A 101,154-nucleotide genomic window follows, 5' to 3' on the forward strand; every position below is an offset into this window, starting at 1 on the left:
TAATTGAATTTTTGCAACGAATTTTATTAAAATTTTCAAAAATAATTGAATTCTTATGAAGAATTTTTATTAATTTTTTTGTTAAATAATTGAATTATTGCGAAAAAATTTATAAAACATTTGCAAATGATTGAATTCTTGCAAAGAATTTTATCAACAAATTTGATACTAATTGAATTTCTTCGAAGAATTTTATTGTTTATGAAAATAATTGAATTTAGGAAGAATTTTATTAAAATTTTACATATAATCTTAATTAAATTCTTTTGAAGAATTTCTTTGAGTTTCTTTAAAATAATGGACTTTCTTTAATCATTTTAATTACAAGTTTTCAAAGTAATTGAATTCTATATGAATATAATTTCTTTCAAGTTTTTATAATAATCCTCTTTCTCAATAATTGAAATTAAGCATTTAATTCTTGAATTTTATTAAAAAATTTTGGAAATTGATTTTTTTTGAAAAATTTCTTTAATTTATTGAATAAAATCGAATTTTTTAATAATTGTATTGAAAATAATTGAATACCTGAGAAGAATTTTATTATTTATGAAAAATACTTTAATTCTTGCAATGAATTTTAATAATATATTTCTTTTTAAATAATTGAATTCTTTTGTGAATTCTTTTATTGAAATAGTAGATATTAAAAATAATTGAATTTTGATATTATTGAAATTAATTTAATTCTACGAAGAATTTAATTCAAATTATTTTGAAAAAAATCGAATTGTTAAAAATTATTTCATTAAAATCTTTAAAAATTAATTTTAATAAAAATTTTAAGAGTAATTACATTTTTTTTTTTTTTTTTATATTAAGATTGTACCAAAAATAATTAAAATTCTGAGATGATTTTGATTATTTATGAAAATAATTGAAAACCTACATACCTATAGAATTTTATTATTTATGAAAATAATTGAATTCCTGGTTAAAAAAATGTTATTCTTCATGAAAATAATTGAATTATTGCGAAGAAATTTATAAAAAAATTTGTAAATAATAGAATTCCTCTGAAATTTTTATTATTTAATTCATTCATTCAAAATTGTCATTTTCTAAAATTTCAAATTAAATTTTTTTTTAAATAATTGAATTAATTTTGGGAAATATTTTATTAAAATCGTAGATATTGAAAATCATTAAAATTAGAAAAATTTCTGAAAATAATTGAATACTTTGGAGAAGAATTTTGTTATTAATAAAGATAATTGGGATTTTTACGAGAATTTTTTTTCAAGATTTGAACATATAGTTGAATTTAATAAGAAGAATTTTAAATTTTACAAATTTTAAATTTTACAAAATTGAATTTTTTTAGTATTTTCAACAAAAATTTAAATTAGAAAATTTTCAAATTTTATTATTTTTAAAATTGCTAATTTTATTTAAAAAAAAAAAAGGTAGTAAGAAGTTAGCCGCGCGATTTGTTGCTAGTTATTATTTAATTAAAACGGTTTCGAAATTAAACAATTTCAATCAAACATTAGAATTTAGATGTTGATTAATGTATACGATGGTTAATACGATTGAAGGAAGTAGAAATGCAAAATAGTAAGTTTTACGTCATATTTAAAATACTTAATTTTCCATCACTAATCACTATATAAATATTAAATTTTACGTCACAATATAAATAATATTATTTAAATAGATTTTTCAAAAAAGTACCACTAGATTGTTTGATAACGCATAAATTACCCTTTAAAATTAAGTGTATATGAATTAAATAAAGTGGTTTTTTACACTTTGAGTATTATTATAATATTTTGTTATCTACGAATTTACATTCAAAATTTATGTCAAAATAATTGTTTGAAGATATTTGTTAGTTTATTCGAAATTCCTTATTCTATGTTAATATTGATTTTCTTACGAAATTTTCGATAATAATTGAATATATAAAAGGACAAAGCATTGACAGCTGAAGTCAATGATTATTAAAGTTCTCGCAACAAAAACTTGCAATCATGACGAGTCCTATTTTGCTTTTGTACGCTACATTTGTCCTTAGTGTAAATATAAAAAAATTATTTAACTTCATTTTTAATTTAACTTATTCATTACTTTTGAAATTCTTCTTTTGACATTTTCACCACCTTCATAATAAATATTTTAAAATATTAATTCTTTCTTAAAATTATAATTGTTGTTCTTCATACTACTATTTTAATCATGCAACAAACTTATTTCATTTATATTAATTCCCGATTTATTTTAATATTAAAAAAATTGTATTATAATTTAAGGCAAACTAATAAATATTTTCAGGTTTCCAGCTATAAAATTCTTAATTATGAAGATGTTATTAATATAAAGAAAGATTTAAAACTTCGACAGCATGAATAACCCACATAGCACCATAGTATGAGGTAAGGTTATGTTGAGTACTAATCGTAAGGCACATAAGGTTACACAATATTGCTGCGGTAGACCTGAGGTGAACTAAAAACTTCCGCCATGGAGGTAAGGTTACATGTTAGGGTGTGGTGAGTATATATGATAAGGCCATGGTAACCTTACACGTTAAGGTTAAGGTAACCTTACACGTTAAGGTTGATGTAACCTTACACGTTAAGGTTGAGGTAACGTTACATGTTAAGGTTGAGGTAAGGTTACATGTCAAGGTTGAGGTAAGGTAATTAATAAGTTGTAAGGTTAAGGTAAGGTTGTGATAAGCTTACCAGTTATGGAAAATATTGAAAAAATAATTAATAATATAATAAATAAATATTAAATTAGAAAGTTAAGTTTGTTGCTCTTCTCTATTTTGGAAACCTGACATAAAGCAGAAAATTTTGAAAACAAATTTGGGGGGACTGGGATTCGAACCCGGGATCGACGCGCATAAACCTATCATTCTAACTAACTGAGCTAAGTAGAGAACTGGCAGAAGGAAAATTAATGTTGCCTTTAAGGTGAACCAAGAAGATGATTAACTCCTTAAAGGCAATATTAATTTTCCTTCTACCAGTTCTCTACTTAGCTCAGTTAGTTAGAATGATAGGTTTATGCGCGTCGATCCCGGGTTCAAATCCCAGTCCCCCCAAATTTGTTTTTAAAATTTTCTGCTTCATGTCAGGTTTCCAAAATAGAGAAGAGCAACAAACTAACTTTTTAATTGAATATTTATTTATTAATTATTTTTTCAATATTTTCCATAACTGGTAAATTTATCACAACCTTACCTCAACCTTGACATGTAACCTTACCTCAACCTTAACATGTAACGTTACCTCAACCTTAACGTGTAAGGTTACATCAACCTTAACGTGTAAGGTTACCTTAACCTTAACGTGTAAGGTTACCATGGCCTTATCATATATACTCACCACACCCTAACATGTAACCTTACCTCCTAGGCGGAAGTTTTTAGTTCACCTCAGGTCTACCGCAGCAATATTGTGTAACCTTATGTGCCTTACGATTAGTACTCAACATAACCTTACCTCATACTATTGTGCTATGTGGGAAGCGTTTTAAATGATGTTAATGAACTGTTTATTGACGCGTTTTCGGTGCATATATATATATATATATATATATATATATATATATATATATGATACACTATACAATCAATGAAAAGGAAATTAATTCAACTCTTAGAAATACAATGAAAAAGTATAATACTTCAATTTTTTTTTAATTTTTCAACGTCTTATTCTCGTATTAACACGATTTTTGAAGATTGCACGCAGCATATATAACTCGAACAATTAAAATTTTTTTCATTCCAAATTCGCATATTGAAGGTATAAAATATATCAGAGAAAGTAAATTATTGATTTAAAACACATTTTTATTGAGAACTAACAAAGTAGTGGTCAAAAATTTACAAAACAATAACATACTTTGATAATAACATTATTGTATTTTACGATTGTGTTTCATTAGCTTCTGAAAGCAGAACATCCTTTGAAGATATCATCTACACATTCAAAAACATTTATAAAGCCTTTTAATTTAAACATAAACTGAGTATTTTTAATATTATTATTAAATCTAAACTTTAATTTTTTTTTGTAAATGAATATTTTTAAAATTAAGGATTTATGAATAAATATATATAGGCAAAAATTTAATTTACATTCAAAAATTAATAACGTAAACAATAAAGTTTCACTTACAAAGTTTTCAAATAGTTTCTTTATCTGAAGCAGAAAATATGAAAACATGTTAGTCGCAAATAAATTTTAATAATATGAGACGAGCTTCGAAGAAAGCCTATATTAAAGCCTTATATTTAATTTTTATTTATTTGGTAACACTTACTAAAGGTATAATTGACTGAAAATGAAAGAAAAATTTTAAATACATGTTAATTAAAATTTAATATGTGGAAGAAAAGCTTTTATTTAATTATAAACAGAATTTGTGGTTGTCTGTACATAAGGAGAAGTCAGACATTGGATTTTCATTAATTTTTAAAATATTTTTTACTGAGATAGTTTTTTTTTAATCTTTACTTTAATTTACTTTAATTTTTCTTTAATTTTTAAAATACTTTAATTTCAAATCTTTGTTAAATAAATATTTATCATCGTTGATACATATATGAATTGAATAGAAATACAATTTTTATTTATCTTACGTTTATGCGAACGGTTTCATTCATCTGAAAAATTAATAAAAAATCATTAATATAGAAACTTTTCATCTTTTATTCAATATTGAGTATTTTTTAACAACTTTTTTGTTACAAAATTTGTTTAAAATTTATTTACAAAATTTTTGAAAGGATGTTTTTAATTTAGTAGGAATAAATATTTTTATTGTTTTAATGATTCTATACACTCACCCCTTCAGCAGTATGCAACTAAAAGGAAAAAATAAAAAGTCATGTTAATTTTATTAATGTTTATTTTTTTCGAGTAAAATATATTTAATTTTTTTGGAGATTTTAATTAGTTTAGAATATTTAGATAATAATCTCTAAATTATTTATATAACAATTTAGTCTTTTAATTTTATAAATTTTGAATCAAACTAAAGTTAAAAAAACACATTGCAGGGTTTTTAATTTTTTTTTTATAAAATACACTGATATATTTAAATAAGATAGCACTTACAATTTTGCCAAGATCCTAAAGATAAAGAGACAAGATAATTTGTTAGCTTATATTTCTCGTTTAATTTACTTTTAACTTTTTTTTAAATATCAAAACACTTACTTCAGTTTGTTTTTGTTTCTGAAAAACAAAAGAAAATTTTTTATTACTAAATTTAAAAAAACATGAATTATTTTCAAATCAGACAGGATGCAAGCATTCCAAGGACTTCGCATAATTATAGAAAAACTACTGATTTGTGAATATCATTCATTGAAAAATTAATTTTATGTAGTAAAATTACTAAAATTACTAAAACTTACTAAATTTTCCAAATCCTAAAGAAAAGAACAAAGAGAGACATTAATTTTTAAGATCAAAATAATATAAAGTTAATACTCTTATTATATATATTTTAATTTCTGCTTTTTTTTGTCAATACACTTAACTTTATGATCTCGTCCTAAAATATAAAATTCAGATGTTAATATCTAATGTCAGATTATTAAGTACTGATAAAAAAAGATCAATTATTTTTCTCACCCTTACGAGAAATCATATTTTTTAAATTCCGAATTAAATTTTAATTTCTATTTCTTTTGATAAATTTCAATTAAATGGAATTAAAAAAAACACATTAAAGTAAAAATTATTTTTTTTTTGTCACTAGATTTATACATAATAAATAAAATACTATTTTATATATAGCAATTATTAGATTTTACTAACGATTTTTTGAAGTTCCTAAAAAAGAAAGAAACATGCATATTATTCATATTTTTCTGTAAGACAATATAAACATATATTTTTCAATTTTCGCATATTTTATTATTAATAAAACTATTTCAAAAAAAAAAAAAAAAATTTTTTTTAATTTTTTAATTAATTAATAATTTTTAATTATAATGATCTGTTTAACATTAGATAAAATGTATATATAATTATTACTGCAATGGATAAAAGATTTTTAATTGAAGTAACTTTATTACCCCTGGAGCTGCAGCAATGGAATTAGAAGATATCATTAAATAAATGCAAGCGACAATAAAAAGAAGAATAGTGTTTAAGTGATTCATTTTTACTTTTATTTAAGAAAAAGTTTCAAATATTTCACAATACTATAACTCCACAAAAGTCCTCCTTATATACCCGTGATTTTTATGTTTTTTTATAAAAAAAAATTTTTTTTTTTAATATTTTTTTGTATAGCTATAAAAACAATATTTGAAACATGTGTCAATCGTGTTCAATGATATAAGTTTTAATGTACCCTGCAGCTGCTGCTTATGAAAAAAAAAATGTTATCAACTGTATTGTTTTCAAAAATTTAACTATTTTATTTATCAGTAATTTTTTAAATCAATAATTAGTTAATTCTTATTTATATTTACGATTTAATTCAATCTTCTAATTTTATAATAGATCTCTGATTTTTTTTTTAATTTTCATAAAAAAAAATATTTATTTCTTTTTCTACTGCTAGTAACTTCAATTCTAAATTTTTGCAAAATTCAATAATTTTCTAAATTTTAAAATAATAAAAAATTTTTAAATAATTTTTAAAAGTAGAAAAAAAATGCTTAAAATTTATCATTTGATTCAACCTAAAATATGTGATTTCTGTTTTTTTGACCTTGTAAAATAATGAAAAGGTGACATTTTTTAAAATCAAAAAAATTTTTTTTTATTCTCATTATATTTTTTCGAAGAAAATTTTTCATAGCTTTAAAACATTTTAATTAGAATTCTCCGAATATTTTAAAAGAAAACTTTTTTTTTCATAATTTCCAAATTAAATTACATTCAAAACTTGAATAATTTTTGTAAAATGAAATATTTTTAATATACTTATTTATATTTCCACATAAATTATAAAAATTTCTTAGAATAATTGAATTCTTTCGAAGAATTTTAATAAAAATTTTAAAAATAATGCATTTTTCTAGGATTTTATTTAAAATTTTATAAAAAATAATTTTGCGAAGAATTTTATAACAATTTTTTAAATTAATAATTAATTTTGTTCGAATAATTTTGTTATTTATAAAAATAAATTCATATCATCGAAGAATTTTATTATAGTTATGAAAATAGTTTAATTCTTACAATTATTTTTGACGAATTTAATTAAAATTTTATTGAAAATAATTAAATTCTTATATTTGTTTTCTTTCAATTTGACCTTGAAATTCAAGGTCAAACTCTTAATTTCAATATTATCTAAAAATTATTTTTTTTAAAATTTTTTTCTAACCAATCCCAATGGAAAGCTTACCTTTTTTTCTATGAGCAAAGTAAAAATCAGAGTGGGACCTTAAAAATTTTTAAGAAAATCAAAATTTATCCTTATTTTATATAGAAAATAATGATTTATAATTTTTTTATTTAAAAATTTTCAGGGTCCCACTCTGATTTTTACATGACTATTTATACTTTTAATTTGATTAATTTTACTTATCATAATAATATATTAAATCGAAAAAAAAGATATTTTCAAAAAAGTCAAAATTCTGAAACTCCATAACTAAAAAAAATATTTTATCAAATTAAAAAAAATTTTATATTTACACTTCTATACTGATAATAGTAACATTTTAGCAAAGCTTCAAAAAAATTCATTTTTTGACCTGGGCAGTTGAGAAATTTTGCCCCATATATAGAATTTTATAAAAAAAAATTTTCAAAAAAATTGCATTTCTGTGAAGAATCGCATTGAAATTTAAAATAATAAAAAACTTTAAAAAAAATAGGTATAATAATAATTATTATTATTCTAATCTAATAATTAATTAATTTAATAAAAAAAAATTTTTTTTAATTTTTTAATTTCTTAATTTTTTTATTATTGTTTATTATTTATTTATTTACCAATAATATCAGTGTTATATTTGTTTTGCAATAAATTTTTTATCATTTTTATTAGTTCGTTCAATTATATTAAGCAAAAATTTTCATAATTTTTAAAAATTGTTCGTACATTAAAATACATTAAAAATGTTCGTGAGAAAGTGCTGCAAAAAATTTTGATAAAAATAGTTGAAGTAATAAAAAACAAAATATATATTCAAAAGGAAAAAATTTCTGTTTTTAAAAATAAACTTTGAAAAAGTTAAAATATTGAAAAATATATTATTTGCATTTACTGTAATAAAAAAATGGAAGTTTAAGAGAACCAATCACATTCAAGTGCAACGTGTATGTCAAAATGTTACTAATAATTCTTTATCAATAAACAAGTGTACGAATTTGATTGGTTTTTTTCAGATCACGCCACTAATATTCAAAAGGAAAAAATTTCTGTTTTTAAAAATAAACTTTGAAAAAGTTAAAAATATTGAAAAATATATTATTTGCATTTACTGTAATAAAAAAAATGGAAGTTTAAGAGAACCAATCACATTCAAGTGCAACGTGTATGTCAAAATGTTACTAATAATTCTTTATCAATATAAACAAGTGTACGAATTTGATTGGTTTTTTTCAGATCACGCCACTAATATTCAAAAGGAAAAAATTTCTGTTTTTAAAAATAAACTTTGAAAAAGTTAAAAATATTGAAAAATATATTATTTGCATTTACTGTAATAAAAAAAATGGAAGTTTAAGAGAACCAATCACATTCAAGTGCAACGTGTATGTCAAAATGTTACTAATAATTCTTTATCAATATAAACAAGTGTACGAATTTGATTGGTTTTTTTCAGATCACGCCACTAATATTCAAAAGGAAAAAATTTCTGTTTTTAAAAATAAACTTTGAAAAAGTTAAAAATATTGAAAAATATATTATTTGCATTTACTGTAATAAAAAAAATGGAAGTTTAAGAGAACCAATCACATTCAAGTGCAACGTGTATGTCAAAATGTTACTAATAATTCTTTATCAATATAAACAAGTGTACGAATTTGATTGGTTTTTTTCAGATCACGCCACTAAACTATTAAATTTACAAAAATATTGCAAAACGATATGAAGGAGACTTTGAAATTTTTTTAAAAATTTACATATTTTTCAATTTATTTGTAAAAAAATATTTTTAATTAGATCTATTTACAAATTTTAACAAATCTATTTACTACTTATAAAAAGTTATTTTTTCATAAATTAATTTATTTATAAAAAGAAATATAATTATTTACAAAAATTTATTCATTTATTCAATAATAAATTAATCCAATAGATTAATTTGACATGATGGTAAATTATCAAGTTCTCCTTCGAAATAATATATGTTTAAATTAATAAAGTTTTACAAAATAATTCAATTATTTAAACAAAAAATTTAATAAAATTGTATACGCAAACATTTAATTATTTTCATAAATAATAAAAATATCACAGAAATTCGATTATTTACAAAATTTCTAATAAATTTCTTTGCAATATGTAATTCAATTGTTATAAATAATCAAAATGTTTACAGGGATTCAATAATTTTTAATACAATTTTAATCGAATTCGTCGAAAAATGTAATTATTCTTAAAAATTTTATTGAAATTCGTCAAAAGAATTCAATTTTCAGAAACATTCAATTATTCATTATTTATTTTGTATTTGAATAATTAAATTGTCGTAGAATTTTCTAATAAAATTTGATTTAAAAATGAATTTCAAGTATATTTTTAATAATAAATTGAATATTAAAAGCCTTATATCTTGAATTATTTTAGAAATAATTTAATTTTGTGCAAAGTATTTTATTACTTTTCAAAAGAATTGAATTCTTGTGATGAATTTTGATATTTATCAAAATAATTGAATTTTGTAAAAGAATTTTATTAAAATTCCTTATAGAATAATTGATTTTATGGGGAGAATTTATGCGATTTTGTTCTTTATTAGGCTAATTGAATTCTTTTGCAAAATTATTTAAAATAATAATTGTGAAAATAATTGATTTTCTGCGACGAATTAAATGTTATTTATAAAAATATTTGAATTATTGCAACGAATTATATTGTTTTATTGAATAATTGAATGTTTCTTAAAATTGAATTCTTTCCTTAAGTTTTAATAAAATTTTTAATAATAAAGGGCATTTATCCAAGAATTTATTTAAAATTTTATTAAAAATATTTGAAATTCTGCGATTCTGAAAATAATTGAATTCGTAAATGAAATTTTATTATTTATGAAAATAATTGAATTCGTAAATGAAATTTTATTATTTATGAAAATAATTGAATCTTTTCGTAGGAATTGTATCAAAAAGTTTTTTTTTATAAATTAAATTTGTTGATAAATTTTTATGAAAATAGTAAAATATTTACATTAAATTGCGAAAAACTTTTGAATATAATATTGAAATGTTGCAAAGAATTTTATTCAAATTCGTTTAAATTTTTGAAAATTAATTGAATTTTTGGCGAAAAATTTGGCTATTTATAAAAATAATTGAATTGAAAGTTTAAATAATTGAAATTTTGCCAAGTTAATTATGTTTGACAATAATTGAATTCTTGAGAAGAATTTTGATATTTATCAAAATAATTGAATTTTAGAAAAGAAGAAAATTTCATTAAAAATCCTTAAAATAATTGATTTTATGGGAAGAATTTTGTTGGTTATCAAGATAATTGAAATTCTTTTGCAGAATTATTTTTTTAAAAAAATAGGGTATACGTTTAGGGGCCAAAATTTAAAAAAGGGGGACTTTTAGGGAAATAGGGGACAGACCGCTGTGAAGCCTGATAATTTATTAAATATTGAATTATTAGTTAAATAGGTGAAAAATTTAACTATAATTTTAGAAGATTTTGAATTATTAAAATTTTTTAAAAATCTAAGTTCATTAACCCCTTAACTGTTTGAGGAAAATACAACATGATTGTCCCAAAATGCCCAGCGGAATCTGATACTTTTTCAAATAGTATAATATATTTAAATTATAACTAATTATTCAATTATTTTCTAAAATATCATTAATGACCCTTATAATTTCTTATAATATTGATATAAAGAAAAATATCTATCAATTTATATACAAATTATATTTATTTTGAGTGATAGTGAACACGACCCACGGGTGGGTCGGAAACAGTTATGGCCATACTTTTTCACGACCCACCCGTGGGTCGGAAAAAGGCAACGGGTTAAAATTTCTAATTAAATTCATTCAACATTGTAATTTTATTAAATTTCAAATTTCCCATGTCTGAATATATGATTATTTCAATTATAATAATATTAAAACTATATATATTCCAATTTATATTTTATTTTTAGGTATAAAATGAATTTTAAATTAAAAACTAGCAACAAATCGAGCGGCTAACTTCTTACTACCTTTTTAAAATAAAATTTGAAAATTTTCTAATTTAAATTTTTGTTGAAAATACTAAAAAAATTCAATTTTGTAGAATTGAAAAATAATTGCCAAAATTCTTAAAAAGAAAAATTCTTCTTATTAAATTCAACTATGTTCAAATCTTAAAAAAAATTCTCGTAAAAATCCCATTTATCTTTATAAATAAAAAATAACAAAATTCTTCTCCAAAGTATTCAATTATTTTCAGAAATTTTTCTAATTTTAATGATTTTCAATATCTACGATTTTAATAAAATATTTCCCAAAACGAATTCAATTATTTAAAAAAAAATTTAATTTGAAATTTTAGAAAATGACAATTTTGAATGAATGAATTAAATAATAAAAATTTTAGAGAAATTCTATTATTTACAAATTTTTTATAAAAATTTCTTCGCAATAATTCAATTATTTTCATGAAGAATAACATTTTTTTAACCAGAAATTCAATTATTTTCATAAATAATAAAATTCTATAGGTATGAAGGTTTTCAATTATTTTCATAAATAATAAAAATCATCGCAGAATTTCAATTATTTTTGGTACAATGTTAATGGAATTTCTCGAAAAATGTAATTATTTCTTAAAATTTTTATTAAAATTAATTTTCAAAGATTTTAATGAAATAATTTTTAACAATTCGATTTCTTTTCAAAATAATTTGAATTAAAATCTTTGTAGAATTAAATTAATTTCAATAATATCTACTAAAATTTTTCAAAAGAATTTAATTTTTAAAAATTTTATTGAAATTCTGCGCAAACATTTCATTATATTCATAAAATAATTAAAATTTCACAAGGAATTCAATTATTTTCATAAATAATAAAATTTTTGAAGGAATTCAATTATTATTTTCATAAAAAATAATTTAAAATTCTAGAAAATAATAATTAAATTAAAATGATGAAAATTTTGATGAAGTTACAGTAACAATATTCTTATAATGTAAAGTAATGATTTTATCTCTCGGTCATCTTTAATTTATTAGAAAACATGAAGAAATCGATCACTCTGAGTCTTCGACTCGGAGCAATTGATATTTTCATGTTTTATAAACAATAGTTTTATAAGTTGTTTAATTTAAAAAAGGTTTGAATTTTGAATTTTTGAATGTCTTAATTCCTGTGGAAAATCCTGTTCCAAAGATAAGATTAAAATATAAATTGTGCAAATATTTTTCTTCTTTTTCTAAAACAAAATAATAATTTTCTTAAAAAAATTGTGATTCAAAAAGAAAGTTATGGAAAATAAATAAATTTTCTATTTATTAATCACAGTTGTTTAATAATTTTCGAATTTTTTTTAGAAGTAAAGAACAAAAATAATTTCAATTTGACAAAACATAATATTTAACAAAATTTTAGTCTTTTAATGAAAAGAAGTAAAAAAAATTCTGATGATTTCTATTTTCTGTCTAAAGTTAACAAAAAACAAAAGTATAAACAAAAGACAACTTCAGAGTGTGAGGGACAGAAAAAGTGAATGAAAGATTGAAAGAGCATTCAAATTAATATAGTTAATAATTAATAATTAATTTGTTCGTTCTATTATTTTTTAAATTGCTAATTTTATTTTAAAAAAGTGAGCAAGAAGTCAGTCACTAATATTGTTGCTAGTGTTTGTAATGTAAATGATTTCAACACTAAATTGTAAGAAAAATCGTTTTATTATAATTTGTCTTTTACAATAAATAATTTGATATATACTTTCTCAAGTATTCGAATATTAATTAATGACTACAACCATCGAATGGCACATACATAGTATATAATAATTAGTTTTATCAAAATACATAATATTTCATGTATACTAAAAATACCGTTTAGTAAATCTCACTATATGTAGAATGTTGTCTCGATCCAGAGGAAAAAGAAATTTAGAAATTGTAAATATATTTTTTAGTATATAAGTAAAAATAGTATTTAAAATAATTTTCTTTTTTTATAGATTTTAAATTTTATTTCTTTTGTAGATTTTAGAATTCTTTTCTTTTGTAGATTTTAGAATTTATTTCTTTATTGTAGATTTTGTTTGTATTCTTTTCTTTGATGTTACGACTTTAGAGATCAATTAGCCAATAGCATAATCGCAGGATTTAGCGACGTCGATTTCTTGAGCGGCTTTTCGGCAAGCCATTCTCAGCGATTTTGTGTATTTTAGAAGACAGACTTCTTGATCCTCATCGTCGGATGGAAAATCCTCGACATTATAAGATGGAAGACAATCGGTGCCACCAACGGCGACGACTTGTCTCGCAATTTCAGGATCGACGCAAAGTCTCGTGAGCGCTGCTGCTGCTGTTATTTCCAATCTTTGGTATGCATCCTCCAGGCCCGGTGGACGCATCCGAAGGAAGCAGACGAGAGCAACTGATGCTCGAGCCTCAGCGAGATGTTTACGAGCCTCTGGAATTCGAGCCACTTCTCCTATTAGAGATGCGACCTAAAAAAAATACACTCAATAATCAATAAAGAATCAATTTTTTCTATACCTTCCAATCCCAAAATTGAGTGTTTTTTAGCAAACAAAGAAATTCCTCAATTGAGGAATTTGCTAAAACACCCAATTTTGGTGTTGAATTTCAGAACTTGTGCACTGCCAACACAACTCACCTGTTCCATGAGCCAAACATTTCCGCCTGGCGCTTTCTTGACGCACTGCAATAATTTCTTGATCGAGTCCCTCTTCAAGATTTCCCCGACATATGTCCTCGATTTTGAGAGATGATTCAGAGCGGCGGCAGCAAGTAAAAGGGTCTGACTGCAAGCGGTTTTCTCCGCCAATTTTGTCAATGCATCGACAAGTGTCACGGCGAAAGGCTCGAGATGTGAAAGTCCCATTGCATTTGTCCATGGCGCTGTTATTTGTACAACTAATGCTGCAGCTTCCATTTTCTCAGTTTCAGGTCGTAATTCCGTGGCTAAAAGATCGACGAGTATTTCCGGACCATCTTCGTTGACAAATTTTTCAATTGCCTCAGAACAACAGCAAACGCTGGCTAAGGCGCGTAGCGAAGCTGAACGTAAATCGCTACTTAAACGAACTGCCGATATTAATGATGTGAGCAGGGTTCGAACACCCGAACAACGAGCAATACTACTTCCGGCACGTGGTCCAGACATTCCCAAAGCTGTTAATGCGGCGAGTGCACCGCGTGCTGCACTTCCACCTTCTGAAGGCGCCTCCTCCAAGCCGCGTACGACTCTCTGAAAATGGAGAAAAAATTTTCTCTATCAGAATTTTGAACTTTTCTTTTTAAAGAAAAAAATACAAAAAGAAACCAAAAACAAAAAAAAAACAAAAAATGCAAAAAAGAAACAAAAAACAAAAAAATCAAAAAACAATAAAAAAAAACAAAAAAAAACAAAAAAAAACAAAAAAGAAACAAAAAACAACAAAAAATACACAAAAGGAACAAAAAACAAAAAACAATAAAACAAAAAAAAATCAAAAAACAATAAAAAAAAACAAAAAAAAATACAAAAAAGAAACAAAAAGAAACAGAAAACAACAAAAAAGAAAAAAAACAAAAACAAAATAAAAAAAAAATAAAAAAAAACAAAAAAAAATAAAAAAAAAAGAAACAAAAAACAAAAAAAATCAAAAAATAATAAAAAAATACAAAAAAGAAACAAAAAACAACAAAAAAGAAAAAAAACAACAAAAAATACAAAAAAGAAACAAAAAAAATCAAAAAACAATAAAAAAAAAGCAAAAAAAACAAAAAAGAAACAAAAAACAACAAAAAAGAAAAAAAAATCAAAAAACAATAGAAAAAACAAAAAAAATCAAAAAACAATAAAAAAAAACAAAAAAAAAACAAAAAATACAAAAAAGAAACAAAAAAATCAAAAAAACAAAAACAAAAACAGAAAAAATACAAAAAAGAAAAAAAACCAAAAAAAATAAAAAAAACAAAAAAAATTCATGCTTTGTACTCGATAATTAATTTTAAAAAAAGTAGATTAATAAAGACAGAAAACCAAATATTGTAAAAAAGTAGCTATATCGAAAAATTGAACTTGTCGACACGATTTTTTTTAAATTTCTTATTTACATTCAAAAATAGAAAAAATTTTTAAAAATAAATATTTAAATACCTAGGACCTAGGTATTTATTTTGTCTACAGGAAATAAATTATAAGCTTCGCACTCATTTACTAAAACCTACTATTTACTACTTTTTTTACATTATGCTACTATTTGGATACTTTTTTTTTAGTTTTCAGCCACTAAAAGCTACTATTTCTGTTTTTTTTTAGAATTTACTTTTTAAATTCGCCAATACTATCAATAAAAAAACTATATTCTCAAAAAATATAATCAAATTTTTTAAAACAATTCAATTATTCTCAAAAAATATTCGAAATTCAATTATTTTCAATGTCTACTATTTTCATAAAATTTCGCAAAAGAATTCAATTATTTTAAAAAAAAAAAAAAAAAAAAAAAAATTGATCAAATTCATCCAAAATTCAATTATTTTCACGAATATAATAAAATTTCCACTGGAATTCAATTATAATTTAGAATAGCATTTTCAAAGAAATTTCGAAAAAAATCAATTATTTTACAAAATTTTTATACAATTTATTTACAATAATTCAAATACTTTCACTAATAATAACATTTTTCATGAAAATTCAATTTTTTAAAAAAATTTTCGATAAAATTTTAAGCAAGAATTCAATTATTTTCATAAATGAAATAATACTCATCGAAGAATTTTAATTATTTTTAATACTATTTTAAATTAATTCATCGAAAAATTCAATTATTTTCACAAATAAAGTTTTCCACTTAAGAATTCAATTATTTAAAATAAAATTTTCATAATATTTATTATATTTCGAAAAAATTAATTATTTAAAACAATGTTTATAAAATTCTTATGAAGAATTCAATTATTTTTAAAAATAACAAAATTTTTCACAGGGATTCAATTTTTTTAAAATTTTTTAGTAACAATTCAATTATTTTCATAAATAATAAAATTATTTTCAGGAATTCAAATATTTTTAATAATTTTTATAAAATTCTTAGCAACTGTTCAATTATTTTTAATACAATTTTACAGGAATTGCTCAAAAAATTGTAATTACTTTTAAAAATTTTAATTTCAATTCCTCGAAAGAATCAATTATTTAAAAAAAATATTTTTTTAAGTTCTTTGAAAGAATTCAATTATTTTCAAATGTTTTAATGAAATTGTTCGAAAGAAGTCAATTACATATTTTAAATACAATTTAAATTAAATGTTTTCGTAAGAATTCAAATTATAACAAAATTATTCCCGAAAATTCAATTATTTTGAGGCATTTTAATAAAATTCTTTGCAAAATTCAATTATTTTTAAAAGTAATAAATTTCTTCTTAAAAATCCAACTATTTAAAAAAATTATATTAAAATCGTTCGCATTATTTCAATTATGTAATAAAATGCTTCTTAGGAAATAGGAATTCAATTATTTCCAAAAAAAATTTAATAAAATTATTGTCAAAAATTTTAATAGAATTCTTTGTAAAATTTAATTATTTTTAAAAACTTTTCCTAATTCAATGTTTTTCAATATTAACTATTTTCATAAAATTTCCACACAGAATTTAATTATTTAAAAAATTTTTTTGTAAAAATCTTCGTAATAATTCAATTCTTTTCTTAAATAATAAAAATTTCTCAAGGAATTCAATTATTTAAAATAGAATTTACATAAAATTATTCGAAAGAAATCAATTATTTAAAATTTTTTTATAAAATTCATAGCAAGAATTTTAAATTATTTTTAAAAATAATTTCTAAATAAAATTATTCAAAACTTTAATCATTTTATTTTATTCAATTCTAAATCAATTCTACGAGAATTCAATTATTTAAATACAAAAATAAATAATTTATTGAATAATTGAATATTTCTTAAATATAGAATTAAATTAAATTACAAATCTTGAATTAAAAAACTTTATTATCATTTTTTAAAATATAATTGAATGTTAAAAATAATTAAAATCCTGCGATGAGTTTTATAATATTTATGAAAATAATTGAATTTTTGTCACCGAACTACAGTAAAGTTTTTTTTTTCTTTGAAAATTGTATATTAATAATGAAAATAATTGAATTTTTATAAAAACTTTATTAAAATTATATTGAAATCAATTTAATTATTATAAAAAATTTCATTAACATTTTTTTTTGTTGAAACAATTGAATTCTTTTAAAGAATTTTATTAAAATTATATTAAAAACAATTTAATTATTATAAAAAATTTCATTAAATTTTTTTTTTTTGAAATAATTGCATTTTTTAAAAGAATTTTATTAAAAATTTTTAAGAATAGTTGCGTTTTTTGCGGAATGCATTTAAAATTGTATTAAAAATAATTGAAATCCTGCGATTGTTATTAAAATTTATAAATATAATTGAATTCTTGCAACGATTGTTATTAAAATTTATAAAAATAATTGAATTCTTGCGACGAATTTTATAAAAATCTATTTAAATGATTGATTTTTTTCGAAAAATATTAGGAATATTCTGTTTTAAATAAAATTTAATTCCTGAGAAAATGTTTTTATTTAAATTAAAATAATTGAATGTTTGCGAAGAATTTTATAAAAAAAAATTTTTTTTTCAAATTATTTAATTCTTTTGGGAAATTTTTTATTGAAATAGTAGATATTAAAAATCATTAAATTTACGAAAAATTTGTGATAATAATTGAATCTTTTTAAAATTTTTTGAATTTTATGACAATAAGTTTATTAAAAAAAAATTTTTTTTAAATAATTTTTTTATTTAAACTGTTAACAAATTTAAAGTATAGTATATGTAATTTCTCAAACATGGAAAAAAAAGTATATCTTTTAGTGTAACAAATATAAAAAAGTATCCAAATAGTAGTCAATAAAATTTCCTCAACAAAAATTGTTTGAAGTCTTTTTTTTTATTAAAAAAAAAAAATTGAAATTTTTTTCAAAACAATGGAAAAACTTACTTCAACATAAAAGTCCAGTCTTGTATTGAGGGCAGTGTCCACGACATCTTTAAGATTTTCCAATTGAGCGATAATACTTCTAAGACTTCCCTGGTGAATTCTTCGCGGTGGAGGTGCTCCGAGGTCCGACAAAACAGAAAAAGCATCTTCTTCTATTGCTTGCAATAATTCCGTTTCCGATCTTGCACTCGACAAGTGGGAAATTTTGCTAAAAGCGAAAAAGAAATTTTATTTTATCTTGAATCGTAGTTAAACAAAGAATATTGAAACTATTTGATTTTAACTTCAAAAAAATATTTATTAAATTTAATTATGTGTTGAAGTTAACAATCACTCCAAGTCAAGACAATTTTTTTTTTTTTTTTTTTTTTTTTTTTTTTAATTCTGGTTTATTCAATAAAAAAAATATATCATATTTAAAAAAAAAATTAAAAATAGTCGAGACTTCATATACTTTGAAATTAAGCAACAATGAATTTCGATTCTTAAAAAGTTTCAAGGTGAAAATAAATAAAATATTTATATTAAAAATCAAAAAGAATATAAAAATGAAAAATAATGAAACTCACTCGAAAACTGTTTGATAATTTTGTTCGAATTTTTCAGCTCGCAATAATAATTTGGTGGCGGCGGTTGTAGCCGAGGCAGTCAACATCTTCAGGTCCCTCGTTTGTAATTCCTCTGTACTCAAGTCCTCAATTTTTCTCCTCGGCAGTGCTTTACTTTGTAGGGCAACGCCACATTCCTCATCAACTTCCTGCGCCAAATTTAATAACCAGGCATTTACAGGTGCAAATTGTTGAAAATGCAAGCGAGTTGCATTTCTCCTCGTGTCACTCGTTTCAATAAATGACCTCGAGCCGGAACTGGAAGTTGAGGGTATTGAATCCTCCGGTGGTTCCGTTGCAAATAAATAATCGCCCAATGACGATGAATCCATCGATGGATATTTCGACGTCTCTTCATCTTCTTCTCTGTAAAGGAAAAAAAAAAACATTATTAAACATGAAAAAAAAAAAATTATTTAAAATAAATTAAAATATAATATATTTTTATATACTTAAATATTTAATAATTGAATATTTAAATATTTAATAATTAATAATTAAATATTTAAATATTAAATATTTAAAAATATTAAATATTTAAAAATATTATATTTTAATTATTTTGAATTAAATAAACTTTGCTATTGTAATTATTTATTTTAACCCCTTAACTGCGGATTACGAAAATTTTGTCCGTCAAATCTTCGTCATTGTAGTTAAGGGGTTAAATGATTATTATTTGCCTTAATTGTTTTAAAATATATGTTTGTATTGACAAGAATAATATTTGTAAGGTTTAGGATATAAGTATTTTTTCTTTATTATTATTATTTAATTTCGTGCGTCAGAAAATGTTGCCCATGAATTTTTTAACATTTTCTATTAAATCTTTCAAAAATAAAAATTTTACAAATATGTAAAATTTTTTAAAATTATTTTCATTGTTTTTTTTTTTTTGCTTATTTTTTTATTTTTTATTTATATCTATATTTTTATTTTTTCAATTTTTAAGGGCATTTGAGCCATTATGACTTTACAGTTTTTGCAAAGCATATAATGTGTTATAAAGCAGTGATGTCATAATGGTACAAGTGCCCTTAATTTATTTTTTTTTTCTTTTATTATTTTTATTATTCATTTTTTATTATTTTTTCTATTATCTATTTTTATTATTTATTATTATTTTTATTTAATAGTTGAGTGATAAACTACAATTATAATATTAATAAATTAACATTGATAAATAAAAAAAATTATTAATAGGTAGTCATTAATTTAAAATTTAAACAAATTTACGAAAAGTGAATTTATCAAAAAGTATTTGAAAAGTTCTTAATTTTTTTTTTTTTTTTTTTTTTTTTTTTTTTTTTTTTAATAAAATAAAAATATAAATAAATTTCTTAATTCAAGTTGTTAAAATTTTCTTTTAAATTTGAATTAAAATATTCTTTAAATTTATTATCTTTTTGTATTTTTCTTTTTTGTTAATTTGATTCCTTTTTATTTTTTCTTTCTTCGGCTTTTTTGTTTAGTTTTTTATTATTTTTTTTTGGTTTTATTTTTGCTTTATTTATTTTTATTTATTTTGTATTGTTTTGTTTTTATTCTTTAAATATTTCGGTTTCTTTTTGGATTATAGAATTTTTTTTCTTTTCTTCTTTGGTTTTTTTGTTTTTTTCTTTTTGTTTACTTTCTTTTTTGATTTTTTTGTTTTTTTCTTGTTGTTTACTTTCTTTTTTGATTTTTTTGTTTCTTCATTTTCTTATATGTTTTATTTTGTTTCCTGATCGTTTTTTTTTATTTTGGTTTTTACATCTTTTTGGTTTGTTCCATTTTTAATTATTTCTTTTTTTTTGCTTTTTCTTTTGTTATTTTGATTATTTTTACTTCTTTTTTAATTTTTTGGTTTCATTTTTGTTTTTTCTTTGGTTAATTTTGGTTTCCTTCCTCATTGTTGACTTTTTTTCCTTTTTAATTTTTTTTTTCTTTTGTATATTTTTAATATAGTTTTAGTTTTCTTCTTTAACTTTTTTAGTTTCTGTTTTGATTTTTGACAATTTTTTTTTCTTTTCTTTCTTTTTTGCTTTTTTTTGGTTTTTCTTTTTTGTTTTGTTTCTTTTCAAAGTTTTTTCTTTGGCTTCTTCTTTTTTCTATGTTTTGTTTTTTCTTTTATCTTTTTATATTTATTTCTGTTTCATTTTTGCTTTTTTCTTTGGTTATTTTTTTTTTTGTTTTCCTTTTTGATTTTTGGCTTTTTTCTTTGGTATTTTTGGTGTTTTTGATTTGTTTTGTTTCTTATTTTAAACCTTTTTCGTTTCCTTTTTGGTTTTCGGTTTCTTTTGTCTTCTGTTTTGTTTTTTTTTGTCTTTTTAAAATTTTTTTTTAATTTTAAATTTTTTCTTTTTTGTTTTTTTCTGTTTTATGCTTTTATTTTACTTTATTTTTGTTATTATTAATTTTTTCCTGTTTTCTTTATATGAAAAACATTGAAATGTGACAAAAGTAGAGAAATGTTTCATTTTTTAAAGCACCTTAACTGGGCCATTTGAGATGATAATTTAATTTTTCTTTTTTTTTAAATTCGTATTGTACTTCATGAAAGCTGTATTACTACTGAAGAACAGGAAACTATTATATTGCACTTAGTGCTTTATTTTTTTTTTTTTAACTATTCTCACGAGGTTTTGCGATTGGCTAACAATAGAAGCTAGCACGTGTGCTCTGACTAATAGTGCGCCTCTGGTTCTTGAATTTATAATCTCGGATAGTTGTGTGACTAAACTCTGATTTCTCATTCCTTTGCATCCACACCTGCATTGAGTTTCAGAAAATTCCTACAACATTTGCTGCTGGACTTATTTCTAATCTTTTTCTCTCTCTCTCTTTTTTTTTTTTTTTTTTTTTTTTTTTTTGTTAAACATATAAATGATGCTTAACTTATTCAATTCTTAAATGCGCCATGAATACTGAGTAAGTTGCAACTTGACGACATAATCAGAATCTTGAAACATTTTTTGTTCCTTTTTTTCTAATCATTTTTTAAAAATAAATATTAATAATAAAATTCAAATAAACATTTTTTCATTATTTCTCCTTTGTTTTTTGCTTCTCTACTATTAACATATATTTAAATATAATAATTAAAATTTGTACCTAATAAATAATTTTTTAAATTTTGCATTTATGCAGAATAGTTACTTTTGCAAATTTTTATGGAAAAATGATAATTCTTCTTTGAATATAATTATAGTATTGTATTAATTTATTATCGCTTTTATTATATAATAATATATAAAATGTTAAATTAAAATTTTTTGAAAAATTCCAAAAAGAAATAAAACAAAAGTTTTTTCATAACTTTTAACAAATGAGAAGCATATCATGGTAATGTGTCTAAACTTGTAAAGTAATTAGTAAAATAATGTAGAAAGTTTAAAATGCTTTTAAATACCTTATTAAGAATATTTCTTTCACTTTCAATGAAAATGAAATTTTAATGACCTTTATAATGACTTTTATGTAATATACTTTTCCATTTTTAACCTTTACTTGATTTTTATTTTTTTTTTCTTTGATTCTAAAAAAATATAAAATATATTTAGGATAAAATTAAAAATAGAAATAGTTTAAGTTTTTGTTATTTGAATAATAGTTAAAAATTTTTACCTCTGTAATTATATAATAATATAACAAATCTGATTTAGAAAAGAATATAAATAATTCACTAGTTTCAAAATTTTGAAAGTGAAAAATAATAAAAATTATTTTTTTAAAGTGATCACTATTGACCGATTTAAAAAAAATATTATCTACTTATGTTTAAGTTTTTAAAATCCTCAAAATTTTCCATATCAAATTTAAATATATTATAATGTACCTCTCAAATATTCTATGTAAGATTAGAAAGTTAAAAAAATTTGTTTTATAATAGAATGAATAAATTTTTTAAAACTCACATAAAGAATTTTTTATAATAATTGTCATAACAATAATAACAAAAAGTATAATAATAAATAAATATAATTAGGTACTAAAATTAAAGTAACAAAAGTAGAATATAAATAACAATAATAATGATAATAATAATAATAATAATAATAATAATAATAATAATAATAATTAAAATATAATTGTTATTAACATTCACTAAATTTTTAATTTATTCATTTAAAAAAAATTTTTTTTCAAATTGTTATAGAATTCTTTACGTTATTTTTTAAAATTATTTCTTTAGCAATTTTATGAATCACACAAAATGATCATATCCTCTGATTCATATAATAACTTGGTGATTCGTATTATTTATTCGCTTCGCCTTTCAATGCTAATTGCTTTATTTTACACTTTAATTGATGAAAGAAAATGAATCATTCTTCGATTGAAAATTTTAATTTTTAGACTTTTGCCTGTATCGTATAGATATTGTTATAAAAATTTTCTAATATTCAATTTTAATGTTTACTATATTTATTATTTTAAATATGAATTTTTTCAAAATTAACGTTTTATTTATTATTATATTTTTTATTTTTATTATTATTATTATTCTTATTCTTTTTATTATTATTATCATTATTTTTATTAATTTTATAATTCTATTTTTATTATCAATATTATTAATATTTTTATTAATTTTGAATTATTTTTATTATTTTGGAATTATTTTTATTATTTTTGAACACTATTTTTATTATTTTTTGCATTTCAATTTATTTACTTTCTATTTTCTAATTTTTTTAATTTTCACTATTTTTAACGCTTTAACTTTTTTTTTTATCAAAACAAACAAATTTTTCATTCAATTAACTCAAAAAAATTTTTTTTTAAACTTTTCTTTTCAAGAAGAAGAAGAAGAAGAAAAAAAAGTTAATTATGTGTTAAAATTCTTTTCAATGTTTGTAACAAAAGAAAAAAAAAAGAAATAGAGATAAGCGAAGATATGATAAATAGAATTTGTAACAATAGTAAAAAAAAGAGGATTATGTAAAAAAACGAAATCATCTCTAGAGCCTGTTTATTATTTTTTTAACAAATAATAACCGTTACTTTTTTTTTGATGACTAAATAAGGTTTCAGAAACTAGAAACTACATTTGAGTGTCAATGAATAATAATAAAAGAAATAATAATAATAATGATGTGTGCTGCTGCTTCGAGTTTGAAAATTGACAAATTGAGTGGTTCCAAACGTAAATGCCGCAAGTTCCCATATAGCGCACAATGCCATTCCCAAACAATTTGTATGCAAACACGTGATTAGCGTGTCAATATTCCAAACTCAGAGTGTACGCACATACATAACAATGGGTCTTGTACGAGGGCAAGATACACACTGCTTAACGAGTCAAGAATGCATTATCACACATGCGTCTACAATTTTTTTTTTATTTTCTCATTTTATTTTTCTAATAATTTATTTTAATATATAGAAAATTATTTTTCAATTAAAAAAAATTTTTTTTTAAAAACTTTTCTTTTTTAAAAAATTTTGTTATAAACAAAATTATTTTTATTAGAACAAAAAAATTATTTTTTGTAATACAACTGTTGAAATATTTTTATCTAAATTTTCCCCTCTTGACCTTAATTTATAGTTTTGTAAGCCTCTTAAACCTCTTAAATCTTCTACATTTGATTTGCATTTCTTTGGGTTTCTTTCATTATCTATTGTCCAGTGCCTTTGACCTAAAATTTAAGTTTATTTTCTTGACCTGCAATTTTTTATTTAATTCTGAATTTTGACATTTATAGATTTTTAAAATATTGCTCTTTTTTTTTATCTAAATGTTTCATGTTCAAAACGAGTTTTTAAAATTGTGTTCGTATTTTAACCTACAATTTTTTTATGTTGTATTCGATGCTTAACATTTTTTTAAAATTTAATAAATCCTAATCATCCTAATCATATTTTTTACATTTCTCTCATCCTTTAACCTAAAAATTAAAAAAAAAAAAATTTTTAATCTTTTGATCTTCCATTAATATTAATTTACCGATGGTTTTTGCATTAATTTCACGCAACAATGTTGTAACGCTTATTATAAAACTTTAAATAATAATAATAATACTGAATACGACGGAAGTGTTTAACATGACGCATTCTTTTAACGTTTAGCGTAGCTCATTCACAAGTGAATTTTATCGCGCATACGATGAGTTTCTCTCAAGACTATTGTATTCCCTCATGGACAGATAAAAACGTCTGTGATAACCCCATATTGTTATTATAACAATATTGCGAATTTATTTTTTTCCAAGTATCTTAATCATCTCTCCTTTTTCTTCAAGGTGCGCTTATTATTCTCAACACTCTTTGTTTTTTTTTTCTTTTTCAAGTTTTAAAATAAATCATTTTCTTAAAAATTATTTCAAAAATTTTTTAACCCACTTTCAGAACATTTTATTTTTAATAAAACAGTTATAAATTAAAAAAAAAATAGAATTTTTTTTTAAAGTTTTAAAATAAATTATTTTGTTTAACATTATTTGAAAAGAAATTTTTTAAACGAATTTCAGAACATTTTTTAATAATAAAACAGTAAAATTTAAAAAAAAGTAGAATTTTTTTTCAAGTTTTAAAATAAATTATTTTGTTAAAAATTATTTAAACAAAATTTAGAACACTTTGTTTTTAATTAAACAAGTTAAGCCGTTAAAAAATAAAATTCACTTAAATTTAGTTGAAGAAAAATGATTTTTAACTCTTTCGGCCAACAGGTTAGCCGAAATATTAAAAGTGACTATAATTTCGATTAAAATTCATTCTGAAAAATTTTACTATTACATCAACTATAAAAAAATGGAAACAAAAATTAATAATATACGATACTTTACAAAAATTAATTTTTTTGATAATAAAAGTAAAAAATAATTTACATAATGACTTAATACCTGACGCATTATTACAATAAATATAGTCTAATAATAAAGTTCATTGACGGAAATGTGTCACCTTATCGTAAATAGAAAACAAATATTTAACTTTTTCTCGCAAGAGTGAAAAACACCTTTTGAATCATGCACTATATCGATGATGATGATGATAATAATAATAATAATCAATTATTGATAAGAAACATGTATAACAAATACTTTGAGATTAAAGGGCTCGAAAAAATATAGATCTTTAATTCTCACTTGTATCTATGTTATTGATCAAGAACTAAATTTATTATAAAAAATTATTTTCTACTTCTTATTATTTTACTTTATTTTTTTAATTTTTTGGTTTTTATATTTGTTTAATTAATTTTTATTTTTTTTAATTTTAATTTTTTTTTAATTTTAATTTTTTTTAAATTTTTTAATGTTTTATTCATATTTTTTACATGCTTTATTTTGTTTATTTTACATAAAGTTATTTATTTCTTCAAAATTTATTAATTTTTTTTACTAATTTTTTTATATTTTTTAATTTTTTTGTTTATTTACTGTTTTATTATTATTATTTTTTTATTTTTATTATTATTATTGTTGTATCATTACCATAATTGATTTTAAATCCATAATTTAAAATTTATGTATCGCGAAAAAATACTATTTTACATAATTCGGCTATCTTAGCCGTATACATTTAAATTAACTGTAATTCTCAATCTATCGACAAAAATCGTTTTTTTAAATATTTTTATAATTTAATAACTATAATAAAAGGTTATTATTTTTCATACAGACTTTAAAGATCAAGGAAATGCCTTTTTCGGTCGATTCGGCTATATCTTGTCCGATACATTTAAATTGACTGCAATTTTAAATTATTCAAAAATTTTTCAAAAATTTTTTTTTACTGTCATTATAATTTAAGAAACGTTATTTATAACATTATTTTAAAAAACTTTATTTCTCATTTGGAAATTAAAACTGAAAAAATTCTTTTTTTTAATTTAATAGTCATAAAATTAACCCATTTTTTAAAAATACAATTTAAACACCCGGTACATGGAATAAAATGCTAATTGTTAAATCATTATAATTTAAAAGAAAAAAAAAGGAAAATAATTATTACCTTTCGTGATGTGATTGTTCCCATGTTGTATTCAATGGAGATTCCAATATTTGAGCACTGAATCTCGGCAATAATCTCTTTGGCGTTGAATGATGTGAGGGATATGGCGGTGCCTCGTTATCCCTCCAAAGGGAGTTTAGTCTGTGATTTCTGGGACGTTTCTGTCGTGATTGTCGATTTTTAACCCTTCTTCTTCTTGCCGCTGAAATTCCCACTTCCGCACATGAACTGTCAGAGTCGGAAAATCCCGAATCCAAACTCTTGTGACCGAGACTCGCTGGACTGTATGATCTCTCCTCACCGGAAACAACATTTCCCAACAATCTCTCACTTATTGCTGAATTATTACTAAAAAAGGGAAAAAAAAATTTTTTTTTTAAATTTAAAAAAAAAGTTTATAAAATAATTATTATTTATTAGAAAATTGTTACTTTTTAAAACAATTATATGATTTACTTATAAATTTACATAAAAATATATTTATTTTCTCTAAAATTTATTTTTAAATCAATTATTTTTTGCTTTTTTAATAAAATTCAACATCGGATTATCAAAATTCAAAATGGTGGATCCAATATGGCGAACACTTTTCATAAAATTCGCCCAAATCACTTGAATAAGTTACTTTAATGGTTTTCGAGGTTGCCGATTTCGAATCTGATATTAGTTTATCAAAATTCAAAATGGCGGATTCAATATGGCGAAGATTTAAAAAAAAAATTGTCAAATTCACTTAAAATAAGATACTCGGAGGGTTTTCGAGGTCATTGATTACGAATTTAAAGTCAAATTTGCAAAAATCAAAATGGCGGATCCAATGTGGCGGAATTTATTTTTAAACAAATTTGTTTTTTCAATTTCCAACAAATTTACTCGAAAAAAAAAATAAATCATCAATGTTTTAAGTATAAAAAAAGCATGGAAAAAAAATTGTCAAATATACTTTTTTTTGATAAAGAAAAAAATTTTTGTATATATAATTATGAAAAATAGGGTAGAAAAAAAATTTTTTTTTCTTCATCTAACCCTATGATTAATATAATATATTGATTTTAGAAAAAACAAAAATAAAGAATATTGAATTCTCACCCCTCTGACGCTTGACTAGATTCGTTACTTTGAGATATGGGCTCCACTCTAATAACCGTCACATTACTAACATCTGTCGTTGTATCGTTCTCATCATCATAGTCATTGAAATTTGACGAATTTTCAGAATCAATTCGAATTGACAATGTCCTTGGACTTTGTGTCACATCAATTATTTGAGAATTATTCAATGTATTGTCCGAATATGAAAATGAACATTTGCCATTTAAATCCTGTGTGGCCATTTGATTCCAAAAAACCCGACTTTGCCTTCTCTTGAAACCACTCATTTTTGCTTTTTTTTAAATCACTTTTTTCACTACACGAACTGCTTTTTCATTATTTTTCACTCTTCTTTCTTGTTTGAAATTTTTGTCTCTGTATTTTTTTTTTGAATTTTGAAGAAAATTTTTCGTTTCACTCAAAATTTTTGTTTTTATTTTTGTTTTTATTTTATTTTAAAATTTTTATAATTTTTTGGGGTTGAATAATAATAGATTTTTTGTTGTCTTTATTTTCACTGTCACTTCACAATTTTTTTTTCTGTTATTTTTAGCATTTTTTTCGGGTGATTTTCGTATAGGATTGAAAGTGAAAGGAAATGTGAGTTTTTCCGGGAGATTCTCACAAAACGAACCGCTGTTGAAGACCAACGAGGATGCTCTGAAATGTTGAGGGTGGTTTATAGAATCAGTAGAGCGTGCTGACCCTCCCACCAGTCGCGTGCCCCAACACACCTTATGGCACTCGTCCTTAACCCCCCAGGTAAGGCCCACACGAACAGGAAGACTCCTTATAGCACTCAACAGTTTCTTAAACTTATTTTCACTTTCTTGATGCCTTTAAAAATATATATTTTAAAAATATTTTTTTTCACAATTTTTCTCATAAATAGTTATTTTTAATTTTTTAAAAATTTTAATTAATTAAAAATATAATTTTTAAAATTTTATTCATATAATTTTAATACTTTTAATTTTATTTTACTTTTATCCTTGTTTTTTTCAATTTTATTTATTTAAACCGCATTTTTTCAATTTCGTTTATTTATATTATTTTTTAAAATTTTATTTATCTCTTTTATCGTTTTTTCACTTTATTTAATTTTTTTTTTTTTTTTTTTTTTTTTTTTAAGATTGTCACTTACTTCACTTTCAGCCTCGAATATCAGGAAAAATGTTTAATAATCACATTTTTGAAATAAATTAATATTTTTTATTAGTTTATTGTTTACTAATTAATTACCAGTTCTAATAATCGTTCATATAATTAAAATTAACATTTTTGTTTGTAATAATTACAAATTAAAAAAAGAATTTAAACATATTTAAAAAAAAAATTTTTTAATTATAAATTCCATACATTTATAATTTTATAATTGTTTATAATTATTTGCTCTTTTATAATAAAAAATAGTATAAACAATTAAATTTGTTTAAACAATGAATAAAAAATGTGTATACATGTATAGAAAGCAAAAATTGTTTTTCAATGACACTGTGTGATTAAAGTTTTGAAATTCCAATTCGATTACAAATATAAAATATATTATGTGTATACGTAAACGAGTATATCGCGGATCGGAATTCAAAGGTGACTAAACATATCACAACTCAGTGAGCGACTGTCGAAGAATTGCTTCCGACTTCCTAACGTCGTCTCCTCCCCACGACACTAAGCCAACTCCGGCTGCTGTATACTATTTAAAAATGACTGCACTTTATGTAGGTATACCCTACGACCTTATGGAGGGACGCAAATATTCACATATTGTAAAGAAAACAAATTTCAATTCAATCCTTTTTTCTTTTATAAAATTTAATCAAATTTTCAGTGTTTTTTTACTTTTTATTGTATTTATAATGAATTTATAAAAATTTGAGCAAACAACATTTTTTTATTTTATTATTTTTAGTTTTCATTCTTAAAAAAAAATGATAAAACATTGATAAACAATCTTTAAAGAGTGAAAAATGTTGTATTAATATTAATAATTAAAATAATTAAAACAATAATAAAAGTTAAAATAATACCTTATGATAATATAATAATAATAATAATTGTTAACTTGTTAACTTCTTCCACTTTCAATAATAATTATCATTATAGTAATAAATATTTAATATTAACATCTTTTTTTTAATCAAAAAGGAAAATAATTTGTATAATTTATTATTTTGTAATATAAAAATTTTATAATAATTTACATTGAATACTAAATATTGTATAAAACGAGGAATAATATAGAGTATTAGTAAAAAAAATTATAATTTTTTTTTTATAATTATATTAAAATTTTTATAATAATTTACATTAAATACTCAACATTGTATAAAACGAAGAATAATACAGAGTAGTGTTAAAAAAATTAACATCAATGAAAACTACAATGAACATAAAAAAATTTTTTTTTTATTTTAGATCTATTTTATACATAATATAATAACTATAAATATTATAATTAATTAAGACGCGTTTTAAAGAAAGGTACCTACCTAAAAAGAAAATCATTTTAATGTTTGCATTATTTTCACTTTAATTAAAAATTTTTGTTTAATTATATATAAACCTAAAATCAGTGTTTTTTTATTATTTGAGTTTTATTTATATGAAAAAAAATTTAAATGATAAAAAATAATAATAATAATAATAATAATAATAATAATAATAATAATAATACATAATAATAATATAAGTACCTAATAATTTAACAAAAATAATTCTTTAAAATTTTTATTAGAAAAAGATAATAAAAAAGTCAGAGTTTTCATTAACAAAGAGAATAAGTTAAATTTCGACATCCCTAAGAATTGAGAGAGAGAGAAAAACATTTTTATATATATATATATATATAGACTAGTTTGGCATGTGCCTCGTAACCGACAAACCGAAACTAGTGATGTGCTCCTCCCCATTTTAGGGTGCAGCATTCCCCCCCCCCTTTTTTTTCGAAAAATAGGGTCCTGTGTGTGATGTAGATTTCAAAGGCATAGAGGGAGGGGAAATCATTGGCAGAGTCACGTGAACTGGTCCATTTAAACTTTAAATATCAAGAAAAAAAATATTTCTACATTTAAATTTTCATTTTGCTTCTGCATTTATATAAAGTAATTTAAAAATAAAAAAACATTTTTTTTTAAATTTAAGTTGTTTAAAGGAGGGGGGGGGGGTTTAAGGTTAATTGGATGAAGAAAGGCCTGTTTTTTAATAATTTTTTTTATCGAGACAAAGAAAATGTTAGTATATTCAACCAATTAAATTTGAATAAATACTAATAATTATTAAAAATATATAAATAATTATCATTATTATTATATATTATATTAATGTAATTTTATATTAGTGGCTGGAGTTGAATATTATAATTTGAGGATGGAAGAGGCGATGAATGCCGACGCATAGTTAGGGATAGGAAAATCACGCCAATGGCCCTTGAGCGCCAGGTGTTGGTTGGAACCCCCGTTGAGGCAGCTTTCCGTATAATGTTTCCATGTCTGTGGGGATATGTGGACGCTTCAAACACCCCCTCTGTCCCTTCACTTATTTTTGTGTACCGAGGCACGCGCCACCCGTCGCATCTGCGTTAAAATGCTCAAACCGAGCCGTGCGTCATATAATCATATGTACAATTATTTTTGTCTCCCATTTACACATTTTTCCACATAGAGGGAATAATATTAATTAACACAAATACTTTTTGTTAAGTAATACTGAAACACAATTTTATTTACGTTCTCATTTTTACATTCTCATCATAATTGCGATGATACCTACTGGATATATATTACAAAAAAAATTATTAATATTTATTAATTAATATTTTTAATTTCTAATTCAAAATTTATTATTTTTAAGATAGAATTTTTTTATTGTAATTTATTTAAAAAATATTTTCTTTTTATTGGACAAGAAAAAATTGCGTTCTCACAGTCCCATATGGTCTAGTGGCTAGGATACCAAAAGCAAAAAGGATGAAAACGTCTAACCAAACAAGTGAGCCGGTAAAGAGGACCGCCAAAACACCGACAAAAAACTCTCAAACACCAAAAGGTAATAGAAGCAGCCAGCAGAGGGAGCCAAAGAAAAACTCCAAACAAACTAGCGACACCTATAACAAAAACGACAACTCAAGTGAAAAAGTAAACAACAAAAATGGCGAGCAGTCAAAATTTGCCTCTCCAAATAAGTTCGAAATATTGTCTACATTAACAAATGATCAAAACGATGGAAAAATAACTGAAACTCCTGGACCCAATCGCCAACAACAAATAACAGGGAAAAATCTACAAAATCATTTCAACAACGAACAAAAAGATGGTGCCAGCGTGATAGACGAAAACATGGACTTCGAATCTGAAGAAGAGGACGACATTGACGGTGAAAAACAAAATAAACACAAGGAAAAAGGTAAAACAGTAAATGCGAAAAATCCACCAATGTATTTATTTGGTATTAACACCAAAACTGCGATAGAAATAATCAGCTCCATTACAGGTAATAAAAATTTTTCTTTAAAATCGTTGGGTAATAACAAACTAGAATTAAAACTCGAAAACAAAAATGACTTCCATACAGTTTTTAATGTACTAAAAGAAAAAAAAATAGAAGTGTTCACTCGCGCTCCTAAAGAGGAGAAAATATTGTCTTTCTTATTAAAGGGAATAGATGGCGATTTTTCGGAAAACGAAATAAACTCCGAACTTAAAGAATTAAATATCGATCAAGTGGATATAATTAAAGTAAAAAAAATTAATACGAAAGAATTCTTTAAAGCTAAAAGAGGGGGGGACGCGTTCCTAGTACAAACTACTGGTAAAAGTAAAATCGGAAATTTATTAAAAATAAAAAAATTAGCTTACCAAAAAATTAAATGGGAAAGAATTAGACGAAAAAATAGCGTTCAATGTTGGAACTGTCAACGACTAGGACATGTGGCGAAATTTTGCGGAAGGCCATTTAGGTGTGTAAAATGTCCAAACGAACACAAACCAGGTGAATGTACCATTGTTAATCAATCCGATGATGTTTTTTGTATAAACTGTAACAAACCCGGCCACCCTGCTTCCTTCAGAGGCTGTCCTACACTAGTAGAAATGTCAAAAAAAATAAATGACAAAAAAATCGAAATAAATCAAAAAAAAGAAACAAAAACACAACATCTAACGAATAAAATAAAATCAGGTGTATCTTTCGCAAACGCAACAAAAAATGATTCATTAAACATAAATGTAAATAATAAAGACGACGAAACAATTGTAGAAAACGAAATAGAAGAAAAATTAGGAAGCGTACTAGACAAATTCAAAAATGAAATATTAAATTTTTTCTCTTTTGAACTCATTAAAATAAACGAAAAACTCGAAAAAAACATAGAGATGACAAAAGTCACTTGTAAAAAACTAAACATTGAATATGTCTAATACGAACAAAAATTTATCCCAACAAGTACAAAGTAGGCTAAAAATCATAGCTATAAACGTAAACTCGATAATTTCAAATGCGAGACGACAAAGCTTGAGTAATACTCTAAAACAATTAAAACCAGACATAGCTTTAATATCAGAAACTAAATTAAATAAAAGAAATCACTTCACCCTAAAAGACTACAACATAGTGAGAGACGATAGAAATACTAATAATGGGGGGGGAACAGCAATAATAATTAAAAATGATATAAATTTTTCTAAAATAACAATAAAAAATAAGTTTAAAATCCTCGAAGTTTCCGTAATACTAATTAAATTGCCAAGAAACCAAAAACTATACATTATAAGCGCGTATGCTCCCAGAGAATCAAGTAGAAATTTTATAGACGATATCGAAATACTATTTGACAATCTTAAATTACAAGACCAAAATAACTGGTTTATAATAGATGGGGACATGAACGCCAGACACCCCAATTGGTCCGACATTACGAATCATAGAGGATCATACTTAACAAATTGGATTCAGAGTAAAGAATTTATTTTTAGAACAAGTTTATACGGCCCTGAAAAACCAACGTTCCCAAAAAGCAACTCCTACCTAGACATAGCAATCTGTGATAGTAGATTAGAAATTGTTAATCTAAGAGACGAAAAATTAAAAGTATTCCCATACGACAGCGACCACAGAGGAATCTCACTTACAATAGAAATGCCCAATGAACTTACAATTCCTATCGATACTCCTCAAAAGCATGAATTAAATTTTTCAAAAGCAAACTGGGATTCATTTCAAGAATTCCTCACAAAAAACTCAAACCCCATTCCACATAATAAAAATTTAAACAACGAAGAAATCGACTCACACATATTAGATTTTAACAACCTTATTAAAAATGCCACTGAACACGCGATACCCAGATATAAAAAAAACGACTCATTCAAAAAATATTCAACTCCACAAATAGACAACCTACAAAAATTAAAAAGCAAATTAATAACCAATTTATTTAAACTAAAAAAAAAACGGTAAAAACTCGGAAGAAATTGAATGGTATAAATATCTAATAACTGAAAATAATAAAAAAATTAACAAACTCTTCGCGAAATCAATAAGTAATTATTGGAGTGAAAGGATAAGCAGAATAAACGTAAAAAACAACAAAAATTTATTCCCCGAAATCAATAAAATATTTAGATTTAAAGTATCTGAAAAATGCTCAGTGTTAGAAATTCCCCAAAATAAACTTCAAATTATAAATGAAGCCAATATAAACCACAATAATCTTATCAAAAATAATGAAAACAATTTCATAATTGATAAACCCATCGATATATTAAATATAATGGGAGCCCATTTCGCGAGTGTCAATGTTCAAAATCAAAACATGGGCAAACCAGCACTTACAAGAATAATAAATAGACACATAACACAATTAAAAACAAAAATACAAACAGACGAAACTGACTCAAAACAACTAATAGAATTTGACGATACTAACACAGCATTAAATCCCACATTTGACGAAGACAATCACTATTTTTGCAACCCGGAATTATTAATTACAATTTTAAAAGGACTAAAAAATAAAAAATCTTATGGTATTGATGGTATATCAAATATAATGTTAAAACACTTACATTATAACACTATCACTAATCTAACAATTATATTTAATAACATTTTAAATAATGGATATTTTCCTACTTTATGGAAAACAGCCAGAGTGGTCCCTGTAATTAGGAAAAATAAAAAGGGAAATAAAATGGAAGATTATCGTCCAATCAGCCTATTATCTAACACTAGCAAATTATTTGAAATTGTTCTAAATATGAAAATAGCAAAATTTACATATGATAATAATATAATACACGACTCCCAATTCGGATTTAGATATGGACATTCAACAACGCACGCAATCAGCAAGCTCCAATCGGACGTCTGTAAATCTCTTAATGATAAAGAATTCGTTGGAGCTTGTTTGATTGATTTAGAAAAAGCGTTTGACACAGTAAACTTAGACGGGTTATTTTATAAAATGTTAAATAAAAAATATCCATACCACTTATTAAAAATGCTGTGGAATATGCTACACGACAAAAAATTCATGGTAATAAACAGTCAAGGTAAAGCAGGTAACACATTCTTATTAAGAGACGGCTTACAGCAAGGAGCTGTAACATCACCTCTTTTATTTAACATTTTTATTTACGACCTCCTAACTCTATACGGGATTAATACTGACAACAGAAGTAAAGGAATAGCCTTCGCTGACGATCTGATCGTATACAGATCAGGTCGTAACTTAGATAAAGTTAGATCCGAACTCGAAACACTCTTTAGAAATCTGGGAGAGTACTTTCACACTTGGAAACTAAAATGCAACGTTGACAAGTGTGAAACTATTCTCTTCAGACCAAAAGCAAAAGAAATGTGCAACAAATATATCAAAGTATGGCGTGACTTTAAAATTAATTCAAAAAATGGAGACGAAACCCTACAACATAAAAGGTGCGTAAAATATTTGGGAGTATTGGTGGATGAACAATTAAAATTCACTAATCAATTCAAAGCAATGTTAAACAAAGCTAGATCAGCCTTCTTTAGTAACAGCAAACTTTTTTACTCAAAAAAACTAAATAATAAAGTTAAACTACTGTGCTACGTCTTATTAGTCAGACCACACCTAACATACGCATGCCAAAACTGGTATAATCTAAGTGCCGTGCAAATGGAAGAACTCCGTAAATTCGAGAGACAATGTCTAAGAATATGCTTAAATATAATGAGGTCCCCAGAATCTGAATTCAAAAAAAGAACATCCACAAATGTAGTCTACAACAAAGCAAAAATAACAAGATTAGATATATTTATAATAAAATTAATTAGAAATCACATTAAAAAATCGATGAAAATGACTAGTAATAACTACATAAAAAATCTGTATCACAAAAACAAAGAGTATTACTCCAAAGCTATGTCGTCTGGCTACATCCCGCATGAGGCCTTTGTCTTTTTAGATTACAATGGTTATATACAAGATGAAAAAAACATTCCTTATATCTATCACATAAAAAGACACGCAATTGTAAGGACAATCACCTTTAATCCAAGAAATCAATGTAGCTATAATGACGCAGATATTAAATACACATTGAACTTGCCTATTTGTGATAAAAAAGATTCACATCAAAAAAGAAAACAACAATTTGATTGGCTCAACGAGCAATTTTGGAATGATTAATCAAAACTAATTAAAAGAAAAGAAAAGAAAAAAGTGAATAAATAAATTACTTTATTATCAAAATTATTGTTGTTCTCTTTCAACTATTTTATTTTATTTTTATTTTTTTACTTTTCTTAAGTATTTTTATATTAATAATGACAATACCTGTACATACAATCGACGCCTTAAGTAAACAAAAAAAAAAACATAAATATTATAAATTAAATTATATTTAAAAAAAAAACGAAGTTATAAGCACAAATATAACTATATTACTTCGCAATATTTATATGACAGTTTTTTTTTTATTTTTTAGACAGTACACTGTACGTCGAAATTTTTCCTGTCTACCTCACAAATTGTAATCTTATATAAGAAGATATGTGGTAGATCCACTACTACCTAATCTGTTAATGCAAAAAAAAACACTTATTTTAAATAATAGATAAACCTACGAGAGCTCAATCTTCGGGGCCAAGTAAGTTAGGCATATATGTATGTATCAGCCGAATGGTTTATGTACACAACGCTTTATCCATTCCATCACCTGTATATACTTGTAACATAATTGTTTTTTTAAATAAAGTTGTTGTTTAAAAAAAAAAAAAAAAGTGGCTAGGATACCTGGCTTTCACCCAGGAGGCTCGGGTTCGATTCCCGGTATGGGAAATTTTTTTAATTTTTTATTTGAATTTTTTATTTATTTACATTTCTTCTAAATTTATTATAAAATTTTTATTTAGTTGAATTTTTCTTCCTCTCGTATTAAATGCAACTCATTTTTTTTCAATTTGTATCATAATTCTCAATATTGATTTTAGTTTGCTGTCAAATTTTTACTTTAAAACAAAGGTTATAAAGATATTTTGAAAATTCATTTTGTACATAGAAAATAATTTAATTTCTCGAAATGAAAGAATCAATAAGTAAAATAAGATCACTGCGCGGGTCGAAAAAATTATTCCAAATGCAACACGTCAGGACTTATTCGTCATTTAGAAAAATGGTTTTCGACGATGGAAATGATTAGAGTGTTTGAAAGGACTTGTTTGAGGGCGTGTCTGGGAATGTACAGGAGCCCTGAATCAAATTTTACTAAATTTTACTCAAATTTTTTAATCTATAATAAAGCAAATATACCAAGAATCGATAATTTTACAATTAAATTAAACAGAAACCACTTTGCCAAAGCAGCTAAAATAAAAGAAAATCTGATGAATATGTATTTGCCATTTTTTCATAGTGATAACGAATTTAAAGAAACATTAAAATCAGGGTACATACCCCCACATTGCTTTCCATATTTGGATAAAAATAAATATATACAAAATTCAGGAAATATTCCTATAATTTACCACATTCACAGACACGCGTTCAACAAATCCATAAAGTTTAATGCGAATGACTGGGATATGCAAATCCGCAAAGCATGTCAAGATTTTCAACAGCTATGTCAAGGCAAGATTCAAATAAAAGAGCGCCAACAAATTCAAAAAAATACCGAGAAATATTTTTAACCCATTAGATCCGTATATATAAAATACACATTAAATCTTCCGAAATGCGACACACTAGACAGCAAACAAAAAAGTAAATCAAAATTCAGCTATGGTTAACAGATGAATTTTGGAATGAAAATGTTACGACGAAAAAAATGATGATGCGATGTCAATGTGACACACGAAAACATGGACTTTGAATCTGAAGAAGAGGACGACATGGACGGTGAGAAGCAGAATAAACACAAAGAAAAAGGTATTTGGTATATTAACACCAAAACTGCGATAGAAGTAGTCAGCGCCATTACAGGTAATAAAAAATTTTCTTTAAAATCGTTGGGTAATAACAAATTAGAATTAAAACTTGAAAACAAAAATGACTTTCATATAGTTTTTAATGTATAAAAAGAAAAAAAAATAGAAGTATTTACTCGCGCTCCTAAAGAGGAAAAAATATTGGGGCATAGATGGCGATTTTTCAGAAAACGAAATAAACTCTAAACTTAAAGAATTAAATATCGATCAAGTGGATATAATATTACAGTAAAACAAAATTAATACGAAGGAATTCTTTAAAGCTAAAAGAGGGGGGACGCGTTCCTAAGTGCAAACTACTGGTAAAAGTAAAATCGGAAATCCATTAAAAATTAAAAAATTAGCTTACCAAAAAATTAAATGGGAAAGGATTAGACGAAAAAATAGTGTTCAATTTTGGAACTGTCAACGACTAGGACATGTGGCGAAATTTTGCGGAAGGCCATTTAGATGTGTAAAATGTCCAAACGATCACAAACCAGGTGAATGTACTATTGTAAATCAATTCGATGATGTTTTCTGTATAAATTGTAATAAACCCGGTCACCCTGCCTCCTTCAGAGGCTGCCCAACACTATAGTAGAAATGTCAAAAAAGATAAATGACAAAAAAAAGAAACAAAAATGCAACATCTAGCAAATAAAATAGAAACAGGGGTATCATTCGCAAATGTAACAAAAAACGATTTATTAACCAAAAATGTAAATAACAATGACAATGAAATAAATGTAGAAAACAACGAAATAGAAGAAAAATTGGGATCCGTATTAGACAAATTTAAAAACGAAATACTCAATTTCTTTTCCTTTGAACAATTATAAAAATAAATGAAAAACTTGACAAAAATATAGAGATGACAAAAGTCACTTGTGAAAAATTAAACATCGAATATGCCCAATACGGACAACAATTTAAACAACAAAGAACAAAGTAGACTAAAAGTTATAGCAATCAACGTAAATTCTATAATTACAAATGCCAGACGACAGAGTTTAGCAAACACATTAAAAAATTGAAACCCGACATAGCATTGATCTCTGAAACAAAACAAAGTCTACCGAATATATCCATGATGACAGTCACATTTGGCAGTGAACAAGCACTGCCCAACCAGGCCCAACATATCGAAGAAATCTATAATGTTTGGCAGTGGACAACCATCAGCAGGGATCACGTAAATACTTATAAAGCTACAAACGGCTTAATAAATGTGAAAACATTGGTAGAGGTTTCCATTGCTGATAAGATTAATGAAGTAATCCTCATCAGAGCTTCTGGGTTTAGATTACTCAGCGAATTTAATGAACATCCCCCAAATTTGCAAAGTAGCCCAAAAGAACCAGAATTTTTAAGAAAGGAAAAATTATTGTCAGTAGTGCTTCTTTGTGTACTAGTTGTTGTTTTACTCTCTTTTAATTATTATTTTTCTTCTTGAACTAATTACAACAAAATTAAGGAGTTTTTTCTACAAACTAAAGTTTCGTTTTGTAAATTATAATAGAGAGAAAGGTTGATGTGAAAAAAAGTCTACTTATTTCATTGAGTAGGTAAGACAAATTTATTTTAAACATAGCAGCATTTTAAAATTTTTTTTAATTTCTCGCTTTTCTTATTGGGATAAAAATTATTATATAAAATCAACTCGGGTGTTCTAAGACCCAAGGGGACAGAATCGTTATTCATTTATACAGATACATTTATAGGAATTAGGAAATAGAATTTATTTAAATAACCGCAAGTAATGAGTATATATGTGCAATCGTATATAGAAATTTTCCAATGAGCAGGAAGGCAAAAATTCTCACAACCAGTGCAGCTATATAGGTATAAGGCATATAGAAGCAAGTTCGTTGTCACTGTTCCGCAGGTTTTTAGAAATGCAGGTACATATACGGGTTCTGTTTGCCTATATACACCGCATAGAAATATAAATATGTGCTCTCTCTCCTTCTCTCTAGTTCTCGACTTCGTTGATTTTTATTATTTTCAGAGCAGAATGCATTCAAAGAGAGAGACCCCTATTGTCGGACAAATAAGGGACAGCTGTAGTAAACCGTTAACTGCTTACACTTATATACACATATATACACAGAAACAAACACAATGAATACCTATATGTAATAATTTTACAGATATATGTTCATATTTTTCTTTATTGATTTTCGTTTTTATTTGATATCCAATTTTTTATTTATTCGAAAAATTAAATTTTTTCGTTCCATATGGCAAAAAATTACTTATTCCCTCCTGCACTTTACATCCGCTTCTTTTATTTCATATATATAATAATCATTTATTTTTATAAAACACTTTCTCAAACAGGACTCGATAATTATTACTTTTTCGACACTTTTCTATAATTAAAAAAACATTTTTTTAATAATTTAAATTTATCTATATTAATAAAATCAGGCTTCTGTCTGTACATTGCTCCAAACTTGAAAATTTTTATATATTTTTTCGTTATTATAATGCCATAAGAAAGAAGGAAAAATGTTGAATTTTAAGAAATTCGGTTTTTTGAATTTTTGCTAATTTTCCATAATTTTAGATTTTTTACCAAAGGGTGGAGACTATTAAATAAGTAAAGTGTTTTTTAAGAGCCCAAAAATAATGAAGCTCAACGATATAAAAGAGAAGAAAAAAATGTTAAATTTTAAGAAATTCGGTTTTTCGAATTTTTGATAATTTTTGATTTTTAGCTAAAAGGGTGGAGACTATTCAAATATGTAGTAATATTATATGCTACCGAAATAGTTCATGGTAACTAATTATTAATTTTCCGGTCAAATTAAATTCCCGGCTATTTTCTGATTTTCCAGATTGGTAGAAACATTGTTAAATGTATTGGTATAGAAACTATAAAACCCGTCGAAAATGGGTTCGACAGCTAGTTGTAAAATATTATTAAAAATATGCTTATTTTTAATTTTTTTAATTTTTAATTTTTTTTAAAAATAAATTTATGAAAATTTTAAAAAGTTAAAATGTTTAATAATTGCAATTTTGCAAATACTTTGGAAATAATTGAGTTCTCAAAAATTTTAATTTTAAAAATCTTCGAATAAAAATTTGATAACGAAAATTATCACCAGAAAAATTATTTGAACCATTATGACGTGACAATTTCTGCAAAGCGCATGTATTCTATAAAATTATGACGTCATAATGGTTCAAAATACCCTTAAAATAATTTTTAAATAAGTAATTTTTATAGAATTCTTTCATTATAATTTTTTAAAATTCAATTATTTTAAATATTTTCTATTATATATTTCACAAAAATTAAAATACTGATTTGAAGAAATAAGTTATTTTCAAAATTTTTATAATAAAAATAATTCTTTAAAAAATTTATTAGTTTTTTTCAATTATTTAAATAATTTGTTAAGAAATTTAATTATTTTCTAAATATTACTTTACAGTGTTTTTTAAAAAACTAATTCTTATTCAATTTTTTATCGTATACGATAAAATTTAAATTTTTTTAAAGGCATTTAAACTATTATGACGTCACAGGTTTAAAATACATGCTTTGTACAATATTTGACGTCATAATATTTTAAATGCCTTTAAATCTTTTTTTTTAGAATTATTATTATACAATTTTGGAAAAAACATATATTTTTACTTTTTTTTATTATATACTTCTTCAATATAGAACTTTACATTTTTTTAATATTTTCAAAAAAAATATAGTAAAAACTGATTCTTATTAGAATTTTTTAACATGTAAATTATTAAAATAATGAAATTTAAATAATGAAATTCTTGTAAATCACGTTCTAAAAATTATGAAAAATAATTGATTTAGAGAAGAATCTTGTAATAGTTCAAAATTGTAGAAAATAATTGAATATAGAAAGAGTTGTAGTAAACAATTTTAGAAATAATAAAATTTCAAAAGATTTAAAATAAAAGTATTTGAAAATTTTAGTTCATATTTTTTTCTAAATTAGTTGAATTTTTAAAAATATGTTATAAGTGTATTTGGTTAATTAAAAAACATTAAAATGGTCGAAATTTCGTATTATTTTGACCTCTTATTGAACTTTTTTCGTCAATGTTAACCAAAGTTATTAACATTTTAAAAAATTTCATTTTTGGGTTTTTTTGGTACCTATTAAAATTACATTTAATTTAATTAAAATATTTTGTGTCCATTAAAAAAGCACTTTAAAAATGTATCGAATAAACTTTATTTTTATATATTTATTTATTTTTTTAAAGTTTATAAGGCCTAAAATTAAAAATTTATTAACATTTTAAAAATTTGAATTTTAAAAAAATTGACTTTTATGTGGTCTTTTAGTATTGAATTATAATAAGTATTATATTAAATAAAAAAAGTAATATAAATTTTATTTAATTTTTAAAAAACGCTTACAAATTAAAAAAATATATAAAAAAATGACTCACATATTCCCATATAATATTATTCTCTATAAATAAGATATAAAAAAAATAAATTATAAAATACTTTTGTTTATTTATAAAAAATCCTCAAGAATAATATGGATAATTAGTTAAACAAATTTTTTCTAAAAAAATATTATTATTATTATTATTATTATTATTATTATTATTATTATTATTATTATTAATATTGTTATTGGAAATGTATTGATTCATTCATTTTTACATTTAAATAATTACTAATTTCAAATAGAAATAAATATGAAAAATATAAACATAAATAAAAAAATATATTTTAGTTAATAAATAATATACATAATAAAAAATATATAAAATTTTAATTATTTGCAAATAATTTTAATATTTAATTCTTAGTAAGATTCTTTTATTTTTATTTATTAAATTTTTTATTATTATTATTATTATTATTTTTAATTTCAATAAAAATTTTTTGAAGCTAAAATTTTACTCACACGACAAATTTCCTTATAAGGAAATTAAATTCGGAGCCAGTGATCACGTGACATCGACTGGAACGCCAAAGGACATGAGGGCGGCGACTCGATCAACTTGAATAAGTGACGACTTTCGCTTCACGATAATTTTTTGTGTGGTGAAAAATTGTTCATTTTGTAAAAAGTGCCCGGTTTATATTTATTATAATATTTCCTCATAATAATTGAACTGTAAATCTTCAGAAGATTAAAAATGGTAAGTATTTATTTTACTGTTATTTCAATATATAAATCTTAATGTGTAAAAGATTCGTTTAATTTCTTTTTGAATGGAAATTTGTTTGTGGATCGTGAATTTTCATCGCTTTTTTTTACAATGACACACGTGTTTGCTTGTGTTTTATTTCAATATAATAAAGTGAAAATAATTATTTTTATTGAAAATATACATTGAACGTTGATAATAATTTTTCATTTTTCTCTGTATTTAAACATTTTTTCAGTGTTAAAAAATATTTCATTTTTTGGAGCATTCTCATTATTTTGAGGTTGGTTATGAGAATTTCGACCGAAGAAATAATTTTTTTCTTTTTTTTTCTGAAACTGAAATTGAAAAAAAGAAGTTTCAAGTTAAAAATTCTCTTTTTTCTGTTTTATAGAATTTCTTGGCAAATTTTTCTTTTGTTACCGTTTTTTTTGCAATTTTATTTTTTATAAATTATATTTTTAAGTTTCTTGTCACTAATTCAATTTTCAGTTAATTTGTTACTAAAGAAAAAAAAATTTAGCAATTTTTTCACTTTATAAAACTTATTTTCGCAAAAATTTCTTGAAATCTTTTATAATTGCTCTACAACATAACCTCAAAAATGAGCCTTGAGATTTTTAAGTTCATATAAAATTTAATGTTGCGAATCTTTGGAATATTATATAAATAATTAATTAATTTTATCCTTTACTTTATTTAAATTAAAAGGAAATTATCAATCTTTACTTTATTTATTTAAATTATTTTTTTAGATTTTAAGTTGTCAGAAAAAAAAATTTATTTATTACGATTATTCAAAAATTAATTGCATTAATTAGCTTAATTAGTTCATTATTGCTCATCTACTGAAATAAGGAAATTTTTTATTTAAAAAATGATCAAATTATTAAAAATTTAAACAAAAATTAGATTTTTAAATTAATCTAAAATTAATTATTTTCTAATATTCACTAAAAGTAATAAAAATTAAATTAAAGTTAATATTGTTTTTCAATCAAAAAATTAATTTTTTGAAAATTAATTTTTTAAATTACATATAAAAATTCTTTGAAAAGAAATTCAAGTATTTTCGTAAAAATTAAATTAAATAAACGACTTTATAGATTTTTGTTTTATTTTTAATCGACTAAAGCGACTTTTTTACGCTTTAAATTTCATCCGATGCCTTTTCTTATTATAGTGTAATTTATAAACATTTATTTTTATAAAAGTGTTAATTTTGATATTTTCTTTCTTTTCAGGTTTCGTTAAATCCGGTAAGGATTTTGAAAACGAATGCCGAGGAGGAGAAGGCAGAAACGGCGCGTCTCGATTTATTCGTTGGCGCAATTGCAATTGGCGATCTTGTAAAATCGACTCTGGGCCCAAAAGGAATGGACAAAATTTTAGTTGCTCACGGCCGTACAGCTGGCGATGTTCAAGTGACCAACGATGGGGCAACAATTTTGAAAAACGTCGGCGTCGATAATCCAGCAGCGAAAATTCTCGTCGATATGTCTCGAGTTCAGGACGATGAAGTTGGCGACGGAACAACTTCCGTTACTGTTCTCGGTAAAAAATAAGTTTTTTGTTTTATATTTTTTATATTTTATATATTTTATGTTTTATATATTTTCATATTTCACCTCTTTTTGAACGTTACTTTTTTTTAAAATTTTTGTCTATAATAATTAAAAAAAATGTCTAAATTTCTATTTGTAGCAAAATAATTAATTTTCTCCTTGTTTTGCTTCAGCTTCGGAATTTTTGCGCGAGGCAGAAAAATTGATTGATCAAAAAATCCATCCGCAAACGATAATTGCCGGTTGGCGAATGGCAGTTGATGTTGCGCGTACGGCACTTAAAAATGTAGCCTCTGACAATTCAGCGGATCCCGAACGTTTTCGCGAGGACCTTATGAATATTGCGCGAACAACATTGAGTTCGAAAATTCTCTCCCATCATAAGGAGCATTTCAGTAAATTGGCCGTTGACGCTGTCACGCGTCTCAAGGGCTCGGGAAATCTTTCGGCGATACAAATTATTAAAAAACGCGGCGCAACACTCGCCGATTCATTTCTTGACGAGGGATTTTTATTGGACAAAAAGCCCGGTGTTCATCAACCGCAAAAAATAACTGACGCCAAGATTCTCATTGCCAACACTCCCATGGATACCGATAAAATTAAGGTATACAATTTAGAAAGCAAAAAAAAAGGACAAAAATATTTTAGAAATAAAAACTAATTTCCATTTATTTAAATAAATTTGACTATGATAATAATAATAATAAATTAATAAATTTTTTCGATTATTGGAAGAAGAAGAATAAATGAAACACTAGCGTTTTATTTATTCTTCTTCTTCCAATAATGGAAAAAATTTATTAATTTACATAATTTATTTATATTATATAAATTTAATACTTTAATTTATATATATTAAGTTTCATTTTTAATAATAATAATAAAATTTTTTATAGGTTTTCGGCTCGAGGGTTCGAGTTGATTCAATGGCGAAAATTGCTGAATTGGAAGTAGCTGAGAAGGAGAAAATGAAGGTGAAAACTATTTTTCAAAAATTAAAAAGAAAATTTCTCGTCAAAATTTCAATTATTATTATAAATAGCAAAAATTCTTCGCCGAAATTCAATTATATTCAGGAATTTTTTATAAAAATCACAAGAATTCAATTATTTTCAGAATTAAAAAAATTCTTTCTAGAAATTCAATTATTTTCAAAAAAAATCTAAGAAGAGATTGACAACATTTCAATTATCTTTATAAATGAATAGGGAAATTCTTTGACAAAAATTCAATTATTTTCAGGAATTTTAATAAAATTCATTTGCAAAACTCAATCATTTTAAAAAAAAATTTTAATAAAATTCATGGCGAAATTTCAATTATTTTCAACAATTTTATAAATCATAAAATTTTTTCAAAAAAAAATCGATTATTTAAAAAGATTCTTATCAAATTCTTCCGAAAAATTTTAATTATTTTCATAAATAATAAAACTCGAATTGCAGAAATTCCAATTATTTTTAATACAATTTTAATCAAATTCCTCGAAAAATGCAATTATTCCTAAAAATTTTATTAAAATTCGTCCAAAGAATTCAATTATTCAAAAATTTGTTGCTAAAATTCTTTATGAGAATTCAATTTTAAGAAATAAGGAATTATTCAATAAATTGCTTTTTTTGTATGTAAATAAAAATAATAATAATAATAATTAAAATTCATCAAAAATTTGATTATTTTTTAAATATTATTCAAAAAACTCAATTATTTATTTGTTTAATAATTTTTTTTCAAAATTTAATTATTTTATGCACTTTTATTAAAATTCGATGCAAAATTCAATTATTTTCATGAATTTTTAATCAAATTTATGTCTAAATTCAATTTTTTTAGGAATTTTTAAAAAATTTATTTGCAAAATTCAATTATTTTCAGGAAATTTAATAAAAATTTTTTTCTAAATTAAATTTTCAGGGATTTTTAAAAAATGTATTGAAAAATTCAATTTTATTTTCAGGAATTTTAATAAAAAATTTTGTCTAAATTCAATTTTTAGGAATTTTTAAAAAATTCAATTATTTTCATGAATTTTAATAAAACTCTTTGCAAAATTAAATTTTTTTCTGGAATTTAATTAAAATTCTAATTCATCTATAATTTTAATAAAACTTTTTGCAAAATTCAATTATTTTCAGAAATTTTAATAAAATTTTTGTCTAAATTCAATTTTCAGAAATTTTATTAAAATTCGTTGCAAAATTCAATTATTTTTATAAATTTTAATAAAATTTTTGTCTAAATCCAATTTTCAGGAAATTTGAAAAAAATTTATTGCAAAATTCAATTATTTTCAGGAATTTTAATAAAAATTTTTGTCAAAATTCAATTTTCAAGAATTTTTAAAAGATTTATTGAAAAATTGAATTATTTTTCATGAATTTTAATAAAACTCTTTGCAAAATTCAATTATTTTCAGAAATTTTATTAAAAACTTTTGCCAAATTTAATTATTTTAAGGAATTTAATTAAAATTCATTGCAAATTTTAATTATTTTTCAAAGATTTTACTAAATTTAAATTAGTTTTTAAAAAGATTTTAGCAAATTTCAATTTTTAAAAAAATTTTTTAATTATTATGTAATTGTAAAACTATTGCGTCTTTCAAAAAGTTATTTAGAAATATTTTTAAAAAGTTAATTTTACGAATTTATTTATTAAAATTGTTTGAATATATTCTACCTTTAATATCTTTAAAATGAAAAATGAACGGTTTCAATTATTATAAAAAATTGAATTTTTCTTTTTAAATAATTGAATTCTTAAAGAACTTTCGGAAAAATATTAAAAAGTAATATAGATATGTAATTGATTTAGAACTGAAGTTTTAAAAGTGAAAATTTTGTCTGGAAATCAGGGAAAAACAAAATTAAATTTTTGTGGCAAACCCTGATGAATAAAAATAAAAAGCAATTAAAAAAAACTAAATAAAAACAAAAATTTCAACGTATAATTTTCTTTTTCCAGGATAAAGTAGAAAAGATTTTGAAGCACGGTTGCAATGTATTTATCAATCGACAACTGATTTACAATTATCCGGAGCAATTGTTTGCTGACGCCGGTGTTATGGCCATTGAACACGCTGATTTCGATGGAATTGAACGTCTCGCTCTTGTAACTGGCGGTGAAATTGTCAGCACTTTTGACAATCCTGAATTGGTGTCACTTGGAAAATGCAAAACAATCGAACAGGTATTTAAAGAAAAAAAAAAGAAAGAGAGAAAAACATAAATTTTAAGTAAATTGAATACATTTTCGAAAATATAAAAAATACTAAAAATTGATACTAAAAATATTAAAATAAAAGATGTTTAATTTTTTTTTATTTGGCCTAATAAAATAAAAAACTAAAATATCTTTTATTTATACAATTGTGTATGTAACTAAATAAATAATTTTATAGCTTAAAAAAATATTGAATTAAAAATATTTAAATTTATGATTAAAAAAATTAATAGTGCCTATGATAAAAAATTAAAAAATGAAAATTTTTAAAGGTGATGATCGGTGAAGATACACTTTTGAGATTTTCGGGCGTTCCATTGGGAGAAGCTTGCACAGTGGTGATAAGAGGTGCAACTCAGCAAATTATCGATGAAGCTGATCGTTCATTGCACGATGCACTTTGCGTTCTTGCGGCAACTGTTCAAGAATCGAGAATTGTTTATGGCGGTGGCTGCAGTGAAATGGTGATGGCTTGCGCAGTTATGCGAGCAGCTGCAGCAACACCGGGAAAAGAAGCTGTTGCAATGGAAGCATTCGCTAGAGCTTTGGCACAATTGCCAACTGTTATTGCCGATAATGCCGGTTTTGATTCAGCACAATTGGTCAGCGAACTTAGAGCCGCTCACAATTCGGGAGGTTGCACCATGGGCTTAAGTAGGTTTTAGAAAATTTAACTATTTCATCATTTCAATTCAATTATTATTTTCAAGAATTTTAAATTAAAATTTTTCTTTAAATAAATTATTTTTTTAATAAATTTTCGAAAAAGTTCTTTAAAAATTTTCAAATCCATTTGTACAATATATTTAATTTTACGACATTTCAATTATTCGTAAATTCTTCAATTAAATATAATATTAGAAAATAAAAACTTGAAATAATATAAAAGAAATTAAATTAAACTTTTTCAGAAAAATTAATAAAATTTAATTACTTCTAAAAAATTCACGTTATATTGTTTTAAATATTCAATTTTTATCTAAAATTTAAATTGAAATTCATTTTTAAATCAATTTTTTATTAGAAAATTCTCCTAGAATTCAATTATTTAAAATTTGAATACAAAAATAAATAATTGATTTCTTAAAATTGAATTTTTATGAAGAATTTCATTAACAATTTTTTTAATAATTCAATTCTTTCGACAAATTTTAATAAAATTTTTAATTACATTTTTCGAGAAATTCTTTTAAAATTGTATTAAAAATTACAATTGAAATTATGCAATTCGAGTTTTATTATTTATGAAAATAATTGAATCCCTAAGAAGAATTTAAAACTTTTTTGAACATTATTGAATTTCCGCGAAGAATTTTATTATTTTTGAAAATAATTGAATTTCTGCAATAATTCGTAACTTCTCCAAAATCCAATTTTTAAAATTGTTTTTAACTAAAATTCTTTTAGAAATCCATTATTTTTTCATCATTTTTGAAAAAGTTTTTTCGAGAATTTTCAAATCCATTTGTTTACAATTCAATTTTACGAAATTCCGATTATTCGTAAATTCTTCAACTAAAAATATATATTAGAAAATAGAAAATTCAAAATGTTTAAAAAAAAAATTCATTAAACTTTTTCAAACAAATTTAATTCTACGGAATTGTCAGTTAAAAATAAGAAAAATTCAAATTTTCCAAGATTTTAATTTAAAACTTTTTTAAAATTTAATTATTTTATCTAAAATTTTAACTAAAATTAATTTTTAACTTAATTCTTACTAGAAAATTCTATGAGAATTAAACTATTTAAATATAAAAATAAATAATTTATATTTGAATAAATGAATATTTTTTAAAAGTGAATTCTGATAAAGAATTTTATAAAAAAATTTTAGAATAATTGAATTCTTTCGAATAGAATTTTAATAAATGTTTTAAGAATAATTGTTTATTTTGGGAAATTCATTTAAAATTGTATAGGAAATAATTGAAATTCTGCGTTACGCTTTATTATTTATAAAAATAATTAAATTCTTGCGAAGAATTTGATAAACATTTCTTTTTAAATAATTGATTTTGTTGCAAAAATTTTATGAAATTTGTATTTGAATCATTAAATTCCTGTGAAAATTTTTTTTTTATGAATATATATTGTTTATGAAAATAATTGAATTCCTGCGAAGAATTTTATTTAATTTATGAGAATAATAATTCTTACAATTGTTTTCGTTGAATTTAATTTAAAGTTTATTGAAAAACTTTAAAAATTGATTGTCAGTTAAAAGTATGCAAAATACAAATTTTCAAATATTTTAATTTGAAACTATTTCAAAAATTTAATTATTTCTAAAAATTCACGCTTATATTGCTTTCAATATTTAATTAATGTATAGAATTTTAACTGAAATTCATTTTTAAATCGAAAATATTAGAAAATTCTACAAGAATTATAAATTACTTAAATACAAAAATAATTAATTGAAAAATTGAATGTTTCTTAAAATTGACTTCTCATAAAGAATATTATCAACAAATTTTTAAATAATTGAATTCTTTTGACAAATTTTAATAAAATTTTTAAGAAAAACTACATTTTTCGAGGAATTTGATTAAAATTGTATTAAAAATAATTGAAATTCTATAATTTCAATTATAATTTCTATAATTTTATTCTATAATTGAATTCATGAAACGAGTTTTATTTATTTATGAAAATATTTGAATCCATTTGAAAAAATTTTATTATTTATAAAAGTAATTGAATGAATGCAATGAAATTTGTAAAAAAAATTTGTAAATAATTTAATTCCAATGAAATATTTATTATTTATGAAAATATTTAAATGTTTGCGTTGAATTTTTTTTGGAAATTTTTTGAAAATATTTGATATTTAGCCAAGAATTTTATAAAAATTTTTGAAAATAATTGAAAATTTGTCATGAATTTTATAAAAAATTTTTGAAAATAATTATTTTCAATTTTTATTTTTTATTCTAAGGTTTTATGTATTTATTTTATTTATTTATATTTCATTTATTTTATTTCCTTTTTTTTGTTTTTATTTTCTACCTTTTATTTCATTAATAATTTTCAAATTTTTTTCAAACAGTTTAAATAAAAAAATAAAATTTAGACGAAATGAATTTTTAGGCTTAAATAAGAATAATTGTTTAATTCCTATTTTTTCTTTTCTTTTTGCAGACATGGAAAGAGGTGAAATTGGTTGCATGAAGAAACTCGGCGTCACTGAATCGTGGGCAGTGAAAAGACAAGTTCTATTGAGCGCTAGTGAGGCGGCAGAAATGATTCTTCGAGTTGATAATATTATGCGCGCTGCGCCCAGAAAACGCGTCAAGGATCGTGGACATTGCTAAAAAAAAAAAAGAAAAGAAATGTTTCTCTACACATTCAATTTCCATTTTAATTTGCATTTTTCGCATCTGCTTTTTTCTTTCACATTTTTTTGTTTCGTATTTTTTAATCTAAACAACAAGAAAAATAAGTATTGTCATTAAATAAGCTTTAATGCTCGTTAAAAATTGATTAAATAATATTGGAAACATTGCACTTTGGTGAGATATTTTCATTCAAAATACTGTGTTCAAGCTTCGACTTGAACATTTTATTCTGGAAGAAAGATCTTAAGGGGGGGAAAGAAGGAACAAGGAGAAAAAGAAGAAACAAAAGAAGAAGAAGAAGAAGAAGAAGAGGAAAAAATGATGATGATGATGATGACGATGATGATGAAGACGAGGAATAAAAATTAAATATATAACAATTAAGATCACTCACCAAGGTGGAATATATTCAGATTTTTTCAATAAGCGTCTCTTTTTATAACAAACGAAAAAAAACATTTAATATTAATAAATACTTGTACCGATTAAATTCTTATTATAATTACCAACCTTTGTTTCTGTCCCATATTATTTATTTTTTTTTTATTTTCTTTTATCTCAAAATTCTTCTCCGAAATTCAATATTATTTTCAAAAAATTTTCCCCAATTCACTAATTTTTAATATCTACTATTTCAGTAAAAAATTTTTCATAAAGAATTCAATTTAAAAACATTGTAATTAAATTCTAAGCAAACATTTAATTATTTTCATAAATAATAAAATTTTATAAAAATTTAATTATTTGCAAATTTTTTTTATAAATTTCTTTGCAAAAATTCAATTATTTTCATAACTAATCAAAATTTTTACAGAGATTAAATTATTTAAAATATAATTATCATTTAATTTTATACTTTTAAAAAATATTCAATTAGGTATTCAATAAATTATTTATTTTTCTATTTCAATAATTTAACTCTCCTAGAATTTTCTAATAAGAATTAATTTAAAAATGAATTTTAGTTAAAATTTTAGAAAGTAATTGAATGTTAAAAGCATTATAACGTCAATTTTGAGAAATAATTGAATTTTGAAAATGTTTTAAATTAAAATCATTGAAAATTTGCATTTTTCTTACTTTTAACTAACAATTTTGTAGAATTAATTTTTTTTTGAAAAAGTTTAATTAATTTTTTTTGAAAATGATTTTAAGTTTCTATTTTCTAATATATATTTTTAGTTGATGAATTTATGAATAATGGAAATTTTGTAAAATTGAATTGTAAACAAATGGATTGGCCAAATTTCAATTATTTTCAAAAATATTCCAAAAAAAATTCAATTATTCAAAAAAATTTGTTGTAAAATTCTACGCAAACATTTAATTATTTTCATAAGTAATAAAAATTTCATAGAAATTAAATTATTTACAAATGTTTTATAAATTTTTAAAAATTCATGTTAAAATTTCAATGTATCTTTATAAATAATAAAATGAGGTCTCAATATAATTCTTCTCCGAAATTCAATTATTTTCAAAAATATTTTTTAAATTCATGACCAAATTTCAATTATTTTCAAACATTTTTATAAAATTCTTGGCTAAATATAAATTATTTTCAAAATTTTTCCAAAAAAAATTCAATGCAAACATTTAATTATTTTCATAAATAATATTTCATTGAAATTAAATTATTTACAAATGTTTTTTTACAAATTTCATTGCATTCATTCAATTATTTTTATAAATAATAAAATTTTTTCAAATGGATTCAAATATTTTCATAAATAAATAAAACTCGTTTTATGAATTCAATTATTTTTATAAATAAATAAAACTCATCGTAGAATTTCAATTATTTTTAATACAATTTTAATCAAATTCCTCGAAAAATGTAGTTTTTTAAAAAAACTTTATTAAAATTTGTCAAAAAAATTCAATTATTTAAAAATTAGTTGATAAAATTCTTTATGAGAAGTCAATTTTAAGAAACATTCAATTTTTCAATTAATTATTTTTGTATTTAAGTAATTTATAATTTTTGTAGAATTTTCTAATATTTTCGATTTAAAAATGAATTTCAGTTAAAATAATTTTATATATTAATTAAATATTGAAAGCAATATAGCGTGAATATTGAGAAATAATATTGAATTTTTGAAATGGTTTCAAATTAAAATATTTGAAAATTTTTATTTTTCATCAATTTTTAAAGTTTTTCAATAAACTTTAAATTAAATTCAACGAAAACAATTGTAAGAATTATTATTCTCATAAATATAATAAAATTCTTCGCAGGAATTCAATTATTGTCATAAACAATAAATAAAAAGAAAAAAAAACAATAAAATTTTCACAGGAATTAAATGATTTAAAATACAAATTTTATAACATTTTTCCAACAAAATCAATTATTTAAAAAGAAATTCACTTTTAAAAAATATTCAATTATTTAAATATAAATTATTTATTTTTATATTTAAATAATTTAATTCGCATAGAATTTTCTAGTAAGAATTAATTTAAAAATGAATTTAAAAAAAATTTTTAAAAAAATTTTTTATTTAAAAAAAAAGCTTAGTTAATAATTGAATTTTGAAAATGTTTCAAATTAAAATCTTGGAAAATTTGAATTTTTCTTATTTTTAACTGACAATTCTGTAGAATTAATTTTGTTTGAAAAAGTTTAATGAATATTTTTTTAAAAAGTTTTGAATTTTTTATTTTCTAATATCTAATTATGTTTAATTGAAGAATTTCCGAATAAATCGAAATTTCGTAAAATTGGTATGTAAACAAATGGATTTAATGTTTTCGAATATTGTGACAAAGAAATTCGTAAATAAATGTAATAGAACATTTTTTTTGAGTATCTATTCATTTTTCGAGTGATTCAAAAAAATAATAAAGCAATTAGTAAAAAACATATAATAAATATTAAACAAATAAATAAGAAATAAATAAAGCAAAATAAGTAATAAATATTATTAGATAAGAATATTTTAGTTCGTACTGTCAATCACCATAATATATACAAAAAAATATAATCGACAATTTTTTTTTTTATAATAAAATAAATATTTTTAAATGAAAAGAAATTTGCAGGTTTTTAATAAATTTGCGCCATAAACGTTATTGTCTTTCTTTTTATACACATATAACAGTTTTCAATACAGGTTTAACATAATTAAATGCCTTAACCATGTGTCTATTATACTTTTTACTAAAACACAGCACATTTTACAAAATATACTAAAATTTTTTTTTTTTTTAATATCAATACTGTGGTTCTTACATAGTGTGAAAAAAGAAATCGAAGAGACGACAGTAAATGTATATATAGAAAAAGAAGGTATTAAAATTCGTCAATTATTCGCATTCGCTATTTTTCGATGAATATGATTAAAAAAGGTAGAAAAACAAATTCGCGATTTTTATGTTTTAAGAAAAAAAATAAAAACGAATTTAATTGATAATTGATACTTTAAAAATCAGTTACGGCGTCAATGCAAAAAAAAGAAATTGATAATCGTTTGATTTAAAAATCATTTTCGATGTTAATGCGAAAAAAAATAAGAAATTTACAAAAAATTGTCAAAGCAGCACCAAATTTTCCTTAAATAGGATTTTTTTTTTTATTCGCAAGAAAAAATTCTTTCACAATGGAAATAAATGCTTTTATATCGAGGTCTTTTTTTTTGGTTCTATCTATACAAAAAGGTAACTTTTTTTTTTCTTTAAAAATATTTATAAATTAAATTTGAAGAGACTAAATTTTTAGTAGGCGAAGCGTAATTTTGGATCGTAACCGAGTTTATCGAGATTTGGCGTGCAGGCGTAATTGATCATTGGTGGTGGTCCGCACATGAGGACAATGGTGTCCGACGATGCTGGGAACATGTGTTCGGATATCATTTCAGCGCTAATGTGACCCGTACTGTAATTCCAACCCTCGCTGCTTGTATCGAGCGTGAACCAAAGTTTAAAGCGTTGCGACTGTTTTTTTGCAATTTCCTCGAGTTCCTTGCGCAAAAGAATGTCCTTCTCAGTTTGATTGGCGAATAATAATGATGCTTGAGTTTGATCCTTGGGATTCTTGATCATTGCACGAATTAATTGTAGCATTGGAGTGATTCCTGTACCGCCGGCCAACATGACGACCTGGAAATTCAATTTAATATAGATTTTTTTTTCTTTTTCTTTAAACACTTTTATGAAATTCTATTAATTAATTAATTAACAATAATTCGTGTTCATTTCATTTTCATCGTGTTTTTTCATTTTTTGTCAATTTACAGGGTAAAAAATAATACCAATAAATTTTTACAAATACATGGAACTTTCATATATAATAATGTATTCCGAATTGTTATATTTACAGTCCTCGGGTATTGATTTTTTCGACTTTTTTCGACTATTTTCAAATAATGCGACTTTTATCGATTTATATTAAAAAATTGCGACATTTTCGACTTTTCTTCCAAATTTTACGACAAAATACCATATTTTTAATATAAAATGCTGCAATTTTTTTTTATTTTTACCCGCAGTATAAAAAATAGCTGTAGATAAATCTTACAAAAATAATTTTTGAAAATTTTTTCTAATTAAATTTTTGAAATATACTGATTAAAAAGATTTTGAATAATTAAAATTTAGTAAAAATATAATTGAAAATAAATCCTTTTTTTCAAGTATTTTATTATAATTTTTGAAAATGAACTATTATAGAATTTTTATTGAAAATTTTGGAAATAATTGAATTTTTAAAAATTTTAATGAATAATCTTCAAGTGTAAATTCGATAAAAAATGAAAATATTAAAATTGTTTTGAAAAAAGTAATTCTCTGACAATGTAATTTAAAATTTTTAAAAATTTACTATTTTAGAATTTTTGAGAAATTATTCATCAAAAATTTGATTATTTTTTCAATATTTTTTAAAAACTCAATTATTTATTTGCTTAATAAATTTATTTGCAAAATTTAATTATTTTAGAGAATTTTTATTAAAATTCGTTGCAAAATTCAGTTATTATCATAAATTTTGATAAAAATTTATGTCTAAATTCCATTTTTTAGGAATTTTAAAAAAATTTATTGCAAAATTCAATTATTTTCGGAACTTTTAATAAAATTTTTGTCTAAATTCAATTTTCAGGAATTTTATTAAAATTCGTTGCAAAATTCAATTGTTTTCATGAATTTTAATAAAATTTTTGTCTAAATCCAATTTTCAGGAATTTTTAAATAATTCATTACAAAATTCAATTATTTTTAGGAATTTTAATCAAAATTCTTGTCTAAATTCAATTTTCAGGATTTCTTTTTAAATTTATTGAAAAATTCAATTATTTTCATGAATTTTAATAAAACTCTTTGCAAAATTCAAAGAATTTTTATTAAAATTTTTGAAAATAATTAAATTTTTGAAGAATAATTGCATTTTTCAAGAAATTCTATTAAAATTTGTATTAAAAAAGTAATTGAAATTCTGCGATGAGTTTTATTATTTATAAAGTAATTGTAAACCTATATAAAGTTTTTTTATTATTTATGAAAATAATTGAATCTCTGTTAAAAATTTGATAATTTATAAAAATAATTGAATAATTGTTAAGAATTTTATGAGAATATTGAAAATTAATTGAATTCTTGACTAAAAATTTATTATTTAGAAAAATATTTAAATTCTTGCAAAGCATTTCGTTAAAATTTTTAATTAATAATTAAATTTCTGACAAGAGTTTTATTATTTATGAAAATACTTAAAAAATCCTACAAAGAATTTGATTACTTATGAAAATATTATAATTCTTGCAAAGCATTTCATTAAAATTTTTAATAATAATTGAATTTCTCACAAGAATTTTATTAAAATATTTAAAAATAATTAACTTCCTCTGAATTTTTAAAAATAATTGAAACATTTCAAGTCAAATATTATTAACAAATGTCTTGAAAATAATTGAATTCTTGCCTGTAATTTTATTATTTGTGAATATAATTAAATTTCTACGGAGAATTTAAAAAAAAATTCTTTTAAATAATTGAATTCCTGTCAAGAATAAATTTTATTATTTATGAAAATAATTGAATTATTTTAATGGATTTTATCAAAATATTTAAAATTAATTAAATTCCATTCTGAAAATTTATTATTTATAAAAGTAATTCGATCTCTGTAAAAAAAAGGTTGTTATTTATAAAAATAATTGAATTCTTGCAAAGAAATTGAAATTTTTAATATAATAATTGAATTCTTGTCCAGAATTTTATTAAAATATTTATAAAATTAATTGAATTTGTGTCACAAAATGTATTATTTTTTGGAAATAATTGAATTCTTGCGAAGAATTTCATTTAATTTTTTTTTATAATATAATAATTTGAATTTCTGACAAGAATTTTATTATTTGTGAAAATTAATTGAATTCTTGTAAAGAATTTATTACTTATGCAGAATAATTGAATTATTGCTAATAGAAATTTAAATAAAGAATTTGTAAATAATTGAATTCTTGTCACAAAATTTATTATTTTTGAAAAGAATTGAATTATTGCGAAGAAATTTTAAAGAATTTGTAAATAATATATAGAATTCCTGTGAAATTTTTATTATTTAATTCATTCATTCAAAATTGAAATTTTCTAAAATTTCTAATTAAAATTCTTTTAAGTTTATTTATTTATAAAAATTGTAGACGCAACTCTTTTAAAATTGAATAAATTTTGAAATATTTAAGAAAAATTAAATTAAACAAGTTAAAAATTAATTTGCTCTGAATTTGAATTTGGCGCGTGGAAAGTGGTGGGGGGAGGGTGTTGGAGTGGCGCTCGACAGAGGGCCTCTTGTGAGTTCTCTCGCAGGCGAGACGCGTTTTGAGTAGTATATAAGTCGAGGCGAAACGACGAAAAGACAAGATCATACTTCACAGGATCATTTCTGTAGTATATCTTCACGTCCTCTCTACCCAAAAGTGGAGTCGATGCAGCCACGATGATGAGCAGTAGCTCTTCTCTCTGAGCGTGAGAGGCTGCTGGCGAGATCATTCTTATGATTTTTCCAGTACTCGAGGATCGTTCGCTATTTGCAGTTTGTGCAAATAGTAATGGGAGTTTGAGCGTTCTGAGTGGTCTTCTATTATTTATTATAATCAAAATTTAAAATCAGAACTAACCAAATTTTACCTTTTCCTTTTAAAAATAAATTTTTACTTACTTTTAAAGTAAATTAAATTTAGTTGAAAACTTTGCTTTTTCATAAATTACAAAGAAATTATTTACCTTTTTAACATTGTATTCTACAGGAGGTTCCTTTCTTAAAAGTTTAATCGAAAATGTGCCTTCGCCTTTATAGACAAGACGTCCAGATGGTCCTCGAAAGTCAACAGTATCCGAGACGGATAAATTTTCCAAATACTGAGACATTTTTCCTCCTTGAGGGAATTTTGGATGAATATTTTTTAAGTAGACCTTTAAAAAAGAAAATAAATATTCAATTTTGAATTCTTCCAAAGAATTTAAAAAAAAAACATTTTTTCGAGGAATTGAAATTAAATATTTAAGAATAATTACATTTTTTCGAGCAATTCCTGTAAAATTGTATTAAAAATTAATTTGAAAACCTAGGCGATGAATTTTATTATTTATGAAAATAATAATGAAGTTGCTAAGAATTTTATTAGAAATTTTCAAAAATAATTAAATTGAATTACTTTAACGACAAGATCAACATATCCTTTATCATCATCACTGGATACGGGAGTATAGGAACGAATAACAACTTCGTCGTTAATTTTTGCTGTTAAATGTATATGTTGACCAATTGGAAGTCCCAGAACGTGTTCATCGGATGGAAGGCCAAAACGAAATTTCCTCGTGTCATGGCTAATAACTTCTTTTTTTATCAATGGAAGACTGTATTTAACAACAGGATCCTCTAAAAGTATTTTCACCTTTTTATTTTTACCAGGTATATATGAGAGGTAGAGCTTTACTCCTATTCCAATAATAACAACTGCACCAGCCGCCGCCAAAACTGGTAACATCTGAAAATATTTCCAATAAAAATTTCCACCTTCAAAACTCGCAATTAATAGGTATCTAAATATTTTTTATGTCATTTAAATAAAATATCATTTGTCTTAATACTATTTAATTTTCCTATTCGGTTAAATTTTCATTTCTCGCATCGAGATTAAAATTTTAAATTAATTAATTAAAATAAAATATACATTCAGATAAGTAAATAAAATGAATATAATTAATATTAAATAAAAATATTTAGCATTTAAAAAATGGTTGTGTTAAAATTTTTCTTTATTACATAATAATTATATTTCTTTTATAAATTTTTCATTTTTTACAGGACCTGAGTATTAATATTTTTATTTTATTTGAAAACAAAAAAAAATTTTTACCCTATTATGTATAATAAATTTAAAATTCGTGTTTAACATAAGTTGGTAAAAAACAAATTTTTTTCATTTTTAAAGTATTCAAAGATTATTTATAATATTCTTTCCTCTAGTAAAATATGCAAAAATATATAATTAAATCGTAAAATATTTTATGTGATAAGATAAAATGTATTTTGCGTTAGATAAACATCAGAATATAAGGTTATTAGGTTATTGTAATGAATAAATTATTATAAAAAAAATTGACATTTTTTTTCAGTAACTCGACAGCGAATTCTATTAAAAAATTAGTTACTACAGTGAATTTTACAGTTCAATAGTAAAATAACAAAAATTAAATGATAAATTTGTTTCTCTGTTCAAAATGATTTCTAAACAATGGTCTACTAAAAAGAAACGTAAAAAACATGAAAAGTTTTTTCAAAACATTCGAGAATTATAGATTTTAATTTTTTTTTTCTTATTCAAATAAAAATAGTATTATGCAGTATTTAAAAGCAGAAAGCAGAAACAATTTGAAAATTAAGGCAAATTAAACGAAAACATTCGGACAATGAATATAAAATATTTATTTACTCCAACGTTTCGAAATAATAATAAAAAGAAAAAATAGTCAAAATTTAAAAAAAGTCCTCCAAACTCTATCTAATCATTACAATGAACATTTATTAAACAGAGAAAAACAAAAACAATAAATTAAATAAGAACAGAGAATGAAACTCAATGAGTATTTATTACGTTAAATTGCTGGAAAAAAAAAATTCAAAATCATTTCGTACGATTTATCAAAATTATCCAAGTCGGTCATTTTATTTAAACTATATTCTCTCCTTCTTTTTTTATGAAAAACATTTCTGACACTAATCGTTTGTTAAGATTTGGTTTAACATCTAAAATATGAAAATCATCCCATTTTACAAAATGTAGAGAGGAATCACTATTAAAATTAGTTAAATGATTAGTAATAGCATTATGATATTTGTCATTTAATTTGTTATTTATAACTATATAATTTGAAACTATTTTGAGGTTAGAATTCCAAGAATGAGAATCAAATATTTGTGCGCGAGATAGAAACGAAAGATTAGCAATAATAGTCCTATATTTGTCGAAGAAAACAAAAGTTGAATGAAATAACGAAAAGCAATGTGGTCATGGAATGTATAATACATTACCAAAGATCTTGAACTTGTCATTGAAAAAGAGTAACTCGAAAATTTTACACGTGGTCACGGTCACACTTTCTGTATATCTCCCTCTCTCACCCCTTCACCCACTCTTAGTTAGAATTTCCTTGTTGACAAAGGTCAAGATCGATCGCGAATTAAAAGCAATTATATATAAATACTCGGGAATTTTTATTTTTCTAAAAATTTCAAATTAAAAGAAAGTGAAACACGACGAATGTGATGAAATTAAACTCCATTGGTCGATATGAATGAAACGTGTGAGAAAATTTCATCCATGTTAATAATATAACTCTCAGAGACTATTAGAAAGCAGACGCCCGGCATCAGCCAGGAACGGCTAGAAAATTTATTATTAGAACCATTTCTAGGCGCACATTGTTTAAAATAAGAGATACAAAGTTAAATCGGTATTTAACTTTCGAATAGGGTCCAAAGAATTTTTTTTTTTTTTTTTGACGAAATTAGGCAAAAAAAAGGCAATTTTTTCTCAATAAATAAATATATTCTAGGAAAATTAATTTTATAATTGAAAATTAAGGTACGTGAAGGATAAAATAAAATTACGAAAATATTTTTTATATCGAAATCATCGAAATACTGCAAAATTTTGTTCTCCTTCCATTGTATTATTCTTTTCGTTTAAAGAAAAATATTCTCCAATATTCTAATTTTGGAAAAATTATCCCAAATGATAAAAGAGAATTTTTCTTCTGCAATTTTTCCCAATTTTTCCTCTTCGTATTTCGCGGCTATAAAGGAATTGCTTCTCCTAGCGGTAAAATAAGAAAACAGACAAATTTGTTTATCTTTGCAAACTCAACTTTTGTGACCTTCTATAAATGATTAATTAAAAGCATTAACAGTCAATAAATAGAGGCAAAAAATTTAACATCGACGATTTAATATCGATGATTCAAGAGGAAAAAAATTTCCTTCACTCTATTCATGTTATAAATCTATAAAAATATAGAAATGATAGAAACGATAGAAATAAAACCAATTTCTAACCTAAAAATTATAAAATGAAAAAGAAAATTATTTTTAAAATTAAATTCATTTGAAAAAATATAAAAATTTGTTAATTTTTTCAAAGATAAAAATTCTTAAGATAGGGAAAATTTATAATATACTTTTTCACTGTTTAGAAAAACAGGTCGACATACCTCGATATTAGCATTCATCTTTAAAATTGTCGTTAAAATATTCCTTTATTTTCCTGTTATTTTGTCACTTTATCACTTGTTTTTTTTTTATTAAAAATAAAAATCAAAATACACTGGCAATTATAAAAAATGTAATAGTTAAAAAATAAAAATATTTATTTAATTAAAAAAGAAGAGATGATAATAAATAATATGGACGGCTACGTTGGCGCTTTTAAAAGCGTGTGGGATAATTTTTGTTGTTACTAAATGAATATAAGTCTCCTTATCTTCTTTACATCTCTCCAGCGTGAAAAGTATTGGAGCGAGCAAACTTGAATTGAATGAATTCCCCTCCTGTAATATTATATGTCGGGTGATAACAAAAAAAATTTCAATTTAATTATACTTTTAATTTTATTGTAAAATTACGAAAATCGAGTAAAAATTTAAGAATAATAATTTTTTAAATTTTAGGTATATTAATATAATAATTGAAATTATATAAATTATATATTAATTTTAATTATTGTTAATATTAATTATTTGTTATAATTATAATAATTATAGTAATTATAATTATTATTAATTACACTTTGGCATAATTGTCATTATAGTTTCTATAATTATATAATAATTATAATTATATTAATTATGAAACTGTAAATTAAAGTTTAGGTACCAACAACAGTACTTTGCTTATACTTGAACGTGGGAGAGAAAAGGATAGAAATATATTCTGTAATTTTCCGTTTTCTGTTCCTTTCCCTCTCATATGTAAAATCTATATATTGATATATAAAAACATCCTTTAGTGTAAGTGTGTAAATATTGAAAATCAAAGAATAAAAATAAGAAAATAGAAAAATAACTAAATAAGGTAAGTAAATTTTACATGTGTAGTAATTGTACTTGTAAAATTTTTAGAACACTCGGTACATGAATATAAATTTTAAAGTCATCAGAGAGCATCATATAAGATTACTAATAAGTTTGTTCGTAAACATTAATATTCGCTAATTACTTTTTAATGTTAATAATTACGTATCATCTTATTACAGCTGTACAAAAGAAGAAATTTGTAATTATTTTACGTGAATAGGTTAATTTCGTTCAAAAATGTGTATCACGCAATTAATTGTTTTCAAGTTATTAATTAAGAATCTACAATGACAGATGTAAAAGATACAAAATAACTTAATTCGTAAAGGTCGCTTTTAATAAAGTATACTTATAGAAAATTATAGCAAGAGGGAACATAAAGGTCACTGAAAATAATTTTACTTTTGCTTCCTATTGTTATATAAATCTCCAGATATCACGTAATAATGCAGCGCAAGCTTGAAATGTTCCATCCATAATAGAATAAGCTAGCCATATATAAGCTTTCTGTAATGTTACTTTGAGCAGTAAGAATTCTGAACAGTGATAGAAATCGACTGTTACCAACAAGAGGTAAGTATACCTTCTTTGTAGAAAGATAGTTCAATAGAAACGTTTAAAAGAAACTTTATTTTACATGTTTAAAACAATAATTTTTACAGATTCATTTCGGGCACCAATTGTAAAGGAAATTGCAATAACAGCTTTTGGAATTGATCGAAAAGTATATTTCAAAAAAACTAACCCTAATTCAAAATCGCAGGTGCAATAAATATTAGAGTGTTAAGGGGTTACCCCCACTTGCAACTTTGAAAAAATCGATTTTTCTTTTATTGCATTTTTTTGAAGCATAAGTAACTGAAAGTATGTCCTGAAAATTTCAAGTCAATTCCAACAAAATTGACTGAGATATGAGCTTTGAAAGAGACGAAAGAGACTGATATATACTGATTTGTATATACATATATGCATCGATAAAATGAATATCTTTTTTTTAATTACCACCATGACTTTTCAGCCTACTTCTGGAAACCAAACTATTACGTACTCCCACTTACCGGAGTTGATTCTATGTAACTTTACAAAAAAATTATTTTCTTCGTGGAAACTGAAATTGAAACTTTTCTCGAAATGGCATTTCTGAAGTCGGTGACCAAGATTACTCAAACACTAATGAACCGATCTTCTTGAAATTTTGCAGGCTTATTTAATACATAAAAATGTAGTCTTTAATCGTTCGATTTTCTTTTTCGAAAAAAAATGTCCGTTTTATAGCCAAAAAACGGACGTTTTTTTTCGTTAAAATCGAACTTTTAACTTAGACTGTCAGCCATTTTGTGAAAAATAAATATTTTTTTAAATCCTTCGATTAAAGACTAGTTTATACTCATATTTGACTAAATTTATCCACATTTTTTGATTCCGATGATTCACTTCGCCGCAATGTTGGTCACCGCAAACCGTATAAATAAAAATATTATTTTGTTGACGGCAGTTTGACACTTAACTATGTAATATTTTTTAACAAAAAAATTACTAAAAGTTCTTCAATATGTGTTCTTTAAGATGATATAGTTATAGATTAAAAAGGTTTTGTAGTTTTCTTTAAAAAAATTCATAAAAAAGGCTTATTTTTTTGCGCTACAAGTGGGGGTAACCCCTTAAAGTAAAAAGTCTTTTGATTTGATATTTTAGCAAATTTATTTATAAACTGATAAATGTAAAAAATCATAAATATTCTTCAGTCTCCAATGTATTGAATTAATAAATAGAATCTTTAAGTATTGTGATTAGAATCTCCATTGACCTTGGACTCCCACTGTAGGTTCCCAGCTACGCCCTGGGTACCTGACGCCACCGCCGGTAGCGCTAAAGTGACCGTGTTTGTTTTCGAATACTTTGTGATTATAGTCAACATTGTAAGTTGGACGACGTTCTGGACCACTCAATGGTTTCTGGAATCCAAAACTGGCGGATCCTTGAGGATTGGCTTCTCTCCTGAAACGCCATTGTCCTTGGACCCCAACGGTAGGCTCCCAGTTACGCCCTGGGTACCTGACGCCTCCACCAGTGGCACTGAAGTGACCGTGTTTGTTTTCGAATACTTTGTGATTATAGTCAACATTGTAAGTTGGACGACGTTCTGGACCACTCAATGGTTTCTGGAATCCAAAACTGGCGGATCCTTGAGGATTCGCTTCCCTTGCATAACGATGTGGTTTAGGTGGTGGTGGACGATTCTGTAACGAAAAAAGGTATTTTAATAAAATCTCTGAACATTCTACTCAATATATTATTAGCTCTATTCTCTAGGTTGTCTCTATTATTTGTAGTTACTTATTTGTATGATGCTTTAGATTGATATAATTCATTAACCAAAGAGTAGTTATTACTACAACTTACAATTAAGACTGGTGGTCGTTCTCGTCTTGGTAAACCTGCAAGGGTTAAAGAAAGGCACGTTGCAACAACAGCTAGTAGAAAAATTAATTTCGCCATTTTCTTTTCAGTATCTGAAAATAAGATTATATTTAATATTATTTGACCTTATTTTTTATCAAATGTGTATAAATTATGTTGAAGAATATAGAAAACACTTTTCTCTAGGAAAGTAATTTATAATTTTATTGCAAAAATAAGTTTATGGTATTTAATTATAATATTGACTATTTTAATAATTATTTTTAAGTATATCTATTTAGTTTTAAGAACTTGTTTAACTTGCGTAGTATTTAATATTATAAAAAGTAATTACCAACTGTATTGCTTCTTGTAATGCTACCTCAATTGTGATCATTTTAATTTTGTCCAACAATTTATATACGAAAATTAATAAAAAAAAATGTCTGCAATTTCTTCTGTGGGGAATCACTTAATTTCCTTCATCCAGGGATTTACTCGTTTCAAAATATAGTAATGTGAATGAACTAATTGAATTCAAAAGCATCAGCTGAAAACACCACACAGAAATAATATTAAAAATTATGTAACACATTTTATTACTCTTTCTTCTTATTAGTGATAATGTTTATACACACAATTGTGCAAACAGCAAAACATTCATTATAAGTTGCAAGAGGAAAAGCACAAGATAAACAAATCATAAATTAATAATATGATATATATGTATACTACAAAGACAAAGAAGTCTACTATATATGCAGATAAAAATATCGTTAATAAAGAAAATAGCATTGACTCTATCTTTTCTGTTGATTTATATAATAAAAACTATACATTTTGCTACTGGCATAAAATCATAAATAAAAATAAAAAGTTAAATAAGCGTGGTAATGAGATAACAACTTGCGATATATACGCGTAAATTTCTGGTAATTCCCATAATTTCCGTTTGCAAATTCATTCGGATTACATTTGATATGAGTGAATCCCTGGACGTAAGGAAACTTAAGTGGATCCCCAAAAACAATTTGCATACGTTTTTGTTTCATAAAAATTTGTATATAAATACTTGAACAGTAACTAAAATGATCAAACTCGTGGTAACCGTGAAAGGAACATTACACTTTCCAAAAATATAATTTTCTAATACTGTGAAAAGAAAATGGTGAAGTTAATATTTCTATTTGCTCTTGTAGCGACTAGTCTTTCATTAACCCTTGCAGGGCTACCAAGGCGAGAGCGACCACCAGTCTTAATTGTAAGTTGTAATAATTACTCTTTGGTTAATGAAATATATCAATCTAAAGCATCATACAAATAAGTAACTACAAATAATAGAGACAACCTAGAGAATAGAGCTAATAATATATTGAGTAGAATGTTCAGAGATTTTATTAAAATAACTTTTTTTCATTACAGAATCGTCCACCACCACCTAAACCACATCGCTATGCAAGGGAAGCGAATCCTCAAGGATCCGCCAGTTTTGGATTCCAGAAACCATTGAGTGGTCCAGAGCGTCGTCCAACTTACAATGTTGACTATACCCACATAGCACAATAGTATGAGGTAAGGTTATGTTGAGTACTAATCGTAAGGCTCATAAGGTTACACGATATTGCTGTGGTAGACCTGAGGTGAACTAAAAACTTCCGCCATGGAGGTAAGGTTACATGTTAGGGTGTGGTGACTATATATGATAAGGCCATGGTAACCTTACACGTTAAGGTTGAGGTAACGTTACATGTTAAGGTTGATGTAAGGTTACATGTTAAGGTTGAGGTAACGTTACATGTTAAGGTTGAGGTAAGGTTACATGTCAAGGCTGAGGTAAGGTAATTATTAAGTTGTAAGGTTGAGGTAAGGTTGTGATAAGTTTACCAGTTATAGAAAATATTGAAAAAATAATTAATAAATAAATATTCAATTAAAATGTTAAGTGTGTTGCTCTTCTCTATTTTGGAAACCTGACATGAAGCAGAAAATTTTGAAAACAAATTTGGGGGGACTGGGATTCGAACCCGGGATCGGCGCGCATAAACCTATCATTCTAACTAACTGAGCTAAGTAGAGAACTGGCAGAAGGAAAATTAATGTTGCCTTTAAGGAGTTAATCATCTTCTTGGTTCACCTTAAAGGCAACATTAATTTTCCTTCTGCCAGTTCTCTACTTAGCTCAGTTAGTTAGAATGATAGGTTTATGCGCGCCGATCCCGGGTTCGAATCCCAGTCCCCCCAAATTTGTTTTCAAAATTTTCTGCTTCATGTCAGGTTTCCAAAATAGAGAAGAGCAACAAACTTAACATTTTAATTGAATATTTATTTATTAATTATTTTTTCAATATTTTCCATAACTGGTAAACTTATCACAACCTTACCTTAACCTTACCTCAACCTTACAACTTAATAATTACCTTACCTCAGCCTTGACATGTAACCTTACCTCAACCTTAACATGTAACGTTACCTCAACCTTAACATGTAACCTTACCTCAACCTTAACATGTAACGTTACCTCAACCTTAACGTGTAAGGTTACCATGGCCTTATCATATATAGTCACCACACCCTAACATGTAACCTCACCTCCATGGCGGAAGTTTTTAGTTCACCTTAGGTCTACCACAGCAATATCGTGTAACCTTATGTGCCTTACGATTAGTATTCAACATAACCTTACCTCATACTATTGTGCTATGTGGGTAAACACAAAGTATTCGAAAACAAACACGGTCACTTCAGTGCCACTGGTGGTGGCGTCAGGTACCCAGGGCGTAACTGGGAGCCTACCGTTGGAGTCCAAGGACAATGGCGTTTCAAGAGAGAAGCAAATCCAGGGCAGAAACCAGTGAGTGATCGAGAGAGTCGTCAATTTAGCGTCACTGGTGGTGGCATCAAGTATCCCGGACACAGTATGGATCCTTACATTGGAATCCAAGGTAAATGGAAGTTTTAATTGAAGAAATACCATTAAATTTATATTTAAATCACTGCACTGTAAAATATTTTCTATTTTTTAATTTATTATTTTATAAATAAATTATAAAAGTACTGCAAAAAATTATGTAATTTCTGTAACCCTTTTTATGTCCCTCTTTTTATATCCTTTCTTTCTAAATCCGTATATACTTTATTTTTGCTCGTAAATAAATTAGTTAAATTAGTTATTGTTAATCTTTCGATGCAGCTATCTTGAAATTCGAAAACAAAAAAAGCAGAATTAAAAGTTGGTGTGTCACAGAATTCAAACATTTTAGCACAGTTACTATTAGCTATAGGTCTATAATTAAGGTTTGCATAAGTAGTTTTTGTTGTGACAGTTTTGCAAAAATAGTTTAAAAATATTGTAAGGTTGAACTTTTCCCCAATTTTTCAAAACCTATTATCTGAAATACCAATCGTCTTTTATTAAATCACTAGCTTTTTCAGCAATCATAACAGTAGGGGCATGAGTATTTCCACGAGGTATAATAGGCATAATAGATGCATCGACAACTCGTAATCTTTTGACCCCATACACTCGTAATCTCGAATCCACGACAGCTTCAGGATCATTTTTTGGTCCCATTTTACAAGAACCAGCTGCATGAGAACCAGGCACTGTTTTCGCTCTTAACAAACAAATCCAATATTCATCACTATTCAATCTTAAATTATCACAAGGCGATTGGGGAGTATCGTACAATCGATAGTTATTGTCCATGAAACTCTTAGTCCCAAAGAATTGAAGACACATTCTTATGGCCTTTAATAGTCGGTCAGTGTCTTCCTTATTCGTAAGATATCCTGGATGAATAACAGGTGAACCCCATACAGGATCTGTTTCATTAAGTTTTATAGTCCCTCTACTCTTAGGAGTCAATAATGTCGGATAAAAGAGAATAGAGTCATAGTAACTCATTATTGGACTTAGATCTAGATCCTTAATCTTTGTTCCTATAAAAAGAAATTGAATGTCAGGTGCATTTTGTTTTTCAAAAATCGTTCGACCAAAAATTGATATTATTTGAGGACCTATTGACGACAAGGGTCCCTTTTGATTTTTTAGAAATGTGCGTAAGTCTTCTTTCTTCTGCTCTAATGTCCTGTCTGTATGATTTAGAAGGATGTAGATTCCCGTGAATGTCACATGATCCTGGAGATTTCTCCCCACTGCCGAATTATAAATGACTTCAATGTTGTGTTTTTTAAGTTCTGCAGTTGGACCTATACCAGAAACCATCAATAACTGAGGTGACTTTATAGCTCCTGCTGATAAAATGATTTCCTTTCGCGCTTTCACCATTTTTTTCATATTGCTTCCTGGTGATGTATACTCAACACCATAGGCTTTTTTCGTCTTTCGATCAATTAGTATTCGTGTAACGTACGCCTCGGTTTCTATAACTAAATTAGCTCGCTTTGTTCTAATCGGTTCAATAAAAGCTTTATTTGAACTTTGACGTCTTCCTCCATTGGATGTAGCCTGAAGAACCATTGCTCCTAATTGTTGTTCTCCATTCACATCCAATACTCTGTAACCCATTTGTTTGCTGGCTTCCATTAGATTTTTTGTATGCTGATCCTGGTATGATAATTTTTCCACTGACTGATATCCTCCTGTACTGTGATAATGATGATTATTGTACACTATCTGGAATAATATTTATGCTGTATTTCTCGGTTTAAATTTAGAATATTCAAATATGCTAGATTTTAGGAAAGGGAAGGTATTGAATTTTAAAAATACCGTCTCATCTCTATTGTCTTCTGATTTCTTGAAATAATGCAGTACATCTTCATAACTCCAACCGATGTTACCTAAATTCGCCCAAGCGTCATAATCAATTCGATTTCCTCTTACGTACAGCATTCCACTGATTGAACTAGACCCCCCTAATACCTAAATTTTGAAAGAATTCTGTCTTTTGAATTTCGAAATTGTTTTTTGTAATAGAGCATTTAAATTATTTCGACCTTTCCATACGACCATGTGCAGCCTCTGTTTAACAAACATGATGTATTTTCTTCCTGTGCTTTAAAATCCCAATCAATGTTTGTACGTTGAAGTATATTGGCAAAAGCTGGTACGTCAGTTACCATTGGTTCTTCCACACCTGCCTCTAGTAATAGAACCTAAATCAATAGAACAGAACCTAATCAAAATTTTATAAACATATGTACCTTATGTACTTCTAAACAATCCATTTTCTGAAATTACTAACTATTTACATCACTTTAAGAATATTTTTAAAGTTTTTTTTTCAACAATGGCAACACTTGAACAAAAATATTTATTAACATTTACGTACATTCCAATCTTTTATTTCACTTAGTCGATTTGCGAGAACACATCCCGCAGAACCACCTCCAATAATTATGAAGTCGTACTCTTTAGCAATATTCTTTCTTGGTTTCGCTTTACATGTTGATGAGCCAAAAAGATCGTAAATAAGTTTCAAAAACAAAAATGTCGATGGTTGACAAACAGAACTTACAGTATTATTAAAACATTGATCTGATAATTTTTCAGGAATCCAACACATTTTTTTATGATTGGTAGTAATTTTGCAAACTGGATAAAAAAGATTTCAAGGTACAGTGCTGAATATGCTTCTTGTTCGACTTAAAGACGATTAATAGAATCCTAACAGGAAAATAAAGACGATAAGATTCTGCATTTAAAGTGTATGATAGGAAAACATTTCTGTTCTCTAACGAAAAAGTAAATAAAATGAAATATTTATGTGCAAACAAATTTTCCTTGTTCACTATTACCGTGATTTTGGTGACGCATTCTTTGACCTTAATTACACTGAATAATTTTCTTTTTTAATTTTATAACTTTAAAATTAAATAACTAGGATTATTATTCAATAAAATAAATTTATTTCTGTATGTACCCTTGGAGAATGAGATTACAGCATTTATTAATATTAATTGACATGTGATTTTGATTACATCAAATTTACAGTACAGATCCAGAGTTCTGATAAAAACTAGTCGATAAATGTCGGTGCAGGTATCTGTAGATGAAAATGGCCCTGACTTAATTCTAATACTTTACGTAGTTTAAAATACAAAATGGAATATTTTTTCTGTTATTCGCAGTTATAAAAAATATTTGATTTTATCACTCGGTTGTTTTAATTATTTGATAAAGCATTGAATTTAACGATCATTCCGAGTCAGTAAATATGTAAATAAAAGAACAAAAATTTCTTCGGATGCCCTCCACAGAAACTACAGTTTATTTTTTAAAAAATATAATTAAATCAAAATACATTCTTAGAAAACATGAAAATTAGTTACAAATAGTTATATTGATTATAGCAATTTTTAAGATTTTGTACATCTTCCTTTTTATTAATCGGGTTTTTCTTGTAAATTAATGTGGATCATTTCTTATATCAAACGTTTTTTGTAGTTGGTTTCTCTATCTAATATTATAGAATTGTTCCAATCAAAAGAGCAATTCTCACAATTTTATAAACAGTATTGGTATTTTTAGATTTTACATTTTTATCCTTGCCTTTAACAAAATTAAGGTTCATGTTATTATTTTTGCAAGGAATGGATTTATGCTATCATTTTTAAGAATTGAGGTTTTCTCAAAAAGGTTCGGAACATATGGTAAAAAAAACCTATAAAAAGTTGTAAACATATGTTTACTTACTCATCCAATCTTCCTTTATCATATCGGCAGCCTTTTCGGCTATCATAATTGTTGGGGCATTTGTATTTCCCCTTGGGATTATGGGCATAATTGAAGCGTCTACTACTCTTAATCTTTCGACTCCGTAGACCCGCAATCTAGGATCAACAACCGCATTCGAATCATTTTTAGGACCCATTTTACAAGTACCTACAAAATGGTATCCTGCATCGGCATATTTTTTTATATAACACATCCAATAATCGTATGTGTTAAAATTCCATTCTTCACAACCGGGACGTTGAAATAATTGAAATTTACGACTCTCAACTATTTTTGTTGTATTAATTTTCATACCTATCCTAATTGCCTCCATTAGAAGGTCTAGATCTTTAGAATTATTAAAATAATTTAAATTAATTTCGGGAGCCCCCCAAACTGGATCTGTACTATTTAGTTGTAAAAAGCCTCTACTTTCTGGAGCTTGGAGTTCTATATTTAAACTAAAAGCATCGTAATAGGTTAATATTTGCGGCGATTTACAAATTGATTCATTGAATAAACGCTCGGTAAGTGTTCCAGAAAATACAAATTTTACATCCGGCACTTTTAATCTTTTTTCGTATTTAGTTTGCGCAAAGGCACAAACCAAATTCAAACCTATAGATGTTAAGGGTCCTTGACGCTCATTAAAATACCTAGCTAAATCTTCTTTCTTATTCATTAAGGATTTTTCCCTCGATAATTCCCCTGGTAATTGGAAATATAAAGCATTAAGTCTGACGTGATCTTGTAAATTTTTCCCAACACCTGGCAAATCAACAATTACATCAATTTGATGTTTTTCTAATTCCTCTTTTTCTCCTATTCCAGAAAGCAATAAAATCTTTGGTGTATTAAATACTCCAGCCGACAGTATAGTTTCTTTTTTAGAAAAAACTCTATTTAATTTCCCCTCATTGTCTTTATATATAACTCCCGTTATATTCTTATTTTCGTCAATTATAAGTTTTACTACGTGAACGTTTGTTAATATTTTTAAATTCTTTCTCGTTAATCTTATTGGTTTTAGAAAAGCAGTATTTGTACTTTGTCGAATTCCACCTTTTGTCGTAGTCTGCAAAATTGTTGCTCCTAATTGTTCCTCGCCGTTGACATCAACGTTTGTGAAATTCATTTCCATAAGGGCTTGAAAAACTGACTGAATATTTGCATCCAAATAGGGACTATTTTCAACAGTTAAATAACCTCCGGAATTATGATACTGTGAATTCGTTGTCTGTAAGAATAGAATGGATTAAAAAGAACTATTCAAAAAATTAAATTGAATTAAATTTCAACTATTAAAAAAAATGTTTTCTCTACCTTGTTGTTTGTGTTATTTTCCGATTTCTTAAAATAATGGAGTACATCTTTATAACCCCAAGCAGTGTTTCCCAACTCTTCCCATGAATCATAATCTGTTTTATGTCCTCTGACATATTTCATCATATTAATGGCACTAGAACCACCCAGCACCTGATATAATTACAAATAAAATATTTATTCAATTTTAAAATTAAAATACGATTCGAAATGATTTAAAATTATTCTTCTGTGCATATTCCAACAAAGATTCTATTAAAATTTACCTTTCCAAGAGATAATAGACAACGTCCTCCTCTTGATCCACATGCTTTATCTTCCGGTTGGGATACATAGTTCCAATCCAAGTTACTACCCCATAAGGCAGAACTGAAGGCGGGAACTTCGGTAATTTGCGGTTCTTCCAAACCAGCTTCTAGTAATAAAATCTGGAATATTTAAATAATTTTTTAATTCAATTCTAGTGCAGATTATTGCTATATTTAGTTTTAAAAAATGTTAATTTAAACTTTAACTGTAAGGGGTCTTCCATAAACCACGTGGTTTATGGAAGACCCCTAACGTGACCTACGAACAAAAATAATTGTAAAGGTAGTGGATTCCCCCTCTACTTGGATATTTATTCAACCAAAAGGTTGATAACCTTATTCTTGTTTAATTGGAAAAGATAGGATAATATTAGGTGTTTAAATTAAAGAAACAAATGGTGACTAAAATAATTGTCAAAAGAAATTTTTATACTTACATTCCAGTCACGTATTTCAGAAAGTCTACTTGCTAAAACAGATCCTGCTGTTCCTCCTCCAACTATTATAAAATCATAATCCGTATTGTTAAGTTCATTATTATTTTCTTTTTTATAGTTGGTACTTTTGTACAATGATAAAATCATTGACAAAAGTGCGCAAAAATGAACACCTGTTTGACAGGATGATTCTGTCAAATTTTGAGAACAAATATTTCCGGCATGGGTGAACATTATATTTTCTGAAAGAACAATTAATTTAAAACATTAGTTAGTTAAGTGTGTTGAAATATCATACAATACAGTAATTAAAAGAAATAGTTTATAACAATGTTTATCACTTCTTATAACTCATATGACGGAATATAAATAACTGCCATTCTGCATATTTTATTCTAATAATAAAATATATTTTCTCAAAAATGACAATTCGTATAAATGACATTTCGCAAAAATGACATTTCGTAATAATAACAATTCGAAAAAGTGCAGTTCGGAAAAATGACGCATTTGGGGAATAACCATGCGTCCCTAAATTTTAAATTTTAAAAAAATTAATTAACATTTTTTATTCATTTATTGACATAAAAATAAAAAGGTAGAAAAATTGCTAATTAAAATAGTTTACATTTAATTTCAGATTCATTAGTTTAATAATTTTTTAAAACTCAAAATAATGCTGTCATTTAAAATTCAAGAGTAGCATAAATAAATCAGTATAGAAAATAGGATATTTTAATTTCCGCTCTCCGTTTAAAAAGATGCATATGACACGTCTCTATTTTCTAATTTTAGATGTCTAAGAGATGAAGGTCATTAAATACTTTTACTGTGATTACCAATAGTTTACATGCTTTTGAATTAATTTTTCTGATTCTTTAATCTTTATCCATTATTTATTACTGTTCTTTTTTGAAATTATTAAATTGTTCCAAAATTTATTTTTTTACTACTTAAACATAAAATGTTGAATTTTGTTTTATATGTAGAATAAAATATATAGAATTACTAGTTTTATTATAAAAATAGATCACTTATAAAAACATGCATTTATAAAAATTAATAAATAAATGATTAAAAATTTCGTTAATGTTTAAATGTATATCAAGACTTAAATCTAAGACAAAAATATATTGAATCGAATGTGGGACTATTGGTTATCAGATTTTATATTAAATATATTTTACCATACCTTTTACCTTTCTCTGCAGCGAAAAACTGTCTAAAGCACAAACTTCTTTCTCACAATGAAGGCGTATTTCGTCCAACTGTTTTAGTTTATAGTTTAGGGATTCCCAGGAAATGTGATGTAATTTTTTTTATAAGAGGCTCAAACGAATACTCAGGTTTGCCAACCCAATTTCATATTTCATTGAATGTAGCTTTTGAAGCGGTAAATTTAAGAAATATACTTCAATTATTAAAAAAGAATAAAGAAATAATAATTACCAAAGTCATTATTCATTAAAAAAAATTAATAATAAATTTTAAAAAATAATTTTTTATGAATCGTTAATTTGACAAATTATTTTTATTTATATAAAATCTGAATTGTTACAATTGGAAGTAATTAATCTTATAAAGTATCTCCTGTGATTAAAATTGTTAAAATTATTTTTTTAGTTTTTGCTTTCTTATGACATTTATTCTTCTAAAACAAATTAAATTTTCAATGTAAACAAAATATACTTCCGCTAATGCTTTTAATGTAGATATTAAAGGTTTGTTGAAAACAGAAAAAAGAATAAATTCAGTTTTTTCATAAAATTTTATTGCAGAATTAACAAATGAGGTACAACGAAGTAGAATTTTACATAGTAATTACAGAAGATATGATACAGAAGTTAACAGTTATACATTTTCGTAGATCTAGTAGTAGAAAAACTATTGTTAACATTACTAACAATCGAACACCACAATCAGCGTAAGTTAATTTAATTTTTACTTTCATTCTTTATTGACTTACAAAATTTCTTACTTTTCAGAATATTATTTATTACATTTTTGAATGTACCACTTCTTTTCAGAAATTTTTATTTCAATATCTCTTAATGCTAGGAACCAATGTTTTGCACAAAAATTTGAGAAAAAAATAAAATTTTAAAAAATTAAAAAAAAATGTTTTTATGAATGAGTGTAGGATAAAAATTTAAAAAAACTATATAGAAATTAAAAGAACAATTAACTAAAAAAATTTCAGACATTTAAAAAAATTTTTAAGTTAATTTCATCCTTTAGTTATAATTGCATTTTAAATGCAACTAAATTTGCTTGATACAAATATAAAAGCTTTGAAAAAGAATATTAACAATCCTGCGAATTATGAAATTAAATTACACAAAATATGAGTACATAATTATGAAAATATAAAAAGTTAAAAAATTAACATTAGAAATAATAAAAAAGGGTTTTCTAAGGTGAAATTCTGAGCTAGTGCTAATTAATTATATTAGACATTGATGAACTATAATTTTTTTAAATGAATTAATTTCCATCGTTTTGAAAAGTGAATAATTTATATTGATAAATAATTTTTGTATTATTAATTGTAAGTGAAAAAAATGAATAAAGTGAATTGGAGTTAAAAATGAGTATATAATTAATCAAGTGTAAAAAGGTTTTTTTTTTTAGAAATCTGAGCTAGTGTTATTAAGATAATTAAAGTCAACATTATTTTTAATGTTGCAAAAAGTAAGGGTCTTATAAAACCTTTTACAAGCATTGTCTGCTTTGACTTGGATGAAAGTTAAAAATAGTGAAACGCAAATATTTGCTTAGAATTAAATAATCAGTAAAATATTTCAAATTAAAGAAAAATTTCTTTACTTGGAATGGATATCAAACGCCACAAAGTATCTTAAGATCGTCTTTGAAGTACAACTATGTACTTAATTCAAATTAAATGAAGGATTAATTAATTAAATTAATAATTAAATATTAAATTATTACATATTTATAATAATTATGATGAATTATAATGAATTTATAATGAGTTATAGATTAAAATTAAAAAAATTTTTATTAATGTGTTTCTTTCCTAACTAATTCTTCCTCATAGCAACATTTTAAGTCATTACTGATATTTCTTAAAAAATCGAAATAGAACAGGATAATTATATTGATTAACAATTAAAATGAAAATAAGTTTCTTAATATTATGATGAAATAATAATTTGTTGATTATAAACTTAAAATGGTTTATTTATATGTTTCTTTCCTAACTCATTTTTCCTACTCCTGGAATATTAGGCATTTCTAGCCTAACACTAAGTTTAAGTGGACTTAATTTTTTGTTAATGTAACTTTTAAATCAACATAAACAAGTTATATAACCTCAAACTGTCAAGTAATAAAATAATTCGGATATCTAAACAGTTAGTAATTTCGTGAAATTATATTTGATTAATTAATTAGCCTTTTAAAATAAATAATTAGTTAAAAAAAGTAGTTATAACCTCAAACTGTCAAATAATAAAATAATCCGCTAACTATTAGATATTTCTACCTAAATATTAGAAAAATTTGGTTATTATTAGTAATAATTTTTTTAGAATCAATAATAAAAAAAAATTATCGATTAACCTTATTGTCAAGTAATAAAATAATTTGCAATCTTTTAGATATTTCTACCGAAATACTAAATAGGCGTAGATGAATTTGATTATTAGTAACAAATTTTTTTCGAATCAATCATTAAAATTTGTTATATTTAACCTTATTGTCAAGTAATAAAATAATCCGCTATCTATTAGATATTTCTACTGAAATACTAAATAGGCATAGATGAATTTGATTATTAGTAATACATTTTTTAGAATTAATAATTAAAAAATATATAATTTAACCTCATTGTCAAGTAATAAAATAATTCGCAGTCTATTTGATATTTCTACCGAAATACTAAATAGCCCTCGACATATTTCGTAGTCAGAAGGAACAAGATGGTAAATTGACAGTTAATGGAAATAGTTGAAAACGAGCGGTGAGACAAAAAGAATTCAAAATTCTCACTCGACATGGTTTAGGGAGAATTGATGTTGAAAAGAAAAAATTTATATCCCAAGGCAATGTTAAGTGCGAACACTTTTCATAGAACTTTCAACGAAACTGTCTTTCTGATACAAAAATATTTAGAAATATGTTATCTATTGCAAGTTTATCACCAATTGAATTTGCATTCCAATATTTCATTGTCAGTGTATTTTTCCGATCAATTGCCGGACAATACACAGATAAATTTGAATATTGTTATTATTAGTAATAAAATTTTAAGGAATAATTAATTGTAAAAAAATTGTGTACATAACCTCACTTGTCAAGTAACAAAATTATTCGCAGTCTTACTGATATTACTACCGAAATACTAAATGATGGTGGATGAATTTGATTATTTTTAGTAATAAATTTTTGAAATCAATATTAAGATAATATTTTAAGTAACCTTAACTGTCAAGTAATTATTAACTGTCTTTTAAATATTTCCGCCAATATACTAAATTGACGAGGACAAATTTGATTATTAATTAATAAATCTTTAAAATCAATAAACATGAAAAAATAACCTCATCTGTCAAGTCATAAAATGAAGAATTGTAATTGATAACAATTATAATTCTTAAAAATATAAAAACAATAATGATTACAGTTATAAAAAAGTATTGTCAAATTATATAAGAAATAAATCTAATCAGTTTAAAATCAATCTTTTTTTTTTAAATTCGTTATATTGATTTCAAACCAAGACTTTTTTTTGATATTTATGAATTTTATAATTCTAATTTCTTATTTATAATTATATTATTTTTTCCATGAGAAATAATTTTGATTTTCTTTCTACTGTTTTTGATAACTAATCAATTTTTAAGTAATTTTATCTTATTTTTACCTGTATGATTTCTTTGCAATAATCCCTTATTAAAAAAACATGTTCTTTGGCAATTGGTCTCTAAAATTGTTAAAAATGGATGACAAAATTTCTTTATAAAATTAATTTTTAGGAAAAATTGAAAAGATTATTTGTATTCAATATTTTTGACTACTTTTTTTTAAACTTATGAATGGTTTTTTCTCAAATGGGAAATAAAATCTACAAGTTTAAAAAAAAATTATACTAAGGGAAGTTTAATGAAAATTCTGATATAAATTTAAATCTAGCTTTTAGTGTCTTTAGAGAGAAAAACTTCAAGATACTAAACAGCTTTGAAAAAATAGATTTTTTCAAAAAATATTAACATTAATGTTAAAACCCTGACAATTAGCTAATTTTGGACATGAAGATAAAATTTATCATTTTTCACATCATCAGCAAATCACGAACTCTGACGTGACTACTGTTATAGTTTTTGTATTTTCCTTGTGGCTAGGAATGTGATTATTATCCGCAAGCCTCATGTCAGTGATTCCTCGCAATCTATAGATGTTGCCACTATTCAACTAAAGAAGCGTGAATCTTAAAGAAACATTTTGGTGATGCACCTTTTTATCTTTAGCTCTAACCACTAAATGGTTATTGTTCTCGTAAAGTATTTGAAATTTAAAGCAAACACTTCATTCACTCTCAAACAACTATTACTTTCATTAAATCTGTATCATTCTTAATATCAATCTCCCCAAAAAATATATAAACTGAATTTTGTTATCTTTTCTTAGAAAATATAAACATGTAAAATATATTATATAAATAATAAATAAAATATAGCATGTAAAACACAAATTTTTGTAAATTTTTTCCTCAAATAAAGAAAAACTATTCATTGAGTTTACTTTTACGGCAATAATTAACATTCAAAAAAGGTCAAAGAGAATTTCTTTTGTGTATCCTGCACAAGCAAAAAAAAATCTTTAAAAAAATTTTGTCATCTTATTTTTAAATTTCGGTTCATTTTTTCATGTACTGTTTTTATGCATTTCACGTTTCTTTATTTTGCAGTTTCTTGCTAGTAAAGAATAATGAAAATTTTGTTTTTTTCAAATAACTATCAAAATCATAATAAGATCATACAGACAAAAATTTGAGTTTTAAACGAATTTGTGAAAACAGTTAAGTTTTATTGATTATTTTATCAAAAACATAAAAAAGTGTTTGAATATTATCAACTTTATAGAAAGTTTTAAAATTAGTAGATTTTAAAATTATAAACAAAACTCTATAATAAAAATTATAATTGAAATTTTCTTTTAAATTAGAATCATAAAAACAATTTAAATAAAAAAAAGATTGATTTTTTCAAACTTAATTTTAACTGATAATTATTTCTCAGAATTGATTTTAATATTCCTTTCAAAATAAATGTAAGCAAAGGTTCCTTTAGCACTTCTTTCTGCAACGATATCAGTTGTTTTAGATTTAATAAATTAAGTAAGAATTAAAGAAAAGAATCCAGCAAAATTTTTACAGAAAAAGGAATTAAAATAAATACTGAAATATTTATAGAAATTTTGTTTTCAATCTAAACTTTTGCATGCCTCTTTGAAGAAAAATCGTAAAATCAAAGAATTTCAAAATTCATTTCAAAAAAGTAATGTTAACAATGGTGTTTTCTTAATACTCACTCAACAAAGTTGAAGAAATCACAGGTTTTGATCACCGCCTTTATTGGGAATTTTTTCTTTTTAATCAAAATTCCCCTTGCGTAGGCGAATAGAATTTAAAAATAGCTCTCAACTGCATCTGTATTAGACAAATATTTTTTTGTTTTTAATTTAATTTACAATTTTTATTCTATGGTCAAAACCTCTAATCTCTTTAAAATTATCAATTTTTCACTCGATCGGAACAAATTTGGAAAAATATACTTTTTTAAATTTAATTTTTCTAATTTAATAAAATTATTGCTCAATATTTATTGATTGCCTAATATTTATTTATTTATGTAAATTTAAAGAAGTTGACTAAAAAGAAAATTGTGCATAAAAAGTGGAAATTTATTTTCCACTTCTAAATAAAAATACGAAAACGAAAAATTTTACCAAATTTGTCCCAAAAAAAAATTTTAATCTTGGGTAAAATAAGTGAAAAATATGAATTACAAAAAAACTGTACAATTTTTATTTTGAAGTTAACTTTCTTTTTGTACACAAAAACGGAAAATTAGTTATAATTTTTAATATGTAGGTATCAAAACATTTGATTTATAAATCAATCTATTAAAAAAAGAACATTTTTCATTTGAAGAAATTTAATAGAATTTTTAAAAATTTTAACCACTGTGTGGAATAGATTTTTCACTTTTATATTTAAATTTTCAATTTAAATGCAATATATGGAAAGTAAAAAATAAAAATTCGTTGTAACAAGATTTAAATTTATAGAAAACGTAATTATCAGTCAAATATGTAAAGAACTCTCACCTCTTATTTTCTTTTTATTATAATCAATGTTTCTCTAAGGCTTTCGCTAATAATTCATTCATACTCGTCAGCAATGTTCGTGGATCTTCGACAAGACCGGCGCCAACCATCGCATTCATAAACAACTGAAAAGAAAGGAAAACTTAATAAAATTTAGACTAAAAATTTTTAAATTATAACAAATATAATAAATAACATGTAAATTTATATAATAAATCATATTTTACTTGTATTTATTTTTTCATAACTTTGTAATTGTTATTAAAATAAATAAAATTAAAAATAGTTTCTACTTGTTTAATTTTATTTTCGTTTTGTAAAGAGTGTTTTAAAATTGTTTTTAAAGAGTGTTTTATTTCATATTTTAAAATATTTACCTGTTTTGTAAGAAGCTCGGCTAAAACGGAATCTGAACTGCTAATTTTCACTAATTTTTGTATAATCGGATGTTTTGGATTAATTTCAAATCGTGGTTGCAGCATAAGATATCTTGAATTTTCGTCCAATTTGTGACTTTGCGTTCGAATAAAATGCCTCGCTGAGGCCATATCCTGAACAGTCACAACGCACGGATGCGATTCGAGTCGATTTGTTGTTTTAACTTCAAAAGCCTTTTTGTCCAACACTGTTTTCATATAGCTTATCAAATTGTCAATTTCGCCCTTATTTATTGATTCTATTAAAGGAGAAATAGAAAAAATTAAAATTTTTATAAAAATTATTTCCATAAAAAAATATCTCTTTTACCAAATTGAAAAAAAATGTGAAACATTTCTTAAAATTCGGAAATTACTTCCTTTGTTAATATCAACGCCTTTATTCTTTTCTAATGTTGTTAATATTTTGTTTCATTTTTATTAGTTATATTTTATTTTTCTGTTTGTTATTTTATTATTTGTTTGTTAATCCAGAATTCAGAGATTTTTCTTCAAAGTTTAAAATTTTTTAAAGAAAAAAAGTAAAAGGAGGAAAATTTTGAAACTTACCAAATTGATCGTCTTTTCCTGCATCTGGATCCTGTCTCAATTCCTTCTCCACGGAAGTGAGATTACGATTATTGAAACGTCCCAAGTGCATTAAAACCAATTCATCGTATGGTTCTGTGCAGAAAAGTACTTCAAGATTTCGCTTCTTGAATGATTCATAATATGGCGATTGTTCTGCTAATGTTCGACTAAACAGAAAATTAAAATACTTTTTAAGAAAAAGACATTAAAAATGTAAAATATAAAAAAAATATACAGGGTAGTCACAATTTTCAGTTTATCAATTTACTGACATTAAAATTATTATCCCTGACAAAATTCTTTTTTACAGAAAAATATGAAAGTTTACGGATAATGAGTAAAATTTATAAATCTTAATAATTTCTAAAAATTATCATTATAACCCTACGTGAATTCAATTATTTTCTACAATTTTCAACTAAACTTCATTTCTAAATCAATTATTTAAAATAATTTTTTGAAACTTCTTCCAGAAATTAATTATTTAAATACAAAAACTCAATTTTTTATAATCATTGTAACGGTCCGTGTTTTTTCCCAAGTTATTAAAGTAAAATATTTTCAAAAAATTATAATAAAAAAAAATTCTTACAACTACTTTAAAAAAAATAAAAAATTTCCAAACTATTGAAATTTGGTAAAATCTTTTAAAAATTGAATTTTTGAAAAAAAATAAAAATAATCAAATTTTTAAAGAATTTTAATTATAAATATTTATAATTCTTTAATAAGTCTAAAAAAGTAGTTTTATTCAATTTGTTCGAATTGAATGAAAAAAATTTTGATGAAACAATTCTAAGAATTAGTTTTTAAAAATATTTTAATGCAATTTTTTTGAAAATAATTGAATTTCTTAAAAGAATTTTTGTATAATTCAAAAAAAAAATTAATTAATTTTATTGATGATATTAATGAAAAATTTTGAACATGATTTTTTTCTCCAAAATGTTAAAAATAATTCTAAAATATTATTTTTTGTGTGTATTTGAATTTTCGGAAATATGTAATTGAAAATATTGAAAATGTTGAATTTTAAAAAATTAGAAGCTAATTCTCATTAATTTTACATTTAAAGATTTTTCATTAAAATTTTTGATAATTCAATTATTTTCAAAACTTTGCAATTGAAATTTTTCAAAAATTGTTCTTTCAAAATTTGTAACAAAATAGTTGAAAAAAATTAATTATTTTCAATTAAATTTTAGAAAATTTCAATTATTCAAGAAGATTTTTATCACAGATGAGATATATTTGAAAAATTTAAATATATCTTAAAAAAGTGATTCGAAAATAATTTTTAAAAGATTTGTAACATTTTAAAAATTCACCTTGGTGCAGCCAAGTAATAAATATCCTTTTGCTCCGGTGTTAGAGTTTTACAATATTCCGGAAGACTAACTAATTCTCCAGGTTCTTTCAATGATGATTCAAATCTTATAAGTTTACCAATATCTTCCTAGAATTTTAAAAAAAAACGAAAAAATTAAAATTTCTAAAAATGAAGAAAATTTGTAAAATATTTTTAATTTTTTAAAATATAAAACAAAAAATAGTTAACTATTAGGTGATAAGAAAAATAGTTAACTATTGTTTTTAAATATTTTATTTCCATTTTTTGTTGTTTTTATATTTTAAGTTTAAAATTTTTCTCTCTTACCTTTTCAGTTGTATCGTTACTCATAACGATTCCTTCCTTTAAAAAGAATCCATAGTCTTTGTAAAATTTCGTAAATTCCTCGGTTTGTTTCACCGACCGATCGTACATAAATTTCAAAATTCGAGACGTTAGAACATTACGAAGTTTTCTGTAAAAAAAATACAATAAATTAATTTTCATTTTTTTTGTCAGAGCAAAAATATGTATATTTTTCATTTTAAAAAGTAAAAATGGTAAAAAAAATGTAAATTTTTTATTTTCAATTAGATTTCATTCTAAACTAAAGTATTAAAAAATTAAATTCCTTTTTTATACAGATTTTTATACTAAATTACAGGATGAAAAGGATTAAAATACTATTTTTTCTAAATAAGTTTAATTAAAAATTTCTTTAGAAACTTACGCAATGAGGGCGCTATTTTGCAGCAATTCTCTACTTAAATTAAGTGGAATGTCCTCTGAATCGACAACGCCTTTAATAAATCTCAACCATTTTGGTAAAATTGTATCCGCTTTACTCATTATTAAAATTTTCCGACTGTACAATGAAACTCCAATTGATGAACTCGTGCTACTTTCGAAAATACTCGGCTTTTCATCGGGAAAATAGAGCAATGCTCTAATATTAATTGGCGCGTCTGTCGAATAATGTAATGTAAAACGTGGTGAATCGTAGCAATTGCCAATAAAACGATAAAATTCCGCATGTTGCTCTTGAGTCACATCCTTTGGTTCCATTGTCCACAGAGGCTATTTATTTTAAAAAAAATAAATCTTTAAGTACAAAAATATTTTTAAATTCTAACATAATAAAAAAAATAATATAAATTTTCATAGAGAATAGAAATCGATAAGAATAAGAATAAGAATCGATTCAAAAATAATTAAACCAACCTGAATAGTATTGACTTTTTTTCCATTCACGAAAATGGGACTTCCAACAAAATTACTGTATTTCTTTATAACTTCTGTAAAAATAAACATTTTCGTTAGTTCGTTCAAAATTAATTTTCTTTTAAAAGAGAAAAAGAAAATTTACAGTAAAATGAAAATACTTACTGTTAATTGTGTCATCGTCGCTAAATTCTCGACAATCTGTTCGTAAATGTAAAACTATTTTTGTTCCCGGTTGTACTCCGTCGGCATTTGAAATTTCATACGTTCCCGATCTGGCAAAAAAAAGGCGAAAATTATTATTAAAAAACAGAAATTCGTTAAAAAAATTAAATTTCGTATTAAACTTTAATTTTTCTTAAAATTTAAAAAAAATAAATTTTTTAAAAATTATTTTACCCGTCAGTTTTCCAGTAAAGACCCTCAGCATCCTTTTGATAAGATTTAGTGAATACTTCAACTTTATCGGCAACCATAAAAGCACTGTAAAATCCAACGCCAAATTGTCCAATAATATTTGAAGCATCAAAGCTTTGTTTTTCTTTCAATTTTTCCAAGAATGCCTGTAAGTTAACAATTCTTTTGAGTATAAACATTTTTTCCTAGCTTAAAAATTTTATTGATAAATTTTTATATAAAAATTGACTAGAAAAAAATTTATTTTCTTTTATTTTAATTTTTCCAAGAATGCCTGTAAGTTAACGATTCTTTTGAGTATAAACATTTTTTCCTCTTAAAATTTTATTTTATTGATAAATTTTTATATAAAAATTGACTAGAAAAAAATTTATTTTCTTTTATTTTTTTCAAGAATGTCTGTAAGTTAACAATTTAACATTTTTTTCTCTTAAAATTTTATTTTATTGCTAAATTTCGATATAAAAATACGTAGAAAAAAAATAATAACCTTCGAGCCAGAACGGGCAATTGTTCCTAAATTAGAAATCAATTCATCGCGAGTCATTCCAATTCCAGTGTCTTGAAGTGTAAGTATTCGGTTCTGTTTATCGGTTCCAATGTGAATTTCCAAACTTCTATCGCCACCTTCATCGGTTGATAAATTTTCACTGGATCTTATGTACCGAAGTTTCTCCAGAGCGTCACTTGCGTTTGAAATTAATTCACGTACAAAAACCTGAAATTTTAAAAAATTGTAACTATTAAATGTTTTATTTTTCAAAACTTAGAAAAATTGTAGAAAAAAATAATTTAATATTAATTTACAAATAGAAAAATAATTACCTCCTTATCAGAATAAAGAGATTTGGCAACAATATCTAATAGCATTCTAGTTTCGGATTGAAATTCATATTTCGAACTGTCACCTAAAAAAAATAATTTAAATTCATTTTATTGTTAAAACTTTTCAAATGAAAAATAATTTTAATTTAACGTTAAAATTCAAAATACATTCATTTTAAGGTTCAAATTTTAAACAATTTCATTTTATTGTTAAACTTTTAAACAATTTCAATTTAACTTTAAAATTTTAAATATTTTTATTTTAAGCTTAAAATTTTTAAACAATTTCATTTTAAGGTTAAAAATTTGAAACAATTTTATTTTATTAAATTAAAAATTTCAAAATAAACAATAATTCCAATTTAACGCTAAAATACCAAATACTTTCACTTTAAGGTTACAATTTTAAACAATTTCATTTTATTGTTTAAATTTTTGAACAATTTTATCTTATTGTTAAAACTTTTAAAATAAAAATTATTTTCAATTTATCGTTAAAATTCCAAATAATTTCAAGTTAAAATGAAAATTTTAAACAATTTCAATTTTATTGTTAAACATTTTTAATTAAAAAATAATTTCAATTATTGAACCTTAAAATTTTTAATATTTTTATTTTAATTCTAAAATTTTAAACAATTTCATTTTAAGGTTAAAATTTTAAACAATTTAATTTTATTGTTAAAACTTTTAAACAATTTCATATTATTGGTAAAAATTTTTAACAATTTCATTTTGTTAAAAATTTTCAAATAAAAAATAATTTCAATTTAACCGTAAAATTTTGAATGTTTTCATTTTAATGTTAAAATTTTAAACAATTTCATTTTATTGTTAAAATTTTTTAAATAAAATATAATTTCAATAATTGAACCTTAAAATTTGGAATATTTTCATTTTAAGGTTAAAAGTTTAAACAATTTCATTTTATTCTTAAAATTTCAAATAATTTCATTTTATTGTCAAACTTTTTTAAACAATTTCATTTTATTGTTAAAACTTTTAAACAATTTCAATTTAATGTTAAAATTACAAATACTTGTTAAAAACATAACTCCATACTTGTTAAAACTTAAAAAAAAAAATTATTTCAATTTAACCTTAAAATTTTAAATATTTTTATTTTAAGCTTAAAATTTTTAAACAATTTCATTTTATTGTTAAAACTTTCAAACGAGAAATAATTTTAATTTATAAACTTAAAATTTTTAAAACTTTAATTTTAAAATTAAAGTTTTAACCAATTTCACTTAAGATTTAGAAAATTTAAATTTAAAAAGAATTTTTTTAAAATTTACTTCGTTTTTTCAGAAAAAAAGGAAAATAGAGGATTTCATACCTGAAGCTTTCTCTGTGTCTCTTATGATGTTATGTAGTTCAGCTTCAGTTTTACTTTCTGCTGCAGTCTGAGATGAAAAAAGTCTAACAGAGTTGCATACCAATGCTAAAACAATTTAGACATTTTCCTTGAAAAATCAAAAAATCTTTATCGTTTATTAAAAAAAAAGAGTAACTAATTTTGAAGTAACGGTAAATGATGTCAACGCCTTATGACAGTCGGAACTGCAACACAATCCTCCGTTAATTTTGATCCTTACGCTCATTGATGAAAGTGCAAAAAAAAAAAAATAAAAACAGATGGTGATAATGTTTCCAAAAATACTGAAAATTCGAAGAAACGACAAAGAATTTTTTGTATTTATATCTTTCAACACTAATTCTCCTAGAATTTGTCTATTTCTAAAGATACAGTTGCAAAATTTTTGCTCGATTCGTATCTGGAAATTTTTTTTATTATAGGTTCACCTGACTTGTGAGCCGGTTATTAAAAAAATGAAAGTTTGTTACAAAGTGTATTCATACATTTATAAATTTTTAATAATTATAAATTTGTAGTTAGAATTGATAAAAAAAAGTTATCAAAAAATAACCTGGCGCAATAGAGCTTAATGTTTAAAAAAAATGAGCCCTGTGATGATTCGAATAAGAAATCTTGATTCGAGTGATTCGCCTAATATTTTGTGCAAAATATTCGTTCAACTCACTCGACATAACCTCGAAACTAAAAAATATAACTAATAAAACACAGTGATATTTTATTAAAAATATTTCAAGTTTGAGGTTATGTTGAATGAGATGAAAGATGCGAAAAATTAAAATACAAATATTTGTTATTATTATTATTTATGACCAATTATGAAAAATTATTATTAAAAAATAATTATTTAAAAATAACCTGGCGCAGTTCACTTAATAAATTACATTAATTTTCTACAGATGTAGAAATTTAGATTTTGAAGAAAAATCATTCTCTTTGAATGAAGTATTCTCGGCAGCTATGAGTTTTAACACACGAATGATCAAACTGACTTTAAAAGTATCTATTCTTTTCAAAGTCATTTTGGATTAAACATAGTGAAGTCAAATTTTTGACCGTTAAAGTGATATGATAGTAATGAATGAATGAATTATTTGATAATGAAAAAGATCACTTCTGAAATAATCTGGCTTAATCGGGCGTAATGAATTTTAATAAATTATAACGAATAAAGAACAAGACATTCCTCATGTCCATTATTCAAATGACTATTTTTTCCTATTATTTCATGTTTTTGTATTTTATATATTTATCATTATAAATAAATTCGATATTAATAAATAATAATTGAGTTACGTTTATAAAATGAAATATTTGACTTGAAAAAATATATTAAAGCCATTATTCTACTACCCTTTTATTTTTATAATTAAATAATTAATGAAGTTAAGTAATTATTTTATTAATTTATAATTTGAACATTAAATTAGATTAAAAAAACTGTATTGTAGCCGGGATTCTACTATTCTTTTATTTTTATAACGCTGTTATAAATAAAGTATATGTTAAAGTATTAACGTGTTAACGTTAATTAACGTGTTATTATTATTATATTAATACTTTATGTTTTAAATACTTTAAATACTTTTAAATACTTAATACTTTAAATGAATTTCACAGCGTTTATTTTTTTGTCAAAATTAATTATTTATTTATTAAATTATTAATAATTCAATAAAAACAGTCAATGTGCACATGAGAATAAGGACTACTGGAATTCTACATAGTAAGTACACGCAATAAATATAAATTATTTATTTAATGGTTTTGTTCAGTCAAGCATTAATCGTAAACGATAGATGCGTTTTTTAGGTTAGTTAAAATTGAGATGAAAGTAGATCAAAACTGCGTTTTGACCTAGAGATGAAAACTATTTGGGAAAATAAAAAATTACCCATTTTAGTGACATTCAGATTAATTTCGATCCTAAACGAATTCTACTTTTATGTGATGAATTATAAAATTAAATATTAGCTTGTTTTTATTAAGTTTTCCACTTTGTAGTAATAAATGAGTTAATAAAAAATAAAAAAGTTTTTTTTTTTTGATATCTGGCGTAATAAAACTTTATGAATTAGAATAAATATTATAGAATTATTCAATAATTTATTTATCTCATTTTTAAATATAAAATAATTGTTTTAAAGAATTATAATTACAATCTGTAAGAATGGGTTTAATGTCCTTTTTCATTTGAAGAAAAGGAATTCTTTGTGGTGGTAAAATACGTTACAAACGCCATGTTTAGCATAACAAACGATGTGTGCAATAAAAAAAATGCATTTAAATTCCAAGAAAGAATAAAAGAAATTTCACTTTATTTCTAAATCAGTTTTTGTTTTAAGTACCTAAACAAATATAATTATTTCATACTTTAAACAAATCTTTAAACTCAAAAGTTAAATATTAACAGAAATTAATAATAAATTTCTCGAAAATGTTCAATACTTTAAGGTTAGAAAATATATTTTAATGTAAATTTGATTTAATTCGAAAATACAAAGTTAAGTAGTTGTTTTCATTTGGAAATTTAAAATTCTTTTTTAAGCTTGATTTATTGCGTTGTTTGCTAAATATATACAGACGTATAAAACGAACCTGATAAACGCTGAGGCCGCTGAGTTGTCTCACATGGTATGATGCAAAGTTTCCTTTGTGACAATTTTCTAAAACAGGATCTTCTTGAGAGAATTATACGCTGTATTCTCCACACGGACATTTTTGAATAACTTTTTTTTTTAATTAAAAGAAAAAATTTGATAAAAAATTTAAGAAAATATTAATTTTTTATGAGCACTTCAAACACCGGTGATTATATCCAGCCAAGCGGTGAGAAGAGAAAGGGCAGAGTTTGCCGACACGAGGCTTGAAATATTCGAGCATTGAATATGTATATAATATAGAAGTGAAACGTTCTTTATAAAGTGGACCAGAATATGCAGGGGGGTGTGAACGTACCTTTAGTTTAGCTTGTTCCGTTTTCCGTAGTGGTGCGCTGCGGTAAAGAGGAACAAACTAGTGGTGTCCTTGTCCCGTACAAAATTTTTTTATTTTCCTTCTCTTTCTATCGCAGTAATTTTATTATTTTGTAAATTAAAAAAAATTTATATTTTCAAGAATAAACAACAATTTTTAAATGATTAAAGATTTAAAATTTAAATAAATCACTTATAAAGTACATAATATTAAATATTCTTGTTTATTATTAAAAAATTTTAATAAAATTTGTCTCAAAAATTTCATTATTCTCATGAATATTAAAATTCTTTAGAGAAATTCAATTATTTTCAATACAATACAGTTTTAATACATTTTCTCGAAAAAATACAATTATTTTTAAAAATATTATTTAAATTCAATTATTTTCAAGAGTTTTAATAAAAATTCAATTATTTTCAAAAAAATCCAAATATAAAATTCTTCGAAACAATTCAATTATTTTTGTAAATTGTAGAATTGTTTTGGCAATAATTTAATTATTTTTGTAAATTGTAAAATTGTTTTGGCAATAATTCAATTATTTTTGTAAATTTTCAATTATAATTATTTTTAAAAATTACATAATTTTTACGAAATTTAAAATGAAAAAATTTTGATAAAATTCTCGACAATTAATTCAATTCATATTCAAATTTTTTTTTAAAAATATTTTACAAGAATCCACTGATTTTCAGTAAATTGGCAATTTAATTATTTCTGAAAATAATTGAATTCTTGATATAGAATTTTATTAAAACTTTTTAAATAATTGAATTTTTGCAAAATTTACAAAAAAATAAGTGAATTTTTGAGAAAAATTTTATTAAAATTTTCTTTAAAATAATTGAATTCCTGTGAAAAATTTATTATTTATTGATATTATTGAATTCTTTTGAAGAATTTAAAAATACTTTAATTTTCCCTGAAATTCAATTAAAATTGTAAGTAAAATAATTGAATTCCAGCAAAAATTTCATTATTTTGAAAAATAATTGAAATTCTTGAATTGGATTTTATTAAAAGTTTTTTTTAAATAATTGAACTCCTGTTAAAAATTCAATTATTCTTTAAAATAATTGAATTTTCTCAGAGAATTTTTACAAGATTTTGAAAAATAATTAAAATTCTTGAATTGGATTTTATTAAAAGTTTTTTTTTAAATAATTCAACTCCTGTTAAAAATTAAATTATTTTTTAAAATAATTAAACTTCTGTTAAAAATTCAATTATTTTTCTAAATAATTAAACTCCTGTTAAAAATTCAATTATTCTTTAAAATAATTGAATTTTCTCAGAGAATTTTTACAAGATTTTTAAAAATAATTGAAATTCTTGAAGAAATTAATTAAAATTGTATTATTGAAAATAAGTGAAATCCTGATAAGAATTTTATTGTTTATAAAAAAATAATTGAATTTTTTACGAAGATTTTTATTATTTATAAATTGACTTCAAGAATTTTATTGAAAATAATTAAATTCTTCATAAAATTCAATTATTTTCAAATTTTTTTATATTATTTTATATATTTATTTATAAATCAATGGCTAATTTTGCTCTTTGCAAGATTCACAATTTTGCTTCTTAGAATTTTAACAATATTACTTTGTTTGAAAGTTATTTAAAAAAATATATTGTTATTGTTTACTTTTTAAAAAATTTTAAACAGTCATCTCTCGATAATAATTAAACTTTCAATAAATTGAAAAAAAATGAATAAAAAACTGAATTTTTTTTTAATAAAAAAAATTATTAGTTAAATATTTTATGTTTTATTTTTTTTTTAATAAAATATAAAATTTCAAACAATTTAAATCAAAAATTTTAATTTGGAGTCACTTTTCAATATTATATATAATCTTTTATAATTCTATACTATGTATGTATATTATTAAAATCGGTAAACTTTACTTGTTTGTTTTCTTGATATTCAGTAATAGTTTTGATCACTATCAGGCACGATAAACACCAAAGGTATCTTTCAATTTATCATATTTATTATTTTTGGTCACTTACAATTAAAATAAAAAAATTGAATTTATTAACATTTTTTGTAACTTTAAATTTATTTTTTTATTTTTCATTTCATTTCATTTATTAACGGGACAAGTTCCTTAATAATAATATTATATTAATATTTTAATAATTATAACTTTTTTCAAAATATCATCTTTTTCGAGTTCATTTTTATTAATTATAGTATTCTTTTATATTAAATATTATAATAATTATTTTTTTATATGGGCTACAGAAAATAAAATAATTTTCATTCATTTAAAAACAAGTAAAAATTTATTTATTATTTTACCCATTTATGTAATAAATAAATGTCCATAAAAATTCTGTTCAAAAATGTTTAAAAATATTGATTAATTTATTTGTAAAAATTTATAAAAAAAATTATTGTTTTTTAATTAATAAATATTTTTTTTTTAAATTAATTTTTACTGAAATTCTATAAAATTAGATAATTAATTTAAATTTTCTAAAATTCATTGATTTAAGAATGTCAGGAAATGTGAATAGACGTCAGAATTCAATAATTTCACAAGTGATTTTAAATAATGAGAAAGATACAAAAATAACAATTGACGAAGAATTAGATGAGAATCGTTTTCGTACATATAACATCAAGGATGTAAAAATGGCTAAAACTTATTTACCGGAAAATGTGATACGTGATTTTAAAAAAGGCTTTGAGGCCTCTACAAAATCGCCAAATTCAACACCGAAATCACGTAATTTTGTAAAAAAACTCGTCGCCACACTGGAGAGTAAAAAATATCGAGCAAGTGGACATTGCACTGCTGATGATGAATTTTTCGCCAAATGTTATTCTAGGCCATTATCCAAAAATCATGTGTCCTATGAAAATCAAGGTAAAATTTTGATTTTATTTTCATTATTTTTAACGATTTTTATTTATTTATTCACAAAAAAAAAATTTCCGAAAATTTAAAAAATTAATAATTTTTTTTTTGTAATTTCTATTTAAAATTCACACATTTATTTTTAGAGAAGAAAAAAAATTATTTCGAAGAAAAATATAATTCTAAAATGGAAAAAGCATCAAAAAAATCTATTGATGATAAGAATAAGAAAAAATTTGAATTTGAAATTTTTAAACAAGGAGAAGCATTAACAAATTTGACAATCGATGAATATATTAAATTGAATTCGGTAAAAAATATTCATGTTACGAAGAAAAATGAGAATTATTTTGAGAAAAGAAAAACTTTATTTTGGAGGTAAATTGAAACAAAATTTTCTTTTGATATAAAATTCAATTAATAAAATTGAAAAAAAATTTTATTTTATTCATTTCTTTTTATTAGTTCGAAAAATGAGGAGAAAATCGATGAAGAAAATCATTTTGATAATTCAGAGAATCTTGTTAAATATCGTCGAAGTTTTCCTGAGACAAATAATAATGATGATGATGATGATGATGAATTTTCCATAAATTCCGATAAGTCAGAAAATCTTTCAACTATTTTTAGAGAAACCAAGAATAAAAAGAATATTTTCAGGTAGGTACTCGTATAAATTTTTGTTCATAGATTACATAACCTAAAATTTTTAACGTTATTTATTATCTAAATGTAGATCATTATTTTTTTTTTGTAATTTTTTTCTAGACGTTCAGGACAATTTGAAGAGAAAAAAACGTTTAAAAATGTTTTAAGTTCATTAATTGGATTTAAAAATCGCAATAATCCAGCACTTCCAAGAGGTAAACGTAATGCCTTAAGTCAAAAGGAGAGTTTAGGTGAAGAAATGCGTCTTTTTCGTCGTGATATGATGCCTGCTTTACTGAAAGCGGCAAAATCTTATAAAACCGAATTTGATGACACTCCAATAAGTGACGATACATTCACGACAATAATGGCAGCGACGAAACCACAATCAGATAATCGTAGTGCATCGATACATCCATTTTATGGGTCTAAAAGAGCATCGACATTTCTTCAACCACTTCCAGAGGAAATTTACGATTTTCAGGTATTTTTTTCATTTTCTTTTAAGTAAATGAGTAAAACCTATTTTTTTTTATTGGTAACCAAAAATATTTATTTGATCAATGAAAATTTAAATTAACAAAAATTCTCGATTTTTACTTAGTTTTTTTTTTATAAATCAAACAAAGGATTCAGATTTGTACCAAACTTGAATTCATAAAATTATTACTTAAAAATTATTTAAAGAAGAATTTTACTTAAATATTTCAAAATGAATTCAATTTTAAAACAATTTTGATAGCTTCTACAATTTTCATTATAATATCTGAACTTCAAAAGGTTTTAATTTGAAATTTTATAAAATTTCAGACTTTCAGTTTTGAACGAATTTCATAAGAAACTTTAAAGAACTTAGATTTTTGAAAAATTTTAATAATTCAAATTCTTCTGAAATCTTTTTATTTTTTTTAAATATACATTTAATTAATTATTAAAAATAATTGATTTGTAAAAGAATTTATAGTTAAAAACACTGAAGAAAATTAAATTTTGGACAAAGTTACAATAATAATTGTAGAAATTCAATTATTTTCAAAAGTAATAAAATTCTTCGCAGAAATTCAATTATGTTCAATTTTTTTTTTAAATTCTCGTCAAATTCAATTATTTTCAAAATAATTGAATTTTGAAAATTCAATTATTTTCCAAAAATTTTAATAAAATTCTTGGCAAAATTTCAATTATTTAAAAAAAATTTTTCTCAATTCAATTATTTGAAATATTTACTGTTTTAATAAAATTTTTCCATCGAATTCAATTATTTACAAAAAATTTTTTAAAAATTTTACGAAAAAAATTGAATTATTTTAATAAATAATAAAACATTTAACAAGAATTCAATTATTTACAAATTTTTTATAAATTTTTTCGCAATTATCTTCTATAATTATTTTCATAATAAAATTTTTTACAGAGACATTCAATTATTTTCATAAATAATAAAATTCCTTGTATTTCAATTATTTTTAAAATTGAATTTGAAAACATATCGCAGAATTTCAATTACTTTTAATAAAATTTTAATGGAATTCCTCGAAAAATGCTACCTAATTATTCTTGAAAAATTTTATTAAAATTCGTCGAAAAAGTTGGATTCTTTAAAAATTTGTTGATAAAATTCTTTATGAAAAATGAATTTTAAGAAACATTCAATTATTTCAAAAAGTAATTAATTTTTTTATTTAAATAATTAAATTCTCTTAGAATTTTCTAATAAAAATTGATTAAAAAAATAATAATCAGTTAAAATTTTAGATAATAATTGAATATTAAAAGCATTATGGCGTGAATTTTTGAAATAATTGAATTTTAAAAAAAGGGTTCGAATTAAAATCCTTGGAAATTTGAATTGTTTAAACTTTTAACTAAAAAAATTGAATTTTGGAGAAGTTACAAATAATTGAAGAAATTCAATTATTTAAAAAAATTTTAATAAAAATGTTCCAAAAGAATTCAATTATTTGAAAAAATGGGAATAAAAAACATTTAATTATTTTCGTGAATAATAAAAATTTCATATAGGAATTCAATTATTAGCAAATTTTTTATAAATTTCTTCGCAATAATTCAATTATTTTCATAAGAAAATATTTTAAAGTGTTTCAATTATTTTCATAAGAAAATTTTTTAAAGCGTTTCAATTATTTTCATAAATAAATAAAATTCTTCAGATTTACTAAATTCTTTTGAATATTATTTTTAAAAAATATTCTTCACAAGAATTCAATTATTTTTATAAATTTCCATAATATTCTAAAAAACAATTCAATGATGTTCGAAAGTAATAAAATTCTTCACAGAAATTCAATTATTTTAAAAAAAAAAACTAAAAAAAACTGTCAACATTTTAATTATCTTTATAAATGAATAGAAAAATTCATAAATAGTTAAAAAACAAAATTAAATAAATTAAATTAAAAAAAAAAAAATTAAATTAAAAAAAAAAATTAAATTACTTTCAGAAATTTTAATAAAATTCATTGTTAAAGTTCCATTATTTCCATAAATAACAATAGAATTCAATTACACTCAACACAAGAATTCAATTATTTTCTAAAAGAATGAAAATATCATAGAAATTGAATTATTTAAAAATAGAGTTTATCTAAATTTTTTTTTAAAAAATCAATTATTTGAAATTTTTTTATAAAATCCTCGGAATAATTCAATTATTTTCATAAATAATAAAACTCATCGCAAAATTTCAATTATTTTCAATACAATTTTAATCGAAATTCTCGAAAAATGTAATTATTCCTAAAAATTTTATTGAAATTCGTCAAAAGAATTTAATTATTTAAAAATTTTTTTATAAAATTCTTTATGAGAATTTAATTTTTAGAGACATTCAATTATTCAATTTTGGTATTTTTGTATTTAAATAATTGAATTCTCGTAGAATTTTTTAATAAAAATTGATTTCCATTTCATAAAAATGAATTTCAGTTGAAATTTTAGATAATAATTGAATATTATAAAAGCATTATAACGTGAATTTTTAGAAATAATTGAATTTTGAGAAGGTTTCAAATTAAAATATTTGAAAATTCTGAAAGAACTTTTAAAAGAAATAATTGATTTGGGACGCATGATTATTCCCCAAATGTCATTTTTCCAAAATGTCATTTTACCGAACTGCACTTTTGCGAATAGTCATTTTTGCGAAAAGCCATTTTTGCGAAATGTCATTTTTACGAATTGTCATTTTTGCGAAAAGCCATTTTTGCGAATAGTAATTTTTGCGAAAAGTCATTTTTACGAATTTTCATTTTTGCGAATTGTCATTTTTGCGAATCGCCATTTTTACGAATTGTCACTTTTGCGAATCGACATTTTTACGAATCGACATTTTTACGAATTGTCACTTTTGCGAATCGACATTTTTACGAAATGTCATTTTTGCGAATAGCCATTTTTGCGAAAAGTAATTTTTACGAATTGTCGTTTTTGCGAATTGTCATTTTTGCGAAATTTCATTTTTGAGAAATGTCATTTATGCGAATTGTCACTTTTGCGAATCGCCATTTTTACGAATTGTCACTTTTCCGAAAAGTCATTTTTGCGAATTGACATTTTTGCGAAAAATACAATAGTGAATCTATATATACTACAAGTTTACTATTGTATTTTTCGCAAAAATGACAATTCGCAAAAATTACTTTTCGGAAAAGTGACAATTCGTAAAAATGGCGATTCGCAAAAGTAACAATTCGCATAAATGACATTTCTCAAAAATGAAATTTCGCAAAAATGACAATTCGCAAAAACGACAATTCGTAAAAATTACTTTTCGCAAAAATGGCTATTCGCAAAAATGACATTTCGTAAAAATGTCGATTCGCATAAGTGACAATTCGTAAAAATGGCGATTCGTAAAAATGTCGATTCGCAAAAGTGACAATTCGTAAAAATGGCGATTCGCAAAAATTACAATTCGCAAAAATGAAAATTCGTAAAAATGACTTTTCGCAAAAATTACTATTCGCAAAAATGGCTTTTTGCAAAACTGACTATTCGTAAAAATGACATTTCGCAAAAATGGATTTTCGCAAAAATAACTATTCGCAAAAGTGCAATTCGGTAAAATGACATTTCGGAAAAATGACATTTGGGGAATAATCATGCGTCCCAATTGATTTGAAGAAGAATTTTAGTTAAAAATTCTAGAAGATAATAATTGAATTGAAATGATGTAAATAATTTGGATTTCTTAATAAGTTATTGCATTTTAAAAGGTTTGAATTTGAAAATCTTAGTTTTCTTAGAAAAAAAATAATAATAATGATTAAATATTTGTGACGCGATCTGAAGAAAGGGACCTTAGAAGCAAAAAATTATAGGTTATGTTTGCAATTTTTTAAATGAAAATACAAAAAAAGGATCAACTGTCAATATAAATCATTAAAGTTTAAGTCTTCATTAAAACTAAAATATTTAATAAACACTGATTTTAATTCGAAATAAGTAAAAAGAAACTTTCAAACAAGAAAAAAGTAACTCTAACCCAACCTTAAAATGATTTGCTTCTAAGGTCCCGTTCTTATTCAGATAGCGTCACATTTATTTAAAAAAGAAGATTACATGCTATAGCTGAATATTTAAATTCCATATTTTATTTAGACTGAATCATCGATTATAAAGGACAAAAAAAATTCGCAACAACGGGGATTAGAGCGTAGTCCTCCATTATATCAGAAACCATCGGAAATTATTTACGACGTACCAAAATCAAATAAACACATCAACTTTGAATCTCAAATAAAGAAAAATGATGAAATTATCAATGCTTATCAAAATATGGATTTTCTCAATGACAGCAATAATTGGCGTAAAATTCACAATCCAGAGCCAAGAAAGAATATTATTTGCGGTAGAAGAGCATTATTTATTCGTAAACGTAAGCAAGAAAAAAAATAATCAATCCATAGTTCCTTTCATCCAAGAACAGTGATCAAAACTATAGATTTTCCTTAAATTTTAATAATTATCATACGATTGTCATAAATAATGAAATTTATAGTAAAAATGGAAAATTAATTTTATGTACATAATATATATTATTGAATTACAATAATTAAATTATAAAATTCTCCCCTTTTCTTTGCTTTCTAATCGCGGAGAATTATTATTATACGCTTATATGTATATTTAAAATTATAAAATTTGAAGAACTGACATCGATCATTTTTTTTTATTATGTGTAAGAAATATTTATATATTAAAAAAGAAAAAAATTTTGTGGAGTGACTTTCTTTTTGTTTTTTAAAGAAACAATATAATTTGTATTACTTTTATTGAATATGTATGATGAAAATATGAGAATTTTAATTTTCAATTTGTGAATAAAAATAATTTAAATTTGAATAATTTTAAGAATTTGTTTTTTTTTAATTATAAAGTTATAATCAAAAGTTATTATAAAGTTAACAATTTTTTTTGGAAAATTTTTGCCTCAATATTCAGGAAAAATCTGCATAAATGCGACATTAAATTTTAAAAGCCATACATCAAATTTTGTAGACTTAGGAAAAAATTGATTTTAATTTTTTTCCAACATATTGAATTCATCGACATTTTGAATTTGTAAATTTGAGTTAAGATTCATAATCAATTATTTTCATAAAAATTTTAATAAAATTCTACCCAAACATTTAATTTCTTTCATATAAATAATAACATTCTTTGGAAGGATTCAATTACTTTTTATAAATAATAAAATTCTTTGCAGAAATTTAATTAGTATATCAATAAAATTTAATCAAATTGAATTCATCAAATTTTCAATTATAATTATGAACAAACACGATTTTTTTAAAAAAATTGAAAAAATTCTTTGTTTAATTCAATTACTTTCCAAATTTTTAATTAAAATTTAAAAAAAAATTATTTTTAAAAAATTTAAAGAAACTCGACAAAAGAATTATTTAATTGTTCATAAAAATTTTTGGAAGCCATTTGTAAATTTATTTATGTTTGAAATCAAATAAATTGAAATTTGATGAGAATAAAAAAACCGGGAAAAAACCGCGTGAATTTTGTTGAACGAAAATTTGCATTATATAATTAATTAATCATAAATAATATTAATTATATGATTTTTAATAATTAATATTAGGTAATTAATCATAAATAATATTAATTATGATTTTTAATAATTAATATTTATTAATCATATAATTAATTGTTTATTTTCAATTTAGATAAGCATTCTAAAAAATATATTATTAAGTTTTCATCCTGATGCGGAATTTATTGATTTTCAATTTCTTTATTAAGAAGCGATGCAAGAGAGTTCATTAAACCATTTGGATCAATATTACGAATCAGACAGTTTCATCTCTTTACAATGTGGACGGATGAATTATTTTCGTATTATATGACAGAAGAAATGGGTCATTTATTTCCTATTAGAAAAAATAAATGTTCTATTTAAGTTATTAAGATGATGCTTTTAGCTAAAAGACATATTATTTCTTTTCATTCAAAGTGGCGTGAAATAAAATAATTTCTTATAATTCCGTTAAAAAGATGAATAATATACATTTTTCTCCCATACTGATCCTAAACAATATTTCTTGCGTATTTATGCGTAAAAAGAAATAATTTACATTGGGAGTCGTGTCTAACGGATTGGAAGCAGTAAAATATTTGTTGAATGGATCAT

The 101,154-nt window shown here is 23.5% G+C and overlaps 9 protein-coding genes, 1 long non-coding RNA gene and 1 other non-coding gene across 15 annotated transcripts; 4 read left to right on the forward strand and 7 right to left on the reverse strand.

Annotated features, from left to right (window-relative positions):
- Positions 1–13,014: 13,014 nt before the first annotated feature.
- On the reverse strand, positions 13,015–28,415 carry LOC122502571 (protein inscuteable homolog). The gene is made up of 6 exons (XM_043612705.1): positions 28,005–28,415; positions 26,916–27,263; positions 18,933–19,337; positions 18,364–18,571; positions 13,980–14,573; positions 13,015–13,809 (listed from the first exon to the last, which is right to left on the reverse strand). The coding sequence occupies exons 1-6, from the start codon at positions 28,292–28,294 to the stop codon at positions 13,438–13,440; spliced, it is 2,217 nt and encodes a 738-aa protein (XP_043468640.1). The 5' UTR covers positions 28,295–28,415; the 3' UTR covers positions 13,015–13,437.
- A 133-nt stretch (positions 28,416–28,548) lies between these two features.
- On the reverse strand, positions 28,549–29,290 carry LOC122502572. Its single transcript, XR_006301646.1, has 2 exons — positions 29,152–29,290; positions 28,549–28,844 (listed from the first exon to the last, which is right to left on the reverse strand). It is a non-coding gene; the product is annotated as an uncharacterized LOC122502572 (long non-coding RNA).
- A 2,676-nt stretch (positions 29,291–31,966) lies between these two features.
- Positions 31,967–43,496, forward strand: LOC122502574. 2 transcript variants are annotated; one of them, XM_043612708.1, is made up of 2 exons: positions 31,967–32,411; positions 43,381–43,496. In XM_043612708.1, exons 1-2 carry the CDS (start codon positions 31,976–31,978, stop codon positions 43,386–43,388), a joined length of 444 nt encoding a protein of 147 aa, XP_043468643.1. In that variant the 5' UTR covers positions 31,967–31,975; the 3' UTR covers positions 43,389–43,496. The 2 variants fall into 2 exon arrangements, with proteins under 2 accessions (XP_043468643.1, XP_043468642.1); XM_043612707.1 differs by having other exon boundaries at positions 43,345–43,441.
- Positions 43,449–52,228, forward strand: LOC122502573 (T-complex protein 1 subunit beta). The gene is made up of 7 exons (XM_043612706.1): positions 43,449–43,598; positions 44,852–45,161; positions 45,346–45,779; positions 46,072–46,149; positions 48,140–48,364; positions 48,670–49,051; positions 51,542–52,228. Exons 1-7 carry the CDS (start codon positions 43,596–43,598, stop codon positions 51,712–51,714), a joined length of 1,605 nt encoding a protein of 534 aa, XP_043468641.1. The 5' UTR covers positions 43,449–43,595; the 3' UTR covers positions 51,715–52,228.
- Positions 52,229–54,809: 2,581 nt separating this feature from the next.
- On the reverse strand, positions 54,810–62,752 carry LOC122502661 (NADH-cytochrome b5 reductase 3). Of its 2 annotated transcripts, none has more exons than XM_043612820.1 (4): positions 62,458–62,752; positions 59,400–59,732; positions 58,969–59,157; positions 54,810–55,842 (listed from the first exon to the last, which is right to left on the reverse strand). In XM_043612820.1, the coding sequence occupies exons 1-4, from the start codon at positions 62,473–62,475 to the stop codon at positions 55,459–55,461; spliced, it is 924 nt and encodes a 307-aa protein (XP_043468755.1). In that variant the 5' UTR covers positions 62,476–62,752; the 3' UTR covers positions 54,810–55,458. The 2 variants fall into 2 exon arrangements, with proteins under 2 accessions (XP_043468755.1, XP_043468754.1); XM_043612819.1 differs by lacking the exon at positions 62,458–62,752 and adding an exon at positions 61,280–61,576.
- On the forward strand, positions 58,603–58,819 carry LOC122502712. The gene has a single exon (XR_006301657.1). It is a non-coding gene; the product is annotated as a small nucleolar RNA U3 (small nucleolar RNA).
- A 2,248-nt stretch (positions 62,753–65,000) lies between the features above and the next one.
- LOC122502693 lies at positions 65,001–66,284 on the reverse strand. Its single transcript, XM_043612858.1, has 3 exons — positions 66,074–66,284; positions 65,722–65,831; positions 65,001–65,558 (listed from the first exon to the last, which is right to left on the reverse strand). Exons 2-3 carry the CDS (start codon positions 65,815–65,817, stop codon positions 65,109–65,111), a joined length of 546 nt encoding a protein of 181 aa, XP_043468793.1. The 5' UTR covers positions 65,818–65,831; positions 66,074–66,284; the 3' UTR covers positions 65,001–65,108.
- A 2,022-nt stretch (positions 66,285–68,306) lies between these two features.
- On the reverse strand, positions 68,307–71,434 carry LOC122502664 (glucose dehydrogenase [FAD, quinone]-like). Its single transcript, XM_043612825.1, has 4 exons — positions 71,013–71,434; positions 70,678–70,836; positions 70,451–70,603; positions 68,307–70,354 (listed from the first exon to the last, which is right to left on the reverse strand). Exons 1-4 carry the CDS (start codon positions 71,244–71,246, stop codon positions 69,104–69,106), a joined length of 1,797 nt encoding a protein of 598 aa, XP_043468760.1. The 5' UTR covers positions 71,247–71,434; the 3' UTR covers positions 68,307–69,103.
- Positions 71,435–71,605: 171 nt separating this feature from the next.
- LOC122502663 (glucose dehydrogenase [FAD, quinone]-like) lies at positions 71,606–75,810 on the reverse strand. Of its 2 annotated transcripts, none has more exons than XM_043612824.1 (5): positions 75,665–75,810; positions 74,466–74,707; positions 73,987–74,148; positions 73,721–73,873; positions 71,606–73,634 (listed from the first exon to the last, which is right to left on the reverse strand). In XM_043612824.1, exons 2-5 carry the CDS (start codon positions 74,697–74,699, stop codon positions 72,369–72,371), a joined length of 1,815 nt encoding a protein of 604 aa, XP_043468759.1. In that variant the 5' UTR covers positions 74,700–74,707; positions 75,665–75,810; the 3' UTR covers positions 71,606–72,368. The 2 variants fall into 2 exon arrangements, with proteins under 2 accessions (XP_043468759.1, XP_043468758.1); XM_043612823.1 differs by having other exon boundaries at positions 71,607–73,634; positions 75,658–75,810.
- A 4,933-nt stretch (positions 75,811–80,743) lies between these two features.
- On the reverse strand, positions 80,744–90,864 carry LOC122502601 (heat shock protein 75 kDa, mitochondrial). 2 transcript variants are annotated; one of them, XM_043612743.1, is made up of 14 exons: positions 90,592–90,864; positions 87,955–88,059; positions 86,616–86,698; positions 86,281–86,508; positions 85,773–85,936; positions 85,539–85,648; positions 85,374–85,447; positions 84,883–85,229; positions 84,480–84,627; positions 84,151–84,278; positions 82,802–82,989; positions 82,193–82,491; positions 81,816–81,940; positions 80,744–81,135 (listed from the first exon to the last, which is right to left on the reverse strand). In XM_043612743.1, the coding sequence occupies exons 1-13, from the start codon at positions 90,710–90,712 to the stop codon at positions 81,839–81,841; spliced, it is 2,097 nt and encodes a 698-aa protein (XP_043468678.1). In that variant the 5' UTR covers positions 90,713–90,864; the 3' UTR covers positions 80,744–81,135; positions 81,816–81,838. The 2 variants fall into 2 exon arrangements, with proteins under 2 accessions (XP_043468678.1, XP_043468677.1); XM_043612742.1 differs by lacking the exon at positions 80,744–81,135 and having other exon boundaries at positions 81,491–81,940.
- A 1,962-nt stretch (positions 90,865–92,826) lies between these two features.
- LOC122502613 (NKAP family protein-like) lies at positions 92,827–99,854 on the forward strand. The gene is made up of 6 exons (XM_043612763.1): positions 92,827–92,946; positions 93,478–93,851; positions 93,989–94,220; positions 94,308–94,502; positions 94,611–94,974; positions 99,111–99,854. Exons 2-6 carry the CDS (start codon positions 93,479–93,481, stop codon positions 99,405–99,407), a joined length of 1,461 nt encoding a protein of 486 aa, XP_043468698.1. The 5' UTR covers positions 92,827–92,946; position 93,478; the 3' UTR covers positions 99,408–99,854.
- Positions 99,855–101,154: the final 1,300 nt, after the last annotated feature.

The sequence above is a fragment of the Leptopilina heterotoma genome, unplaced genomic scaffold (genome assembly GCF_015476425.1).
Source record: "Leptopilina heterotoma isolate Lh14 unplaced genomic scaffold, ASM1547642v1 Lhet_235, whole genome shotgun sequence".
Taxonomy (NCBI): Eukaryota; Metazoa; Arthropoda; class Insecta; order Hymenoptera; family Figitidae; genus Leptopilina; species Leptopilina heterotoma.

Coding starts and splice junctions, on each gene's coding strand:
- LOC122502571 (XM_043612705.1), bottom strand. CDS start 28,294: ATGAGTGGTTTCAAGAGAAGGCAAAGTCGGGTTTTTTGGAATCAAATG. Junction 27,264..28,004: donor TCTAGTCAAGCGTCAGAGGG/GTGAGAATTCAA, acceptor TCCCTTTTTTAG/TAATAATTCAGCAATAAGTG. Junction 18,572..18,932: donor AATTATCAAACAGTTTTCGA/GTGAGTTTCATT, acceptor TTTCGCTTTTAG/CAAAATTTCCCACTTGTCGA.
- LOC122502574 (XM_043612707.1), top strand. CDS start 31,976: ATGAAAACGTCTAACCAAACAAGTGAGCCGGTAAAGAGGACCGCCAAA. Junction 32,412..43,344: donor AAATAAACACAAGGAAAAAG/GTAAAACAGTAA, acceptor AATTTTTTGAAG/CTAAAATTTTACTCACACGA.
- LOC122502573 (XM_043612706.1), top strand. Junction 45,780..46,071: donor TGGATACCGATAAAATTAAG/GTATACAATTTA, acceptor AATTTTTTATAG/GTTTTCGGCTCGAGGGTTCG. Junction 49,052..51,541: donor AGGTTGCACCATGGGCTTAA/GTAGGTTTTAGA, acceptor TTCTTTTTGCAG/ACATGGAAAGAGGTGAAATT.
- LOC122502661 (XM_043612819.1), bottom strand. CDS start 61,300: ATGACAAGTTCAAGATCTTTG. Junction 59,158..59,399: donor ATGTTGATCTTGTCGTTAAA/GTAATTCAATTT, acceptor TCTTTTTTAAAG/GTCTACTTAAAAAATATTCA. Junction 55,843..58,968: donor TAGAATACAATGTTAAAAAG/GTAAATAATTTC, acceptor TTGAATTTCCAG/GTCGTCATGTTGGCCGGCGG.
- LOC122502693 (XM_043612858.1), bottom strand. CDS start 65,817: ATGGCGAAATTAATTTTTCTACTAGCTGTTGTTGCAACGTGCCTTTCT. Junction 65,559..65,721: donor AACGACCACCAGTCTTAATT/GTAAGTTGTAGT, acceptor TTTTCGTTACAG/AATCGTCCACCACCACCTAA.
- LOC122502664 (XM_043612825.1), bottom strand. CDS start 71,246: ATGTGTTGGATTCCTGAAAAATTATCAGATCAATGTTTTAATAATACT. Junction 70,837..71,012: donor GTGAAATAAAAGATTGGAAT/GTACGTAAATGT, acceptor CTATTGATTTAG/GTTCTATTACTAGAGGCAGG. Junction 70,355..70,450: donor AAGACAATAGAGATGAGACG/GTATTTTTAAAA, acceptor ATATTATTCCAG/ATAGTGTACAATAATCATCA.
- LOC122502663 (XM_043612824.1), bottom strand. CDS start 74,699: ATGTTCACCCATGCCGGAAATATTTGTTCTCAAAATTTGACAGAATCA. Junction 73,874..73,986: donor GTCTATTATCTCTTGGAAAG/GTAAATTTTAAT, acceptor TAATTATATCAG/GTGCTGGGTGGTTCTAGTGC. Junction 73,635..73,720: donor AAAATAACACAAACAACAAG/GTAGAGAAAACA, acceptor CTATTCTTACAG/ACAACGAATTCACAGTATCA.
- LOC122502601 (XM_043612743.1), bottom strand. CDS start 90,712: ATGTCCGTGTGGAGAATACAGCGTATAATTCTCTCAAGAAGATCCTGT. Junction 85,937..86,280: donor TTGCCCGTTCTGGCTCGAAG/GTTATTATTTTT, acceptor GTTAACTTACAG/GCATTCTTGGAAAAATTGAA. Junction 85,230..85,373: donor AAAAAGTCAATACTATTCAG/GTTGGTTTAATT, acceptor TAAAATAAATAG/CCTCTGTGGACAATGGAACC.
- LOC122502613 (XM_043612763.1), top strand. CDS start 93,479: ATGTCAGGAAATGTGAATAGACGTCAGAATTCAATAATTTCACAAGTG. Junction 93,852..93,988: donor TGTGTCCTATGAAAATCAAG/GTAAAATTTTGA, acceptor ATTTATTTTTAG/AGAAGAAAAAAAATTATTTC. Junction 94,221..94,307: donor AGAAAAACTTTATTTTGGAG/GTAAATTGAAAC, acceptor TCTTTTTATTAG/TTCGAAAAATGAGGAGAAAA.